The sequence below is a fragment of the Manis javanica genome, chromosome 2, assembly GCF_040802235.1.
Source record: "Manis javanica isolate MJ-LG chromosome 2, MJ_LKY, whole genome shotgun sequence".
Lineage (NCBI taxonomy): Eukaryota > Metazoa > Chordata > Mammalia > Pholidota > Manidae > Manis > Manis javanica.
The window spans coordinates 187,244,576-187,388,754 of NC_133157.1; the positions used below are offsets into that span (position 1 = coordinate 187,244,576).

General features: G+C 43.1%; 1 protein-coding gene across 16 annotated transcripts; it reads left to right on the plus strand.

The window, feature by feature from the left end:
• Positions 1-25,002: 25,002 nt before the first annotated feature.
• On the plus strand, positions 25,003-108,315 carry BAALC (BAALC binder of MAP3K1 and KLF4). Of its 16 annotated transcripts, XR_012128347.1 has the most exons (7): positions 25,003-25,321; positions 60,686-60,760; positions 75,496-75,535; positions 87,100-87,266; positions 103,560-103,788; positions 106,487-106,552; positions 106,991-107,007. XR_012128347.1 is itself a non-coding variant. In XM_036995870.2 (4 exons), exons 1-4 carry the CDS (start codon positions 25,162-25,164, stop codon positions 107,103-107,105), a joined length of 390 nt encoding a protein of 129 aa, XP_036851765.1. In that variant the 5' UTR covers positions 25,003-25,161; the 3' UTR covers positions 107,106-108,315. The 16 variants fall into 16 exon arrangements, 8 of the variants coding, with proteins under 8 accessions (XP_036851765.1, XP_036851762.1, XP_036851766.1 ...); XR_012128346.1 differs by lacking the exon at positions 106,487-106,552 and having other exon boundaries at positions 106,991-107,102; XR_005055223.2 differs by lacking the exon at positions 75,496-75,535 and having other exon boundaries at positions 106,991-107,006.
• Positions 108,316-144,179: the final 35,864 nt, after the last annotated feature.

Genomic DNA, 144,179 nt, shown 5'->3' on the forward strand with positions numbered 1-144,179 from the left:
CCCAAATAACCTACTTCCTTGGTTTAGATAAACATGCTTTATAAGAAGTCTATGAAATGTCAGACATGGAGGGAATCTCAAGCCCAGTTGCCAACCAATGGTCTTCATACCTGTAGAAACTCATCCACGCTATCCATGTATAAGGAAACATGGGGGGGGGTGTTCCTTCTCCTTTTGACACCTTTCCATCTGCACCAGTGGAAAGGCTAAAAGAGCTCATGAATTAGAGCAAAATCAGACTCATTTTGTACAGCATTCCAACACTGTACAGTATGACAAAGGGAGGCTGCCAGAGCCTCAAAGATGCTATTTGTCAGAAACACAGCAAATTGTATTTAGCTGAAACAGATAAATTAGCTTAATTTTCTCAAGCAGTCAGTTTAAACAAAATTTGCTAAGCTTTGCTTTGATTGAATGCAATTTGAGTTACGGGTTGTATGTAACTCTTGTCAGTTTGACAATGAACAGCTATCCTCTCTCCCCCTTTCTGTGGAAAAGGGTTTTATTTTCTGTGATTCTTTCAGATCCCCCCATATTATGTATATTCCCATGCTCAGCTCCAAAACCTACAATTTAATCAACCAATCCAGTGCTTTTAAAATATGTCAAGAAAATACATGGAAGTCCTAAGGCACAGGGGCAGGTGCTCAGTAAATGGTCACCATAAAAATACTGTGTCAGATTTTCCAGAAATGGTCACAGCAATCTTTCCTACCCCTCCTCATATTCTTTTAGAACCTCGTCATTGCCCCATCAAGAGGTGGAGTCTGTGTTCCCTCCTCTTGAAACTGGATGGGCTTCTGTGACTGCATTGACCCACCGAGTATGGAGGCAGCGATGCTTGGAGACTCCTGATATTAGGTCATAAAACATCTTTCTCTTTCCGTCTCTCTCTACTCTCTCTACTTTCTTTGGAGCCCTGAGCCTCCATGTTAGCAATTTGGCTACTTGAAGTCCCCACACTGAAGAGTCTGTGTAGCAAAATGTTTCAAAGAATGGTGCTCCGAGGGCCCTCCTGTCAGCCGTCAGTCACTGAGCCCAGGTGCCAGACATGGGAGTGAGTCCTCAGAGGGCTCTAGCCCCGCTCACCATCCATGTGCAGCTGCACGAGACACCCCAGAAGAGAACCTCCAGATCTACGCAGTAATAATAAATTGTTACTGTTTTATACCACTAAGTTTTGGGCTAATTTGTTATGTCATAATGCCTAACTGATAAAATATTTAATATTGGCAAGTTCTGACTATGAGTCAAACACTATTTGAGGGCTTTATAGGGATTGCCTTGTTTAATCCTGACTACCCTTATGAGATAAGCATTTTTACACACCCTTAGAGAAGTTAGTGATTTGTCCAAGGTCTCACAACAGTGAATGACAGGCTGATCTAGTGTCCAGGCACCCAAACACCAAACCCTACCACATGCAGCGTTCCCTTTATTCATGACTTTTCTGCTGGGTAATAGCATCTCTGACCCTCACACGTCTACAGCTCTGTCCCCCAGGAACAGAGAAGTGAGTGAGTGAACAGAAGAGAGGCCAGCATGGCCTCTTGAATCCAAGACTTCCAGCCAATGCCTGAACCCCAAACCAGTTTTATTCCTTTAGCTTTAAGACTGTGCATTGTGATTTTAAAAATCTCCACTGGTGGTGGTGACGGTGGGTGGAGACATATTATGTCATTTTAGTCATTTATATTTAGTGAGGATGAGTTTATAGGAATCTCTCCTGTTGGAAGATTTTAATGGCAGCTGGAGGCAGGGGAGGGAAAGAAAGAAGACAGGCAGGAAGGGAGAGAAGGGAAAATGAAGGAAGGAAGGAAAATAGTAAAAATGTGGAGCAGACACTCAGGAGGAAAAGCGTTCAGAGGAGTCTGGGGTGCCAGAAGCACACATTCATACATTTGTACGTTCAACACATATTCAGCTATTCATACAAATGAGTTTATTGTCATTCAAAAATTGTATTGAATACCTACAACATGCCAGGCCTTGCATTAAATGCTAGGAATAGCTTCTTCCTACCCTCAGTTAGTTCATAGGAATAGAGGTTCAGACAATGTATTATAGGAACACTTACCCCTCAATGGGCAGAGAAATCAGGGAAGGCTTCCTGGAAAAGGCAACAGCTGAGCTGAAGCTTAAAGGACAACAGTTAATATGCAAACAGGAGGTGGAAGGTGTCCTGCATGAACAAGGGCATGGAATGGTACATGTGGGGGCCAGGTGCAGTTCTGAGGTGCTGAAGAATAAAGTGCAAGTCAGGCTCTGCTGAGAGATGAGCTTGGCTTGGAGGTTGCAGAGAGAGCTGTGGTGGTCACTACAGAGTTTGGATTTTGTCCTGTAGGTGGTGCAGAGTCACTGAGGGAGCTTCAGAGGACTCTGAGAAATTGCTTATTGCTGGTCGCCCCCTTCACTTCTGCCAAGCTCTGCCTCGTAGGATTTGTGCAAGTTGAAGACCTCCCCCAAAACCAAACTTGTTCAAATTCCAGTGGCAAAATTGGGGCAGGCTGGAGGGGCGGAAGGGCCCACCAGGGTGAGGAAAACTTCCCAATAGGGTCTACAGCTCTTCTGTCGGATCAGCAGCCTGGCTTGGTGTCCTCCTGGCAGAGGCATCATTGCTCCCACCACTGCATGTGTTTAAGGGCATAACTGAACTGACTTTAACAGCATCCAAATTCTCAGTTAGAAAAGCAAAAAAGAAGTTATTAAAAACCAGCAGCAAAACTGAAATGAGAAAAAGCTGGTGCACATGGGGCCGGGATATGAGTGCCTGGGTCCAGAGAATCAGCCAAACACTGACAGAGGGGGTGCTGGGCAGATCGAGGTAAGGCCATGGCTACAGGGGTTGAGAGGGAAGGAAGAGAGGGGTAGGCCAAGGGGAGGAAAGGCCTCGGGCCTCAGAGGTCAAAACCAAACTGTTAAGACTGTGGCTGTCAAGGCCTGGTGCCCAGGAGCTTAACAGGAGCAGCCAGCCACCTGGACATAGTCCTTGTACTGGAGTGGCTTGCCTGGCAACTGCCACCCGCTCCTGAGGCGTGGGGCCCAGAGAGAGTAGGACAGTGGCTCTAGGTTCCCTTGGTCCCTTTCCTCAACTGTGCCTTCTTTGAATTCCTTTGGCAGTACTCCACTCATGGCACTCATATCTTTTTTTTTATTATTAAGGTATGATTGATACACACTCCTATGAAGGTTTCACATAAAAAAACAATGTGGTTACTACATTTACCCATATTATCAAGTCCCCACCCATACCCCAATGCAGTCACTGTCCATCAGTGTAGTAAGATGCAATGGATCCACTATGTCATGGCACTCATATCTTATCTTGAATGGTTAATTGATTTGAACTATATAAATACTAACTCTTGGACTAGACCATAAACTCCTTCAAAGTAGGAGTTGTGCTTTGAATATTTTTTTGTTCCCATTTATCATTTGTTCAAAATACAGTAAGGTAAGGTGCAAGGGCTGGAGACAAGAGGCGTGGTCCACCTTCAGGGAGTTCACAGTCTGCCTGCAGAGGTAGGTAAGGAAACAGGAGATTCTGGCTGTTCTGCACAGTTTGGACCATCCTTTATCCATCTTGGAAATCCTACCCTACCTGAGAGGCTACCTCCTTCTGGCTTCAGAGATGGCACCTGTGGCCTAGGCCACAGGTATTAACAATCCTGGGCTCATTTCCTCAGCAACAGTGATTAGGCTTGTGACCAATAAGATGCGCCTGCTAAGGGAGTCAGGTGCTTGCTTTTCTGCTGAACTTGAGCCTGGGAGGGAGTAGGGTGGGAGCTGCAGCAGCTGCCTGCCTCCAGTGCCTGAGCCTCTACATTCTGCTTTGGCTCTAGTCCATTGGAGCTGAATTTTCTGTCGGCCAATAGAAAATACAGAGAGAAAATTATGAGAGAGGAGTGTTATGGGATCATATACAACTACATGTCACATGTGTGAGCATGAGAGATATGTCTGATTGATTCTAGCAGGAAGGAGCACCTGACCTGAATCTCGACAGGCCCGCAGGAGTTAACCAAAGCCGTTCCAGGCAGAGTGGCAGGTCAGCACTTGCATCCTGACATCAGAGCAGGTGAAATTCCAGAGGCCTTTAGGGCCTCTGCACTCTACTCCAGGGCTTTCCCAGAGCTAAAAGAGTTTTGTGGAGGAAAATTCTTTCATAAAATAGATGTGCACAGAGAAAACCGTGAAGAAAATTCCTGAGAACAAAATTGCTGTATTTTCTGCATTGCAGGTTTTCCCTGAGGCTTTCATATGTTAATGTGCACCTCACAACAGAGTACTTAGTCTGCAGAGAACAAATGATGTTCTCTCTGTTGAACAGTTTTAGAAAGTTTATGAAGTGTACTTTTCCATGATGGTGGGAGTACTAAATCATCAATAACACATCTTGCAATCCTGGATCTAATTGGCTACACTGTCATAAAACCAAATTACATTGTAACCAAAGACAATAAAAACATAATCTATTGGGTAAACAGTAGCATGATAGATTACTGAGACTTGTCAATAGTTGCTGTATCATTCAGCCTTTCTCTGTTTTGCATGTGAGTGGCTCTCACCCAGGCGTTATTCTGTAGTTCACTGGAATACGCATGGACGGTCTGGACCAGTGGAATGCACGATGAAAGTATATGTACATTGGCTCAGTTAGCAGAAACCTCCAAGAGATGAGCCGGTTTTTACTCATTACACTTCCGGCATTTGCAGAGACTCAGAAAGATGGTCAGGTGGTGGCAGGAACGGGGAGTTGAGATTTCATCTTTATGGTAATAGGAAGCTTTTGGAGGCTTTTTACTGATGGAATGCAATGATCAGGAGTGTTTTAGAAAGCTCATTCACAGGGAGAGAGGATTTGAAGTGGGAGCTGTTTGCTAGAGACAAAGAAAATAGTTAGGAAATTATTTCAGTGATGGGGAGAAATAGTTTAGGGGCCGAACTAAGGGGGTGGTGATAGGAATGGAGAGGAGGAAGGACCTGAGAAACAGTGGGGAGGTAGAATTGATTACTTGGCTCTGGAGCAGCTGCGGGGTGAGTCAGGGTGGGGGTGGGTGGGGGGAATACTCCATGACTTCTGGCTTGTTAACAGCCTGAACAGCTGTGGCTCTACAGTTTCTGGCCTAGAGTTCCCCCTGGGAGTAATGCAGAGGGGAGCTCAATTTGAATCCTGGTTCGGTCAACTACTTAGGACTGTGGCCTTTTGCAAGTAAGTTCACCTCACTGTAAAATGGGATGATAATGCCCCTATCTTGCCAGTATAAAGTGACTGGCACTTAAGAAGTTTAAGAAGTGGAAGCTACTGATCCTGAGATAGAGAACACAGAAGGAGAGAAGCAGTTTAAGGAGAAATACAGTTTTATTTTAGAAACATTGCCCTGGAGGTGACTTGGGCAGCTGCATGGAGGTGTCCAGTAGATGTTAGATGTACAGGTATGGAACTCGGAGTAAGGCATTGGCTGGAGTGAGAAACCCCGGACCATCAACCTTCTGGAATTAGACCAAGGCAAGGATGTAAATGAGAACAATGGGAGGGAATGAGGGAAGGGAGAGAACTGGAGGGCCTAACAGAGAACTTTGGGAGCATCAGCATTCAGGAGCTGAGCAGGGAAGGTGCATCGGTAAAAAGGCTGGCACAGGTAGGCCCCGCCCCTGATCTACAGCTTCACTTTCTGCAGATTTGATTACTCACGGCCAACTGAGGTCCAGAAGCAGGTGTAGTAGACTAACGTGACAGTGCCTGTGCCATTCACCTCACTTCCACACAGGCATTTTATCATCTCACATTGTCACAAGAAAAAAGGGTGTACAGATATTTTGAGAGAGACCACATATGCATACTTCTGGCACAGTATATAGTTACAATTGTTCTATTTTATTGTTAGTTTTCTTAATCTCTTACTGTGCCTAATTTATAAATCAAACTTTATCATAGATATGCATGTGGAAGGAAAAACATTGTATATATAGGGTTCTGTATCATCCATGGTTTTAGGCATGCACAGGGGGTCCTGGAACCTATCCCCTGTGGACTGGGGGCACCGCTGTAGTGATGAGGAATCAGGAGGAGGCACAGACTGAAGTCAGAAGACCCAGGTTTGAGTCTCAGCTCCAGTGCTTACTGGCTATGTGGTCCTGGGCAATCCATGTCGCCTTTCTCTCAGCGTCAGTTTTCTTATCTGTAAGATGGGAATGCTGCTGATAATGCCTACTTCAGGTCACTCTGGTGAAATTGTTTTTTTTTCCTTTTGATATTGTTAATGTACAATTACTTGAACAATGTTATGGCCACTAGACTCCCCCTATTGTCAAGTCTCCCCTGACATACCCCATTACAGTCACTGTCCATCAGCGTAGTAAGATGCTATAAAATCATTACTTGTCTTCTCTGTATATACTGCCTTTCCCGTGTCCTCCCACCACCCCTACATTATGTGTGCTAATGGTAATGCCCTGTTTTTCCCCCTTATCCCTCCCTTCCCACCCACCCTCCCCGATCCCTTTCCCTTTGGTAACTGTTAGTCCATTCTTGGGTTCTGTGAGTCTGCTGCTGTTTTGTTCCTTCAGTTTTTGCTTTGTTCTTATACTCCACAGATGAGTGAAATCATTTGGTACTTGTCTTTCTCCGCCTGGCTTATTTCACTGAGCATAATACCCTCTAGCTCCATCCATGTTGTTGCAAATGTTAGGATCTGTTTTCTTCTTATGGCTGAATAATATTCCATTGTGTATATGTACCACATCTTCTTTATCCATTCATCTACTGATGGACACTTAGGTTGCTTCCATTTCTTGGCTATGGTAAATAGTGCTGCGATAAACATAGGGGTGCATATGTCTTTTTGAAATTGGGCTCCTGCATTCTTGGGGTAGATTCCTAGGAGTGGAATTCCTGGATCAAATGGTATTTCTATTTTTAGTTTTTTGAGGAACCTCCATACTGCTTTCCACAATTGTTGAACTAGTTTACATTCCCATCAGCAGTGTAGGAGGGTTCCCCTTTCTCCACATCCTTGCCAACTTTTGTTGTTGTTTGTCTTTTAGATGTTAGCCATCCTAACTGGTGTGAGGTGATATCCCATTGTGGTTTTAATTTGCATTTCCCTGATGATTAGGAATGTGGAGCATCTTTTCATGTGCCTGTTGGCCATCTGAATTTCTTCTTTGGAGAACTGTCTGTTCAGCTCCTCTGCCCATCTTTTAATTGGCTTATTTGCTTTTTGTTTGTTGTGGTGTGTGAGCTCTTTATATAATTTGGATGTCAACCCCTTATCGGATATGTCATTTATGAATATATTCTCCCATACTGTAGGATGCCTTTTTGTTCTATTGATGGTGTCCTTTGCTGTACAGAAACCTTTAGTTTGATATAGTCCCACTTGTTTATTTTTGCTTTTGTTTCCCTTTCCCTGGGAGATATGTTCATGAAGAAGTTGCTCATGTTTATGTCCAAGAGATTTTTGCCTATATTTTTTCTAAGAGTTGTATGGTTTCATGACTTGTATTCAGGTCTTTGATTGGTAAAATTGTTTTTTAAGCTAGAAATCCTTGTAAGTGGTTCCTTGTGATGATTTTTTTTTTCCAGACTGAATCAGACTGGGTCTAAAAACAAGGTAACTTTAAGAGTGATTCAGTGACTCTGGCCTCACTTGCTTGGCAGGAATTCCAACCCACCTAAATTCCTCCCAGGTAGTTCTGGGGTTCTTAGGCAGAAGGTATGACCAAAGAGTCTATTTTGCTCTGAAGAAGGGACTCCAAGCCCCTTCTGAGCAAATGGGCCCTTACACACCGGCCCTCCCATTTTCTCCCACTTGATTCCACCGCCTTGGCTATACCTGGTGGGACGAGGGGTGGGCCCTGCCCCAGGGCAGCTCCCCAAGTCTGCCCAGGGGACCCGGGGCTGGAGCCCCTGCCTCTTTCCTGTGCAGACGTTTGGACTTGGGTGCCCCAAGGGAGCCCAGTAACTGAGAGGGGTGGGAGCCTTGGCAGCAGGGTGCGGGCAGCTCACAGGGTGCTCACAGCCCATGGGGAGCAAGGATGGCAGAGCCACTCTACCTCCTGCTGGCCTCCAGCTGCTTGCAGTTTTCTTTCTTTCCTGCCTTCACAGTGAACTCCCACAGGTCAAGTGTTGCTGTGTCATGTGGCTTAGAGGAGCCAGCTGTGGGGAAATCTCAAGAACCCCTGTTGAGGGAGTGGCATTTGCTCAGAGTAAAGCCCATGGGCTACTCCACTGAAGAATGGAAACAAGGTTAAGTCTGTGGGCTGGAGGTAGTATGATGGCATCCACATGACAATAGACTCTTGCAGCCAGAAAACCAAGCAAGGAAGCTCTTTATATACTGATATGGAGTGACCCACAGGACATTTTTCTAAATGAAGAGCCTGAGGGTCAGAACAGTGCACATAATCTATCACTTATGCACAAAATGAAATTCATAAAACATCTTTGGACTGTCACACATAATCAAATGACATTAGTTGTCTATGAGGAGGGGAGTGGGTGGCTGGTGGCAGTGATGAGAGCAGGAATTTTCACTGAATATCCTGTAATAATTTTTCTGTATCTTGAATCATGAAAATACATCACTTTCTTATATAATCAAGTCAGAAAAAAATCTTAATGTGGCCTCCGATGTTGAGCAGTCCTGGGATTAACAATTTATTGCTGTGTGATATTGAACAAGTTACTCAGTCTCACTGAACTTGTCTTTCTCATCTGTAAAATAATAACAGTAATGCCTGCCTGTCAGGACTGGTGTAATAGTCTACCCTGTGTGGCACATTGGAGCCATTCAACTTTGATTGGCTGCTGTCCTTGCCTGTTTTCCTGCAAGGCATTTGCCATTTCCCTCTTTGCCCTGTGTCCTGATCCTTAAGCTACAAAATTTCAGAGCAGTGTTGTTTTGTTTGCATTTTGCTCTTTTTGGTTTTTTTTCTAGGAAAAAGACCTTTGGGTTGGGCTGAATAAATTAGAATCAGCCTCTGCTGTACTCAAAATAAGCTCCCCTCTTTGAAAAGGGCTCATTGTCTTTGGATCCAGCCTATGCCTGACTCTCAATTTCTTTGGAGTGAGTTCTTCTCCCAGCCCTTCCTTGGGCCCTCCTGCAAAGAGTCTTTGCACAGAATCCGATGGATTCTCTAAGCATTTCTGAATTCCTGGTGAACACAGTCTACAGAGGCTATTACTAGTTACTTTTATGGCCCCAATTCCCATCATCTTCAATCACAGTAATTTTGTACACAGTAGTCACTGAAGTGTGGCCAGGACTCCAGCATAGTCCTGGCTCCTGGGCTCAGGGGCTGGCCAGAGGAGAGCCATGCTGTGGTTCTGGCAGGAGACAGACAGCACCCATGCCAACTCTGTTCCTATGTCACTAGGGGAGGGGCTGCTATCTTGTTTGGTTGTTTTCTTAGTTTTGCTTAAGCCTTGGAATGGCTGGGCCTGCTGTGATCATATCTCTGTGTGTGAACAGTAAAAGCTACAGGAATATGACTGTGGAAAGGAAAGCTGGGTCTTGGTCTGGTTTTCCCTCTGTAGGGAGTGTTAATGCAGATTCCCAGGCTCAAACCTCGGAACCCAGGGTCCATAGGTCTTCACTGGGACCAAAATGCATTGTACTAAGCCCTCAGGTAAGAGTGGTACATGTGTCCCAAAAGCCAGACTTGGGAAAGCAACCATAGGTTTTTCCTTGCCTTTTCCTGTCTTTCCATGAAAATGTGTCTCCTGACCCACTCATGGTGGTGTTGCCTCTCCTGGGCCTGCTGATCTCCGAGTGGGTGCTCATATTTGTTATTCATCTGTGAGAATCTTCCAGGCTTAAATTCAGGGTGCTCTCTTCAGAGAAATTTGCATTTGTTTCCACCGAGAGCCAGGAAGAGCTGTCAACTTTTAACTACTTCTACCTCTTCCAGTGTTGTGGTTTAACGGAAGAGCTCCCATCCTTGCTGCTGGTCCAGGTGTTAGTATCTGGATCATGGGGAGGGGTCCCTTGGCAATTTTCCCCATTTCCTGCAAGCCCAGCATTGCAGCAGTAAATATGCTTCATCTGGGATGTAGTCACCTCTCAGGTAATTGCCAGTGCACTACAATCGTATTCTGCCCTGGCTATCTTGCAGAGGCCTGACAAGACAAGAAGCAGAGTAATGACAAATTCTAGAATTCTTTTTGTGTCTGCACCTCCCCTATTAAAGGTGGGTTTGTTGGATCCTGTGGGCTTGGGATCCCCCCCTGGCATCTACTCAAGGACTTGGCTCCTTTTGGGATCCTCCCTCTGCTGCAGATTTCTGCCTCTCGGTGGGACAATTCTCATCCCAAATGTGCTCTATTTCCCATCTTTAAAAGCCCCACTCTTGACCCAAGCTACTCTAACTCACTTTTTTATTCCCCTATAGAACCAAATATCTGTCGTTTGTCTCTGCATGCCACCATCACTCCTTCACTTTCCATTTACCTTCGTTGTTTTTGGTTTCTATTTATAGTGAGGTGACTCACCCACGTATTTGAATGAGGCAAGTAATTCTTAAGACTTGTTATGAAAACTAGCAGCCCCCTGCTCTGCTTCCTCCATCAGAGACAACTACTTACAAGTCTTTTTGCTGATTTTTTGGCATTTAACTCTGTGTTTTTAAATGAATGCTAGTATTAAGCTATTTCTTGAACCCTTGGTTTTAAGCAGAATCTACTGACTTCCCCTTAGAGAGGATGAGGATTTAACTCTCATTCTTTCCTCTTCCCCCAGCACATCCATACACCCTTCTATCCTTTGCCTTTCCTTACAACAGGGGAAGGAAATTGTTACAGCCTAAGTTTAGTTAGTTCAAAAATCAGTGTTTACTTTCTTATGATTATATGTGATCTTGGGAGCTGAGCCATGTAGTAAATCTAGATTACTTTCTCTTTCTTATACAACTTCTAATTTTCCCTGGGAATAACTTTTTTTTATTTGTTTAGTTTCCTATGTACTTACCACCAGCTCAACTTCAAACTGTCATTTGTGTAACAAAGGAAAACTGAATTAAATCTCCAGGTTTAAAATCTAACACTAACATTAACTTGAAAATGAACTCAAGTAGCCCTCAATACTTTGTAACAACTAGCAGGTGGCAGTTTCTCTTTGTTCTCCCCATTTTCTGAGTCTCAGGGTCAGAGATAATGCAGAAAGCTGATTTTGCAGAATCCAAGCCATCCTGTCCCAGGATACTGAGGAGGAACCGATAAGAGAAACAAAAAGCAATTAAATGGGAGCGATAATGTCTGCTCAGATCCTTGCAACTTGCTACTTTAGGTGCCTGTGAACAACACCACAGCCTGTTTCCCACAATTTCCCCTTGAAAAGCCCTGCTTGTTTTGGGAAGACAGTGGTTCTTTAAGGCATAAGCCTACCACTCCCTCATTTGCTGGCAAATTAATAAACTGTTCTTTCCTTTCCTCAAAACCTTGTCATTGTGTTTTGTGATTTGACTTGGTGATGAGGACCAGTTTTCAGTAACAATTATTTAACTCTCCTTGTAATGTTTAGATTTAATATCAGTGTTATACTCTTGAAGAACATCTTCCACAGCCTTCAGACCTTTTCCAGTGTAGATCTTCTCCAGGTGCCCTCCAAGCTGGGGCAACAAGGTCCTGGAGAAGGCCCCTTCACCTTCACCTGGGATTTCTTCTCATCTTTTTCCTGGGTCCTGACTACAGACTCTTCTTTCCTGTTTTTATGAAACATATCTTCCAGTTACTTCTTGAGAAAAGTGTATAGGAAGTAAATTTTTTGACACCTTGAGTGAAACAGCCTTTATTCTGACCTTTTACATACTTGACGGTTGGGCTGGGAATAAAAAGAATCTAGATTGAAAATAACTTCTTGAGAATTTTGAAAGCAATGTTCCATTGTATCTAGCCTCTAGTGTTCTGACTGAGAAGCCCAAAGATATTCTGATTCTTAAGCCCCCATATGTCACCTATTTTTCTCTTTGGAAGCCCATAGGATCTACTCTTTGTCTGCAGTGTTCAGAAATTTTATAATGATGTGCTTTGGGATAGGTTTACCCTAATCCATTCTGACATTTCAATTCTAGAATTATTTCCTTCATCATTCTCTTACCTCTGTTTTTCTTATCTCTTTCTGGAATGCCTATTATTTGTGTATTGGACTTCTTAGACAGATACTCTAATTTCCTTGTTTTCTTTCCTATATTCCATCTCTTTGGCTTTTCTGTCTTGGTTTTATTTTTCCAGCCATCTTACTGAGTTTTTTATTTCTCCATCATATATTTAATTTCCAAGGGCTTTTGGTGGTTGTTGTTTGTTCTCTGAAGGTCCTATTTTACTTGTAATCTATTTTTTTTTTATGATTGCAATATCTCCTCTAATCCTCTAAGCATATTAAATATATATAATTTTCTGGAAGTTTTCTTTCTCTTGTATAGTCCCTATTTTCTCCATGTAGCCCTTTCATGTTAAAAACTTTCCTCAGGTATCTTGTAATGCCTGCTTTCTGCTTATACTTGACGATGGAGACCAGAAAGCTCATTTGAAGCTTGCTTAACACAATTGGGGCTTATCAGCCGTACGTTTTGCAGGATGGTTATCTGGCTTGGCTGTCCCCTTGGGAAACCCTGAGGTAGATATCTTTCCTCTGGATTGATTAATTTCTTAATCTTAGCACCTGTTAGCATACAGTCTCTTAATCTTCCCACTTGGCCTAGGAACTCACTGTTTTATCTTTCCAGAGAATAAATCCAGTCTCTCACCAGGCTGGGGAAAAGCAGTTAGAGATTATTCAGTATATGGTGCAGGCAGACATAATTACCTTTTAAACTGTTTTCTACTGATTCTCCTTGTTTTAAGGCCAATTCCCAGCCCCCCACCTTACCTCCACTTTTAAAGTTTCCTGGGGCCACCAATTCCTGAGACTTTGACGTGTGAGTTATGTTGCCCTAAGTTTCCTCACTCCTGCCTTAGGAGTCGGCATCCCTCATCTGCTAAATCAGGTAAAACTTACCCAGTGGTTTGCAGCCTTCAAAATTTTGTAGTTGTTTTGTCCTCTCTCCTTCTCACCATCCTTATGGGTTTATGTTAAAGACAATCACTTTATTGTTGTTTTGTAGGGTTTCAAGTGGGAGTAAAATCAGGTGCATGGTCACCCGCTCACTGGCTGGTTAACCCACCCACCCGGCTCCGACTCCGCCCCTGCGCTGACCGCTCTCCAGGGTTCACCTTCAGGTTCTCACCTCCAGCTGGGGCCGCTTGTCATCCTGGACTTGCCCCTCGGCTCAGCAGCCTTCCTCAAAAGCGAGCACACTCTTCTCAGCAGGGTCTCTTCCCTCGGCCTCAGGGACACCACACCTGTTCAGTCTCCTCCGACTTCCCTGGTTTCCCCTCTCAGTTTTCTTCCCAAGTTCATTTTCCTCTAACCCATCCTCTGAAGAGTGGTTCCCTCAGGGCTGGGACCCAGGCCATCCCTTTTCTCTCCCTCTACACCTACCTGTCATCTCAGAGAATCTCACGCTTTTGCTGATGGCTCCGACACTGGCCCATCTTTCACTTCTCATCTTCTCTATCCAATTACCTACTTAATTCCCAGGCACGTTTACTTTAAAGGAACCAAAACAGAACTCCTGATCTTTTATCTCTAAATTTATTCCTCAGCGAGTCTTCCTCACCTGCCCAGATAGACAAGCAGAAATCAGAGCGTCATTCTTCTCCCCCTGTTGCTCCCCCTGACATCCCGAACACAGGCCGGCCTTTGGGACTCTACCTCCATAATGTGCCTCGACTCTCTCCATGTTCTCCATCTGCACTGCCACCTTCCTTAGTCTACAAGCCACTAACATCTATCTCTTGCCTTGATTATTACATAATGGTCCCCTACTTTTTCTCTTGGCTCCCTAAAATCAGTCCTCCACTCAAGTGATCTTTTAAAAACTAAAAACCAGATTATTCTGTCTTCTGATCAAAATACTTTTCAGTGCTCTTAAAACAAAATCCAAAGTTGTTACCATGGTCTACACCAGACACCATGGCTTTTCTACTGGGCACCTTTGCTATTTCCCTAGATGCCACCACTTCTGCGTACTGTAGTCTCCTGTGAGGAGGCCATGAAGCCCAGAGGTGCCAAAGCACATCTCTCTCCGATTTTTGTATGTTTCTTCTGGTTAGTAGTGTGTCAAAGGTGTGAAATTTATGCCCTAATATCAAACGGTTTAAAATTTAAAATATATATATTTATTGAGGAATAATTGACATATAACATTAGTTTCAGATACACAACATGACTCCGCATTGTATATACTGTGAAATAATCACCACGATAAGTCTAGCTAACACCCATCTACTCTCTTAGCAACTTTCAATACAATATTATTAAGTGTAATTATCATGCTATACATTACGTCTTGTGTCTTATCTATTTTATAACTGGAAATTTGCACCTTTTGATTTCCTTCACCCATGTGCCCACACCCACTCCTGCCTCTGGCAACTGCCACAGACAGCTTTGAGTGAAATTGTTTTCCAGGTTTGCTATGGCCTCCTCCTTTCTATAGGATTTGGACACATGTTCAGAGAGGAAGGGAGCTGGGGAGGCTGAGGGCACGAGTGGGGCGGGAGGTGAATCCGATCACTGGCTCTGGGCTACACTAAGAACCATCCCTGTTTCTGACAGCTGAGACCTTGCTTTTCGAGCAAGCTTGCTTTCCCCAAATCTTCCTCCCAGCAAGCTTCTCAGGCTCTCCAGCTAATAAACCAGATAGACTTAGATATATTTGAACAATTTAGTTTTAACTTGTTTCCTCCACCATCACCTACTTTAATTCTCTAATGATACCCCCCCCGCCCCTGTGACTATTCCCCCCTAAAATGTCTGCAAACATTCATTCTTCAGGGACCAAGAGAGAACAGTGTTCTAGTTGCTTATTCAATAAGGTGCTTTTTTTTCTCCCACAATCCTGAAGTTCTTACTTGACATGCTTTCATAAGCATGAAACCACCTGTTTTCTGACTTGTGTGACAGCAGCATTTCGGAGTTCATAAGTGAGTTGTCTGCTAGTAGCTGAGAACTGGCGATGCACAACAGCTGATTCAACCTTATGAAAGAATCTATCAGGAGGTAAAATCAACAATGCATATAATTCAAGAGGTTCTACCAGCCCACACATAATTCCACTAGTTCACTGCTCCCCAGTGCTGCCAGGATATAACACCCTATGCAACATAGATTATAAACAAAATCAAACCCTCATTCTCATATTCATGGTTTGTTTCTGGATTTGGTCATATGATTGTTTATGAGGGAGTTCTAGAGTGTGAAGGGAGTATTTTTCACCCTATTTCCAGTAACTTCTATTTTTCTCAATTCTACATAGGATTACGCACAGCATAGACATGGCTTGGAACTGGAAAATTTCTCCCAAGGCCCTTAATAGTCTTCATCTTTCCTCCTGTGAACAGTAGGAGAGCACAGATAGCTTTCCCACAGTGGGGTTGCCCTTGGGGAAGACCTTGAGGGGTCTCCACCTGGGTCTGTGGCATGCTCAGCACCTTAGATGTAAGAAGTTAGTCCGCCCCATGTTAAGAGCTCTCAAAGGGGAGACTGGCACTGTGATCAGTGCATGGACTTTGGTGTCACATAGTTCTGGGTTTAAATCCTGGCCTTGGTGTTACGGTTGACATTGGACAAGTCACATATTCTCCATAAGTCTCAGTGTTCTCATTATGAAAATGGGTCTTCAAATAGCACCTACCTCCTGGTGTTGCTATGAGGATGAAATGAGCTAAGCCACATTTGAAGAGCTTACTATTCAGAGACCGGGACATATAAGTGCTCCACAGATGTTAGCTGTTGTTAGTAATCAGAGCTGGTGGAGGCCACTGCCTCCTTCTGAGTGTACCTGTTCCAACCAAGGAAAATTGTCCATGTGTCCCAAAGGTCCATCTGATTCACTGTTCATCTGAAAGGGTGTCTTCACAGGAATGAACACCCTTCAGGGTCCCCAGCTGGTTTCCATGGTCCCTCTGGATGCAAAACCAGCTGTATCTGTGCAGAAGGCTGGTCCTGCTGTGAACTTGGCCTCTCCATTTCCAGAAGTGGAGACACAGAGAAAGCGAGGGGGGCCTCCACACTTTCAGAGCCCCACTGGGGGTTAACTTAGTTTGTTCCCACTCTTTGTCTTTCTCTGAGGACGCCAGGGGGTTTTAAGGACACTGTGTGAGAGCATCTAAGGTCAGCCCTGCAATGTCAAAAGCAGGACAGAATGAAGACCCAGCCATCCATCACTTATGGAATAACGAACAAGAATAAAACATTTTTAAAGATTAAAATAATAGCTACGATCTACTGAACACTTGCTATGTGTTAGGACTTGTGTTGAGAACTTTCCATGCACTGTCCCCTCTTCCCAAGAACACCGTAAAGTGTACCGTGCTTCCATTTCACAGATGAGCCCAAGACACAGGAAATGCCTATGGTCTCACAGTTAGTAAGCCAGAGCCAGAACTGGAGCACAGCTTTGTTTGGCAGGGAAGGGAGGATGCAAAAAACATCCTAAAATCTTGATTTAATTACCCTCCAATACAGGCAGAGTCAGATCAACGCCCATAATGGGTAGTGTACCAGGAGCTCATGCATCTGGACAACTTCTGCCTATAAAATTCTTGGGCTGCCTTGGCTTCCCTTGCATCAGCTCCTGAGCTGTTTTTACCAGCTAACTATGAATGAAAGACCTGGTTGTCTGCCTTGTTCATTTTTTTTCCTTCATTGTATTTACTATAATCAGGAAGTCATGTTTTTCATTAAGATAAACCAATTACTTTTCTGCTAAGTGAAGACTAGCAGAAAGCAAAGTGAGCCTATTTCCACATAAATTTTATGGAGACAGGATTGAGAGATGGCCTGACTTCCCCACATCTCACCCGTCTCCTCTATATCTGTACCTTACCTGAGGGAGGCATCAGTCACAACAGCCACAGCCAAAACACGGCATTGACAGTGTAAATGACTGATCCTTTCCCCCTCATCTGGGAAATGAAGACTAAAAGTTGCCATCTGCTCCCCAGGGCTCTGCTGGGGTTTGGTCTACCTTTATACATCCATATGGTTAACAGTCTGCCCCACCCTAAGGAGCAGTATGGTAAATATGAAAATGAATTTGTCCTTTTTCACTTGACTGGGACTCATTGTTATTTGCTTCAGTAGGCAAGCAACTCTTTGCAAAGGGAAATTAAGACACATCATAGCTCTTTAATGATCAAAGGTCTGGGTTAACTATCACATAATTAAGCAAACAGCAAACAAAAATTGTCTGCAAGTGCTTTCTGTTCTTTCAGAGAAAGTATCTCAATGATCTGGCCTCCTCTGTGCTACACGAATATTTCTGAGAACATGAAAGAGCCCCAAGAAACAGCGCCTCACTGCTCCAGGCCCTGGTGAGGAGAACACTCCGCTCCGCTCCTTGAGCTTTGCCTTAAAATTCCAAACCCTGCCCTCCTGGGATCCTGGCATCATAAACTAGCAATCTCCTGCCAAAAACATCAGCCAAAATCTCTTCCGTCTCTTTCAGTTCTTCTCTTTTCAGCAGATTTCATTTTTACAGGTGCCTACCAATTCTCAAACTGCTCTTCAGATTCACGTGCTGACAAAATCTTCAAGAGTTCAAGGTGAAGGTGCAATCAGAGAGAGCTGATGCATGGAAATGGGACCACCGATCTTAATAAACACTGTAGAAGATGCTACCCAAATCCTTAGAAGGTGCTCTTTCTCCAGACTTGGGAAATTACTATCTGCCCCTCCCTTGTTCTAAAGAGAAGTAGAACTCCATGTGTGTGGACTGAGAGATCTAGGCTCTAATCCGTCTCTTCCTGACATTTAGAGTAAACTTTGGCAAATTTCTTGTTCCAGGTGAAAGGGAAGTACAGAGGACAGTATTAGTAATTCACCCAATACAATGTTAGAAGACACAGATAATGATGATGCTAAAGGTCCTTCATATGTAATGCTCTGTGGATGTTTTATCAAAACCTCTGGGTTTTCAGAATTCTCCTTGGAATTAGTCATGTGTGATTATGCCTTTCTGGATATATGCTTGCCTCTAATTCAGTCCCCTTTTCTTCTATTACAATCTGCAGTTTGAAGTTGTTCTGGCATTTAAAAAAATCACCCGTTTACCCAATCATCACCAGATTTTCTTCTCCAGGCTAATTCCACTAGAATGTGGCTCACGTTCCCTTGTAAGAGAATGAATTGGTTATTCATTACATCTTATCAATGAGCTACTACTACAATGAAATCAGAAACTTGGAAACACCAGCAACTGCTTTGTCCTGAGTGTCCTTTGGGGATATGGTAGAGGGCACAGGACACTAATCCAGGCATGAGACAGGTTCTAAGACTTTGAAAGAACTTGATAAGTCTCTTTAGAATTAACCCAAAGAAACTGACCTCCTTTCTCATGAGAATTATTTGGTTTATAGATTAATGGAGGGAGAATTTACAGTGTTTAGTTTCATATTTAAGTTAATTTCCTATGAGTGTTTTGTGGTAACATGTCCACTTACTTTTTCTTTTTCTTCTCTATTGTTTGCAAGATTTACTTTTTCACCTTTCCTAACCTCTTAAATAAAGTCAAAAACCAATTTATCCTTTTGCTGTCTTAATATTTCAGCTTCCCTCTCTTGTTTCCGCCCTGGTGGTCACGTTTTCCCCATCTGTGTGTATCGCATGAGGTGCGGTACCACGCACTTCCCCAGAAAGTCATTCTTCAGAGGAGAGAGATGCATGCACAGGTGGGCCCGTGTGAGGTGACTTGCTGACTTTTTTTAATCAGTTGTGAGGAAAGGAATCAGATATGGTGCTTTGGGATGCTAACTCGAGCTCTCTTCCTTTACAACAAAATCACAGCTTGAAGATCAATAAGGATGTGTCAGCTAGCCAAGATGGACGACTGGGAGGGGGGCTCAATGGAAACTTTTTAGAAGCTTCCAGAGGGAGGGGCTACCATTCTGGTTTGGTTGCTGGTCCTGAGGGCAGGTTTAGGGTCCTGCAGAGCTTCTGTTCTGTCCTGGAACCTGACTGCCTCACTGAAGGTCTCTGCTCTCAGCACAGGATAATTGGGCAGAGACCAGGGATGCCAGACCACGGAAATAAGATGGGGGGTGGGAGTGTCTGGGCCCTAAGTCCTCTGTTCCAGTTCCCACAGAACAGAGCCGGGGTGGTACCCGCCACAAGGGATTTTAAAGCCACGGATAATACTGTCATGTTACAAATGCCAATCAGCAGTAGTTTCTAGAGGCATCGTCCACTTCATTGTTCTGGAAGGCTTTGTTTTGGCTAAGGCTCTTAAACTCCCTGATGCAAACTCCCTCTTTTAAAATAATTCTTTTTTGTTGTTGATTTTAAACTTGATGGGAAAAAAATGACCAATTCATGCCAGTTGAGTTAGAGATCCTGAACAGGTAGTTTAAGATAATTTTACTTGACATATTTACATTTATTCCTGAAGTTTGGGGGGAAAATTCAATACCAACTAAAAAGTTATAATGAAAAGAGCACAGAGCCAGCAGTTAGAGGCCCCAGCCACCAGCTGAGACTGCAGGTCTGCCCAAGAGAATACTACTCTGTACCTTTGGGTGATTCCACGAACCTCTCTGGGCTCTGATTTCCTACCTGGTAACATCAAAGGACTGGATCCGCAGATCTCTAAGCTCTTCTGGGTTAAAAAATTCTTTGAATTCACGGTGTTCTATGATAGCAAGGAGAGAGTCCATGAAAAAAAAGAATGCTGCTCTGTTGATAATGATTATGTAGCCACGATGGTGAAGGATGGAAAAGAAAAAATATCATTTAGTAAACTCAGCAAATTCACAGACATTATCTTCTGTGAAAACACATAATTTCAGATATTTTCTTCTTAAGGAAGAGAGATGCAACTGTCGCTTCTTGGCCCAAACGTGCAGCGATAGCTAACAGTGACTGAGCGCTTTCTATGTGCCAGGCACTTTTCGAAGCTCTTTACACATATTCACACAATTAACTGTTCCCATTTACAGATGAGAAAACTGAAGCACAGAGAGGTTAAGTAACTTGTCCAAGGCCATCCACTTGGTAAGTGGCAAAGCCGAGCTCCAAACTCAGAGAATTGGGCTCTGGAATCCATACTGTTAACCACATCCCCATATTGCCTCTTGTCATTCACTCATTAAGTAAACATTTGATGAGCACCGACTATCTGATGGCATGGAATTCATCCTTCTCGAGGATTTCAAGCTGACTGAGACAATGTTCTTGTCCTTGAGAAGCTTAAAATAAACACGGCAGATATTGAGAGATGTGTGTGGAAGGAGTGACCACACTCGACCTAAGCTACATAGAACTTTACAGCCACCTCCTGTATCCTGGAACTGCTCAGAGTTCCATCCAAACCCACGGACAGTGCCTGGTAAGACGGGTCCCTGCTCCGGGTCCCCGCTCTACAGAACCACTCGGGTCATTCGGCCCTGTTGCTCCCTTTGGACAAGGAACCCAAGGGCCATAGGATGTGTTCATCTGGAGTCTGAGCCCCAACGCTTTCTAACCTCCCTGCTGGATACCTGGGCCCTTGAAATTTCCCTCCCCAAAGGCCAGGACTGACTTTCAGAGCTAGAATTGGAAGCAAACCCCTTGAGGGCAGACTGCATCATCCAGGCCCAGATTCCTCAGCTAAAGGGCAGCAATTTGTAGGAGGGGAGTGTGGATGGAGCTTGCACTTGTAGGACCACAAGGACCCTTGCAGAGCAGGACGGGCCTATGGCAGGAAGAGGAGTCATGGACTAGGTCAACTCGGCCTGCTCTGGAATGTTCAGCATAGAACTCCAAAGACAGAGAGGATTCTACATTAGAATCTGGCCTTTCAGGTTGTTGCAAAGACAACTTGTCAAGGGAAGAGGAGAGAACGTATTTTCCTTGAGTTTGCTAACTAGGTTTATACAACTTTAATATGAGACATATGGTATGTGGGTTTCCATTCATACTCTTGTCCAGCCCCTCAGGCCTGTCAGCAGTTACTGAATGAGCAATTGCCTCATCTCAGCCCTTTTTAGGGTTGCTTCACATAGCCCTGCTGTTGTCTCTAACCATCATCCCTCTTCTCCCAGCTGGCTGCCTACTGGCCCCCACAGTGAAAGCTCCTTGGCCTCTGTGGGCCTCGCCATCTCCAGCCACATCTTCCTCCCCTTCGGCTCCCTCCCACCCTGCCGGGGTTCTGTCTGCCACTATTTTAATCACCCCTTACACACTGCCTCCTCCCAGCCTTGGCTGAACCTTCACTCATCTGGAACTTGTACCTGGGCAGCTAAACGCAGCTGAGGAATCTCCACCAACAGTAGGATGAAGATACCATCCTCAACTGGCTGCAGACCACCCCCCAGTTCTGACAGCTCAGTCTCCCAGTCTCTGGAATCATGATGGAATTCTTCTCTATGTTCCTCTATCTCTGAAATCCCCTCTCTACCTCACCCTCAGTGGCTAATCTTGCTTTTTACCTCACAGAGAAAATAGGACACGCCCCTTTGGAAAACCCTCAGCATCCTAGTTCTAAATCTGAACCAGCCTGGCCTCACAGGGTCCCTGTAACACATTGCAAGTAGAGGGCCCACCGCCCATGGGGCCCGAGCTCCTTGCAGTTCTGTGGCCCTTCCTGCCCTGCCTATGTATTTCCATATCCTTGCTTCCTCCCTTAGCTCTAAACATGTTCAAACTTTTTCAGTTAAAAATCATTCTGATTTAGATTTTCTTTCCAGCCAATAAATGCTGTCTAATTCCTCACTTCTCCTTCACTCTTGAATCCACTTCAGTTTGGCTTTCACTCCCAACAGTCCACTAAAATTTGACCTTCCTGACTCTAAATGGCATGATCCCCTTTTCTGTCCCCGTGCTACGCAGTCTGCCCTGTGTGCATGCACAGTTGGAACTCTGTTCTCTTTGGGGTCTTTGGTTTGCTACTCTGCTCTTTTACCTCAGTTGCCTTTTCTGGCTCTTTCCCTCTACTCACTCTCTGAATGCTGATCATTCTCTGGGCTCATTCCCAGGCTTCTCATGCTCTCTCTCTAGAATTTCATTTGACTTCTGTGGCCCCAGCCTGGTCTCCAGCTTTGTATTTATCTAACTGCTGACTTGCGAGTTTCCTTTAGATGTCACCTGGGAAGCTCAAAGTCAACATGCTCGTGCTCCCTAACCTGGCTCTGATGACCCCACATTCTCCTGATACTCTCTTTTTGCACTCACCATTCCAGCTCAGTCTTGTTTTCACTTTGCCTCCCAGAGCCTTGGCAAGCCTGGGTTGGAAGGCTACCTCTCTGAGGTGCCAGGCCACGTGGGCTGCTGAAACATCTCTGGAGTCAAGCAGAAACTTGGTGCTGGTTTCCCCAACTTCCAGTAACTGTCTCCTGGAACTGGCAAAACGTCAAATGGCCCCATCCCCAATTGGTACATTTATTACAGATCTTATTTTGAATTTGAAAAAAATTATTATTTACTACTTTCTATTGACTGTTAATGGAGGCTCTTCCAAAGCTGGGTATGGACAATACCTTCATCCTTCAAGTCTTTGACATACCTAAAGAAAGTATTAAGCAGTGGTTAGAATATCAAACTTGGAGTCAGATCCTGGGACAAAAAGATGTTGCTTTTCATAAGAAAGGGAACAAGCCTGGGAATAAGAGTTTGTGCTGAAGCAGGGGAGGCAGGTGCTGGGAAGGTTGAGCACTAGAAAACAAAAGCAGGAAAGGCCAAGATGTTTGGGAAAAGAGACATTTCTTCAGGTGTCTCACATATATTGATATCCTAAAGTGATTGTTCTAGCTGAGACCTATCTCTTGAATGACAGGCTTGGAGCCATGTGATAATGAAATCTGACATTTATAAAAGCTATTTTTGCTCCATTTTGGCAAGTAAACTAAGTACTTTACATTTGTGACAACACAAGTCTCACAGGCATCTCAAATTCAAGCCAAACAGTTTTCTTTGTCTACCCACCATTTCCAGACCTCTCTACCCCACTATGTTCGCCTCTACTATTCATCTCCTCAATAGGATTGGTGGCAATCCTAGCCGCCTAACCCCGCTGCCTTCTGACCTCATCCCTGTCTCCAGGAGCCTCCTAATCCACTCTCAGAACCCACACTGGCCTCTCTGCGCACCCATTCTCCACCTGCCACCAGAGTGACACTTCACAAAGGCAGGTCAGCTGCTGGCAATGCGTGGCTTAGAGCCCTCCAGTGTTTCCCCTGCCTTTAGGATCAAGTTTAAACCCCTTTCTAGGGTTCTTTCCTCGTGGCTGGCCCCACCTACTCTTCCACCTCTTCTCCTGCTCACCATGCTCCGGCTCCACAGGCCTTTCTTCATTTTCTAGAACTGCCTGGCACCTTCCCAGCTCAGGCTCTCTTTCTGTTTGGACTGCTCTTCAGGTGGCGCCATTACAAAGTAGTTGGCTGTGAAAGACGTACATCATCACGGAACTGAGGGAAGCAGAAGCTCCATTAGAAATGTTGAGAATTCTGTCCCTGAGAGCTGATTCTTCTAAAACCAAAACATTCCTGAGGAAAGAAAAAAGAGCACAGGGCATCTGAGTTCCAGTGGGCTGGGGAGTAGCATATCCTGATAACTGCACCACCTCCACCCCACACAGCTGAAGCGAGGTTGAAGAGTCCTGCTGGGGCCCTCCTAAAAGGAGAAGCTAAGCCTGCAGGGGAGGCCAGCCCGGGCCCTGGGGTGGGAGTGCTGGCTTGGGGCTCACACGAGAAGGAGCAGCCCATGGTCTTGGCTGTGTGAACCTTTGCTCATTTCAGCCTTGCGGATTCTAATTAGTGCCTGCCAGAGGGAAACCGAACAGCTCTGCCCTAAACTGGATCTTTGGCCTGAATTGCAATAATTAAATTGAATTACTACCAAAAGATTCTTTATTCATTCAGTGAGCATTTATTGAGGGCCTACTATGTGACAGGTAAATGCCCTAGACTTGGTGTGTCAACTGGATGCCATGTCCTAAATGTACTCTATGTATAGACAATGTACTCTAGTCTACCTTCCATACATTCTATAGGATATAAGGAATACTATACCTATATCTGTATATTTTATAGGATGTATTAAATGGTACACACTACAGTCTATATACAATGGGTAATATACACAATATATAGGTATTCTTCTATTAGCAGCACTTTCTCATAATAGGTATTTAGTAACTATATGCTGAATGAATGAAAACTATATTTACTCAACACCATGTTCTCTTCTGGCAGAGCAGGCCATCATTTTTTTTTTTCCAACCCTTCCCCTTTTTCAGCCCTTTCTTTGAAGATAGTTGCCTTCTCTTCCCATGTGATCTGGCTTCTTTGGGACAGGTAATTTCACCGGCCCACCCAGGTCTGACCTCTAGGGTGCTCACATAGTACCCAGAGGGGAGTATGCACCAAGGTATGAAAGACAGCTCACAATGAATTCCAGGAATGTCACAGCTGCCCAGTGGGCTAGGAGGGAAGCCCACCATGCCTTCCAGAGCCATCCAGAGAAGCAGGCGGTCGGACAAGGGCTGGACGCGAACCTGCAGCATGCCCCATGGTTCCTGGCCTCTTGCTCTTGAGAGCAAAGTTCGAAGTCGCAGAACTGGGAAGGTGTTAGTGACAGAGTCTAGGGCAATTCACTCAGAAATCATAGCCCTACTCCCCAAACCAGCTAAGACCAGGCAGGGGCTCTGACTGCCCCTTAATTCTTAGTAGCAATTCTTAGTCCCCAGTTTTCCGGGCTGTCCGCGGCTCCATTGCTTTTGAAACAAGTGACCAGAAAGCTTGGGGTCTCTTCCCAAGCCCCTCGAGGACCCCCACCCGCCTCCCATTACCAGGCCGCCGCTCCAGCTGCCCCCCGGCCGCCTCGGGCCCACCGAGGGAGGGTGCGGGGGAGCGCAGGGAGGAGTGGGAGGGCTCAGGGCCGTGGGAGGAGGAGGTGGGGCAGGGGAGGGCCTCGGAGCGGGAGAGGAGGGGCGCGCGGGCAGAGGGCGCGGCGGGAGCTCAGCCGCTCGCTGGGACGCGGGAGGGCGCGGGGACGCGATGCCGCCCGCGCCTCGCGGGGCTGGGCTGCGCCGCCGAGGCTGAGCCGCCTGCCCAGCGACCGCCGGGCGCGCACGCTGCGCGGGAGGATGGGCTGCGGCGGGAGCCGGGCCGATGCCATCGAGCCCCGCTACTACGAGAGCTGGACCCGCGAGACCGAGTCCACCTGGCTCACGTACACAGACTCGGACTCGCCGCCCAGCGCCGCCGCCGCGGACAGCGGCGCCGAGGCGGGCGGCCTGCACGCGGGTGAGTGCGCCGGCTCCTGCAGAGTCCAGGCGCTGGGAGGCTGGGGGCGCAGAAGAGAAGCGGGGCGGGAGCGGGCGCCAGGGCAGCTAGTGCTCCAGAGAATTCGGTGGGACGGGGAGGGAGGGCGGTAGACCCGGAGACTGACGGACCCAGGCCCCGGGAGCGGGCGCCACGAGCGACCCCTGCGGAAGGCTGGGCTGGCCCCCGAAGCGCGGGGAGCCCAGCACTCGCTTGCCTGCTGCAGGGCGGGCTCAGGGCTGGACTGATGGGGTGGGGCGACCGCGCACCTGGCGCGCACACCTCTCCCTCCGCCCGCCCCGCCCCTGGTCCGTGTGGGTTCGCGTCCGACCCTTGTCCGTTTCCTGCTCCAGCCGCCTGTGTGCCCACCTCTCCATCCACCGGCCATCTGGCCCCTCTCCCCCTTGATTTAGAGACGCTGCGCCTGACCCCGGTGAAGTCTTCCTCGCCATTCTCCCTTTCTCCCTGCTGGGAAGGAGTTTCCTCGCGGGCTTTGAAAACCAAAATCCTAGTCTAGGGCAAAATGAACGCTCTCACCCCATCACTAGTTCTGCACTTCAGCTTACTTTTCCATTTGTGTTTTCATAGTTAGGACTTCCCTCCCTACCCCAGCGGGCCTCTATGCTTATATGAGGCAGGGCATGAAAGTGGGCTATGACTATCAATTAAATACTCTTACGGTTTCCCCTCTGGCAGAAATCTAATAGGAGCATATGCAGAGAACTTTCTGGTCTGCTCACAAATCAGGATTTTATTTTGTAAAGCAGACACTAATAATCGTAGAGATGGAAATAGATTAACTGTTGCCACAGACTGGCCTTTAATCATAAAGGTGTTGGTGTAAAAGGAAAAAAACTTCACTGCTTACTGTATGGATGTTGTCAAAGCCAGATCAATATTTGGATGAAAATGTTTTAACTGTTTCCTGACCCCTTTATGTTGTCATTTTTGAATAATGAAATAAAAAATAGAAAATGAGGCAAATTTGAATTATAATGTGTATTATAAGGGGAAAAGAATGTGAACTACTCTTAAAAGATCAGTAATCCTAAATCCATGCCCCCTAAATAAGAGCTGTCACTTTCAGTGTTTCCATCTTTTAGGACCAAAGTTGTCTCTTTTTTCTCATAGACTTTGTGATTCCCCTTTTTCAAAGAGAGAACTGTCAGGGAAAACTGTGCAAGGCATAACACTGTATTTGTCTGCAATTTTTCAGACTCACAGAGGTGATCAAATGGTTATTCTGTGTTGCTGATGCTTTCAGCAAGTTTCCAAATAATGTGTTGGCCCAATTCAGTGTCAGAATGATAAGACATAAGCCTTCAAATAGGACCTGGAAAATGTTAGATCTACCAGCATTTCCCAAGGAGGTGTGGTATTTCTCAGCAGAGAGTCAAAGGCCAGAGCTGCACTCCAAGAAAACAGGGTTAAAAAAATATAGTGTGAAAAGGAACAAAGGACAGCTTCAGGGAATGGTAGCCTTGGTGACTGGGAGTATATTTGTGTGCATGTGTGTGTGTGTATGTACTTATGCATGGGTGTGAGAGTTATGGGATGGCTAAATTGGTACATATGTATCCATTACCAATGTTTATTCATTTATCACTGTGTCATTCTGGGTCATATTCCGTCATGCATCCTGAGATCTGGTTCCTGTAACAGGTGGGGCCTGGGATTCAAGCATGCTCATTTGCTGTTCCTTGCCAAACATGGGACAGCCCTGCCAGGCAGGTGGTCCTGAAGACCGGCTTGTTCATAGAAGAGGCTCAGCTCCAGTCTCAGGGGCATCTTAAAATTGGCAAGACTCTTAGATGGGAAGGATCATTTCAATTGCCTAGAAATTTCCATCAGCCTCAGTGTAGAGGCTGCAGATCAAGATGGAATCATGGCTTCTTCCCATGGAGCGATTGGTATTCCTTAGAGCCTTTAAAAAGTGACTGGATTCCTGTGGGTTTTTCAGACTGGAACCCCTAATATCTTTAGTTGGAAGGGGTCATCCAAAGAAGCTGCAAGTCCCCTGTGTTTCCACTGCCTAGGGAGATGAGCCAGGACTCTTTATCCTTTTCTCCCTCCATGCCCTCCCTGCCTCACCACCCCTGCCAGAGCTCCCCCTGTGAATTCAGTCCCTAGCTTTGGGGGCAGCTAATGGCCCACAGTGATTGAGTTGGGGTAGGAAGTCAGAATGCCATCTTTTCCTCTTTTCATCAATTCTTTCCTGATGGAGGACAAAAGGAAAGGCTGAATTCAGGAAAGTCTAGATCGTACAGTCACAAAAATGGCTTCATTAGTAGCATCTAGACCTGGAGAGGGTCTCTGGAGGTCACCTACGCAGGGCAGGTGGGACTCAGTAAATTGCCCTGATCTGGACATTTGCTCAACCACTTCACAGCTCATATTTACCTGCAGTTTTCTCGGTCTTCACTAGTTCTTTCTTTGTAGGCCCCTGGTCGTTCTCCTTTAGTGTCAAATTGAAGCCACTTTTCAGTATCTGGCCATGCCATCCTCAGGAGCTATACGGGCAGGGGGTGGACTAAATCATCTTCATCTCTTCCTTGCTAGCCCACTGTGGAAAATGTGTGTGACCGCTGGGTGGGATTTTATGAAGGTTTTCTGAATGAATAGGCCCTGTGTCTAAACTGACCCTTCATTCTTATCAGCTCTTCCTAGTTTCCCTTTTCCTTTTCTCTTCCTTGGAGGCCTCGCTATTGAAGTTTTCCCACTTGCCTTTCTGATCTCATAGCTTCTTTAACAAGTCCCCCCAGTTTTACATTGAAGCACCCTGCCCAGCTCAAAGATTCCATTTCTTCTGGAGCAGCCACGCAACCTGTTACCAGCTCCACACCCATGTCTACTGAAAAGCCCCATTTAAGCATCTGCTCATAAATCTCATTTCAACTTCCTGTAGTTCAATCCAGATGGAGGACATGTAACATGACAGGTGTTCAAAAATATTTGTTGGATGAATTTTGCATTTTATTGTAGGAAGGTTGCGGGTGGGCTGGGGTGGTGGGTATGCTCTTCTGCCAGCCCCGCAGAGGGAAGAGTTTCTTGCCTCCTCCTCTCCCAGGAAGTGATCCTGAACCTTAGGTTCTGTTTTTGGAGATTCTCTTCACTAGCCAGCAGAATTCAATTAAGTTTTTAGATTCAGGTACTGTTGTAGGCTGTAATTAAAGACTTAGCGGAAGCCACAGTATCTGATACCCATTGCTTCCCTGTGTCACTGAAACCTGTCTCTCAATCACAGGAGGAAATTAAATTGGTCTGACATGATTTAGTCTGCATAAAATCAGTTTGCTGGATTGATTTTTACTCCTGTTGTTTGACAGGGATCTCCCAAGGAGACAGGGGGTCTCTGAGGCTGCCGTGCCCCAGCCAGCTCAGCCATTCCATACACTAATAACTTACAGCTTCACCTCAATTTAATTACATCCCTAAATAGTCCCTTTTGCACTGTTAGTTTTTTCCCCCAATTTTTCTAGGGAATAAAACATTTCAAATTTTCTAAAGTGCTTCTACTTCATAGTTTTAAATTGCCATAATAAATGCCTTCTACTTCAGTGCTTTAAATTGACTTAGTAAACGCAAGATGTAAGACTGTGGAATCAAAGACTCACAGCAAAATGATTTACCTAAATGAAATGTGCCAAGTAAAATGAAGAGCACTTAATATTACCATAAGTTAACCTTTTTTGATCACTTACCAAGCGCCAGGTGCTGTCCTCAGCAGCACTTTATATAAATCATCTCACTTAATCCGTCTCACCATCTTCCTTTAACAAGTGAAGGGACGAGGCTCAGAATGTGCAAGTGCCTCTTCCCAGTTCAGGACTGGAGTCCAGCTCTGTCCCAATCCAAAGCCCACACTCCTGGATCCTGCCTCCCTGCTTCATGGGGAACAACTAAACTTCTTGATGTTACAATTGATGGGACTCAAAGTCTAGCCTGATCTCTAGATATTCTAGTCCAGTCTCTGCAGTTTTCTTCAGCATCCCTGGGGATGGGACAGGTCTTTCCTAGGGAAGGAGGCCTCCTGATACCTTGTGGAGCAATTCCCCTTGCAAGAAACTCTTCCTGCTGCCTCATAGTTCTACCTGGTGATCTCCGGGCCCTTGGAATCCAGGCTTGCACAGACAGCTCTTTCAGTATCTGAAGCCAGCAGGTGCATCTCCCCCAACTGTCGCCCCTCAATCCAGGGTCTGAGGTCTGACCATCTTCCTCCAAACATGGTTTGTCAGAGTCCCTCTTGATATAGGAGACCCGTGGTGAGCTCCAAGCTGCTGATGTCAGCTGAGCAGCACAGGGCAACACAGGCACGGAGCCTCTCCTGGTGCAGTGAAGTCAGGTTGAGATTGGTTTGTTTTCTTGCTGCTCTTACTGTCATATTACCTTGATGACTCACATTAAGCTTGTGATTAGTTAAAACCTTTAGATCTTTCTAGTGAAATTCAAGTTCTATGACATCAGGGACATTGTGCTTTCACTGCTATATGCCCAGCACCTGGGACACTGACTGGAAGGAACATAAGTGGTGCTCAGTATGTGTTTGAGTGAATGAGTTTTTGCCCCATGAATCCTGCATTGGTACTATTGATTTCTGTAACCCAAATCTGGGATTTTTGTATTTATTCCTTTTACAATGTTCTTGTTGTTTTTGGTTTGATGTTTAAATTTGCTGACCCCAATTCATTCTTATAGTGCCATTAAGACAATGTTCTAGGTCTGTTGACAGACTAAAGATAAAAGACATTTATTTGCTCTTTTGTTCATTCGATACACGTTTGGTACCAAGACGAGTAAGAGATGTCCCTTATTCTCAAGAAGTTAGTTATATGGGTGAGAGAGACATAAGGGTGGACACACCTCAGGCCAGTGTGGTCCATATGGGGATAGCATGAGGAAAGTGTGCAGGGGACCGACTAGTTGGGTTTATCAGGGGAGGGGCCCGTGTGCGTACAGACGCCTGCAGTTGCCTGCAGTTGCCCAGCGGAGGCAGCAGGGCTGTTTCTGCAGGCTGGCACAGCCAGGGCAGCGAGGGAAGGTTATCCTGGGGCTTCCTGAGGGGTAAGCCTCCTCCCTGCCCCCAGCTCCTTCAACACACCAGGTACCCTTTGTGGTTATATTTTTGAATAATTATTGACTAATGTCTAACCATTCCAGGTGACAAACTCAGTGAGGTAAGGGGTCTTTTTCTCACCATTGTGTCTCTGTGCCTAGTGCTGGCCCCGGCTATTGAGTGAATCTCCTGACATGTCTCTGTGCCCATTTCTTTCTTCCTGTAGTACGGGGAGATGCTTTTTTTTTTTTTTTTTTTCAGGAGAGCAAGGCAGAGGCTTTTATTTAGAGAGAAAGCAAGAGGACAGAGCTCCTGGCTCAGGCCAGGAGGGGACAAAAGAACCCCCTGGAGATGATGTTTTCTTTGCTCAAAAGATCATCTGCTCGTCCTTTTCTGGTTGTCTACCTGCTTGGTGGCATAGTAAGAAAACATCCCCATCTCTGTACCCCCTTTGCCAAACCTAAGACTCTGTTATAAGTGTTGTTTTGCAAAAATCTCTACAAAAATCACGTGGTAATAAACCTTCTGAGATTTGGGTCTATTGTCATTTAAATTCAGGTAGCATTTATTGAGCTCTACTACATATGAAAACATTTTTGGTGGGGGGGACATTAGTTTACATAACTCTCTAAAATAGTCCCCTAAACTGTTGCTGTCACCATTTACCAGATGTGGAAACTGGGGTTCAGCAAGATGAAGAGATTGAGCAAGGTCACCCAGCTAGGAAGAGAAAGAGGCTCCAACAGCACTCAGGTCCCTTGTTTCTAAATCCAGGGCAGTGTCCTCGATTGCATTTTACTTTAACTCCCAAGCATGGATTTCATACCTTCCTCCACCCCATCTGTCTTAGTTCTTTTGAGAATGAGTCACTTGGAGAGGGAACCTTCTGCCTGCATCTGCAAGGCTCAGGACTGCAGTTCCTAAGGGGACATCAGCAGCCCTGGGGCACTATAGCTGCCCCTCCCTGACCCAGTGCCTGGAGCAGGGCTGTAGGAGGGTCTCAGAAAATCACCTGCATCTACTCACCTCATGAGCTTGTTAAATAAACTGTTTGGGATGAATAATATTTTATTCTGGTTTCAAATGCAATGGCTATTTCTTTAAAAATTTTAGAAAGTATGGAGCAGCACAGGGAAGGAATGCCTCTGTTGGCATTTAGGTTTCATCCTTTAGGTCCCGTTTCTAGGTGTATATAGGGCATGTTTCATCCTGGGTGGGGATTATATTTAATGTAAGAATATATAATTTATCCTCCTTTTGCCCCATGGTCCCAAGCACATAAGCTGGTGAGAATTTTGCCTGGGGCTTGACTGGGCTTCCCCCGCCTTATCTCTAAGCATCCCGACCCTCCCCCAAAGCAACAGGCCTAGCGGATCCACCACAATAAAAGGCACCACGCTGCTGCCCCCACTCTCTCTCTCTCTCTGTCTGTCTTGCTGCTCTCTTTGTCTCTGTCTCTCTGTCCCGCCGCTCTCTCTCTCTCTCTCTCTCTGTCTCTGCCGCTCTCTCTCTCTCTGTGCTCCCCTCTCTCTCTCTCTGTCTCTGTCCCGCTGCTCGCTCTCGCTCTCTCTCTCTCCCCACCCCCATCTGGGGCAGCCACTTTCTCCTTCAGATAATAAACTCTTCTGCGTGGACCCATGGCTCCTGAGTCGTTCTGGGTAAGGAGGGTCGCGGCGAGATACCCTTTCACTGGTGCCGTGACTCGGATGAGGCTCTCCCATTGACTTTGCTCTTCCTCCGGGAACCTGAGCTGCTTTTGGAACCCTCACTGCCCGATCCTCCTCCACGGGCTTACCGTCCATTTCCCCGGTCACTCATCTTCTCACCCAACACCGGCCTTTGATTTGGTGAGTCTCCCCTTCATGGTTGACTTAAATGTCCATTTGGAACCTGGGAAGTGACCGTTGAGTGTCCGGCACACCCAAGGGCTCCTCTGGGACAGGGGCACCCCCAACCACGACTTTCAGAGTCATAGTTGATCCCCATGGTCGACCCTTCTCTGCCTCCCCTTGGTGAGAATCCTCATCCGCTGAGGCCCAGTCTCCCTTTATCTATGTTTCTACTCGACTCGAAAACTCCTGGTACCAGGTACCGAGCCTCCCCGGCATTTTTGCCTCGACCCCACAGTTAAAGGTGGTGACAACCCCCTAACTGTGTCTGGTCTTCTCCGTGACCTTCTCAGTCGCTCAGGAACGCCTCAGCGACTTCTGAATGGTCTCGTCCTCACCATGGGATCTGGCCCCTCCGTTCCTGCAGATTCACTGCTGGGGTGCTTTCTCAATAATCTAAAGACCCTCCACCTCACTCCAGACCTCAAACCTGTTCACTACTGTAATGAGATCTGGCCACAGTATCCCTTGGACAATCAGTCTAAATGGCCCCCAAATGGCTCTTTATATCCTAAAATTCTCTGCGACTTATACAACTTCTGTGAGCGTACAGGCAAATGGAAAGAGATCCCATATATCCAGGCTTTCTCCTACCTCTGAACCAAGCTCTCTCTCTGTCTCCCCTGTAATCCTAAACATCTACTACTTGCCTTAAAGTCCACACCCCTAAGCTTTTTTCACGTTCCCAAATATCCTCAACTGCCTGTAAAACTCCTAGGCAATGCACCACCACAGGCTCTCTTGTCCCCTCCTGGCTCATGCCAGGAGCTCTGTCCTCTCACTATATCATTACATCTCAATCTGTATGTTTGTGTCTAAGTGTGTAAATGAAAAATATTTTTCTACCTCTGGATGGTATTAATAAAAATTGATTTAAAGACAAGCGCTTGTAAAAATTGGGCATTCTAAAACTTCCAGAAAATTCTAATAAAAGATATTAAGCATTAATGCTAATTTAAGTTGAACTGAATAGACATGTCCATATGGTTATCAGCTGCCTAAGTTTTCCTAAAGTCATTTAAGTTGATGGTATCTGTTAAATCTTTCGAAGAAAAATGCTTAAAGTGAAGTGTAGCTTTGTCTAATGTGAGTAACTATTTACGCAAGTGCCTTAAAACTTTTAACAGCTTCCCAAAATCAAATTCAAAAAGGTGCTTTTTACCTCTAGCTCACTCTGATATTTTCCAGAGGGCCCCTAGAACATGTCAGAGGAATTTTTTCTCATTGGAGAAAATATTTGGCTAATTTGGCTTATTTACCTGCTTAATTACCTGGAAGGCACTATCACAGAGAATGATGCTTAACTTTGTTACTGAATGTTTTGCGTTACAAAAATATCCGAATTTCCTTATGACAACTGTCTTATAGTAAGCTCTCATCAGATCTTTAACTATTGTCATTTGTAAGTCTTTTGTCATCTATACTCAGTTTTATTACTCCTAAACTGGTAAAAAACTAGATTTCAGCAGAACAGGTATTAGTTACATAGGATTAAGTAAACTAAGGAAGATAATTTTGTGGCTTTTGTTTCAAATGTTGATAAAGTGTTTTAAGCTTTTTCTCTTAAGCTGACAACAGTTTAGTAAATGACTGCCTTTATAAGCAGAATTGAAACTTTATCTTTCTCTCTACCTGATCCCTCCAGAATTTAAAAACTCTCAGTGACTATTTTTATATTTCATGGCAGTATGTTTATTTGCACAAGTTCAATAAGAATCTGCTTTCCTTGTAAGAGGACTAATTAAGAACACTGGTTATATTACCAAGACTTTGACTGGAATGTCATACCCGAGAGACACGTGTGTAAACTCAGATATGAACAGACAGCTTTAAGGAACTAAGATTGACTTTATAAAGCCAACAAAACCCCTTAGAAGAACTGGCCTGGTACCTTGCCTACAGAGTTCCCAGCAGCCTGACCAGGTGAGTAAGGAAGGTCATTTCCTGGCAAGCGCAGGAACCTCTGGAATGTCTTGGGAATCTCAAGAAGAGAGGAATTTACCCAAATCTACAGGTACTGCAGACACAACCTGATGGCAAGACTAGCTTAGCTTTCTGGCCTCAAGAAGCCCTTAAAAGTTCAATCTGAAATTCCTTACAAAAAGTTCCAGCAAAGCACATTTAAAAGAGCCTATGTAATCAATTGCTCTTCTTGCTGCACTTATGCAAATAATCAAGCCAAGTGTTACTTATTTTCTTAACCTGGTTACTTCTAATAAAAATGAAGGTGATTTAAGAGAAAAGTATTGTTTCAATAATGCAGTCTTATCTATACTAAATCCTAATACTAGTCATTGAGATGTAAACTCGATCCAGAATTCCAGTTTCCCCATGATACCTGGCTATGATTCTCAATTAGACTCTTCATATTTCTAGTTCTCATATTCAGCCATGCATTCTTAATCTCGTCAAGTTCTTCCAGAATGGAAAATCCAACTCCAGATGTTGCTACTTAACCTAATAACAATTTTTCTATCTTGCCTAAAAGCCACAAAACTGCAAATAGTAATAGAAATGAAACCCAGAATAGAAGCGCCAACCTTCCGAGGCTCTCTCAACTGAGCAGTGATGAAGATCTAGCTGCACCCTTTACTGCGCCCCCTCTCAGCATGAAGCAGCCAGAGCAGTCGTCGCCCCCTTTCCCTAGCAGCAGCTAGAGTCTCTAGAGGGAAGAATGAGACAAGGGACCATAGGCTTAGAATAAGGTGAGAGCCTCTGGAGAAAGCAAGGCAGGATATTTGCAGTCAGAGCAATGTAACTACATGCTAGGAACACCCCCCTACTAAAACTATGTTGAACATTAAGCTGTAGAATCATTCTTCAGCGAGATCAGTTAATGTTCCCCAGATAAAGAAGAGTAGCACATGTTTTATTATGCTAATCATTTGTAATCGTGTGTAAGATTCACTTTAGCATACTAAAAGGCCCAGGCCTCTGTGCTGTCTTTCCTCCTCCAGATCTGACGAGCAACTAACTGCAGACCCAGCTGTAGACGGCATAGTAAAAGGCAGGATTCTTTAGCAAATAGACAATACCTCAGCCCACCTTGGGAGCTGAGCAGGCAGCCTTTTGATATGCTCCCAGACCAAGGCGCCGGTGTCCCAGAGAGAAATCAAGGCAGGAAATTCCTTATGTTAATTTTTAATATTCAGAGAACACTTAACAAGTCCTTCTCCAAGCCTTTAGAGACAGGCTCTAAAGCCTTTTTGGACAGGCTCTAACACAAGACCCCAAATCCCTTACTCTCTCTCGAGCTCCACCCCCCTTCAATATGTAGATGATCTCCTCCCGTGCAGTCTCTCCCTACAAACCTCTCAACAGGATACTATTCTCCTTTTATACTTTCTCTCAGAACACAGCTATCAAGTTTCACCCTCCAAAGTTCAGCTGTCTGCCGCTCAGGTCACATACCTGGGAGTTCAGCTCTCCCCGCGCTACAAAGCCATTACCTCAGACAGGAAAAAACTTCTCCAAACCATACCCATTCCAAACACCAAGCAACACCATCCCTAACTCCCAAATAGCAAAGACCATACACAGTAATCCTTTCCACGCCAACTGCAGTTAAACTCCAGGGTCTTCCCCACTAGATACACAACTCCCACCGTAAGCCATTTGTCTCAGTTTATTCCCCTCCCATCAAATCTCCCACAGGTTCCTACTCCACCCTGATGGGACCTCTTACTCTCCGATTTTGCGCTGCTCATCTCCACTTCCACTCATCACTGAAGAAGTTTCTGCCAGCACGGAGTCCTAAGACCTCCCTTACATCCGCCATGCATCATGCTTCAGGATTATTAACCCTGGTCTCAACACTTATTCTCTCACCAGACCTATTTTCCCAATGCCAGCTCTTTCTTTTTCAAACTGTCCAAAAGATTGCACCATCAAGGATTCCCTTTGCCCTACAGGTCGCTTTGCTGCCTACACATAGGTCCCCATCAATGCTATAATTCAGCCACCCTATGTAAACATAGCAATCAGCCCAAATGCAAAAAATTTCTAACCAAGCCTTAACCAGCTTATATTACAGGATTACCAACCCCTCTCCAAAGACGATGATCTTTATTGAACCTGGAAAATGCCATCGCCACTGCAGACCAAGGGCTCATCTGAGGACCACCCCTCATCAATACAAAAATGAACTTCATCGCCCCCAATCAGCAAGAAGCAGTTACCGAAGACTAACCTTCACCCCTTCCCAAATCCTCTACCACTTATAAAACAGAAAAGGGAGGAATGTCAGAATATATAATTTATCCTCCTTTTGCCCCATGGTCCCAAGCACATAAGCCGGTGAGAATTACACCTGGGACTTGCCTGGGCTTCCCCCGCCTTATCTCTCAACATCCCGACCCTCCCCCAAAGCAATAGGCCGAGCGGATCCGCCACAATAAAAGGCACCACGCTGCTGCTCCCCCCTCTCTTTCTCTGTTTGTCTCGCTGCTCTCTTTGTCTCTGTCTCTCTGTCCTGCCGCGCTCTCTCTCTCTCTCTCTCTCTCCCTCCTGTCTCTCTGTCGCTCTCTCTCTCTCCTCCCCTCTCTCTGTCTCTCCCGCTGCTCCCTTCCTCCCTCTCTCTCTCTCTCTCCCTCTCTCTCTCTCTCTCTCTCTCTCCCCCCCACCCCCCGTCTGGGGCAGCCACTTTCGCCTTCAGATAATAAAATCTTTTGCGTGGTCCCGTGTCTCCTGAGTCATTCTGGGTAAGGAGGGTCGCAGGGAGATACCCTTTCATTTAAAGTCTGGGAAAAATCCCTCGAATTGCTTAGGAGCTCAAAGGCCAAGAGAAAACCTTTTTATTCTTTGTGTTTAAAAAAATATCTGGAGATAGTGGCTGCCGAAGTCTAGTTTGAATGGAGGAAGAGCAGGGAAAGACCACGGGTAAGTGAAGGGATTTTTCTCCCTTTTTTCCTTTCAGTACAAAGCAAATGTAGTTGAGTTCAGGTACACAACATCCATGACAGATGCATATTGTGACTCCAGTGTTATTCTCCCCCTTTCAGTCTCCCCTCCAACCCCCACAATCGGCTCAGGCAGAACAAGCTGTTTTATATTCTGCCCAGCTGTTTTCTGGGACTGCAGATTGCTTTATGGATGTAGAAACTGGGCCTGTGGAGTGTGAGTGAGTGTGTGTGTGTAGGGACCAGCTCTCAGGGCCTCAAATGCCTGTGCGGTTATGTAGGTTGGCTGCACAGTGTTCTGGTTGGTATGCCCCGTATCAGCTTGGGGGCTCCGTGTCGTTCTTCACGTCACAAGGGAACATGGGATCTTTTCAAAGCACTTCCCAGGTCCTGTCACTCTCTTGTTTGATTCTGCCTGGCAGCTTACCATTCTATATACGTAGAATCAAATCCCAACCGCTTTTCGTGACCTGCATAAACTGGTGCCTGCTGCTCCTCCGGTTTGGTTTATCATGTCCATTCTCTGTTGCGCGGACTGTTGCAGCCCGGCTGACTTCCTCTCTGTTCTTTGAACACCCCAGCTCTTTCCTGCTGCCCTTGCTGGAATGTGCCCCTCGCCCACCTTTCCCCAGCTGACTCCACCTCACTATTCAGCTCTTAATTCAGATGGCCCCTCCTCAGGGATAACAACCTTCCTCAATTACTGTCTGATTATTTCCTTCCTGATATTGCAGCCTGCTTTGTCTTATTTATTTATTGTTTGTTTCTTTACTACTTCACTCCATGAGGTCAAGGGCCTGACAATCTAATTCTCTAAGGTAGCCCAAGTACTAGCACCTTGCTGGGACAGAGCAGGCACTCAGTGAGTATTTGTTGAATGAAGGGAACTCTACTCACCTTTTTTTTTATTTGAAGTATCACTGATATAGCTTATATTCAAGTATACAACACAGTGGTTTAACAGTTACCCATATTATTGAATGTTACCACCACTAGTGTGGTTGCTGTCAACATAGGAAGATCTTACAGAATCATTGGCTATATTCTCCATGCTGCACTATCTCCATGACTAACTTACATTATGATTGAGAATTTTTGTGCCTCTTTATCCCCCTCACCTCCCCACCCACCCACTCCAGCCCCTCCCCCATGGTAACTCCCAGTCCCTTCTTAGTGTCCGAGTCTCCTGCTGTTTTGTTCATTCTGTTTTGCTTTGTTATTCTACAAATAAGTGAAATCATACGGTATTTGTCCTTCTCCACTCGGCTGATTTTTTGCACTGAAGAAAAAAACTGGAGGTAGGTAGCTACACTGTTCAAGGATGCTATCAAGAAGCTGGACTTTTTGGTATTTAAATACCCTGAATTTAAATCTTTTAGAATGGTCTTTTGATGTTAAACTCTGTGTGGTGTACGTGAGATGTGCGGTGGGCATTCCTTTCTTTGCTGCTTCATTTTCCTGCAGAGTTAATGCCAGCCAGAAATGGATGTGCCAGCTGATACTCTGTGGCACTGATTTCCAATTTGTGGGAACATTTGTGGAGGTTCATACTGATGCTGAGGCTGGTGGGGGGTGCTCTGTTGGGGAAGCAGCAGACAGCCAGTTGGCTAATATAAAGAGTTGACAGTATTTCCTGTGGAAGTTCAAAAAAAATCACCCTATTGTCTCTAGGGATTGTGGACTTCAGGGTGTGAGGAATCTGAAAGGATTTGTAGAGAATAGCAGGGCTGTTTGGGAAGCTGGTTGTCATAACAACAGGGCACAGCAGTGGCTGTAGCTTGCGTACCCTTCATAAGAGGAATGATTCAGGTTTAAGCACGAAACTGAGGCCTCATTAAATTATTACATCCAAGAATCACTTTTCAAGGACACTCTTCATAGCAGCCAGAGTCAGATTTGCTTGCTGGGGTAATACATGACGTGTGTGCAAACACCAGTGAGTCCAGCCACTGCCTCCTGAGCATGGCTTCCATTGATGCATGCCCAGGCATTGCATATTTACTACCTAAGTCCACTCCCCCCATCTGACAGGTGAGAGAAGTCAGCCAGGTGAGGTGACTTGCCCAAGTGCATGCAGGTTGCAAGTGGCTGAGCAGGGTTTGGAACCAGGTCTGTCTTGTTCTAAGCCCTGCGGTCTTCCCTCTGGGCCAGCCCCTTAGCTGATCACTAGCCCAGTCCTCATTGCCTCCCTCATAGACGTTCAAAACAGCCACTCCAATGCCTTTCACACCATGACCAGGTGAATATTCCCGAAGCACAGCTGGGACCATTAGCGTGTGATTCACCTGCTCAGAGCCCTTCAGATTTCTTTACCTCCTGAATGCAAAGGTCTGGGCTGGCATTTAAGGATTTCTCTGCACCCTCATCTTGAGCTAGTTGTCTGCAAGTCCTTTCCACTCAGCCTGCCTCAGGTGCTGCCCTTTGCCCGGAGTGCCCTGCCCTCTTGCCTCCCCAAACCCCCCAAAAGGCCTACAGCTCTGTGAGTCTGCCTCAGTCACCTGTTCCGTTCTGGCACACCCCTCTATTCTGTTTTGAATTTTCTTATTTATGGCCATGACTTATTTCTGCTGTCAGACTGCATACTCTGCAGGGCTGTCAGGAAATAGACTTGGAGATGGAATTTTACTGGGGAGAGCTTTGGGGAGCACCACTGTGAGGGGCAGACTGGGTGGAGGGAGGAGTGGAAATGCCGCTGTACAAAGACTCAGCTGACTCTCAGGGAGTTCTGGAGCTGGGGTGGCCCTTCAGATATTATAATGAGAGGCATTTTTACTCTATGTCAACCAGGTATCAGATGCAGGCTGCCCCCAGCAAGGAGAAGTAACCTTGGGTGGGTCACCTCCTTCCATGGAGGGCAAGTCCTAGAGAGGCACTCAGCTGTGGGCCTTCAGTGGTTACCTCTCCTGGCAGCTGGAGGAGCTGGTGGTCATCATGTAGGGAGATCCCTCTGGGCACCACAATGACCTCTGCACACAGAGACCACATGCCTTATGATCATTATCTGTCAGCTTCCCTAGTGGCTGCACAGCTGATTCACTTGGGAAACCTAAAATAGAGGCCCCATCCTTAGGGCTTCTGATGTGGTAGGTGGGGTGGGGCCAGAAATCTCCCATGTTTAGCAAGTTCTCTAGGTCAGTGCAGAGTGGAGTTCCACAGGTCTGGGGTGGGCCTGAGATTCTGCATTTCTACCAGGCATCCAAGTGGTGCTGATACTGCTGGTCCATGCACCTCTCAGAGAAGTGAGGTCCTAGGTCAGAGAAGTTGATAAACGTTTTCCGTAAAGTTCTAGGTGGTAAACTTTAGGCTGATAAATTCTAGGCTTTGTGGGCCACAAGATCTTTGTTGCAACACTCAATTCTGCTATTTTTAGCACCAAAGCAGGCATGGACAATACATTAAATGAGTGTGGCTAGGTGCCAGGGCCTTTGAGGTGACTGTGAGGCTCAGCCAGGTTTAAGAGACACTGTCTTTCACCCAAAGATGGATTAGAAGACAGAAAAGAACAGGAATTAGTCCCAAACCTCAAATGTGCCTCTGAATAGCTCACATTGACTAAGCCCTAGAACAGTGTTGGTAGAATGAACAATAAATGGGATTAAGTGAACTTCTCACCTTGAAGGCAATTTTTAAAGGTTATTAAGGGACCTTATAACATTAAGTCATTAAGGTATTAGATATTTTATTATGCAAATCAAGCTCTTGAGTGAGATTTGGGAAGAAAATAGTATTATGACACCAGCCAGAGTAAGGCAGTTCCTGGTTATCTGAGGAGCTCTTACTCCAGGAATGTTGGGACTCTGGTGTCCCTTCAGTACCTGTCACCACTGATTCACAGCTGGAAGGGTAGCTGCCAGAGTTGCATTTCCCAACTGGCCCTCATTCAGTCTGTGTTTTTCTAAGGGTGGAGAGCTCTGCTGCTAGGAGGTGTGAGGAATAATCATCTCCCTTAGGTCTCTCTGAGCTTGGCTCACCTTTCTTTAAGTTACCCCCACAGGCTGAAACGCTGGAGTTGGAAATGTTTAAAAAGTCACTGCACGACTGGTTGTGAGTCTGGGCAGCTGATAAATGGGTTGCTGTTATGGTGTTTACTTCTCAGAATCAGGTGTTCCTTTGTAGAGGCAGGGACTTCTAGCTATTACATAAGGCTTCAGAAAATACCCAGTGAGCTTAGGGAAAACATTATTTGAATAGAAGGTGCCAAAATGTTAGCAAAAGGACCCAGGAGAATGTGCCCATGCCCGTTAGCCTTAGTTTTTTTCCTTTTGCACATGAATTCAAAATTCACACTATTCTTGGAGCCCCCAAATTCTGTAGCCATAAACAAAAGTCAGTGAGAAACATAATAAAAGCTTATATGAGGTGATTTAGCCATGCATACGCGCGCGCGCGCACACACACACACACACACACACACACACACACACACACACACACACACACACACACACACACACACACTCCCTGAGATTATATTGGCAACTGAGCATGTCTCTTCCCAGCAGATACCAACTAGTTGCAATTGCTCAAAACAGTTCTGGAACACCTTAATTGTAGTGCCAGGCATTTTATAAACATAACATTTCAAACATATATAAAAGTTTAATACTTTAATAAAACCACATACACATGTATTTTACACAGATTGGAAGACTAGTACAGCAAACCTCCATGTGCCCATCACCCAGCATCAGCAACTGTCAACACATGGCAAGTCTTGTTTCATTTCTACCTCTCCCTTCCCTTCACCAATTGGACCAGTTTGAAGCAAATTCCAGGAGTCATGTCCCTTCATCCATAAAGTCTTTAGCATGGATCTCTAAAAGGTAAGGACTCTTTTTAAAAAGATAAGACTGAATCGTTTCAAATTGTCATTTTTGAAAGTTGAAGTGGTGTAATATCAGCAATGCTATATGCTTCACAATATATAACCTTCCTAATGTATAACCATAATACCATTATCACACCAAAAATTAATGAAAATTCCAATAATTCTCTAACCAGAATTCAATGTCCAAATTTCACAAGTGGTCTCATAAATATTTTTTCTATAATTGGCTTGTTTGAATTGGGATAGAAACAATGTCCACACATTTATTTCATTGATATTTTTCTTATTTCTTTTAATTTATGTGTTTCTCACTTCCTCGCCCTTTCAATTTTTATTTGTTGAGGAAACCTGTTTTTTCTGATCTGTAGAGTTTCCTGTTTTTTTGAAATTTCCTGATTGTGTCCTTATGTTGTTTAATATGTCCCTGTATTCCCTCTAAAGTAGTACTTAGAGCTACAAGCTTATGGGGTTCAGGTTCAGTTTCTAGCACAAGAATACTTCATATGTGATGATATACTTTTCCCATTGCAACACGTCAGGAACCACACAAGATCTGGTATCTCTCATTTTTGTGATGGTAAGATCGGCAGAGACAGCCCCATCACCCGCTGTGGAATTCCTCATTAGCTGGCAGTCATTGGTGATCAGCTGTCAGTCACTGATGATCATTCAGTAGGAATTGCAAAATGGTGATACTCAACCTTTCTTCCAACATTTATTAGCTGGCGCTCTTTTTTAAAGGATAACTTTTCCTTATTGCCCATTTGGTTTCCCTGAAAAGGTGGAGTAAATGCCTACTTCTTTCCCTTTAGTTACCAGCTGTCAGTGTATTCCCTAGTTTCCTCCAAACTTCTTCATTTTTTTTTTTTAAGTATCATTGAAGCACATCTTCTGAAGGTTTCATGCTAGTGGGAATCTCTTGATCCCTGACTCCTTTTTACGCAGTTCCAGTAGTCTCTGATAGTCCTTGCCTCCTGGTATGATTTGTTTTTCTAGGCTTAGCTTGTATTTTCCTGTGTTAGACTTGGAATTAGACATTTCTCTAAGGAGCCCCAGTTCCTTGAATTGAAATTTGGTATTTACAAACTACAGCCTGGGCACCTGGCATGCTCATTGCTACTGGATCAGTAGTTGTTTAAGTTCATGTCTTTTCCATGGAGTTGTTTTCTTTTTCAAAGGGACAGTATATTTGTCTTGATATTATCAATTCAAAACTTCCAATTGTAGAGCTTTTCCTTAAATTTTTTTATTTTATATTTGTTCTTTTTTTTTTTAGATGCTGAAAATTTTGGTTCCTAACAACATTAGAAGTACTTATTTGTCTTGTCTTATAATACATCTAACAATATGATTACTGAAGATATTCTAAAATTTTCATGGGGTTTTTCAATCCTTAGGGTGTATCCCAAAGAGGTGTATAGTTAGGTTGCTGTTTTTAAAGTCACTTGAAATAATTTCTTGCTGTGCCATGTAGCCATCAATTTAGTAGGTTCATTTGATTTTGCTTTTGTGACAAAATTGCTGTTTTTAAATTTCAGTTTAATATTGTTTTATGTTGCGATAAAAACTACATGGTTCCAATGACAAATCTACAAAACAAGCTACATTAAGAAGTCTAGCTTTCATCTCTGCCCCCTGTAGTCTATTCCCTTTGTCCTTTTGTAGATAACCATTTATTAGGTTTTTGGCTTATCTTTTCATTAAACAAAATAAGTGTATACACAGTTACAGAGGCACACCTCACTTTATTACACTCTGCTCTCTTGTGCATCACAGATAACTGCATTTTACAAATTGAATGTTTTGGCAAACTTGCATCGAACAAGCCTATTGCTGCTATTTTTCCAACAGCATTTGCTCACTTCCTGTTTCTGTGTCACGTTTTGGTAATTCTTGCAATATTTCAAACTTTCTCACTGTCATATCTGTGCTTTTGACTCACTGAAAGCTCAGGCGGTAGTTAGCATTTTTCAGCAATAAAGGATTTTTAAATTAAGGTATGTACATTGTTTTTTTCGACATGACACTATTGCACACTTAATACAGTAGTGGAAACATGGCTTATATGGCTTATAGTGGAAACTGGGAACCCAAACAATTCATTTCACTTTTCTTATTGTGATATTCACCTTATCAGAGAGGTCTGGGTCTGAACCCTCAATATCTCCAAGGTTTGCCCGTATATATAGTCATACGCTCTCCCTTTTAAAAATAAAAGGTAACACACTATACTATTTTGTGTCTTGGCCTTTTCACTTAATGTATTTCAGAGATCAGTTCAAAAGAGTATAAATAAATTCCTCATTCTTTTTTATAGCTACAATTGTGTGAATATGTCCTAGTTCATTAAATCAGTCTCCTACTGATAGCCACTGGGTTTGTTTCTAGACTTCAGCTGTACAAGTAATCTTGTGTGTGTGTGTGTCTCATTTTGCTAGTGTATCTTTAGGTAGATTCCAATAGTGAGATGGCTAGGCCAAAGGCTGAATGCTGGGTATTGCCAAATCCTCCTCCGCAGGACTTGTATATTTTGCCTTCTCTCCAGCAGTGTATGAGAATGCCTGCTTTTCCATACGTTTTACAACTGAGTACATTGTCACCTTAGGGGGTTTTGTCACTGTAATAAGTAAGAAATTGTAGCTTATTTACTTTTAATGTGCATCTCTATGAATGAGATTGCTCTCTTTTCATAAGATTTGGGGCAAACTGTCTTTTCCCCCCTTTACACAGTCTGTTCACATCTCTAAGCCTGTTCTTTTGACCATATTCAGTAGTTGCAAATCTTGAAGATGACAGATATTTTAAAAAGTCCCTTAAGCTACTTGGTGAATAAAATTGTTGTGTCTTTGCTGCCAGATGGAGCGGCTGGGAGCGGGCTGGGCATCTCCCTCTTAGTCCGGTTCCAGGGCTCTCCCATGCGGTCTTTCTTCACAGGCCAGTTTGGGCTTCCTCACAGCATTGGTGGCAGGCAGTGTTTAGGGAACCACTCTGAGATTCAGCACACATCCCAGCTAAAAAAGCAGAAGCTGTAGCCCCTCTATGATCTAGCCTTGGAAGTCATACAGTGTCACTTCTCCTGCATTCTGTTGGTTATGAGTCACAAACTTGCCTAGATTCAAAGGGAGGGAATTAGCCCTTACCCCTTGATGAAGGAATAGCAAGGTTCTAGAAAAGCATGGCAGTTTTAAGAACTGTGAAGGGTCTGAGCTTTTACCTGACAAGGTAGCCTATGACATTTTCTCTGAAGCTGGTGAGACATGAGACTTGTGGGTCAGAAATAAAGGACTTTATTATATGGCCAGCAAGCCTTATGAGCATCAGTGTATTTGCATCAGGTCCCCTTTCCTACAGGTATCAGGGACCACACAGATGGGTTCAAAAGGATTCCTGCACGAACAGTGGATTGCATGACAGGTTTCTGTGCCTAGTAATCTACTGAAGCTCTTCTCACAGAGTGATCTTGTCAGTGCAGAGTCAGCATTCATTACCCTTGACCTCTCTGCATCTCTCAGCACCTGTGTATCTCTGCTCACTTCCTCCTCCCTATTATGGAAATCAACTTCTCCCTTAGTTTCACTGCCACCACTGCTGGTGAGTGTCTCTTCTACCTCTGTCTTCGTCTACTCTTCCTCACTCTCCTTCCCAGTTCCCACACCCCGACCCACAGGGGCCTGGCTGTGCATGCCCTGCCCCCGCTCCCCGTCCTCATTCAGTGCGCCTGCTCCTGGTGAGCTCATCCACACCTCTGACTTCACTTATGCCCTTGTGCTGCTCCATGATTCTCTCTTCTGATTCCAGTTCCACATTTCCAACTGCTCACAAGACATCTGACGACTATCAGCCAGGTGCCTCAAATTCAGCTTGCCCCAAGCCAAGGTACCTCTTCCACACATCTGCCCCTCCCGTGTGCTCCCTCTCAGCTCACTACAAGCGCCCTCTGGCTCTCCAGGTGAAAGACTCTGGAGTTATTTTTGTTTTGCTCCCATCTTTCTGTCTCTGCACATCTAATGTGAAACCAAATCCCGCAGACTGTCTCTGACATCTCTTGTGATGAATAGAGTCCTTCCTTCTAGTCCCAGGATCACTGCCCTAGTCCAGGCTCTTAATGATGCTTAGTTTTGATTCACCTCCAGTTGACTGAGCCTGGGTTCGGGGTAACCTGATGGCAAGGCAGGTGTCCCCTTTCCTTCTTGGTGCTCCTGCTTGTCTCTCCCCGAACTACAGGCTTAGTTGCATTTTATGTATTTCTCCTTCCCTTCCTTCCTCTCCACAAATATTCTTCAGCACCCATTGTGGGGTGGGTACTGTTTTAGATACTGTAGCAGTGAACAAGACAGATAAGACTGCTCTTGGGGCTTACATTCAGGCTGGGGGTAGTGGTGATGGGCAGAGAAATAAATAAGCAAGGTGATTTTAGGTATTGGTAAGCACCATGAGTAAAACCAAGGTAATGAGTCTCAATTTTTTTTATTTGTTGCTTTTTTGTTTGTTCATTTATTTTTTAGATTCCATATAGAAGCGAAATCATACAGTATTTGTCTTTCTCTGAGTTATTTCACTGAGCATAATATCCTCTGGGTCCATCCATGTTGTCACAAATGGCAAGATTTCTTTCTTTTTATGGCTAATATTCTACTTAATTTAATTCTAATATTAATTGAATATGGCTAATATGTACCACCTTTTCTTTATTCATCTATCAATGAACACTTCAGTTGCTTCCATGTCTAGGTGATCGTAAATATAGTGGTTGCCATAAGGCATGGGGGTGGGAGAAGGGCAAAATAGGTGAAGGGGATAAAGATGTACAAACTTCCAATTATAAAGTAAATTAGTCACAGGGATGAAAAGTACAGCATAGGGAATATGGTCAATACTATTGTAATAACTGTAAATGGTGACAGATGGTAACTACACTTATCATAGTGAGCATTTCGTAATGTATATAAATGTCAAATCACTATATTACACACCTGAAACTAATATATTAACTCTATTTCAAGAAAAATTTTATTTAAAAGCCAAGATAGGGGGAGGGTGGTGGGGGAGGGAGGGAGATTGTGGGGTATCATGATTGGTGCACATGATGTGTGTGGGGTCACGGGGAAGACAGTGTAGCTCAGAGAAGACAAATAGGGACTCTGTGGCATCTTACCACACTGATGGGCAATAACTGCAATGGGGTTTGGGGGGGACTTGATAATAAGGGTGAATGTAATAGCCACATTGTTTTTCTTGTGAAACCTTCGTAAGAGTGTATATCAGTGATACCTTAATAAAAAAAAAAAAGCCAAGATAATGAAAGGGAGAGTAACTGGTGATGGGGGTGGGAGGAGCTAACAGATTAAGTGGCAGGCCTCTGAGAAGTGGTATTGAAGTAAACTGTGTGTGACAAGCAGTGTAACCTTTTGGATGTTAGGGGCCAGAGTGCTTCAGGAAGAGCCACCAGCAAGTGCAAAGGACCTGAGGCTGGAATGAGTTTGATGTGACTGAGGCACAGAAGGAGGCCACAGGGACTGGAAGGTATGAAAGGGGTGAGCAGTAGGAGAGGATCTGTGCAGGGGATGGAATAGAAGGCTTGGTGATGGGCAAGAGTCTGGCCTTCACACCAGTGGCAGTGGGAAGCAGGGCTCGGACAAGGCCCCTGCTGGAACTTGAAGCCTCTCATTTCTGACATTTCCTTTCTTCAGTCATTCCTCACACCGCTGCCAGAGAGGCTGGAAGTGGATGTGGTCCTGTCACTCTCCAGCCCAAAAACCTTCCATTGAGCCCGGTTTCCTACCAGACAAATAATGAAGTTTTCTGCAAGGCATTCTAGGCCCTTGACCATCTGGCCTGAACCTCTGTCCCTACCAGTTCCACTCTGAGTCCTTACTGATTCCTAGGCCTGCCCTTTCCCTTCTGCACTGACTGTCTTTAGTGTCATAGTTTCCAGTGATGGGACATTTTACCTTCATACTTGCTTACTGTACAAGTCTGCACCTCCCCCACACACCACTGCAAAACTGCCCTATGTTCTCCCCAGGTGGAACAAATCTCTCTTTCCCATGAATCTGCTTTTCCCCCTTTTCATTATTATTTTCACTGCTATCTGGTCTGCACTGTGTACATGTACAGAGGTCTGCCCTGCCACAGGATTGAGGGTTCCTGGGGGCAGAAATTGTATCTTGCTCACCACCTGTTCCTGATGAAGTCCTGTATAGCTCTGCTAATGTTTTCTGAGATTGACAAGGTAAGCACAGAGCCACTTTGCTATCCTATCTTACACTTGAAGATGATGAACTGTTGCTCCGCCCTTAAGCTGTGGGTTTTCAGGCATGACTGCATGGACATTTAGCTGTGTGGTTGCACGGCTGCACAACTGCATGCTCCAGTGAACATGTCAGTGCTTCGCTGCCTGACCTCAGGGTTGTGTGTCTGGACCGCATGGCTGCATAGTTATATGGCTGTTTAGCTACATGAGCATATGGAAGCATAGCTGTCAGCCACAGCGTGCATGGCTGAATGGCTGGGTGGCTACTTTACCAAGTGGCTGTGTGGCTGCATAGTCAGTATCTCCATCACTGTGACATAAAACCGTCCCTCTTGTCTTTTTGTGAGTTATGTCACAGTTTCCACCAATATCCTGAGGCTGGCTGTGCTTTCCACAAGGAAGCCATTGGCACTTTGGGTGGGACTGCTGCCTGCACTACTAAACATCAAGCATCCCCTGACCCTGCCACTGAATGGCATCGGGGCTCCTCTGTCCTCAAGACCACCACAGTGCCCCTGTGCATGTCTCAGCTACCCCAGTCTGTACCTAAGGCCCTGGGATCATGGGCACAAAGGGGATAAAGTGAAGGAAATCTACAAAGAAATCGTGGCCATCAGCAAAAACTTATAACTGAAAGGAATTCAAATAGTTGTTGACTACAAACTGTCATCCAGCAGGGCCCGCACCGTTTGCTGTTTCCTGAATGACCACACATTGTGGACACAGGAAACAGATCTGTCTTGGGAGAGGAGGTCATCTTTGCACAAGGGAGCCAGAATTCAAACCTCTGCCATTCTGTGCCGTGCTTGATTCTTAGAGTCCCAGAACAAGAGGGAAGGGATATACGTAAAAAAGGAAGCAGAATCTAAATACTGATTGTTGAAAAGAGAGCAGGAGAGAGCCTTGCTTCCCCAGACTGATTTTTTCCGGCCTCTGAAATACTTTTTCTCTACCAGGGACCTCCTTGAAGCAGGGCTTGAAATGCGGGAAGGGGGAGCACCTGGCGGCAGGTGCCCTCTAAGGAGACTCTGCCATGGGCAGCATGTTGGGGAGTGGGACACAGTGTTTACTGTTACCCAGAAAGACCTGATTTAATTTTTTTTTAAATCTCCATAGTGCTTAGATAAATATGTTTGCATGTGTCTCTGGGTTGTTGAATTTGTTCAAATCCAGTGAACACATTGCCATTAATAAGGTGCTTTTGCCTCTTGGAAAGCCTGGTAATAATCCTCTTAAAAGAAAATCATACCCATTTAATTTCTTCCTTCATGTATAATGCTAAGTACATCATCTAAACTGGACTGTACTACACGATGCCTAAAATGACTTGGCTTGCCTGTTACAGAACATATTAGGATGCTTTAAATCCAAATGGACTGTGAAAACACATATCTTATTATTTAATTCTAATGATTGGTTCATAAGACAAATTGAGGACTAAGAGTGGTATCTGGGGTGAAGTGTAATCCTTTTGCGTTCATGAGTCACTTCATTCCACTATTCTTTCCAAAATGGTGCCTGAGTATCTATTTTGTTATCCAAGTTTTAAGTTTCTTTGGTGCAGGTTTTGCTTTTGGGATGGTATAGAAGTAGACATTATTGAAGGGCTGACACTAAGATATACCAAATATCGATATCCTCCCAGTAAGAGAAGTGACCTTGCCTTTTACTCTGTATTAATGCATGAATGAATTTATTCAACAGTTATTAGGGAAGCCCTTAGGAAGTGTGCAGCATAGTCCTAGTCACTCAGGATAGATCCACGAAGAGCCCTGTGGGCTTTACAGTGTAGAGCAGCTCTGTGCAGTAGAACTTCCCATCATGATGGAGTGTCCTATGTCTGCAGTAGCTATTATGCCTATGGATCACTTGAAATGGGGCCAGTGCAGCAGGGTTTTTCATATGCCTTAATGTTAATTTAAATATGCATAGCTCAAAGTAGTAAGTGGATACCACATTAGACAACACAGATAGAAGACGAGCTAGAGGACAAACTGATTCACACAATTAATTAATTACAGTTGTTGTAAGTACTGCAAAAGAGAAGCCAGGTACTATGGGAAAATAAAACTAGGAATGTAACATAATCTAAGGGTTAGCCTAGACTTCTGTAAGATACTGACAGTTGTGTTAAAAACTGAAGAGTGCTCAGGATTCACTAGGTTGAGGTTGATGTGGGGAACCATGTTACCGAAAGGGACAGCAGGCACAAAGGCCTCGGGGCAGGGAGAGGTGGCGCTGCCCAGGCAATGTGAAGAGAACATCAGGAAAGCAGTGAGCAGAGGAGGCAGGACTCGGGAGTAGGTGGGGCTGGATCACATAGGACCCTGCTAAAGATCTTGGACGTAATCCTAACAGCAATGAGAAGCCTTGGAAGGATTTTGAGTAGTAGTTGGATCGAATTTAATTTTTAAAATTTTTAAATATTTTTCAGGTATACATGTGCAGTCTTTCAAGTCAGATAGCCTCTACAAGGCTTGCTATGAAAATCACCAAGTGCCCTGGTATGCTTCCTAGTTTGCAGTTCCGTAGAGATTACTACTGTCAACGCTTTCAGTTCATTCTCTTGGTATTTACTTTGATGTCTCTAAATAATATGCAAGGCTTACACTTTGATGTTTCACTTTAAGGTCAGGTCTGTTGATTACCCACATGCAAGGTGAGGATTTTGCTCTTGCACCCTTACCCCCCACCACTCCCAATGGAGTCGTAACACAATTTGGTTAGATCAATGTTCATTGTTTTTATTATTATTCCTTTGTAAACACTAGTCACAGCTGAACCATATGATATACTATGATTACTTTTCCTTTAACACAATATTTCATTTTTTGCTACACAAGAATTTGTCTTAAGAGGTTGAACTTACCACTAATTCACATTAAACTGTCCTCTGGCTGTGTAAATCTTTCAAAATGTTTAAGCACATTAGGAATCCTATCAATTACTTTCTTTTTGAAGAAATTGCCCTTGAAGCTTTCTGACCTGCTCCCGTCTGAGCTATTTGCTCTCCAGGCTAGCTGCACAGCTCTTGGCTCCAAATCTGTCTTCACTATTAACCTGAGGATCTTTCTGGTCTCTCTGTTGTGTTGAACTGATCCTGTATTTCCTGGATCCAGCATCTTCCTCTTTCTTGGCTGATTCTTTTATTTGGCCAAGAAATTGCTCACATAGCTTCCTGTGTGGGAGGTAATGTTTTTTGAGACTTTGCATTTCAAAAGTTTCTTTATGTCTTCTCTAGTTTATTGATAGTTTGGCTGAATGTAAAATTCTAGGATGGAAATCACATTCCCTTAGAGTTTTTAAAAGTACTGCTCCTGTTACCTGTATTAGTTAATCCTACCACCATTGCTAAGTTCCCACTTGGGTTAGTGGTCATCACTAGGCTTTTTCAATTGCCCTGGCAACACTAATTCTAAAGAACAAATTAAGAATTGATGGGTGGCTACAGGGACCTGTGGAGAGCAGAGAACAACAGTGAGGAGAGAGAAGGTGGACCTTGTAGAGGATTTCTGGGTTACCTATTCAGCAACTCATTCCTTTTTAAGCCATTCTGTAGGTTATGAGGGCAGAGGTTTTGATTATTTAGCCTTCCCTCAGCTCCATTCCCAACTCCTATGGGTTAATGCCATCAGATCTTGTGAAAGGAGAGGACTGCCAGGAGAAATCCTTAAGGGACAAAGCACTCTGTAATAGATTAGAAAGTGGACCTCAGTGGGGAAAAACTATTAGGGTCTCTAAGCCAAGAATTTTAAAGTGGAAAATTTAGATGTCTTTTCTTGGTGCTAGCATGGGAAACTATGGGCAAAGGACTCAGTGATCTTTCACAATCCTTGCTAGGAAAAAAATGGTCATGAGAAGAAAAAATTGTTTGTTCCAGCACAGTTTTCTTCATTTTTAGTACAAGGATTGTTTTATAGTGTCAAAAAAAGCTTAAAAAGTAAAACACCCAAACTGTCAGTATTCAGTGATGGGGAAAAGTTCACCCTCCCCAAATTGACAAAAAGCTATTATGAATTCAGTAATGCTTTTAAATGATTTTCCATTTTTGAGTCTACTTGTATTGGGAAAGCAGTAGTTCACATGTGAAACATACCATTTATCCAACCTATAGGCAATGCTTAATATGTTGTTGAGTCTACAGACCTTGCTATATATCCCACCTGGGCAGTGGTTTCCAAACATAACAGTCCTGACCAAGGTATCATTGGCCTGCAGTAAAATGAGGAATGGAGCCCGTGTGGCAAGCTTTTCCTAGTGTCACTACAATGTTAGTCCTACAAGGAAAGGGGCTGTGTCTTCTTCATATGTGTACTTCTATATCCCCTAGTACAGTGCCTGCCACATACAAAATCATTCAATTTAAAAGACAGTTTTTATTCTGATTCTGGTATATAGTAGTTTGAATTTTTTTAAGCTTTATTTGGCAAAATAAAAAGTCAACAACCCTGTGTGGTTTCCTGTATCAATTAGGATTAGGGTTAGTTGTGAAGCAGAACCCCCAAAAGTGGTGGTTCAAAACAAGATAGATGTTTATTTCCTTCCAGAACTGGTAGGGTGGCTTTAAAACTCCTCAAAGACTCAGGATTCTTCTAGCTTACTACTCTGCCATGCTCAGGTGGCCTTTGAACTTTTGGTCCAGGCATGACACCCACATTCCAGGAGCGAGATAGAGGAAGAGAAAGGAGAAGGACCTGCCTCCTTCCCTTTAGGAAACCTGGTAGCATCCTGAATCACTGATATCTCATTGGCCAGCACTTAGTCACATGACCACATCTAGTTGCAAGGGGGGCTGGGAAATGTCTTTTAGCTGATTGGCAGGTTAAAAACAAGATTCTGTTACTAAGGCAAAAGCAAATACTTAACATTAGATGGCAGCTAACAGTTTGGCACAGTTCCCCAAATGTTGGATCACTTTGGAAATATGGGAACCAGTGCTGCAGGCGGCTTTCCCCCTTCCATCTCCATTGTGTTGAATTATACAGGTTGAGATGTACCCTGGATTACTCCAGGACAGAGCTTGTCAGAATGTGGCAGAACTGCTCTATCCTCTTAAATGACTCATCTCTCTGCCCTCCCACCCTAAACAGTTGAGAACCCAGAGACTTTTCCCTCTCTTTGCTCTGACTCTGCTTTAGCTTCCTCAAGGCTGAGCAGCAGAGACCTCACCTCTGGCCTCATGTTCCCTCTGTCTCCACAACTCCCAGTTTACTCTTTTTTCCTTTATTAGTATAACTCTCCAATAGTGTGAGCTCCAGCAAGAGGCAAGGTTGCATTTGAATGACCACAAAAAATACAAAATTGAAAATGTGTGCAAATCAAATGGCTCTGAATGACTCCTGTTCCCTCCCTTACTTCTGTTCCAGTGTCAGGATTGTTCTGTCATCATTTCTGAAGGATATCCTTTTAGCAGTGGTTCCTGACCTGATTCCTCTCTTGCCTAGTTATACTGGGAAAGGAATTCAGGTATAAATCTATTAACTTATAAGGGTCCAAGAAGTCACCACCCCCAGGCAAGGTGACTTACTTCAGCAATTTGTAAATGGTACCTCAAAACCTTTTGATTTAATCATTCATATGTATAGCAAGAGAGTTGAATACTGAATTAAGATTAGCTCCTTTGAATGCCCAGAAACTGCTGTTGGGTGGCCTTTGGCTGGCTCTGCCCGTTTTTCACAGGGTAGCTGGAGCAGAGTGCAAACTCTAAGAGGGCTTCCTCGGTGGAGAATACATTAAGCACAGTGCCGAGCATCATTTGTACACTGAATTGAACTTTCTCTGTAGCAGGGCCCTTCTTTAAGTGTATCACCCTCTCAATTACTATTCCCGTTCTGTAGGTAATGAAATCGAGGCTTACAGATACAAAGGAACTTGCCCCAAAGCACACTGCTGGTGGAGCCAGGTTCAAACCAACTCGGCCTTATTCTTAAACCTTTCCCTGAAGCCATAGAGTCTCAGACTTTTAGAATTCATGGGCCAGTAAAATTTAAAAGGGAAAAAAATGTGCATAAAAAATTTAAAAGGAAAGAAAGATGTGACCGTGTGTGCATGCCAGTATAGAATAGCTAATTTTTTATTTTGCCATCAGGGCATGAAAAAGGCCTGACATTTATTATTACTATACACTCAGGAAGACCATTTCTAAATTAAGTTAACAAATATTTATTGAGCATCAGTTATATGCTAGGCACTCTTTTAGGCACTGCAGAATATAGTGACAGAATGAACAAAAATCCCTGCCCTCGTGCTTAAATTCTAAATAAGACATGATGGATTAAAAGAAGAAAAATAAGGGAAGTCCATAGTGTATTAGAAATGCATGCTCTAGAAAAAATAAGGCTGGTATTTTGGGGAGGAAGCCCCTGCAGAAGGTGAGGGAACACTCCAGTCTTGTGAAGGGAGGACACGGGCAGTTCTAGCTCACACACACACACACACACACACACACACACACACACACACACACACGCCCGCTGCCTCATCCCATTTCTCTCATTGTCCCCCGCACCAGGGGGCTCACCTCCATGACCTGACATCTGGAAACCTCTACCCTGTGCCCTCGCTCTTAGACATTGAAACGGGAAGGTCTGTCTGGTGAAGAGGGTTCAGACTCTGCTTCTGGCTTTGTTTCCTCCCAGCCTTACCTGCCTGTGGGCTTTCAATTCCCAGGCTACTGATTGGGTGAGGTTTTATTCTGCCCAAGCCGTGATCAAGGAAGTTCCTCCTTATGCCTCAGTGTAACTCAGCATTCCCAAAGAAGAACCAAGAAAACAAACATTTTTGCTTTTTGAAGGCAAAGGCTCTGGGGCCCTATCTGCCTTTTCCTTTGCTAGACTTGCTAAAAGAGTTGAGCTGGTGAGGACTGGTTTCTTTTCCCTGTGGGAAGAAAATTTATACAAAATATCCTTTCATTCCTTTTATAAAGGCTTAACTTTGGGGTTTTGTTGCTGAAGTTCTCCAGAGGGATATTTCTCAAACTCTAGAATAAGATAGTAGGGATATTTGGATCTCAGAAGTTCTGTTTCTCTTGATTGCCACCTATCTTATGTGACTTTTCCCACCTTATTAGTAGCCTGTGTTCCTCCAGAACCCGAGTTTCTGGTTCCTGAACCCTGGTTTTCGTATCTGTTATATTGGGATAATAAGAGTATCTACCTTACATAGGGCTGTTGTGGTTATTAAATGAGGGAACATACCATAACTAAAATTTATTGAGAATGTATTATGTGCCACGCACAATATTCTAAGTGCTTTGCTCGTATGACTTAGTTGAATTCTCCACAAAGTCTTCCATACAAGAGCCATTATTGTCCCCATTTTACAGAAGAAGGAACTGAATCACAAAGATGTAAAGTAGATTTTTCAGGGTCACTCTGCGTTCCTCACGCAGTAATGATTTTCATTAATACAGACTATGGTGAAGAAATTAGGAGCCATCTGGTTTACCCTTGTCTTCACCTCTCAGCCTGGAGCTGCTGCTTAGTAGGGTAATTCCATTAATGGCAAGGAAATATATCAAAGTGTGTTTCTCAAAATGTCAATAGGAAGGAGGTGTCACTATTTATTTAGCCCATTAGTTGGGGGTCACAGCTGGATGATATAGCAGAATGGAGAAGATGAGGGTGTGGTTATTAAAAGGGCCACACGAAGCATCTTTGTGGTGAGGCAGTCATTCTGTATCTTGACTGTGGTGCTGGATACATGAACCTACACGTGTGATAAAACTGCATGGACCAAATAAAGTATGCAAATGAGTGCAAATAACACTGGAAAAATCTAGATAGGTTGGGTGGATTGTGCCAATATCAGTTCTGGATGTGATTTTGTCCTATTGTTCTGGGGGAAATTGGTAAAAGTCACACACACACAGATCTCTATGTATTATTTCTTACAACTGATCTCAAAAAGTTTAACTTAAAATCAAAACAAAATAAATAGTTCAGAAAGAGAATATGAGAAACTAGTTGTTTTTTAAAATAGGCAGTGGAAAGAAGGAAAGCTGAGATAAGATTGCTAAATTAAATATAAAACTTATTGTGTTTTATGGGGCAAAAAAGAAAAAACAGTCTTTGGGGTTATTCTCTCTAGTAGATGGAAAAGACACTCATGATACACTATCAGTTCACTGCATTTTAAAATATTTGGGTCATGATCAAAGGCACAAGCACTCATGCATACTCAGGAGCAGGGCTTCTCAACCTCTGCACTGGATACATTTTGGGCCTGGAAAATTCTTTGTTGTGGGAGGCTGTCGAGTGCACTGTAGGAAGCTTACTGGCATCCCTGATCTCCACCAGTAGCTGCCCCCCACTCAACACTCAAAACATTTCCAGATGCCTGCCAGGGGTGAAGTTGAGAAACCACGATTCTGGACAATCAGGGCCTGTGGAGCCAGAAGACCTTTAGGTGAGCTTGTTAGGAAGTACACCTAGCATGATATTTATCATCTTTGGCATTATTCCCAAGTTTTGGATAATTCTTCACAAATGAAACTACCAATTACAGGGTCACTGTGCTGGACAGAAGAACAATGCAATCTATCAGGAGTCACAGATGGTTCGCAGAACCAGAGCCTGAGAGGACTCTCTAGGACTGGTCCAACCTCCTCATTTTACAGCTGAGGAATGAGAGTAGAGATGGCCTCCCGAAGGGAAAATTCTTGGCAAAGTGTGTTCAGTTAAATCCTCTTTTGTTCCAAAACAGATTTGAGGCAGTCATTATGGAATCATTAAAACTTTGCGAGCACCAATTATGTGCCAGGTACTGTACCAGGCTCCAGGCTTGGACGATGAATAACACTGGGTTGCTGTCCTCAGGGTATGATGGTCCTATGGGGAGATGAGGCTGTGGGTGAACCATGGCTGGGAGATGAATGTTCAGTAGTGACATTCATCACCAGAAAATGATATGGACGTGGGTGCGGGGGTGGGAGAAGGTCCTGATGCCTGGGGTCTCAGGGAAGTCTAATGAGGACTGGAATTCCCAGTTCTTGATCACAGAGGGGTGGGTGTACCCACTGTAGGAACCTAAAGTTGTTGCTCCTGGCCCAGAGGGAGTGTGAGGCCTGACAGTGATCCGGCCCACAGGGCAGGCCTTGGCCAGGTTCTGGGATTCCTGGTGGCCCACAGGAGAATGATAGAGAGATGGATGCATAAACAGGGACCTGTGAAGAACCCGGGGGAGAAAGGATCTGATTTATAGCCACAAGGTAAGGCCCAAGGTAGGTGGGCTAGTGGGAGGAGTGAAATTCCAAGGTGGAGAACTGAGAACAGCTGGAGCCCAAGGAAGAAGAAATAGCTGTGTTTAGCCACAGGTGTTCAGAGCCTGGTGGTGCCAGAGGCCCGCTGCCATTGTGGGTTCTCAGGGATCTGACCCCCCAGGAACCTGAATCCAGGGCTTCAGTGCTGGCTGCACCGGGGCTCATGTGCTTGGCCACAGGGAGGAAATGCCTCCTGGGACTAAGACTTGAATGCCAACCTCTTAAGAAATACTTGGCAGAGCGTAAGTGACTGACACAGGAGCTGCTTCCAAGATGTTTTACATGCAGAGCATCCACCTCACACACTAGCAGGAAAGGAGGGAGGCTTCCATCCTCTGCATCCTTCAAGCTCTCACCACCTTCCTCGTGATTAATGATAGGGACCAAAGAGAGTAAAGTAGAAGATAGGGAGCAGTGGGATTTCAGGAGAGGATTGGACAAGATAAGGGAGAGAGTGAGGGGCAAGGCGGGGCGCTGCCCGGAAGTTCCAGGAGCTAGTTCAGTGAGCTTTCCCAAGGGAAACCCTTTCTGGAACAGAGGACAGTATGCCGAGGTGTGATGGCCATGATTGTGTGATGAGGAAGATAGCTTTGGAAATGAATGGAGACAGTGGTTTTCAGATCCCCAGATTTTATCAGTCCAACTTTTTAAAGACAAGCAACTGACCAAACAGCTGTGTAATGGCTTTTCTGCCCTCCTTTCCTTTCTAGGTGGTTAGATTAGAAACACTAAAAAACCTCCATAACAGCATCCCTGGGAACAAGCTTGATAGGGAAGAAGGGGAAGAGGGTTGGTTTTTCTTTCCCTGGGATATGAGATGTGGGGTCCCTGTAAGGGTCCCTCTTGCCCCTGCCCTTGTCACCCAGAGGAGGGTGGTTGTGCTGTGGGGGGAGGAAGCGGCAGGGACTGGCTGTGGGAAATTGTAATTTTAGAGCATCAATCTTTGCAAAAGTTCCCTGGGTGTCAGGCTGTGACTGAAGATTCAGGTGAGTGGTTAGAGGGGACTCCATGCCACTAATAAAGTTCTCTGTGTGCTGTAGTTAAATGGTGTCTGCCTTAATGGGTATCCCCCTGGACCTAGTGGCCACAGCTACAGGGCATCTGGACCTAACAGCCATGCCAGAATAAATGAGAATTTGGTCACTAGTAGCTCTTGTAAATACTAACATTTTTTAGCAGTTTCTGTGGCCAATCATGCCACATGGATTATTTCATGTAATTCTCACAACAATCCTATGAAAGAGGTGTTATAATATACTTGTAGGCAAGAAAACTAAGGGTTAGAGGGAATAAGCAACTTGCCAAAATGTCCCACAGAAAAACTGGAGGAGCCGAAGTTCAGACTCCTTAGGAATGGTGACTTCTGTGCTGCTTGGAAGAGGTCACATTTAGCTCTTGCTTGTACCATTGCTGTGTGGCGTGGCCCACCCAGACCGTGATGACCCCAGTTCAGACATTGCTCTGTGCTGTCCTGCTGGTGGCAGGGCCTGCTTTGGTAGCAGGTTTAAAGTTGCTTCCCTTTTACCTGGGATTTTGCAACAAAGTGAAGCCAAGAACCTCCAAACCTGTGTTATAGAGTAAACTTGATAACTGTTCACCAGACATGAATACACATAACCATTCTTTATGTACTGGGTGGTTTGCAGTGTCATTCTGGGGCCAATGCCTGATCTCTCCTTGTGAATTTTTTGGGTGAAGCCCTGAGCTGGATATAAACATTGTTTCCTTCCTGCTACATCCAGGGCCTTTTCTCCTCTTGTCCCCCTCATTCTGTATTCATTGCTGTCTCATACCCCACCCTGGTTTGCCACAGAATTAACTAACATCCCCAAATCCCCCATTTCTTCATCTGCGATTGTGTAACATCTACACTCCATCTACATTTTCTGGGGAGGCTGTTTTGTGAGGCCCTAGTCATCCCCCTGCCCAGTAGGCTGTTGTATAAATCTACAAGATGCTAGAGTGCTTGAATGTTTTCTCCTCCTTTAGCTGAACTCTGCTGTAGCCTATTCTGTGGTGCAAAAACAGAGAGAGAAACTAAGAGGGTGGTTTTACGTGGGCCACTGGGCTTTTAGGAAAAATTTGCCATCTGAAAATCAATAATCTCTAATGAGACTTAAATGTGGATTAAAAATTAAGTGACAGGACTCCAGCACTATTTTCATGACTTCTGGAATCCAGAGGTGAGAGCAGATAGGAAGTAATTTCCATCCTCAAAGCTTTAGACTGAGAGGCCCCGAGGGAAGGACTCTGTCTCATGGATTGTGCTGTACACTTAGTTCGTCTGTCTTCATCAGGAGGCGCTAACTGGCCAGGAATCCCTGATGCCTGTATTAATCCCAAAATGCTTATTAGTGAGAGAGCTTTCAGCTGCAAGGGGCAGAATGTGTTGCCGAAGGCTGCTCGCCGCAGACGGTTAGGAGCTTGTCGTCTCCCACAGCAAGCCGCCGGGAGGAGGGCCTGGCCAGGGCTAGTTGAGGGCGCAGGGCAGCGGGGTCAGGCTTCGGGGTCTCCCCTGCGAGGACGGGTGCCGCTCGCTCTCATACAGCGCCTCTCAGAGGCGGGAAAGGCAGTTTCCTCCTTTGTCACTTTCCCAGTGACATTTACATCTCTGGACAGAATTTAACACTTGCCAACCTCAGAACAAATCACCGGGGAAGGAGAAGATAGTACCATCTCAAGCCTGTCCTGGTCCATCGTTTCAGGCCTGGGGAGGGGCTGCACAGGAGCCGGAGAGCCGGGGTTGGCAGTTCCGCTGCTGTGACAGGAGATGGGGTCTGCCAAGAAGGAAGAGAGCGGTGGGCAACCAGCAATGTGAGGAGTCCCTTGGGAGAATACCAAAGGTGGGGCGAAGGGTGCGGGATAGCAGGGAAGGTCGTATTTCTCTTTCAGTCCAAGACACTTCCATCCCCAAATCCCACTGTCCTGATTCCTCTGGTTTTGGCCCCAAGCCGTTTGCCCTCTTGCCGTGCTTGAATAAAGAGACGATAGTCTAAGGGCTCTGCTGGTCCAACAGTGCTGTGTAGGTAAAATGGCTACGCTCCATTGGTAGGTGGGCAGACTGGATCTGGGGAGGGGGCACCGGGCTGATATAAGGTCCAGGTGATTCACACCTTGGGAGAGCTTCTCTGGCCCTGGTATCATGAGGCATGTCTCCCTGCTGTAGGTGGACATGAGGGCTTCAGTACAACTGCCACAGAATTGCGAGCAGCGTCCATTCTTTTCCAGCACAGAGGCTGGGGTGAGTAACTTCCGAGCCCCACCACCGGTCTTTCATGTTGCTCCACCAGCTTGGGCATGTAATGACGCTCATTGGTCACGGGCGTAGAAGTCATGGTTGTATCGTTGGGATACCTGAGTTTGCAGAGCACTGTTAGTCGCTGACTGAGGTTGCTGCAGGCGGGGTGGGACATCTGCCACGAGGCCGGTGTATTCATTTCCTATGGCTGTTGTAACAAAGTAACACGCGTAGTGGCTCAAACAACACAATTTACTATCTTCCAGTTCTGTGGTCTCACTGGGCTGAGGCGTTGGCAGGGCTGTGCTCCTTCCTGGAGGCTGTTTCCTGGCTCTGTCCAGCCTCTGGAGGCTGTTCACATTACTCCGTTGGTGGTCCCTTCCTGCATCTTCAAAGCTAGTGACATTGCTTCTCTCTGTGCCTTTCTTTTGTCACGCTTTGATTCTCTTCTGCCTCCTTACACTTATAAGGACTCTTAAAATTATACTGGACCCACCCAGATAATTCAGGATAATCTATTTTAAGGTCAGTTTTAAATAGCAACCTTAATTGTAATTAGCAACTTCAATTCCATCCCCTTTGCCACCTAACCTAACATATTCACAAGTTCTGGGGATTCAGAGCAGACATTTTTGGGGAGGAGGCGTTGTTCAGCCAACTACACCATGTCCCTAGGAAGAGCTGTGGTCAGAACAGAGAGGGCTGCAGGTCATTTATTGAGTGCCTACTGTGTGTCAGACAGTAAGCCAAGTGCTTTGTAGATTATCTCATTTACTCTCTCCCAACATTCAACATATACTCTCCCGAATTTAAAAGTAAGAAAATGCTGGCACAAAGAGATTTAGTGACTACTTCATGTCCCATAGCTGCTGATTGGAATTCTCTCTGAATGTCCCCAGTTTATGCTGCCCTCTGTTCCCCTTTGCTCCCTCCCAAATAGGCCTAGAGGCTTCCAAAGGTACGTGAGCACATGTACATATATGTGGGTCTGAGGGACAAAACAGAAAGAGGTCACCCCCTGAACCTGAAGCTGAGGGGAATTGACGTAAAGTAGATGAGAGAGGCAACCTGAAGCAGTGACTCCTCCAAGGAGAGCTTGCGGACTCCTTGGCTGCTGAGAACAGAAGGCCGTCGGGGTGCAGGCTCAGGAGACCCAGCTATACTACAGCACAGAAAACTGCCATCTACTTGATTGATTTATAACTTGCTGATGTAAGGGTGCCTTTGGAGCCCGATCAAAGCAGGATCTGATTCATAAAAAATCTTGGTTTTTTTATCTGCCCTCTGTAAAGGGAGGGCACAAGTGCAGTGAAGGACAGTGGGGCCATCTTCCTGACCTGGCTTTGCCACTCCAAAGCCTGGGTGCTGTAGCCTCAGAATCTTCCAGTTCTCTGTATTCTGATTCCTTGCTCACCAAGAAATTTTCTGCCTGATTTGGTCTCTCATAGCTGAGTGGCTGTCCTATAAAACCATGGTTTCCAACCTGAGCCAGTCTGAGTCGATCATTTAATTCACTTGAGATTGGCCTCTTTGTTCACTCTATCCATCAGCACTCCAAACCTTCACCACCCCGAGGCCCGCATTCCCATCACAGGCCCCTTCCTTTTGGGGGAGCATGCACACCTGCTACTGAGAAATGGACACATGATTTTCTCCTCCCAACTTTCTAATTTTTTCCTATGTTTTCATATTCTGGTTTTTGTTTTTGTTTCCCCCCCCTAATTTCTGATGTTTTCCTCTATGCTAGGTTGGAATTTTCACATTCTCTTTCTATCCTGTTGGTTATCCTCAACTTTTAGCACATACTTTATCTGTCTGACTTAACTTCATTTAGTTTAATGCCTTAAAGATTTGTCCACAGTGTCACAAATGGTTTCTTTTTATGGCCAAGTAATATTCCATTGTGTGTATATATAAATCATATCATATTTCTTTCTCCATTTATCCATTGATGGCCATGAGATAGGTTCTTCTGTGTCTTGGCTATTATAAATAATGCTGCAATGAACAGGGGGTACACTTACCTCTTCAAGATAGTAATTTCCTTTCCTTCATATATATACCCAGAAGTAGGATTGCTGGGTCATATGGTAGATCTAGCTTTAATTTTTTGAGGAACTGCCATACTGTTTTCCATAGTAGCTGCACCAATTTACATTCCCATCAACAGTGCATGAGGATTCCCTTTTCTCCGCATCCTCACATGCACTTTTCTCTCTTTTTAAAAAAATATATTAAATAGCCATTCTGACAGGTGCAAGGTGCTGTCTCACTGTAGTTTTGATGCATATTTCTCTGATGATTAGTTATGTTGAGCACCTTTTCATGTACTCGTTGGCCATTTGTATGTCTTCTATTGAAAACAGTCTATTTAGGTCCTTTGCCCACTTTTTAATTGGTTTTTTTTTTTGCTATTATTTGGTTCCTTATATATTTTAGATACTACATAGATATTTAGATATTATATAGATATATTAACCCCTTATTTGCAAATATTTTCTCTGATTCTATAGGTGTTACCCTTTCATTTTGTGGATTGTTTCCTTTGCTGTGCAGAAGCTTTTTAGTTTGATACAGTCCCACCTTGTTTATTTTTGCTTTTATTGCTGTGCTTTTGGTGTCAAATCCAAAAAATCATCTCCAAGACCCATGTCAAGGAGCTTCTTCCCTGTGTTTTCTTCTAGGAGTTTTACAGTTTCAGGGCATACATTGAAGTCTTGACTACATTTCAAGTTAATTGTTATGAGTGGTGTAAGACAGAGATCCAGTTTCATTCCTTTGCATGTGGATATCCAGTTTTCCCAACACAACTGAAGAGACTATCTTTGCCCCTAACAAAGCATTATACTTTAGTTTATGCCAAGGCCTCCCTACTTAGATGGCTTGCATTACTGCCTCACAGGTGTTCTGGGAGAACAGAGATGGACATGTCCTCTAGAAAGAACCAGGTGTGTACTTTTCCCCTGCTGGGGATCTGTCTTTGAAGGTCAACTGCATATCCATGGAAGATGTCTTGCTTCCATGGAATTACAGTTCCATAGGTACCCCAAGTTCTTACCTAGAGGTCTGTTGTATTAGCTACACCTCCCTTAAATTGGTGTTTATTTCTTTCACTTTTCCATATACACCAATGGCAAACATTGTGTTTCTTAGAAATGGTTGAATAATGAGGTATCTCAATCTCTGAATTTTCTTGGGCACTAGAACTGGAATGGAAAGCTATCCCTCATCGCTAACCGGAGGAGAGGAGATTAGGGCAGTTTATCACTCCCTGCCTGCATTATTCAGTTAGGTCAAAAAACCTTTCTGTAATTCTTAGAAATCTGCACATTGTGAGATAATTTTAAAAGCAGCTTTTAAGAGGAAAAAACACTGAGGTTAAATATGAACATCAATTTTAAAAATATACCTCCTAAAAAGCTTTTGTACAGCTAAAGAAACCATCAACAGAAGGAAAAGGCAGCCTACAGTATGGGAGAATATATTTGCAAATGATATATCCAGTAAGGGGCTAACATCCAAAATACATAAAGAACTCATATGACTCAACACCATAAAAATAAGTAACCCTATTAAAAAATGGGCAGAGGACCTGAATAGACATTTTTCCAAAGAAGAAATACAGATGGCCAACAGGCACATGAAAAGATGCTCCACATCACTAATCATCAGGGAAAATGCAAATCAAAACTACAACGAGGTATCACCTCACACCAGTCAGAATGGCCACTATCCAAAAGACAAGAAAAACAAGTGTTGGCAAGGATGTGGAGAAATGGGAAGCTTCCTGCACTGTTAGTGAGAATGTGAATTTGTGCAGCCACTATGGTAAGCAGTATGGAGGTTTCTCAAAAAACTAAAAATAGAAATGCCATACAACCCAGTAATTCCATTTCTAGGAATTTATCCCCTCCCAAAAAATCTGTGATTCAAAAAGATATATGCACCCCTGTGTTTACTGCTACATTATTTACAATAGCCAAGATATGGGTATCCATTGGCAGGTGAATGGATAAAGATGTACATATACACAACAGAATATTATTCAGCCATTAAAAAGAATGAAATCCTGCCATTTGCAACAACAAGGTTGGACTTAGAGGGTATTATGCGAAATGAAATAATCCAGGTGGAGAAAGACAAATGCCATATGATTCACTTATATGTGGAATTTAAAAACAAAACAAAACAAAATGAACAAAATATGGTTCAAGGTTATGGTATTTTTCAAAACTTAATCCAAAATGTCCTCAATTCTCCCTGGCCTCTGGGTACACATGGGCTCACATGAATAGTAAAGAGCTCATTTCACTGTTTCTTGCCTCCACTTGTTCTCTTAGGAACCTAGCCTTTTTGCAGTCTCCCAACGTATTTCAGGGGGTCCCCCAGGCTGTGTCTCACAAGTAAGACTGGCTTGCTTCTGTTCTTCTACCATGGGGTCCTGTTTTTGCTTTTTGGTTTTTGACTTTCTGGTTTAGAGGCTGCCCCCTCGCTCCCCACACACATCCCAGGCTCTGGCATAACTTCCAGGCACATCTACTTTTGTAGCTGGGCATCACTGCCGCTCCAGTGGGCCCCAAAGTCCCCTCTTCTTAGTGCCAGAACTACTGAGACTCTAAAGCAGTGGGTCCCAACCAGGCAATTTTGCCTGCCAGGGGACACTGGCAAGGTCTGGCAACGATGTGGGTTGTCATAACTGGGCAGGTGCTATTATAGGCACTTCACGTCTAGGGGCCATGGGTGCTGCCAAACTGCCTGCGGTGCTCAGGAGAGCTGCCCATGGCGAAGTGCTATCCGTCCGCAAACGTCAGTACCGCTGAGGCTGAGAGACTGTGCTTTAGAGCCAGGGTATCTGGAATGAGCAGTTATGTTAAAAAGGGAAGAAAAACTCTCCCCTTTTTTGTGTTAGGCTGTAGTCATAGCGGGGCCCCCAGGAAGCGTTGCTTGTACCTGTGTCATAGATAACTTTGGCAAATAGCTTTCTAAATTTTTGCTCACTGTACCGCTTCTCCCTGGGGTCAGGTTGTGCAGAAGACAGATCTCAAGGACAAATGCTGATTCTCTTTAAATTGCTCCTCCCTTCTGACCTGAGGCTTGGCTCTTTTTACTGGGTGAGGCCTGCTGGGCCTGGCTGCTATTCTCTTAGGGTGACTTGTTTTTGGGGGAGGGCTCTTCAGGCACTAATGCAAATGTGCTGCTACCTCCCACCAGTTTGGACATGTCTGAACTCTGGAGCAGATCCCAGCTTAAGCTCAACGAGAGAATCTCGTCCAGGTACTACAGAGCTTAGACGACTGCTATTGAAGCGTAAAGCTTGTGGTTTGCACTGCATGTCAGAACTCTTTTGGTGGCAAGTAATAAATCAACATCCAATAAAACAAAATTCTAGGCCAGAGAAGGACTGCATTGGTTCAGATATCAAAAAAGTCAAGGGGAGTTAGTAGAATTCATGCCTCATATCGAAAATTACCGAGTATCATAATTCTTCCAGGTGGTAAAGATACCTCAAGACAAATGCTGGGCATAGAAGCCACAGGGCATAAATCTGCAAAGAAGTAAAAAGCTAACCTTTTCAAAGAAGATTGCTTCTCTCTCACTTACCAACTTTACATTTCCCTGTATGGCCCCAGAAGATGACTGGTTAGCCAGAGACGGGTAAGATTCCTCAAGGGAGGAACAACCTAAGACAGGCACAGTCGCAGGGGGGCCATCAGGTGAGAAATTGGGGATCAACAGAGGTGAGGCTTAGAACCTCAGCCCCCCTGTTTTGAGAGAAATCTTCTGCATCCGTGGATGTTTTGTTTCCTTTGTCTAACTTGGATTAATACTTAGTTTATAGGCACAGACCTGATCATCTACATTTGTCCTCTTACAGCACTAAATTATGTTTTCTACCTTTATCTTGCATCTATCTACCACTTCAGCATTTTATTTAAAAAATAATAATAATAATAAGGGAGAAATGTGGGATTCACATATAAATCAAGTATAAAAATCAAACGAATAATCATATCTGACTTGATTGTTTATAGTTCATGATGCATGATAAAAACTGAAAGTTTCTGTGATATGACTGCCCTTGCACTGTTCACGATGTAAGAACTTATTCACTATGTAAGAATTTGTTCACCATGTAAGAACTTGTTCGTTATACTTCAGAAGATTGGAGACTGTTGAGAATTAGGCTTGGGGTTGATTAATGATTGTGCATTGAGTCCCCTATACAGAATTTTATTGTTGTTAACAACCATTTGATCAATAAATATGAGAGATGCCTTCTCAAAAAAAAAAAAAGTCAAGGGACGGGTTGGCTTGCGGTGAGGCTGCGTTCAAGGCTCACATGATATCGGGGACCCTGTGCCTCCTTCCCCATCTCGCAAATCCCTTTTTCTGTGCAGACTCCATTCTCAGAAAGGGTCTCCCCTCAGTGTTCAGACCACTGCCACAGCTCCCCAAGTCCAAGTCCACTGGGTGAGAGAGAGCCTCTGTTCCAGCAGCTCCTGCAGAGGCCCTGTGAGTCACCAACTTGGGTCATGTGACACCACTGAGTCAATCACATGGTCAGTGAGAATGCATTGGTGATTGGCTGTGCCCTTGATCAAGTGCTCCAACCCGGCCCACCCAGTGTGAAAGTGGGAGGGTGGGGTTACTGGGAAAAAAATACTTCAGTGGTGGGGGCCAAGCCCTCTGCTCCTGGTGTAGAATATTAGGCTCTATTAAATGGGCTATGGGACTATTAAGTAGATCAAGAGAATCTCTGATGAAGAGTATATCTCTTTAAGATGAGAAAGGATTGATAGTTTTATGTTTAAGCACTGCACAGTGCTCGGTGTGGGGAGCTGGGACGGTAGGGAGTTCTAAATGAACCTCTGATAGAAAACATTGCCTGCTTGTTCCTCCAGTTGTTTTCTGTAGCCCTGTAATTTGGTTTATCCTCTTTAGTCTTTCAGGACATGAAATTTATAAACCCTGTTTGATTTTTGCATGATAATGTGCCAAGATGTTTTTGATTGTGATGCATACTTATATTTTTCTATATCTCAATTTATTCATGTTTCAGATGTTTCCTAAAATTGCTTGTGAAATCTCATTTTTATTTTAATAGGCAACTTTCTAAAATAATGTTTCATTACTTTCCTTAAAAAGTCAAAATGTGGCAATTGAATACTTTTAATTTCCATTAAAGTGCATTTATTCAACTGCATATCCAAGTACTGTTTTTAAGTATAACTTTAAAAAAATCCATTTTTAAGAATAAAAGTGCCTTTGTATCTGTCTCAGTACAGTTGTGAGGCTTAAAGTAAAGCAACTAATTCAGTGCTGGAAGTGTGGTGGGCTCTCTCTATAACTAGAAACTCCCTTCTGCTTATTTTTAGAACCATTAAAAAATGTGATGAAGAAAAAAGTGGAGTATATCCACTGCAGTTTGTAGAAATGGTGATGTTCATGTTTGCCAAGAGGTTATAAGACTTAAAGCTAAGTTACAGCTCTAACTTAAATAAAATATATAATTTAACAATTAAAAATTATTTTGAGAACAGATTGTGCAAGAATCTGCTAAAAAAAGTATTGCTCTATTTCCAAAGCCTTATTTGAGAAAAATATAGTGTAAATGAGAGCAAAATCTAAAATGCCAAAGTTCTTTGAGAGCTATCTTCTTTCTGGGTTAGCAAGGAGCATGTGATAGGCTTTGTCCCTGAGGGAATGAACAGTCTAACAGGGGAGAGAAAACCTGGAAGCTTGGAATAAACAAGGAATCATTTAGTGCTGAATTGTGTGATGTTGACCCTAGACGTGGATGTTATTGAACAAGCACTGACCAGTGTTGCCTTCCCCAGCCTGGGAAGGTGGAGGAGGGAGGATGCGCATTGCAGGCAGGAGGTCATCCTGAGCAGTAGCCCCCAGGTGGGTACGACCATGGCCCTTATGTGGAACCTAAGGCTCTACCAGCCTGCCTGCAGGTGAGTTGTGTGATTCAAGACAAGCCCAGAGGATGGAGCACTGAAGAGCTGGGCAGAGGTGTTTTGGATCTACGCAATGGAGCGATATGGTGTGAGGAAGAAAGCCATGCTTTGGGGATATTGATCTTTCTATCTAGGGTGTGGATTTTCCAGACAGTGAAGAGAGACTGGAATCAAGGAGCCTAGCTGTAGGCTATTGCAGTAACCCAGAGGTGAGGTGCTTTGGACCTCTCCAACGGGGGCATAAATGGAGAGCAAAGAACTATTTGGGCAGATGTATAAAGAAGAAATAACAGGGCTTAGTGTCAGACTCAGTTACAGAGAACAAAGAAGAGAAAGGAAGTAACTCAAGTTCTTAAAGCTAGAAGCTAGAAAATTGGTGGCATGCGTGACGTAAATGAGAGTCAGCAAGGGGACCTGGACTGAAGGTAATACAGCAAGTTTGGTTTGGACAGTTGCATGTAAAGTGGCTTGAAAGACTTCCTTGTGGAAATGAGACTGCAGGACTGGTTCTTCTGGGCTGTCAGCACCTCTGCTTCCATCTCTCCCACTTTTCTCCCTTGTCTCTTGAATCCATCGTGTTCCACCCACACCCATCCCATTGTTTAGCTGAGATGCTCCGTTGCCTCTTGCCTCTGGATAGTGCACTAGTCCTAACAGATTTCCCTTCCTCCAGTCTCATCCTCTTTAATCCATCATCTTCCATGCCGTTGAACTTACCCTCATATTTTATTGATGCTCATAATTTTGCTTTTCAGATTACTGATTCAGTATTTATCTAAGGATATTATAGAGCATTGCAGTGGATTATAAATGGAACCCCCTTTGATTTTCTCTAAGAAAAGCAAGTAAAAGATTTAGATTGCTTTCTAATAACTTACAAGTGTTGAAAATCGCTTTTTTTCAGTCTAATGTCATTCTGACAAGGGACCTGAGAAGGATGACTGGATTTGTAAGCACTGCATTGATTTCTATTTCTGACTCTCTCACTAGATGTGAGCATTTGCAGGGTGAGGACTGTGATGAATGCCTGTGAGTCACCAGAGCCTGGTGGAACATCTGGCATGCGTTGGGGTTTAGCAAATACTGATTTGAGATGAACTGATAGGAGCAGAGTTGGATATCAGATATGAGCTAAATTAGTGAAGATGGATGTAGTCTCTGAGAGAGAAGTATATTAGAACGTAGAGTGGGGAACAAGATTTTTAGGGTGGCCATCTTCTCAGTGATGTATGAGCCGCCATGTGCTGATTTTTCTGGACAGAACTAGGAAGCCGTGGGTGAGTAGTGTGGGGACTGAGTAAACCAGCCCTGGTACTGCATCTCTCTGAGTCCTTGCATGATCCTGGGTTCATGAAGTCTTCCACAGGGCTGCCTACCTTCTTATCTATCCCTGAGGTCTGATCCAGATATTTTGAATGGGAAACTTGAAGAAAAATCAGTTTTGCTATTATCATTTTACACTAAAGTGTCTTAGAGGATAATTCTTAGAAGGGATTTTTATTTTCTCAGGCTCTCTATCCCCTGGTTCTGTTATGCCAAGCCCAGCAGAACTGTTTCAGAGTGGAATCTGTGCATTTGGTGTGGGATCAGGTCCAAAAGTAGGTTTATTGACTTTATGGATAATGTCCAAACTTTTCCACTGGAAAAGCCACCTCCTTCTGTAATTATCAGGAGTTTTAATATAATTTAAAGCAAAGCCAGCTGTACTTACTCCCAGAACCTTGCAAGAACTTGTAAGAAGGGGGGAGCTTGAACTTCAACTTCTCAAATAAAAAGTAAGCTTAAGCCTAATTTTAAGGCTACCCAGGGAAAGCTTCAGAGATAGGAACTGTGGATTTAAGAGCCAATTATTGCATCTCAGAAATACAGTATCATATCAGCCCATTAGAGTTTTTATTTATGCTTCCAGTAGAAAACCCACAGCATCTCTGTCATTTGCAGATGGTGCAGAAAGATGTTGGATATCACCACCTGCTTAAACATTCAGAGGGAACTGGATAGTGAGAAGGTTGTCAAGCTTAATCGTGTTCATTCTGGCTGTGTCCTTTTGAAATTGTTACTGAAAACCTTTACATCTAGATTGTGGTTACAGATGATTATCCTAATTCATTTGCTGCTGTTCTTCTTTAACCCTCCTTCTTTCTAAGTACACAATTGCACTTCTCAGGTGTGTGTTTTGGCAAAAGACATTTTCCAAAGTGGTGTAAGTGCCAGCCACAGCCTTCAGAGAGTAGTTTCCAATTTGATGAGTCCAGCTGGGAAGACAGTCATCTCAAAAATGCATTCAGATGGCCAAAGGAAATTCTAGAAGGAGGCAGAGCCCCAAAGGCCAGGCTCTCCTTGCTGGACCCCCTGCCTGCAGGCTTGAGTCCTTCAGCCGAATCTCCCACGCTGTTCCAAGGCTGCCGTCACCCACAGGACACGGTCCAGATTCCTTAACAGGGCATGCGGCTGCCCATGCTTTGGCCTCCACCGCTCTTTGGTCAGTTTTGTACTTAGCCACCAGCAATACTAGTTGAACGTATCTGTTCCTCACATTCCAGCTATCACTGCCAAAGGACAAGGGCTGAGTCTCTCTCCCTCACTGCTGCAGTCCCAGCCCTGGAACAGATCCTGGCACATTGGAGAGGTGCAGGAAAGGGTCGTGACTGTGTGACCCACTCTACCATGGCCCGTTTTTCTCCATTTTTCTTCAGCACAAGAGAGGCCTGGTAGCTGGCCAAGCTCCAAATGATGTATCTTTCCAGAGAAGGTGAGGCGCAGTGAGGGTTTGTGACCATTAGCTCTTATCTTTTATCCCTGTCACGTGTGTCACCTACCAACCCTCTGATAACATGTAGTAAACAGACCCTGATATAACAGAAATCTGCTCTGTAACCTGGGGCTTCTGCTTGAGCTCAGTCTTCTGACCTCTTTATTGGCTTTCTGGGTGTTAGATAGTTTGGGGTTACTGTGCCCTGACCAGACCTGGGACAAAGTTGTGGACTTGGCAGAGTTGCTCTTCGATGACACTCTCCCCATTTTCCTTCATCTGCCTAGAGCTCCACCCTTTCAGAAAGGATCTTAAATCAGCCGTGTGCATCTTGTTATATACCTGGGGGTGGGAAGTTGTGAAATTAACCCATTGTGCCAGGCTGATCTCTCTTTTTCTTTGATCGCCAATCTTTGATGCAGATGTCAGAATTTTTATTTTGTACCCAAGGAAATTGAGGCTTAGTGGGGCAGTGCAAGACAGGAGCAAGATGTGTTTGGAATCACACAGATCTGAGTATTGAGTCCTGGCTCCACAATTGGCAGGTTTGTCTTTGAGCAAGTTATTTGGCCTGTCTGGGCCAGTGGCCTAGTCTGTAAAATGGGAATAATCATAGCAAAGAGCTTGACACCTTTTAGAACAAAAGTAAAGAAAAGGTAAGTGTTATTTAATTCTCTTGGGAAAGGTCAGACAGCTTGCAAGTGGGGTGGCTGGCATCTGCTCCCAGGTCTGCCTAGCTCCAGGGCAGTGCCTGTCCCCCTGTAACATGCTCCTCCTGGGTGTACAGCCAGCAGGCCACCAGTGATGCTTGTTGAATTAGTATGAATTTAAGTCATTCAGCTCACAGACTTAGGGCCCAAGAGGTTCAGTCTCAGAATGGAGTCAGATTCAGAGATCCGAAATGAAGGAAAACAACCAGTTCAAATCTTACTCTGTCTCACAGAAAATGTCACAAAGAAAGGAGTTGCGCTTTTTTTTTCTAGCTTTATCAAGGTATAACTGACAAATAAAATTGTGAGATATTTGAAGTGTTCAATGTGACTTAATATACATACACATTACTAAAGATTCCCCCATCAATTTAATTAACACATCTGTCACCTCACATATTTACTTTTATTTATTAATTTTTTTTGTGAACACTTAAGTTCCAATTATATAACAAATACCAATTATACAGTGCAGCGTTTCCAGCTATAGTCACCAGGTTATACAGTAGATTCACAGGTTGTATTTATCTTACAGCTGAAAGTTTGTACCTTTTTATGAACCTCTCCCTATTTCCCCCAACCCCCTGTGCCTGGCAACCTCTTCTCTACTTTCTGTGAGTTAACATTTTTTTCCCTAAAATTCTTCATATAAGTGAGACCATGCAGTATTTGTCTTTCTCTGTCTGGTTTATTTCACTGAAGTGTAATACCCTCTGTTTTGATCCATGTTGTCACAAATGGCAGGATTTTGGAGGTTTACTTTCGATGCAAAACAAAAGCTCTTTGAAATCCTCTGACTCAGACTTTTCTACAAGCCAGGCAGCAGTGTCTCCCATCTCCCCAAATCTCTCCTCCCCCTTTCTGCCCCTGACGCCGCTCTTCTGCTTCCTGTTCCTTCCCCACCTAATCAACTTAGCGTCCCTCTTTTCTTTGACTTCCTTTCCACCAGTTAATTACCTGGATTCTTAAGCCCAGAAGCAAGCCATGAGGTCATCCTAGTGAACAAGAATCCTCACTGCTTTTAAAAGATTGGGAAAGGTGGAGAGGGGTAAATTTAAAGTTACCATATTCCCTCTCCTGGACTAACTAAATTTTAAACCTTAGTGCTGATCAGAGTGTAAAAGACCCTGTACCCTGGGTAAGGATCAAGCGTCAGTGGAAAGGAGGGGGCATTTTGGAGGCAGGGTCATCCTTCCCTTCTGCACAGAGTTGGCCCTGTAGCCCTTCCGGCCTAGAATCGCAGGCCCAGGTGTAAGGCCCTTCTCACCTTGCAGAGAGCCCTATGGTCAAGGCTCCCCTTTGCCGCAGTGATGCAGCCATCTGCAGAGAGAGGCAAGCAAAGCCCTGTGCGACTCGCTCCTGACCTGGACCATTGCCAGCTCCGGGCCAGCAACATTGCTCATCCCTCTCAGCAGGTGGGTTCAAGTGACCTTACTGAGCTGAGGCTCTTGTCTGCCTTCACCAGAAGTTAGGGGTGTTCTCATCGAGGAGCAGCTGTCCCTCCTTCCTGCAGCATGGACTCCCAAAGGGCAAATGGAATCTGGGGAGCCCTATGGGACCGTCTTCACATTTGCTCTCAACCCTGACTCCTGGAAAGATGCTGGGCTTGTTTGGGAGTCCCTGGGAGCCACTGCAACCTCCAGAGAGTGGATGGCCGGCGGCATGTGACTGGTCTCACTTTTGGGGCTGATTTCACTGTTTATGTGAGTTCTCCCTTCACTGCCTGACATCTGCCCAGTTTTCGCAACAGCAAGCATGTTTCAAGTTTGCATTTGCTTTCTTTGGAGTTTCAGCCGTTTGGTATACATCGTGGGGGAAAGCACAGAACACAGAGAGGTCTACAGGGCAGCTTCTGGCAGTGATGATATGCTCCGGCAACCTGCCCAACCGTTCACGACTCCTTCAACAAACAGTTCTTGAATGCTAATATATGCCACGCGTGGTATGAACAAGGCAGGCATGGTCTTTGTCTTCCTGTAGCAACCAGGCTAGTGGGGCAGGCAGGCATGGAACAAAAACGTCCAGCAGTGGTGAGTATTCTGAAGAAGTACAGGGGGCTGTGGGAGGTAAACGGGCCCCACCCAGGTGTGAGGGAGGTATCTGGGAAGGCCCCTGAGGAGGCGTGTTTAAGTTGAGACAGAGAAGTAGCCAGGTAAGAGGAGAGCATTGTGAGTAGAACAGCATTTCAAAGGCAGTGGAGTGCCTTCGATGTCCAGTAAGGCTGGACCCCTGGAAACAGTGGGCAGAGTGTAGACCTATAAAGCCAGGGAGGCAGGACAGCTCACAGAGCCTCACAGGGCATGCAGGGAGTTAGGACTTTATCCTACAGGCATTGAGAGGTCAGTGAAGGGGTGGGTCAGGATCAGATGTGTGGCTCTAAGAGACTGTCTTAGCTGCCCCGTGGAGCATGGCATCCATAGGCCCCATCCCTTTTTCTTTTAGTTTGGCAGCCTCGCTCTGTCCCCTTGATAGGATCACCAAATGTCTGCAATCCTCTGGTTTTGTGAGCTTGCCCAGAATTATTTCCAACCCACAGCAATTAGCCATGATCCAGCCTGGTGCATAGATTGCCCAAGGCCCACTGGCTGTCCTCCTGGAACGGGAACTGTTAAGCTTAGGAAATGAGCCTGGAGTGGCTTCCAAGTGTTGGGAGATAGATGAGGAATCTTCAGTGGGTGACTCAGAAGGCTGAGCACCTGGCAGGAGGACAAATTTCAGGGCTTCAGGGGCTTAAGAAAATGCGCGAAGGTAGTTTCACTTATCTTCCTACTGTCTGTACTTCATTGTGACCTGGTTGATTCTGCTGGCAAGTTACTTGGATTCCAAAGTATTCTAAAGACCTTCTCTCTAGAGGAGTAGGACCTTTGAGCTGTGGACTATCTTTAAAACAACAAACAAAAAAACCTTTCATTTATTTTGATGACACCATACATCCCCTCTTTATTGCCTAGCCCTGAAAAGGGATACTATGACTCATCATGGATTTTAAAATTATGTTAGTAAACAGAAATGCATGTGAAAGCAAAGGTTTTGGCATCTGACAGACCTGGGTGGAAGCCTGGCTCTGGCACCACCTGTAGGACCTCAGGCAGGTTACTTAACCTCCTTAACCTCAGTTTCTTCTTCTGCAAAAAAGGTAGTGGTGGGTAGGGGGAAGGGGGGTGAGTGATGGCACAGGGTGGGTAGGGGGGCAGAGGATCATAACACTTACTTACAAGTTGGTGTGACAATGAAGTAGAGTTGGGAATCAATTCCAATCCCATGCTCTTAGCTCCCAGTCATTTCAGGCATCTTTCTGTTTTATATCCTTAGCTCTGAGCATGAGGCTGGCACCCAGTGAGAACCCACAAATGTGAGTTTGATTTCATTTCTTCTATTAACCTTCATGCCAACAATGCCCACTCTTTCCTTTTAAACACTGCTCAAGAATCCTCTCCTCTGTGAAGACTAACCAGGCCTGATGGAGTCATATAAGTAATCCCAGGCTCTTACAACAATACAGTTGGTCCATCCATATTTACTGTGAGGATGCCTCATTGAATTGTCTGACTGCCCTGCAGAGACACAGATATGTCATCCCTTGATTTTAAAATGGTTGAACTTGCTTTGTAGAATAGGCTAAAAGCAATGTGTTAATTCTTGGGTGTCATTTTTATGCATCATTATATGTGATCACTTTATTTGATGGTTAAATATAATCTAATAAATAAAAAATAGACAAATATTCTGGGTGGGTCCAAAGCCATTATTAATAAGAAAAAGCAGAATATGACATCGCTCTAATTTTTAAAAATCATTTTTATTTCACAAGTAATATATTTAAAAGTAGAAATGTCATAGATAAGGCCCCAGGAACCACCCTCTGATCTTGGTCTCCTGCCTTTTCCCAGAGAAAAGCATTGTTACCATTTTGCTGAGTGTACACACACACACACACACACACACACACACACACACACACACACAAGGGTTTATATACATACATATTTGTGTAGTATCCCTATGTGAAAAATATAAAAATAATATGTTTAATAGAGTTTTATTTTTCTACATCAAAGCTGTCATTTTTATATACTTACCTCTATTTGCTTTTCTCCACTCATTATTATTTATTGGACTTCTATTTATATAAATCTGTATACTTTTATATTATTGTATAGAATTCCATAGTATAGGTAAAACACAGCTTATTTAGTAATTACAACTGATGAATGGCTATGTTGATTCCATTTTTCACTATTACAGTGGTATAAAGAATGTCCTCAACAAGCCTCTTGGTGCAGTGGTAAGAGGTTTTCTGTAATAGATACTGAGCATGAAATTGCTGAGTCACAATGGTGTGTACATTTTAAACTTGAATAGATTCTGCCAATTGTCCTCCCGAATAGATAGTTCCATTTGCACCAGCAATATATGAGAGAACAAATTAACCCCCCACACCCTTTCAACATTTAATACCAGCTTTCTTAAACTTTGCCTTCCTGACCTTATCTTTTCTGATGGGTAAGAAACCATTATCTTGTTATTTATATTTTGTATGGCTCCATCTTCCAGTAACTCTTAAATAAGCTGTTATATTTCTGATTAAATTACAGAAGCATAAAGGATTCAGGTGGACAAGTGTTTTATATCACCTATTCACAGCCCAGTGCTAGGCACAGGGTGGGCCATAGATGCTAGAGGATTGATTGATTGCTTTGGGTGATTTTAAAATTTCAAGAATTAAAACAATTCAATTGACCTCGGTCTTCTAATTCTCATCAGCCCAAATATATTTCTTATATTTAATAAGGATATATTGCCTAATTTCGAATGTCCACGTAAGAGAACAGTTTAGTGAAGCTGGCCTGGAAAGAGCCTGCTGAAGAAATTGGTTATACTGAACTCAGAAAATGTTACAGAGTGAAAAAACAACCAGGAGAACAGCTGCCACTTTCTTAAAAGGCTAAGTACTGCAAAAGTGATTGAACCAAGGAATTAAAGGAAACAGGGAGGAAAATTACATTGGAAGACTCTTCCTAAGGAAAAACTCCACTGACTAAGCAAGAGTCTAAAGGCGGGGCTGTGAAGAATAGCATGGGGCCAGGCACCTTTGGAGCCTTGGAAGGGTGTTACCCCGGGTGGGGGGAACGGGGAGAGTTTAAATCCCTGGCTGATTAGTTCTGCCGACTCTGTGGAAAGGCCAGGCCAGGTGCAGGATACACAAGGAAGTGGGGTAAGAATAAAAGGTCAAAATAAGCGTCCCATTCAAGCGGAAATGAAGCCATGATGGGCAGGGCCTTGGCCAAGGAACACACTGGCCCCTGGAGGGGCTCCCTCCCTCCACCTGGCTTCTGGAACTTTCTTCCCAGCCATCAGTTCGGCCCTCTAGGAGAGCGTTCCAAGGGATTACTCAGGCAGGCAAGTCTCCTGAGAGCCAGTTTCAGTCTGACTAGGACAGTGGGATTTAGACTGGGCCATATGGAAGAGGAAGGGGATGTGCAGGTAAGGTGTGTGGGTGGATACGGTTTGTTGTCTTCTAAATGGTTGCCTTCTGAATGTTCACTACTTTGTCTTGCCCTCTACCTCTCAGAGAGAACTGTGTCAACACCAGTTCAAATTCTTGTCCCTTCTCCCTCCAGTGGGCATGCAATGTTTGCCCTCCACTCCACAGTGTCCTCCCCGTGCAGATCTGGGGGACTTGGCAGAGGAAGGGCGAGAGAAGAGAAAGCAGGCTGGTGGAGGGAGGCGATTAGCTGAGAGACTGCAACCCTATTGGGCTGCAGGCCTCAGCCTACATCAGCACCCAGCATGGTGCCTGGCACAAAGTTGGCACTGAATAAACCCTTTTCAAATGATTGGCTAATTGACAGACAAATGGTGAAAGAACAAATAAGTGATCTGTGATGAGGAAGAAGCAGATGGAGGAAGACTGAGGCTGAGTAGAAATATTGGTAGGTAAGGGAGAAAAGGGAACAGTGTTGTGGTGTAATCTTATTTCTTAAAAATGATGTTTGCATGTCTATGCATTGAAAACAGTTTGGAGACGCAGTAGGCAAAATGGCAACTAATAGTTACCCCTGGTTGGTAGGATTATGGGTAGTTTTCATTTTCTTATCTTTTCTTACCAGTATAGTCATGTTTTCTTAATGAAACATCTATTTTTTATATAAGAAAAATATATAACATTATTTTATAAAGGGAAAAGCTAAGTGTTAAGTTCTGAACTGAGTTCCTGGAAACAAAATTCAGATGTTGAAGTCTTAACCCCCAGCACCTCAGAATGTAAGTGTATTTGGAGATGGGACCTTTAAAGAGGTCATTAAGGTAAAGCTATGTCACCTAGGTGGGCCCTAGTCCAGTAAGACTGTTGTCCTTATAAGAATAGGTGATTAGGCAAGTAGTGATTCTATAGCATCTTACTGTATTGATGGACAGTGACTGTAATGGGGTATGTGGTGGGGACTTGATAATGGGGGGGGAGTCTAGTAACCATACTGTTGCTCATGTTACTGTATATTAATGATACCAAAAAAAATAGGTGATTAGGACACAGATGCTCAGAGGGAAACAATGTGAAGACACTGGGGAAGTTAGCCATCTACAAGCCAAGGAAAGAGACCTAAAAAGAAACCAACATTGCTGACCCCTTGATCTCAGGCTTGCAGCCTCCAGAACTGTGAGAAAATGAATTTCTGTTATTTAAACCACCCAGTCTGTGTTACTTTGTTGTGGCAGCCAAGGCTAACTAATACTGAAGGTAGACATTTTAAAAGCTTAAGATAAGTATTCAAGGAGAGAAAAAGGGAAAAAGGAAGAGCATCAGGGAACTGTTTCGAGCAGTCTGGGAGGAAGGCTCTGGAAAAGTGTAAGGTATTATTATGGTCATAGCAGTACTGCCTACTTTAGAAACAGTAAGATTTTTGATGGAAGTGAGAGCTGAATTTTGATTACAGAGTGGGGACAGCTCCACAGTGATCAACATGAAGATATGCAGGTGCCCACCCTGGAGGGTCTGCTCTGTGGCGATCGAGGAAGCTGCACGTCAGGGAGGGGCCACTGAGGGGATCAAAGGGACAGAGAGAAAAGGAAGGCTGACATCTCCGAGGGTATCCATGGGAGAAGAAGAGTGAGATTCGGATTCTTTCTTTTGGCTGCTTCCCAGTTCAGTAACTCGTCTGCTATCTCCTGGATGTCTCTGGGAATAGCAGTCAGGCCTGATTCACCAAGGACAGACTGGGACTCTCTGTGCTGCTTCCTGTGGCTCTTTCAGTTCCAGCTATTCATCTCAGCAGGCATTTTCTTGCATGTGGCTGGGTACCGTGGGGAAGCCATTTCTGCCATCAGCCCCCACAGCCAGAGGCAGATGTGACAGGCTGGCAGTTCATTGCGGGGACCAGTGGCCCTCCAGTGCCCCCCCTCACCAGGACCCACACCCTTTGGGCGCTGTTAGGCTAGTATTGCAGTTGTCCTTAGTGATATACGTCCATTGATCAACCTCTCTCCCAAACCATTTCTCTTCAGAATCAAACGTGCTCCTTCATCTTCTTTAGTCGATATAACATTCCAAAAATGTGTGGCTCACCATTTTTTAAATTACAGCTTTATTGAGCTATAATTCACATACCATACAACTGACTGTTGAAAGTGTACAATTAGATGGTTTGTAGTATTTTCTAAGAGCTGTGCAACCATCCCCACATCAGTTTTAGAACATTTTTATCACCTTAAAAAGAAATTTGTACCAACAGTCACTCCTTATTTCCCCCCAATAACGCCAGCTCCAGGCAAGCACTACACTCCTTTTCTGTCTACAGTTTGCCTGTTTCTGGACATTTCATATAAATGAAATCATTTAATATGTGGCCTTCTGTAACTGGCTTCTTTCACTTAACGTAATGTTTCAAGATTTAACAATGTTATAGCATGTTATCATTACTTCATTTTGTTTATTGCCAAATAATACTCCATTTAATTTTTTAAATTTGTTTTTAAATATGTTTGTACCACATTTTATTTATGTATCTCTCAGTCGATGTGTATTTGGGGTGTTTCTACTTTTTTGGCTATTATGAATAATGCTGCTCTAAACACCCATGTACAAGTCTTTGTGTGACATAGGTTTTTAATTCTCTTGGGGATATGCCTCAGAGTGGAATTTCTGGCTCATATGGTAACTCTATGTCTACTCTTCAGAGGAACTGCCAAACTGATTTCTAAAGTGGCTGCACCATTTTACATTCCCACTGGCAGTGTATGAGGGTTCTAAATTTTCCACATCCTCACCAACACTTGGTAATATCTGTCTTTTTTTATTATAGCCATTGCAATGCATGTAAGGGTTATCTCCCTGTGGTTTATATTTATGTTTCGCTGATAGCTAGTGGTGATGAACATCTTTTCATGTGCTTATTGGCCAATTGTATATCTTTTTTGGAGAAATGTCTATTCAGATCCTTTGTCTATGTTTTAATTAGGTTATTTGTCTTTTTACTATTGAGTTGAACAAGTTCTTTCAGAGTAAGATCCTTTATCATAGTAACCCTTATCAGATAAATTGCAAAATTTTTCTCCTGTTTTCTGAGTTTTCTTTTCATTTTCTTCATGGTGTCCTTTGGAGCACAAAAGTTTTAAATTTTGATGATGTCCAATTTATCTATTCTTTTTCTTATTGCTGCTTGTGTTTTTGGGGTTATTTTAAAGAAATTGCTGGCTACTTCATCGTCATGAAGATTTATGCTTATCTTTTAAGTGTTTTGTAGTTTTATCAATTATAGTTAGATCTTTGATCTGTTTTCGGTTAACTTTATATGTGGTGTGAGGTAGGAGTCCAGTTTCATTCTTTTGCATGTAGATATCCAGTTGCCCTACACACTTGTTGAAAAACAATTCTTGCCCCATTCAGTTGTTTTGGCATCTTGCCCCAAATCAATTGAGTGAATGTAAGGGTTGCCTACCATTTTTAATGATTGTCTTATATTAGCCATACAGAAAGTCACATATCAGCTTCTTACACATAGCATGTAGTCAAAAATCACTCATCAGATTGAAGAAATGACAGCTACCTTCCCATTCTAGTTCATTTTGAAAAATGAGACAAATTCTAAGTGGCTGGGTAATTGCAGTTTATTTCATTTATACCTCAGTTCAGACAAAATTGTCATCGGCCATGTGTTCAGGGCCTGAGCTCAGATAGTGTTTGATGAGCTCCATCTGATGTGACTTTCAGAGATTCTTCCCAAATAGACCAGTAACGTCTTAACTTTGGTTTCCAGTCATTCAGGGAATGACTTGCAGTTGATTTCAGTGACTTTGGACAGACTGTGTTTACCTTCACCAAGGAGAGCCAAGTGCTTGGGTTAAGGAGGAATTGCCCCTTGTCATTCTCTCCACATGGCTTCTGGATATCATTTTTAATTTCTATGCTCTGCCTCCCTCCCAACTCCATTTCCAAAATAGCATGAAACTGGCAAGAAGTCGTTGGTTGAAACTTCCCAGCCAGCTTTGAACACAGCTATTTCTGGGACATGGAGCAAGGTGGCAAGGAGGGAAGAGGGAGTGTGGAAGGGCAGATTGAATATGCCTAGTATGCAGGGTATGTACACTGTCTGAGCTTCAGTTCACTAGAAGCAGAGTCTGAGATGGGGATTTTATGCAAGTGAGTTCTGGAGACCCTCCTAGGAGGAGAACCATGTGAGGGAGGGAGCAAAGGAAACAGGATGGCCGGGGAAGGGGCTGAGCAAAGATGTGGTTTCAGGGTTAGTCTATCCTCAGCCTCAGCCTCATCCCGTGCGTTGCTCTGGAGCAAAGGGACAGAAATTCTCCTGCTCAGAGGCAAGTAGTCTGGGATGTTGTACGCACACACACACACACTTTTAGTTGATCATTGGCCATGGGCTGCACCTGATATAACTGGCCAGGCCCCTCCTGGTGAAAGGGCTTCCCTTAGCCAAGCGCAAGCCTTAAGAAAAGGAGGCAGGCATGAGCCATTGGCCAGCAACACCCAGCACAGCTTGGGGGATGGGTGCAGGGATTGGGTTGGTGGACCTAGGTGGGCACCAATAGAATCTGTCAAGGACGTACACCTCCTTGTTAACAGGGAATATCCCTGGGTGAGGAGGTAAAAATGATTTTTCCTATGTGCTTTACTTGTAGTTTACAAGTTTTCCAACATTGAGCCTATTATTTTTGAAACTGGAAAATACAAGTTAAATCTGTGCAGCAAAATTATAGGTTTATTGCTGGTAGAAGTAACAGTAAATGACCCCATATTCCTGACCCCCTGCAGTGACCTCCTGGCCACACTGGGCAGATGGTTCCAGCTCACTATTTTGCAATGCCAGTCCCTATGCCTGGCCCTGTTTCTCTGCTTATTTATCAGGCTCAGTGGGCCAGTTGTTTAGCACTTAAGGAGGCGTGATTGTGTGATGCATAAATCAAGAATGTAACTAATGTGGCTAATAGAGCACCATGAAGAGACGAGGCAGCTGGTGATGGGCCATAAATAAGTACAATGTATAAATAGGTAGGTCACAGGGAAGTCAGTACAGCACGGAGAAGACAAGTAATGACTCTATAGCATCTTACTACACTGGTAGACAGTGACTGCAGTGGGGTGGGAGGATCTTGGAAATATGGGTGAATGTTGAAACCACAATGTTGTTCATGTAAAACCTTCATAAGATTATATATCAATGATAACTTAATTTTAAAAAATAAGTCTAATCTATGTGCCAAACATGTTAGAACCGTTTCTGCTACCTGCTCAGCCCCTGGTGCTCCCAGCTTCCCTTTCCTGCTTTGTTGTGTTCTTCTGTGTCAGCAGTTGGGTTGCACTGTGGGGAAGGGGCAAAGGAGCTATGCTCCATGTCCTCTAATTCCCACCAGGGCCTGGCTGTGGGCACGGGGAGGACTGGGGTCAGGTGTGTGCCTTGAAGTATCTTAGGGCAGGACAAGGTAATGGCCATCCCTTCCCAGCCCGGAAGCACCATGGTGCATTCAGGGATGGCTTAGTAGAGCCTCTTACCCAGTCTCAACCCGGGTGCTGAGTCAAGACCCACACAGACAACAGTAACATTCATACAGCCCAGTATACAGTCAAGGCAATACTGGCTAGCCTTGAGTCCCACTCCGCAGTCCCAAGGGCCGAAGGCATTTCTACCCTAGACTTAAGAAGTAGGGTCTCTGCCTTAGGCTTATGCTCTCCTTTTCTGCCGTCCCTTGGCCGCACTCTTCCTTATAGAGCAAGTTATCCAGGGGTCAAGGGAACATACCTACCAAAGCCCCCAGTCCCCTTCAGGATCAGTTGCTTTATTCCCCCAGTCATCATAAATATGTGGTCCTACCGTGCATAACTACCACACAGCTCATGCCACTTGTGCCTCACCATGGCAGTGTGATGGCCCTGGAACTGGTCTATATCCTATGCAGACAGAGAAGTTCAATCAGACAAGTTCACCCTTGGATATACCAGCAATGTCAGGTTGCCACAGAATTTCTGAATGCTTGCATTCAGTTTTTAAACTTACTCCACAGCAGACCAGTGATGACTGTTTGGTCCCTAGACCACTCTAAGAATCTCTGTTCTAGACTCTTCTGTGGGTGCCAGCACCCTGGAATTACCAGTCCATATCACCCTAAACCTGCTTCTAGGGTCTTCATGGCCCTCTACTTCTGATCCATTATCCAGGTTTGCAATTTCCTCAGCCAAGAAGCAGCTGTTTGTGGGAGCAGTAGGGATGGAGATTGAATATGTGTGCTGGGGTGTCCATACCCATGCAGTTGAGGCCCTATTGGTACAGAATGGAGGGGAGTTGGGAAGGGAAGTGGGACAGGCTGCCAGCTTATGGAGTAAGAAAGGGTACAAAGATATGGGGCAGGCCCAGCTGAAGGAATCCATTTCTTTGCACATCTGGAACCCATCCACAGGGCCCCAATATGCTATGGCTCACCAGTCAGGAGACTCTATTGTGACGTTCAGTGTCTTGAATTCTGATTTATATCCCATGGCCAGAATTGAGAGCCTCTTAGCATTTTGCAGAGCAGGTGGGTGATACAGAGACATGTGTGTCCTTTGGATTCACTGCTTCCTCCCTGAGCTGTGTTGAGACTGTAACCTCATCAGTTCTGCTTAGGCAACCACCTCTCCCTCCCATAGTATCAAATACATGATCTTCTGATGCCTACCTCATGGCAAATGATTTCTCAGCAGTCTGGGAAGGGATTTTTGTTTGTTTTCCTTAACTGTGATTAAAAGCAAACCCAGGCAAATGGAAAGAAAAATAGGCAAATGACTTGGCAATTTTTAAAAACCCACACAATTAGCCAATGGGCACATAAATAACGTAATATGTCTAGTAGATCAAAAAGTGCAAATCCACACGATAAAAACTTTGTTGTACCTCTTAAATTGGCAAAGATGAGAAAAAAGACAAAAGAAAATTCAGTGTTTGTGAGGGTGTAGAGAATGTTGCTAGTTCACATACCAGTTAGCAGAGGGCAATAGGGTAATTGGAGAAAGATTTATAGAGGTAAATCTGGCAACATATTGCAAAAGACTTTACAGTGTGCATAGACTTTGAAATCTTGAAAACATTGTTCCATAGTTTTCTTTTTGTTTACTAATGAAAGGTTGGATGTAAATCTCATTCTTTTGAAGCTATTCATGTTATCAATGACATTCTAAAATTTCACTAAGATCTGGATTTCTGGATTTATCGTCTCTGGATCCCTAATTAGAAATTTCTAATTTCTGGATTTCTCTGGATCTCTGCCTGCATTTCTTAACATGGTTTTCGCACATTCACCTGCCCCTCCCAGGAACACTCCTTGGCTTGCTCTTCCATCTCACTGAACTGCTCTTCATGGCTCTCCTGCTATTGAGTTTCTCTACTGAGTCTTTAAAATTCATTTCAGCAGTTTAAGTTATTACTTCAAATATCTCTAATTGAACCTTCTTGGTCACTTTTATCCTCATTTTGTGGTCATGTTATCTGCCTTCCGTCATTTTCTGAGCAGATTCATTACACTTATTTAAAATTCTCTGCAGCATACCGTTTTACCTCCCTTTCCTTTGGGGTCTTCATTGTAGAGTTTGCTGTCTGTCTTTTATGGTGTTGACCTTCTCCAAATGTGTGTTTATTCTTGTTTTTGTACTAATTTCTCTAACTGAAATTTCCTGTTAGAACATCAGGGCATCTATTTAAGAAGCCCACTTGGAAGGCAGAGATGGAAATTAGTATTTATTTAACTCCTGGCACTGTTTTCAGAAAGCAGCCTTCGTGGTATGAATTTCTCTTTCTCTCAGGCATCACCAGCCCCTGAGGGCTTTGCTCTCCCCTTTGAGCCAAGTCCTTTTTTCTGCGACTCTTCTACTCAGAACAGTTCTAACATCAAATGCGTGGGATTTTCCCCAAATCAACCAATTCTCCAACACTCCAGTCAGCAATTGGGTGTCCTACAGTTAGTTCAATCTTGACACCAACTACCTGGAGTTAATGCAGACCCCACAGGGTAAGGCCTCAGTCCCGCAAGACTGCACCCAGGTTACTACCTGAACTTCTGACCAGCTGACCATAAATCAGGGTTCTTATACCCCCTCCTCAGGTCCAGTAATTTGCTAGAATGGCTCACAGAACTCAGGAACACTTTACTGATGTTTGCCACTTTATTATAAAGGATACAAATGAACAGCCAGATGAAGAGGTACATAGGGTGAGGTCTAGAAAGAAGGGTCCCAAGAGCAGGAACTTATGTCCCTGTAGAGTTTGGGGTGCACCACTGTCCCAGCACATGGATGCTTTTACCAATGTGGAAGCTCCCTTAACATTGTCCCTTAAGGATTTTTTACTGTGTTTTCATCCTGTAGGTGTGATCCATTAACACAACCTCCAGCTCCTCCCCCTTACCAGATGGGGCTGAAAGTTCCTGGCTCCCAGTCAAGGTTAGATCTTTCTGGCAACCAGCCCCCATCCTGCAGCTATCTAGGGGGCCTCCAAGAGCCACCTCCTTAGAACAATGGTGCTCCTGTCACCCCTAGTGATACTCAGGAAGCTACAAAGGTTCTAGGAGCACTATGCCAGGAACTGGAGATGAAGACCAAATATGTATTTCTTATAATTCCATGATATCTCACCCTCACGGACTGCTCCGTCATTGCTGACTGGCCTCAGCTGCTGCAGGAGTAGAATGACTGACCTGCCTGGGCTGCCCCTGGCCTCCCTGAGGCTGTCACAGAGTCTCTGCCCCCTTCTTGTCTCCCACTTGGTACACCCCCACATGCTTCCTGGGCCACCTTTCCTCTTTTTTCCACCTTTCTTCTAACGGATACTCTTCATCCATTAATTGCTATTGTAGTCCTCTTGCTTTTCACTGTGACTGCTTATTTTAAACTTCATTCTATCATTTCTTGGTATTTTTATGGGAGTAACACAAGGTCAGCCCCACACCTTGAGATGGAATTCTGTTAAAGTATATAACCTTCAAGCCAGTAATCCCACTCCTAGGAATTTATCCTAAGGAAGTACTTGAGAATAAAGCTTTAACCCCAAGGAGTTTGACCAACAGTAACGTTTATTATGAAAAAGTGAACACAGATATCCAAATCGAGGGGATTAGTTAAATAAATGGTGACACATCCGTACAATAGCAGACTAAATGTGTGAAAAATAATATGGCAGAATACATTTAATGGCATGGAAAAATGTCATTGATGTATTAAGTAAAAATTTCAGACTACAAAATTATTTTAAAGTTTCATTTTTGTAAAGGCACATGTGATCTTATAGAAAAAAAGTTCTGTGAGGGATGTGGGATTTCCTGGCAACTTATACTTCTTCTTTGTGGCTATCTTTTCCCCACATTTTGGGGGATTTTTTGCAGCCACTGCCATATACAAGACTTGAGTGCCGTCCTCTTCTCCCTTCCCCCTTCCCCCAGGTGCGCCGGAAGAGGGGCTGTCTTCCAAGGGTGTGCCCCGACCTGCAGCCCCAGGTGGAGTACCCAACCCAGAGAAGAAGATGAGTTGTGGGACCCAGTGCCCGAATCCCCAGAGCTTCAGCTCAGGAGCTCTGACCCAGAAGCAGAACGGCCTTCGGACTGTGGAGGTAGGTCACAGGCACATGTTCAACTTGGGGCCAGAGAAATGGGAGAAGCCTGCTTCCGGGCAGGGCCAAGCTGAGACTGTTCCCAGGGAAGGAGCCCTGATGGCTCACTTACCAACAGAAATTCTCAGGCCCACCGTGTGAAACTCTTTGCAAAGAAAATAGCAAGACTGCACCCCACACAACTCCTGCCTTGAAGGTTGCTGTGTTTGGTTTAATCCACGGAAATGGGTCCTTGATATTTGCACTCTAAAGGAAATCTGTGTTTGCTTAGATACAGCTTTGTTCAAAGATATCCTTTCTGTGGCAACTCTCACCATTTTGACAGTGAGGACTGTACTGGTTACAGGAGCCACTCAGGCCAGACGGTTGGCCCATGCCGGGTGTTGGCAGGGAAGGAGAGAGACCAGTGTGGTAGGAGACGAGCCTTGCGTCCAGTCTCCCTTTACACCTGGGCGGGCGGTGGGAGGGACTGCAGGGCCTCTCGTGGCAGATGGGGCAGCCTCACCCCGGACTGCTGACGTGGGAGAGGAATCGGGTCTGCGGAGTCCCTGAATCAGTTGGCATCCTTCTGACTCTTTCTTCACTCCCAGGGAAGTGCTCCTTCTGCTCCCGGCTCCTTCCCTGGGAACAAATGCCCCTGGTGGCCAGCATGGGGGTCTGCAGTCTCTTCCCCCTCCCACTCCATTCCTCCTTCCTGCTTCCTCATTGTCCCCATGCCCCAACCCTACTCAAAGGACACTGCTTGCCCCATGCCCCAAACCCCAAATTTCCCCTCATACCTGTTGACTTAGTATCCTGCCCCCTCAAGCCAAGGCCACCTGTTTTCTGAGAATACAGCTGGTTATCTAGTGGTGGAATTCTTGCTCACATCTGTGGATTACTTCTCAGAAGTTTTGGTCAAAAAACCTATTTCAAATTCAGTGCTAATTTAGCTTATTAACTGAGTAGGTTTGCAAGAATCACTTAATCTCTTAGAGTCTTAGGTTCCTATTCCACACAAAGGAAATAGTACCAAACGAGAGAACAGAGGGCCTGCTCTCTGTAACCTGAGAACTGCCATAGGCAAGGCAGTAAGGATTAACAGTGGATGGGTAAGCAAATAGCACTGTAACCCAATTAAATGAAACACTGATGGTGGCTCTTCCAACAGCGTAGAAGGTCATCAGTTGAGGGGTAGATCTGAGGGTGCGGTGGCCTCCCTGGGGTCCTGTATTGCGTACTTGACATGTACATTAGCCAGCCTTCGGGAGGCCTGATCAGCATCGCTGTCTCCCACAGCCTTCCAGGCCCCACAGAACTATGCTCAGAAGCTGGGTGACTGTTCTGGTGCAGGCCCTGGCTTGTTCCCTAGCCTCCTCCCCACACTTGTAGTCAGGATGGCCGTGGTGGGGAGGAAGCAGCTTTGCTTGGCATGTGCCGTGATCCATACACTTGTTTTTCCACCTCACCTCCTGCCCCTTCATCCATCACTTAAAAATTGTGTTCTCCTACTTACAAAGTGTTTTTAGGTCTACTGGGGCATGAATCCTCCCAAGAGCATTGTCAGGTAAACATCATCTCCATTTTATAGACTGAATAGGCTATTTAAGTGCTGAGGTGGGTGTCATTAACATTAAACTGAAACAGGTGACTATTAGGTGGAGCACAGAGATCTTAAAGTATTTTTGTTGATGAATGATGTATTAGTCAGCCATTGCCATAATAATACTGTATAAGAAAACACCTCAACACTCAGTGGTTGAAAACAATCTTTCTTCCCCCTCACAATCAGCTGCAACTTGAACAGCAAGGCCTGACTTGAGGTCTAGCTCAGTTTGTTCCTTGTATATTATCCTGGGAGTCAGGCCAAAGAGCAGCAGCTCCCTGAGGTGTATTCTTCTTAGGACCATGACAGAGGGCAAAACTAATCTACTAAACTACTCAAAAACATATTTCATTTCTCTGCACACATCATTCTGACTAACCTCTTATTGGCCAAAGCAAGTCACATGGGCCCAACATCAGTAGGGTGAAGAAGTGCTCTGTCCCCAGTGGAGAGACAGCAAAGGACTAGGGGCAGTAAAGCCATCTACCACATATAATATGCAGGCAGAAAAATGTACAAGTCAGTTAGAGGTTCAGTGAATTGTGAGGGACACACCCCTGTATCCATCTTTCATATGAAGACATAGAACATTGTCACTACCCCAGAAATCTGCCTTGTGCCCCTTGTCATGGTGACTGGGATGTGCCAGTCACCCCTTACACCCAACTACTCCTCTGACATCTAACATGATAGACCAGTTTTATTTATTTTTGAGACTTTTATAAATAGAATCATAGAGAGTAGGTGCTTTTCTTGTGTCTGACTTAGTGAAAAACATCCAAGTTGTTGTGAGTTGCAAAAAGTTCCTCATTTTCATTGTTATGTATATTCCATTATATGAATATACCACAGTTTAACCATTGACCTTAAAGGGCATTTGGGTTGTTCCCAGTCTGGGGCTATTGTGGACAGCACAGCTGTTAACATTCTTGTGCATACCCTTGGGTGGACACTTCATTTGGAATAGAATTGCGGGCTTATAGGATGGGGATATATTTGACTTCAATTGATGCTGACAAATAGTTTTCCAAAGTGATTATACCACTTTACATGCTAACCAGCAGTTAAAATTTGTGTTTTGCCACTTACAAAGAGTTTTTTAGGTCTACTGGCACATGAAATCCTCCAGCAGTGGAGGACTTCCAGTTATGGAATGTATGATTTTTTTTTAAATTAAGGTATCGTTGGTATACAATCTTATGAAGGGTTCACATGAGCAACAGTGTGAATAACATTCACTCATATTATCAAGTCCACCCCGACCCCATTGCAGTCACTGTCCATCAGCGTAGTAAGATGCTGTAGAGTCACTACCTGTCTTTTCCATGCTATATTGCCTTACCCATGACCCACCTATATTATGTGTGCTAATCATAATGCCCCTTAATCCCCTTATCCCTCCCTCCACAACCCCATCCCTAACTCCTTCCCTTTGGTAATTGCTAGTCCCTTCTTGGAGTCTGTGAATCTACTGTTGTTGTTTTTTTCCTTCAGTTTTGCTCTGTTGTTATACTCCACAAATGAGTAGAATCTTTGGTACTTGTCTTTCTCTGCCTAGCTTATTTCACTGAGCATAATACCCTCCAGCACCATCCATGTTTTTGCAAATGCTAGGATTTGTTTCCTTCTTATGGCTGAATAATATTCCCTTGTGTATATGTACCACATCTTCTTTACCCATTCATCTACTGATGGACACTTAGGTTGCTTCCATGTCTTGGCTATTGCCAATAGTGCTGTGATAAACATAGGGGTACATATGTCTTTTTGAATCAGGGATCTTGTTTTCTTTGGGTAAATTCCTAGAAGTGGAATTACTGGGTTAAATCAGAATGTAAGAATTTAAAGCCAGTAAACTATGCTTAGTCCTCTTCTTAGGCATGTGATAGCAACCTTCTAGGCACAGCACAGAATGCCAAGCCCTTCTTATATTATCTCACTTAATCCTTACAACGACTCTAAAATGTTGATACTGTCTCTGGCTTACCAATGAGAATGGAGATGCAGAGATAGCTAAGGAAAGCACTCCTCCACACCACACACATGCCCTCTGTGTGGTTGTTAAAATGGGGCAGGTGGAGCCTCCCCTCTGCCCCCTCCCAGGCTCCAGCCACAGTGGAAACTGTCACAGGAGAGGAACATACACACCTGACCAACAGAGCACCACAGGGCAGGTGGTGCATACCGATAAGCTGTGATGCAGCTTTTGTTTTCACTGTTCAGTGAACACTGCCTATGTTGTAACTATTTCCAAAATAAGATCAGGGAGCAGATAACTTCAGATTTAAGTGTTCAGGCAATTGCTAAAATGCATCAGTGGTCTTGGTGTCCTGAGACCTCACCAGCCACCAGATGTCCTGAGTCCCTCAAAGGCCACAGCAAAGGTTTTCTATATAAGGTGTCAGTTTACAGGACAAATTTACCTCTGATTGAAGCTTCTGTCAGCGGAGCCATTGCATACCAACTCAGCTGTCAGTAGTCTAGAATCTTCCCAAAGGAAATAATTTTCTTCTTATTCTCTCCAGGGCCCTTGATATGCAACCTCTTCTGAGTCTTCTTCTGTGTCTGGTTCAGGCAGTATCCACTTGCCTCTTTCTGTCTTCCTTTGCTTCCCCAAGATGACCTATCAGCATTTCACAGCATCCCCTGTATCTCATCAGATCCCCTGACTGATGGTTCTTTGGCATTTTTTAAAGCTTTCCTTCTGCAGAAGAGGCCTTCATGAAGTGTGCATCATCATGCACATGCCTGCTGCCATATTCCCATTCAGATTCTCCAAACCAATTTGTGTGTCAAAGGCAATTCTCACTAGGCCTGGAAAATGTCCTCATCAGCTCCTATAAGCACTCTGGATTCATTCTTCTAATGTTCTTTCATTGAGTGCCATCTAGGTGCCAGGCACTGTTCTAATGCCAAGCATCCAGGAGTGGAAAAGGTGCACCTGTCCTTCACTCTGAAGCAGCTGCCAATTTTAACAGGGATGAGAGTGGGAATACAGAATAAATGAATAAAGCCCTTATAGATTTGAAATGTTGTTATGAAGGAAATAAAAGGCCACAGGTAGGGGACAGCAACTACTCTATGTAACATAGATGTCCCCACAGTTCAAATCTCTTTCAGAAGAGTGGAGGGGCAGCTAATGATGCTAAGGACTGGGAGCAACAGTGTTCTGAGCCCTTCTCCACTTCAGATCCCATCAAACCGGATCTTCCTTCTTTCAGTTCCCGCAGCCCCTGTCTTATGCTCAGTTTTAATAGGTGCTAATTGGCAAAAAGAATGTGGCAAAGATAATCTTCCACAAATCGGAGCTGTCAGTCTCAATAGGAAGCCATTCCTCTTTCTCTGCTGCACCCAGATTTCCTCCAGTCACTTGGGACATTTCTGACCTGGCAGCATCTGATTAACCACTGGCTCAGTCCCTTTCCCCAGCTCTTCCCCTGGACTCAACAGACAACACAGGGGGAGGCTCTGTGCTTGCTTGTTCGCTCCAGCTAATTAATGCTCAGGAACGCTGGGCTGCCTCCTACCTGAATGTGCCTTTCCTCAGGCTCAGGACTCTTGTTTTTCTCCCCCAGAACTGTTTCCTCAAGTATTCAGCTAAGGTAGAAATGCGTATGTGGATATGGCTCTGTGCAGACAGGTCTCGGAGTGTGTGGCTGGCCTCACAGTGAGGCTTCACGTCTGCATCTTTTTGAGTTGCTTTATTATTTTTGGCAAACTGGACAGACCAGGACAAATGAATTCACTGATGCCCAGACTGATTCTCAGCGAAGGAGCTTCTTCCTTCTGCTCTCCCTCCCCCTTCTCCCTGGCGAGGCTTGGTCCAGTCCAGGAAGGATGCATCAAGCCTCACAGAAAAGTCTGTGGCCAGAGGGGGACGCCTGATCCAGAAAGGAGCATGGGAGCAGCCCAGAATCTCTCCTGGATGGTAGTAATATGAGCTAGAAGAGTTAGGAAAGTAAATATGAGTTTCTCTGAGAAAAACAAAAGCATGACCTTAAAAGGAGAGAGAACAAAGGGAATCACCATGGAAAGCCAAAGGGAGTGAGCCAGGTTAGAAGGGCACTAGTTCAAGCCTGGAAAAAGGAAGTGATTTAGGAGTGTAAGGATGTGGGTGTGCGTGCGCGTGCACGTGTGTGTTCACGTGCACACCTGTGTCGTGACTTCCACAGTGCAGCTATGCAGTGGCTGCTACCTTATGTAGATGAAGATGAAGAATTATGAGACTCACCACTCATCTGAGAGTCTGCAGAAAAACCAGTTCAATTAGAAGACTCTTGGGGAAGATTCCCCCCTATTCTTTTTTTTTTTTTTTTGAGAGGGCATCTCTCATATTTATTGATCAAATGGTTGTTAACAACAATAAAATTCTGTATAGGGGGGTCAATGCTCAATGCACAATCATTAATCCATCTCAAGCCTAGTTCTCGTCAGTCTCCAATCTTCTGAAGCATAACGAACAAGTTCTTACATAGTGAACGAATTCTTACATAGTGAATAAGTTCTTACATGGTGAACAGTACAAGGGCATTCATCACAGAAACTTTCGGTTCTGATCACGCATTATGAACTATAAACAATCAGGTCAAATATGAATATTCGTTTGATTTTTATACTTGATTTATATGTGGATCCCACATTTCTCCCTTTATTATTATTATTTTTATTTTTAATAAACTGCTGAAGTGGTAGGTAGATGCAAGATAAAGGTAGAAAACATAGTTTAGTGTTGTAAGAGAGCAATTGTAGATGATCAGGTGTGTGCCTGTAGACTATGTGCTAATCCGAGCTAGACAAGAGCAATGAAACATCCATGGATGCAGAAGCTTTCTCTCAACACAGGGGGGGGGGGTGAGGTTCTAAGCTTCACCACTGTTGTTCCCCAATTTCTCACCTGATGGCCCCCCTGCGACTGTGCCTGTCTTAGGTTGTTCCTCCCTTGAGGAATCTTACCCGTCTCTGGCTAACCAGTCATCTTCCAGGGCCATACAGGGAAATGTAAAGTTGGTAAGTGAGAGAGAAGCCATATTGTTTGAAAAGGTTAGCTTTTTACTTCTTTGCAGATTTATGCCCTGTGGCTTCTATGCCCAGCACTTGTCTCGAGGTATCTTTACCACCTGGAGGAATTATGATACTCGGTAACTTCGATATGAGGCACGAATTCTATTTAAGAGTTGTAATTAGGAAGGAAGAAGAAAAGCTATAGAGGTAGCATATGGAAGAAAACATGGGAGGATTGATTATTTCTTTGACAAATCTTCTTGTAGAGTACCTTACGTATGTATAGGTTTTAAACTACTAAATAACTTACACACACATATTAACATAATAGGAATATGGTGACATAAACAAAGCAAATCTATAATTACCAGCCATCTCCAGTGAAGCCAAGAAAACCATTTAGGCACCCTAGGCATTTGTGAAAATTAGTCTATGATATGATGGATATTGTCCAGCTGTACTTGAACAGTCTGAGAGAAATCAGACAAATTAAAGCAACCCATTTCTGGAATCTGTTCACATCCCATATGTTCTTTTAACTGTAGATAGTCTATAGTCGTAAGATTTTGGAGTGCTACAACTTGCACCCCTCCCAACTCCTGATTGAGTTCCAACAGTATAGATCTGGTCAAATTCGTTGTCTCACTGTATGCACATGCCAGCCTAGACATCTCCCTCCTCATTCCAATGGCAAGTCCAGGAAATGGTTGGGTGGACGCAGCCACAACCGCAGCATCGCCCGGATCCCTGTGGAGGCTTTTTGATGATCATCTCCCGGCACGAGTCCTCCAGAGAGTGCTGATGCCGGAAGCTCCTCCTCATATCGTATCTTAGTTCATTTTCTGGGTAGCCAAGCTAGGCCTTGATCTTCTGCATACAAACAAACAGACCCTTTGCCCACACTTTGACATGCCCTCTATACCACTGTGTAGAACTCATTGGAGGTCAGTACACAGGAACTGCTTTTTTTTATTATTTTTTTTTTTATTAAGAGAAAGGAATATTATCAGAAAAGAGTACCTCCATAGCTGATCATCTGACACCCTTTAAGTGATCAACATTAAGGATATTTAAAGCATGCGTTAATCTTTGATTTACCAATTGTCTTATCCTATCAAGGAGTAATCCCCCTTTTCTTTCTTTCTTTTTTTTAATCTTTAATCTACACTTACATGAAGAATACTATGTTTACTATGCTCTCCCCTATATCAGGTCCCCCCTAACAACCACATTACGGTCACTGTCCATCAGCATAGCAAAATGTAGAATCACTACTTGTCCTCTCTGTGTTGTAGAGCCCTCCCTCCCCTTTCTCCCTCGCCTCCATGCATGCTAATCTTAATACCCCCCTTCTTCTTCCCTCCCCTTATCCCCCCCTGCCCACCCATCCTCCCCAGGTCCTTTCCCTTTGGTACCTGTTAGTCCATTTTTGGGTTCTGTAATTCCGCTGCTGTTTTGTTCCTTCAGTTTTTCCTTTGTTCTTATATTCCTCAGATGCGTGAAATCATTTGGTATTTCTCTTTCTCCACTTGGCTTATTTCACTGAGCATAATACTCTCCAGCTCCATCCATATTACTGCAAATCGTAGGATTATTCTTCTTCTTATGGCTGAGTAGTATTCCATTATGTATATGTACCACATCTTCTTTATCCATTCATCTACTGATGGACATTTAGGTTGCTTCCAATTCTTGGCTATTGTAAATAGTGCTGCGATAAACATAGGGGTGCATCTGTCTTTCTCAAACTTCATTGCTGCATACTTAGGGTAAATTCCTAGGAGTGGAATTCCTGGGTCAAATGGTAGGTCTGTTTTGAGAATTCTGATGAACCTCCATACTGCTTTCCACAATGGTTGAACTAATTTACATTCCCACCAGCAGTGTAGGAGGGTTCCCCGTTCTCCACAGCCTCGCCAACATTTGTTGTTGTTTGTCTATTGGATGGCAGCCATCCTTATTGGTGTGAGGTGATACCTCATTGTAGTTTTAATTTGCATTTCTCTGATAATTAGCGATGTGGAGCATCTTTTCATGTGTCTGTTGGCCATCGGTATTTCTTTTTTGGAGAACTGTCTGTTCAGTTCCTCTGCCCATTTTTTAATTGGGTTATTTGTTTTTTGTTTGTTGAGGCGTGTGAGCTCTTTATATATTCTGGACGTCAAGCCTTTATCGGATCTGCCATTTTCAAATATATTCTCCCATACTGTAGGGTTCCTTTTTGTTCTATCAATGGTGTCTTTCACTGTACAGAAGCTTTTCAGCTTAATATAGTCCCACGTGCTCATTTTTGCTGTTGTTTTCCTTGCCCAGGGAGATATGTTCAAGAAGAGGTCACTCATGTTTATGTCTAAGAGGTTTTTGCCTATGTTTTTTTCCAAGAGTTTAATGGTTTCATGACTTACATTCAGGTCTTTGATCCATTCTGAGTTTACCTTTGTATATGGGGTTAGACAAAGGTCCAGTTTCATTCTCCTACATATAGCTGTCCAGTTTTGCCAGCACCATCTGTTGAAGAGACTGTCATTTTGCCATTGTATGTCCATGGCTCCTTTATCAAATATTAATTGACCATATATGTTTGGGTTAATTTCTGGAGTCTCTATAATCTGTTCCACTGGTCTGTGGCTCTGTTCTTGTGCCAGTACCAAATTGTCTTGATTACTATGGCTTTGTAGTAGAGCTTGAAGTTGGGGAGTGAGATCCCCCCTACTTTATTCTTCTTTCTCAGGATTGCTTTGGCTATTCGGGGTCTTTGGTGTTTCCATATGAATTTTTAAATTATTTGTTCCAATTCATTGAAGAATATTGCTGGTAATTTGATAGGGATTGCATCAAATCTGTATATTGCTTTAGGCAGGATGGCCATTTTGACTATATTAATTCTTCCTAGCCATGAGCATGGGATGAGTTTCCATTTGTTAGTGTCCCCTTTAATTTCTCTTAAGAGTGACTTGTAGTTTTCAGAGTATAACTCTTTCACTTCTTTGGTTAGGTTTATTCCTAGGTATTTTATTCTTTTTGATGCAATTGTGAATGGAATTGTTTTCCTGATTTCTCTTTCTATTGGTTCATTGTTAATGTATAGGAAAGCTACAGATTTCTGTGTGTTAATTTTGTATCCTGCAACTTTGCTGTATTCCGATATCAGTTCTAGTAGTTTTGGAGTAGAGTCTTTAGGGTTTTTTATGTACAATATCATGTCATCTGCAAATAGTGACAGTTTAACTTCTTCTTTACCAATTTGGATTCCTTGTATTTCTTTGTTTTGTCTGATTGCCGTGGCTAGGACCTCCAGTACTATGTTAAATAACAGTGGGGAGAGTGGGCATCCCTGTCTTGTTCCCGATCTCAGAGGAAATGCTTTCAGCTTCTCTCTGTTCAGTATAATGCTGGCTGTGGGTTTATCATATATGGCCTTTATTATGTTGAGGTACTTGCCCTCTATTCCCATTTTGCTGAGAGTTTTTATCATGAATGGATGTTGAATTTTGTCAAATGCTTTTTCAGCATCTATGGAGATGATCATGTGGTTTTTGTCTTTCTTTTTGTTGATGTGGTGGATGATGTTGATGGATTTTCGAATGTTGTACCATCCTTGCATCCCTGGGATGAATCCCACTTGGTCATGGTGTATGATCCTTTTGATATACTTTTGAATTCTGTTTGCTAATATTTTATTGAGTATTTTTGCATCTACATTCATCAGGGATATTGGTCTGTAATTTTCTTTTTTGGTGGGGTCTTTGCCTGGTTTTGGTATTAGGGTGATGTTGGCCTCATAGAATGAGTTTGGGAGTATTCCCTCCTCTTCTATTTTTTGGTAAACTTTAAGGAGAATGGGTATTATGTCTTCTCTGTGTGTCTGATAAAATTCTGAGGTAAATCCTTCCGGCCCCGGGGTTTTGTTCTTGGGTAATTTTTTGATTACTGTTTCAATTTCTTTGCTCGTAATTGGTTTGTTCAACTTTTGTGTTTCTTCCTTGGTCAGTCTTGGGAGGTTGTATTTTTCTAGGAAGTTGTCCATTTCTTCTAGGTTTTCCAGCTCGTTGGCATATAGGTTTTCATAGTAGTCTTTAATAATTCTTTGTATTTCTGTGGGGTCTGTCGTGATTTTTCCGTTCTCATTTTTGATTATGTTGATTTGTGTTGATTCTCTTTTTCTCTTAATAAGTTTAGCTAGAGGCTTATCTATTTTGTTTATTTTCTCAAAGAACCAGCTCTTGGTTTCGTTGATTTTTGCTATTGTTTTATTCTTCTCAATTTTGTTTATTTCTTCTCTGATCTTTATTATGTCCCTCCTTCTGCTGACTTTAGGCCTCATTTGTTCTTCTTTTTCCAGTTTCGATAATTGTGATGTTAGACTATTCATTTGGGATTGTTCTTCCTTCTTCAGGTGTGCCTGGATTGCTATATACTTTCCTCTTAAGACTGCTTTCGCTGCATCCCACAGAAGTTGGGGCTTTGTGTTGTTGTTGTCATTTGTTTCTATATATTCCTTGATCTGTATTTTGATTTGTTCATTGATCCATTGATTATTTAGAAGGATGTTGTTAAGCCTCCGTGTGTTTGTGAGCGTTTTTGTTTTCTTTGTAGAATTTATTTCTAGTTTTATACCTTTGTGGTCTGAAAAATTGGTTGGTAGAATTTCAATATTTTGGAATTTACTGAGGCTCTTTTTGTAAGCTAGTATGTGGTCTATTCTGGAGAATGTTTCACGTGCACTTGAGAAGAATGTATATCCTGTTGCTTTTGGATGTAGAGTTCTATAGATGTCTGTTTGGTCCATCTGTTCTAGTGTGTTGTTCAATGCCTATGTGTCCTTACTTATTTTCTCCCCAGTGGATCTATCCTTTGGGGTGAGTGGTGTGTTGAAGTCTCCTAAGATGAATGCATTGCAGTCTGTTTCCCTCTTTAGTTCTGTTAGTATTTGTTTCACAAATGCTGGTGCTCCTGTGTTGGGTGCATATATATTTAGAATCGTTATATCCTCTTGTTGGACTGAGCCCTTTATCATTATGTAGTGTCCTTCTTTATCTCTTGTTACTTTCTTTGTTTTGAAGTCTATTTTGTCTCATATTAGTACTGCAACCCCTGCTTTCTTCTCACTGTTGTTCGCCTGCAATATGTTTTTCCATCCCTTGACTTTTAGTCTGTGCTTGTCTTTGGGTTTGAGGTGAGTTTCTTGTAAGCAGCATATAGATGGGTCTTACTTTTTTATCCATTCTATTACTCTGTGTCTTTTGATTGGTGCATTAAGTCCATTTACATTTAGGGTGACTATTGAGAGATATGTACTTATTGCCTTTGCAGGCTTTAGATTCGTGGTTACCAAAGGTTCAAGGTTAGCTTCTTTAGTATCTTACTGCCTAACTTAGCTCGCTTATTGAGCTGTTATATACACTGTCTGGAGATTCTTTTCTTCTCTCCCTTCTTATTCCTCCTCCTCCATTCTTCATTGTGTGTTTTCTTCTGTGCTCTTTTTAGGAGTGCTCCCATCTAGAGCAGTCCCTGTAGGATGCCCTGTAGAGGTGGTTTGTGGGAAGCAAATTCCCTCAGCTTTTGCATGTCTGGGAATTGTTTAATCCCGCCATCATATTTAAATGATAGTCGTACTGGATACAGTATGCTTGGTTCAAGGCCCTTCTGTTTCATTGCATTAAATATATCATGCCATTCTCTTCTGGCCTGTAGGGTCAAAAAGTCTGATGTTAGCCTGATGGGTTTTCCTTTATAGGTGACCTTTTTCTCTCTAGCTGCCTTTAAAACTCTTTCCTTGTCCTTGGTCCTTACCATTTTAATTATTATGTGTCTTGGTGTTGTCCTCCTTGGATCCTTTCTATTGGGGGTTCTGTGTATTTCCGTGGTCTGTTCGTTTATTTCCTCCCCCAGTTTGGGGAAGTTTTCAGCAATTATTTCTTCAAAGAGACTTTCTATCCCTTTTCCTCTTTCTTCTTCTTCTGGTACCCGTATAATACGAATATTATTCCTTTTGGATTGGTCACATAGCTCTCTTAGTGTTGTTTCATTCCTGGAGATCCTTTTATCTCTCTCTATGTCAGCTTCTATACGTTCCTGTTCTCTGGTTTCTATTCCTTCAATGGCCTCTTGCATCTTATCCATTCTGCTCATAAATATTTCCAGGGATTGTTTCACTTCTGTGATCTCCTTCCTGACATCTGTGATCTCCCTCCGGACTTCATCCCATTGCTCTTGCATTTTTCTCTGCATCTCATCCCATTGCTCTTGCATTTTTCTCTGCATCTCTGTCAGCATGTTCATTATTTTTATTTTGAATTCTTTTTCAGGATGACTGGTTAGGTCTGTCTCCTTCTCAGGTGTTGTCTCTGTGATCTTTGTCTGCCTGTAGTTTTGTCTTTTCATGGTGATAGAGATAGTTTACAGAGCTGGTACGAGTGACAGCTGGAAGAGCTTTCCTTCTTGTTGGTTTGTGGCCTTCCTCTCCTGCAAGAATGGCGACCTCTAGTGGCTTATGCTTGGCAGCTGTGCACAGACAGGGGCTTCTGCTACCTGCCCATTTGCTATGAAGTTTATCTCCGCTGTTGCTGTGGGCGTGGCCTGGCTGAGACTGCTCCTCCAAAATGGCAGAGCCCCGTTGGAGGGGGAGCGGCTGGGAGGCTATTTATCTCCATAGTGGGCCTCTGTGCTCCCTGTTGCCCAGGTGGTTAGAGTGCCCAGAGATCCCCAGATTCCCTGCCTCTGGGCTAAGTGTCCTGTCCTGCCCCTTTAAGACTTCCAAAAAGCACTCTCCGAACCAAAACAACGACAGCAACAACGAAAGAGGAAAAAAAGAAAAGGAAAAATGCACGATTTTCCTTGTCCTCAGGTGCTGGTCTCAGGCACCCGCTCACCGGTCTTGCTGCCCTGTTTCCCTAGTATTGGGGTCCCTGTCCATTTAAGGCTTCCAAAAAGCACTCGCCAAAAAAAAAGGGAAAAACGCACGATATTCTTTGTCCTCAGTCGCCGGTCTCAGGCACCCGCTCACCGGTCTTGCTGCCCTGTTTCCCTAGTATTGGGGTCCCTGTCCCTTTAAGGCTTCCAAAAAGCACTCACCAAAAAAGAAAAAAAACCCGCTCCGGTTTCTTTCCACCCGCCGGGAGCCAGGGGGAGGGGCGCTCAGGTCCCACCGGTCCGGGACTTGTATCTTACCCCTTTCACGAGGCGCTGCGTTCTCACAGGTGTGGATGTGGTCTGGATGTTGTCATGTGTCCTCTGGTCTCTATTTTAGGAAGAGTTGTCTTTGTTATATTTTCATAATTCTATGTGGTTTTGGGAGGAGAGTTCCGCTGCTCTACTCACGCCGCCATCCTGGCTCCCCCCCTCCCCCCCTATTCTTTACATCCTTCCCTGTCCACCCCACCTCGGAGTCATGTGCCTTTTATGTACTCACAAGCCACTTGTTGATTCATTGAGACCGGCCTGTACTTTGCCAAGACTGGAAAGGTTCCCCGCAGCTCCCCTCCCACCCAGGCCCTCCACCATCACCATCAAATGGTCAGTGACTGTTCTGTGGGAGCCCAGTTGCTTTTCTAAAGTGGGTTCCGCTGCCTTCCTAGTGTTTGATCTGAGGCTGAAGTTGAAAAGCACTTGATAACCTGACAGATAAAAACCCCTCCGCTAAGTAGCTTAGGTGAGGCCACACATGGGGCTGTGGTCTGCACAGGATTTGCTCCCGGCCCAGGGAGTTCTTGAGTTTTGCCTGGGGGTTGGTCTGATCCCTGCTTTTAGAGATTAGTATCCTGGCCCTTGGTGGAGTTGCTTAAATCAAATGTTTCCTGATTTACTTCACATTAACACCACAGAAACTCATGAAGCAGGAGCAAGGACGGCTATGGAGCTTGGGAACTGCTAGGGGCTTGTTACTGTCTGGTCTGGTCTCCCTTTAACAGGTCTGAGCGCAAAGAAGAAAAATGTTTCGAGTTGCAGTTGACAATGCTCGGTCTTTAATCTTTAGGGACGGAGGAGAGGAGGGAACTAACATTTCCAGAGTATCTCCTATGAACCAGACACACTATGTATGGCACAATCTTTAATACTTCAGCTGTACGAGGTCCACAGTGACATTCCTGACCTGGCCACTGGCTCAGAAAGGTTAGGTGTTTGTTCAGCATGACACAGGGAGGAGGGATTTGGCTGGGCTGGAGTTCAAGCCCTGTTTGTTTCCCTCCAAGCCCTATGCTCTTCCTTCCCATTACCTGAAACAAAATGGTGGTGAATTTAGAGTAAGTTTTGGTGGAGTCATGGGAGGCTGGATGTAAAGGACCCTGGGCTGCATCTTTAGTTCAGTTCACTACCTATGTGGGCATTGGCCTTGGGCACATTGCAGTGGCCTGAGTGAGCTCGGCTGCCTCACCAGGAAAGGGAGCCCTGACATCCACCTGGCTCTCGGCAATGGTGCAAGGAACGATCAGCTATAAGCATGACTGCAATCCTGTAGGAAGGTCCTAGGATGGTTAGGGCAACGCAGACAGGTTCTGTTCCTAGGAATTTTCTCTCTCACTTTCTTTCTAAAAATTTATCTTCATACATGTGTTCTTCATCAAATTATTTGTTGCATGTCCATTATGTGATAGACAGTATGGTCGATTCTGGAGACACCATGCTGAACACTGCAGACTGGTCCCTACCTTTTTGAAGTTTATAATCTGATGAGGTTGTAGAAAATAAGCAAGTAAACAAGCAAATATATAAGAATATCAGGAGAGAAAATAAGATGGTCCCATGGCTGCATGTGCTTAGAAAACCCCTTCAGTGTTCCATAAGAAATCGTGAGCTGTGATTAACTCTGGGGAAAGCACAGTTGTGGCCAGAGCTTTGTAGCAAGTATTACTTTTCACTGTGTCCTTCTCTACTCTTTGAATTTCTTTTGCCATAATTATGTATTGCTTTTATAATTAAAAATACTAGTCATACAGAAAAATTGGCGTCTGATGAACCATAATCTCAGTAAGCCTTGCTTTTCTCATTGTCTGCCAGGAACTATTAAAAGGTTAGTACAATCCCATGTTAAGTATAGATATGTCATGGAGTCAAAGTAAAGCTGAGAACATCTCTATTTCCATTTTGGGGGAAAGTGAAAGAAGGCTAAGCAGACTTAGCTGCACTCTTGAGTCCTGGCCTCAACAGAGCAGCCAGGCTGCCCCCACTGCTAAACACCATGAGAATCAAGATCACCTGGGTTTGAGGCCTCTGGGAAGTTATCACAGTCGGTCTGGTTGCCCTTGAGAAATAGGGGCCAAAAAATTCAAGAGGCAGTGTCAAGAGGACTGAAGTCTACCGTTCACAGAGTACAAAGCCTGCAGAAATGAGGCAAGGGAAGAAGAGAAGCTGTAAAACTGGGTGAGAAACAAGAGGGGGCCCATTCACAGCATCAATGGTGATAAAACTCACAAAACAAGAATTTGGAAGTGGAGGAAGGCTTGATTTAGCAGACAGCTGAAAAAAAACAAAGGTGCCAAATAGGTTTCTCTCATCGTTGAGTTGGGAACCAAAAGGATTTTTTTAAGCTGGTAATTGCAATAGGAACGTTTTCCTGTCATTAAATAAAGGGGGTGAGATGTTAAATAAAAAGGTTTGGCTGGCTGAAAACCAGAGGGGAAGATATCCATGTTATACAAAATGTCATAGGCCCTGAGGAAGAGAAGGGTGTAATTGTTCTGTGTATCCATATAGCTCTTTTCCTATAGGAGGGAAAGCAACTTACTTCTCAGAACAACTAGAGAAAATAATCTGGCATTGTAGTTCTCTGTCATCTTCCTTCGTCTCACTTGGGCTTGAAGTCGGAGGTTTCCAAGCTGTGACCAGATTACAGCAGTGAGCGGCCTCCTGCATATCCATTCTGCTGCAAAGTGCGGACACCTCTCTGTTGATGTCTCAGACTTGAGAGCTTTTCCTTTACATAATGCTTCCAAGAAAGTGAGTTGTTGTTCTAGTTGTTTAATTTTCTCAGTTTAATACAGCATAATTAATTGAAAGTGGATTTGTTTATGGCTTGGAACCTGTGCCCATCACTGGAATACAGCACTCCAGTTTGTCCTTTATCTAAATGTGTATCTTAGATCATTATTATTATTGTTGTTCTTTAGAAGTAGGGATAGCAATAGACATAGTTTCAGTACAATAAGAAGGTTTTCCATTTATACTTAGTATGTTTGACTGAGATCATCATTTTGCAAATAGAACCAATGCTAGTAACTATTATTGAGGTAACTAACTGTCCTGGTTTGTAGAGGCCTGAGGAAGTTCCTGGAATGTGGACTTCCAATTTTAAAACAGGTCAGCCTTGGGCAGACTGCGAGAAGTTAGTCACCCTGTTAATGCTAAATGGTATGCTTATTTCTCTCAGAAAAACCTAAGAAGCAGGGTTATTTCTCCATTTTTGAGGTAAGGGAACCGAGACTCAGAGGTTAAAACAACATGTCTTGTGGCAGCTAACTGGTAGCAAAGCCTTGCCCTAAACCCAGGACTCTCTGGCCCCAAAGCCTATGCTCTGAACACCTCCACTGGGCAAGCTTTTGATACACAGATTTAAGAAATTGCCACATTGTACTTGAGAATAAAATCATGCAAATACTGTGGCTGTTTTCGGAATGACTATCTTACAGCTTTTGGCTCTTTACTCAGTCTAGGAAATGAAGAATCATCAAACTACTGAACTTTTGCATGGATTTTTAAGCTTAGAAAAGCAGGCTGAACTATAGAGTAGAGTGTTTTCTGTGTATAATCTTTAATGACCTTTTGTGAAATCTTGCCAATAACTCCAAAGAAAAGTAGTTATGCAGTTGGGAAAGTTTACATTTCCATACTGGAAAGTTCTCTCAGTGCCGACCAGTTTGAGGGGAATGCTGCCATTAACCTGGCTCATTTCAAATACAGACTCTGTGTCTATTCCTCAAAGCTTTTTAACAACACCCAGAATGGAAATCAAATGGAATTAGCTTCACATTTGCCACATTTTTTCTTTAGGAAACAAAGTGGGTTGTGGGACTTTATGAGTTCTCTGCTTTTAGGGAAAAATAAACCCATAAGCATCACTCCTAGCCCTGGCAAGACCTGAGTATTAACTTAAACAACATTGACTACTGGTTGTTAAGGGTACGACCAAGGTATTGTGCTTATTTGTTCATTTAACCAAAGTTAAATTGAGAGACTCCTACGTCTCAGACTATGCTAGGCACTGGAAACATGAAGAGGAAAACAATGAAATTCCATATATGAAATCAAAGCTAAAATTGCATATAGTCAAAACTATCCTTAAACATCCTTTAAATCACCCATAAAGTACTTTCTTAGGTCCAGTTCCCTAGAAGCAGAGCCTAAGATGAGGATTCTTGGGTAAGTAATTGACTGAAAGAATACTCTCTAGGGAAACCCAAAAATGTTGGGAGAGCAGGATGGGGCAGAGGACCAAGTTTAGCAATATGGGAGCTCAACTGAACAGCTGTAATGTAGCCTCAGCCCGACCCCATAGGGAGTTATGGAGCAGGAATGGCAGCATAGATTTATTTCCCCTTGAGAAAAAAGGGTCAACCTTTTGTATCCCCAGTAATCAGACCTTGGCTTTGGGCTATCTCCAGAAATTAGGGCATAACCTCTTAACCTTTCTAGGCAAGGTGGCCCCAGTGAGATGAAGGTGATTCTCAGAAGTACGCTGCTGTGAGCAGGTAGCAGCCACCGCTCATGGGAGTGGATGCCCCAGGCAAGCAAAGAGAATCTGCAGGGGGCATCACGAGTGGCTTCGACACAGGATTTATGTGAAATTCATTTGTTAATAAACACAACAAATTGATTAATTTTTCTCTGATGGTGCAACAGTACACCATTTCTTTAAATGCACTACATTTCTCTAGTTGGCTTGTGTACAGGGGTCATATTGTATGAAAAATATGTGTCCATCATTTCTAGGCTCATGTCTAGTAAGGGGAGATGCTCACTCCCTGGGAAAGGCTCCCACAGATCTGAGACTATGTTTTCCAGGAAGCAGACGCTGAGATGTCTTTATACAGGATGTTCATTGGGAAATGCCCTGTCAACACCTGCAGAAGGAAGGGATGGAAGCAGGAGTGGGCAGACGGAGAAGCTGAGCCAAAGAGCGGGCCTGACAGCAGCCTTGGCTGACCCCCCACCTATTGCTCTGGGGCTTAATGGCCTATCAGAGCTGGCCTGGATTGGGCCCAAATGGCCTGACCTTTGTACCCCTGCATATATCCCCTCACTGGGCCACCTCAGGAAGGCTTGGCCCTCGGACAGGTGGCCCTCTGCCACTGAGGCCATCCTGAGGGACAGCTGGAGACTACTTGCTAGCTGCTGTCCTGGAATGGGGACTGGGCGGCACACTGTCCATCTGCAATGGAGACGACTCAGACGCCTCTCATGCTCACTCCAAGCATACCTGCATTAAGTGGAATGGGCACAAAACTGTCCCCCACTGGTTGTCTTCCCTTGATGGGGGGACACATATGGTTGAAGAAGCTACAATTTAATCAGTGCTTTGGTGTTAAAGTGAATTCTGGATCTTTATCTCTGGCTTATCTTCATTTAGAAGTGGATAATCTGTCCTACTTTTTGCTTATTATACTTAGTAAGTCTTCTGTTTTTTTTCATTTTTATTCAGTGACAAACATCGTGCTGACTACCTTATATGCGTTACCTTATTTAATCCTTACAAAAACCTTGTGAGGTGGGTACTATTGTTATTTCCTACTTTACAGATGAGGAAACTAAGGGCTAGAAAAACTTGCCCATAGTAAAGTTATCTAGTTAGTATTTGAACAAGTCTGTCTGACTCTAAAGCTCAAACCCTTAACCAGTGAAGGCAGCTGTGAAGCCATGTTGCCCATTGGCGGTCCTTTGCTAATGAATGCATTCGTTAGCGTTTTACCAAGCATGCCTTATGCCAGGCTCTATGCTAGGCTGGTGTTAGAGATTCAACAGAAACACCTTTGAAAAGGAGTATTTGTGCATTTGTTATTGTGAGCCACTCTTCCTAACTCTGTGTGTGTGTGTGTGTGTGTGTGTGTGTGTGTGTGTGTGTAACAGTCTTAAGAGGTTAATGCAAATGTGAGGATCTTCAGATATTTCCTAGTAACTCAGTTCACTGTGTTCAACTTTTTAACAGGCTAAAAGAGATGCTAAGCGAATGTCTGCAAAAGAAGTCACCATTAATGTTACGAACAGCATCCGACAGGTGGACAGGAGTGGAAGAATCACAAAGAACTGCGTCAACTAGCTGAGTGTCCAGCTGTAAGGGCAGGTGGACTGCTTTGACCCCCTTCATGCACTGCATCCCATCATGGAACCTGGAAGAAGCAGGTGCCCCTTGCTGAATGTGAACACTGCTGAGTGCCTTGAGAGACTGTCATGCCTGGCAGCCAACAGCTGGCTGCCTGAGCCAATGGGTCGTTCACAGCTGCCTACTTATCACCTGAAGTGTTGGTGCAGTACTCGCACTTGGTAATAAACCACCAGTGTTCCATTCAGTTCGCCTCTTTGCGACTCCTGCAATGTGGTCTGATGGAAGAGTGGTGAGAGAAAGCCACAGGCCAGTGTATGAAACAGAGGAAAGCAGGTTCCCCAGGAGAGAGGGTCACACAAAGTTTGCTGGCCACAGGAACGTGCGCTGTCTCAGGCAGGCTTGTGCTCTTGTTCTTTCTTTTGAATACCACCATCACAAAGCCTGCTGTGGTCACTTAAAAGTTGACTTTGACCCACCTTCAAACCCAAATCTATGAGAATTCAGGAAATGGGAAAACTCCTTTCTTGTTTCCTTAGCTCAGTATGAGACAGATTCAGATCCAGTTTCACTCAAACTAACACCATTGCACCCATGGTGACTTTGGGAGGTTTCTATAATGCAGTCACATCCGTTTCTCATTTGGTCAGTGTCCCCCATGCCGGCGTCCTTGGCAGCTTCTGAACCATGATACCGTGGTCACTGTTGTTAATGCATTCAGCCTAGGACAACCCTCAGGGCTCAGCCAGACGTGGCATTCTTCATAGCTCCCCGGGCTGCTTTGCTTCTATTCTTGAGTGTTTTCTCTCTCCAGACAGGTCATTTGCAATTGTTAATCAAAGACGGACACCACTCACTCACCCAGGGAGGTACTCTGGAATGTGTTGGCAGTGCACACACTTCCCTTTGGCCTCTCTGACCACAGCCCCAGGCTATGTCATACGTTATCTGCAAAGAATCACTTCAGAAAGCCAGCACCTGGTGATGCATATTCACACTGACATGTACACTGTGTTGGAAATCAGAGGCAGTAAAAAAATGTTTTGATAGGAATGACATTTTCTAACATTTCTTTAAACATGTTGAGGTGGGAGTATTTTCCTCTGAAGTAATGTAACATGATTTTTACAGGACTGTTAAGATGCCTGAGTTGGGAAAGGTAGGACCACAGTTGTACCAAACACTACCAATAAACTCTGTGCTTAGCAGAAGTGGGCAGCCTGATGGTGTGTGTTTATATAACACAGTCCAGAGAATTGACATGAGCACGTTAAAATACAGATACTCGTCCTCCTTACTGGTCAATTCTATAATTCCTCAAACACAAGTGAGTAGTGTCCTTCCTTCCTTCCTTTGGTAGATTGTATATTTACTCATGAAACATTAAACACCAGCCCTGTGTCAGGCACCTCATGGATGCTGAGAGGTTTGGAATCCGGCCAGTCCCACTGGTGTATCCTAACTCTAAAGTGGACCTAATCACCAGGAAGTTAACTTACACCCTAAGGCATCGTGAGTGCTGTGAGTTGCTCTGGAACGGAATCCCACTTTTATATTCCAGGTAAGGTTTCTGTCTTAAATGCCACATCTGGGTGTTCTCTGCATCACTATACAAGCCTTTATCATATGTGAAACCACAGTTTCCCAAACGTCTGTCATTTTGTAATTCTTTGAGAAAGGGCTTTTAGGGAACTTCATGTTCTAAAAATTTTTTTAATAGTAACACAAATAAAAGCAGAACCTGTGACTCACACGTCCCCAGTGGCATTACTCAGCAGGAGCCCCCAGCCGCCAAAGGCCGGCGGTCCTGCACGTCGAAGGGCTCACTGTCCCAGGGCACACGCATTTGTGTGTGGCGGTCTTTCACTGTCACTGCGCTGTCGGTCACGGCCCAGGCCTAGTGTCTCTTTTCTACCTTGTTGCATCATTTAACTCCTGCACAGTGTTTGGAATTGATCGACTTGCGAGGGTGACCTTGTTTTATACAGAAACAGTTTCTGTCATCTGGGGGAGAAGGGAATGAAGGACAGATGTGGTCCGCCCCTCCCTGGGACCATCTGGATTTCACCGAGACAGTGGCCAGAAGTCAAGCCATGTTACTGGCAGTTTTTTTCATGTGTGTATGATACGGTAACTGATTCTTACTATCTTATTAGCCTAACACTTTCTATTGCAAAGTTTGGTCAATAAAGTCTTCAGTTTCAAACATATGGACAGTTACAGAGAATCTTTACTGGAACCTTAAATTTGTATGTAGAGCTGTTCAAATTTTTTATTTCTTTTAAACAAAGGCCTTTTACGTAAGTGATCCCTATGAATCCTCCACTATTAGCCCCAGTTTATAGTTATAAAAGAATTTATAGTCCACTCATCTAGTAGTGGTGGAGCAGGGATTCAAGGGAGGGAAGTTGGTGTGCAAATCCAGTGCTTTTTCCCACCATGTAACATGAGGCCTTTCCCGGCTGGAAGGTCTGGTGTGGCTGGGAGGCTCGGCCATGTGGAGGGGAAGTGTCACACAGCCTGAGACCAGGCTGGGCCCCAGGCCAAAGGGTGATGGCGGTGACTGGAGAAGGTGGGCAAGCTCTTGTGTGCTTTGGGTCTGGCCCAAGCTCCCTTCTCCCTCCAGAGAGGATGAACCTGACCTTCAGTGAAAGTCAGAAAGAGGAGACACTTCATGATTCAGAGGAGATTGAAACTGCCTCCTCAGGAGAGCTGCAAAGACCTAAAGGTGAGGCATGTCCTGGCAGTCGGGGCCTCCCCAATCCTGCCAGTGTCCTGACCTCCTGGGGGTGCAGGTGGGGTGTGGTACCGCCTCACCTTTTCCCCGACCTCCAGGCTGCCGGCCACACTCCTCTGGGCACTCCCTCTCTAAGTCCTCCTAACCTTTGCCTGTTTATGATCCTCACCAGCTCCACATGCCCCAGCAATGTGCTGTGGCATACCTGCTCCTCCAAGCAGGGCCGCTGAACCAAATAGCAGGCATGCTTTGTTTGGCTGTCATGGTGTTAAAACTTGAGCATGTCACAGAAGAAGCTAGCTCTGGCAGAGACTTTTGGTTTAAACCTCCAATATCCATTCTCCTCTTCTCCTTAGCTGGGCACATGTCCACCTAAAATAAAGCTTAGACTTTCCAGCCTTCTATGTAGCCAGGAGTAGCGACATGATTACCTTCAGGCCCAAGGAAATGAAATAAGAGTGTGGCACAGAAACTTTCAGAAAATCTCCTTGTAAAATGGCCGGGCTCTTCCTTTCCCCTTTATCTCCTTTCCCCTTTATCCTTCCTGCTTCCTGGAATGAGGAGGTGTTAGCTGGAGCCACATCAGCCCTCTGGGTCATGAGGTGACCTTGGGAATGGAAGCCATGTCAAGCTGAGCAACAAGTGAGAAGACGCGTGGGTCCCTGTGGCCACTGAGCCTCCATGAGCCCAGAACTGCACACCCACGGCCTCTTTCTGTGAGAGAGAAATACATTTCTGCCTCACTTCACGCGTCTTTCAGGTCATTACTCACAGTCAAACATGGTTCTAACTGATGTACAAATTTTCCACCTTCTTTTGAAAAGTTGGAAGATCTTTCATCCCTGGGCCCTCTTTGTCACTTGGCCACAGTTGACTAGAGCTGATAAAGACGCATTAGATGAAGCAGGGGGGTCTCCAAACTGTGATCCCCCCACTCATTATGGGTTACACACACAGCCTCCCAGTTTGTGTTTCCTGCCTGAGCACATTTGCCTGAGACAGCGTTTGCAACCTCTGCTCCAAATTGTCTTGCCAACTGTTTTCATGTCCTTTCCAGGAGTCATATCAATATAATATTACTTTATATGGAATATTTTATATTATTTTATTATTATGGTATTAATGTGGTCCTTTTCCATAATGCCAGTCTAAGAAGTCAATCTCATGAGAATTTTTGGAGTAGGCTAATTACAAACATGAGTTAATTTTTAAAATTTTGTACTCATCCATTCTTTCATGTGTACCATATATATTTATTAAGAAGCTTTGGTGTGTCAGGAGGTGGGATAAGGTGAGAAGTAAAACAGAGCTCGCATTCTAGTGGAGGAACACACACTAGAAACATAAAGGAATAAATTATCTTGCTAATTTAAGATGGCGATAAATGCTCAAAGCATGTCAGCAGGACCGACTGGAGGGAGGCAGGAACGGCAGCCGGAGACCATCAGGAGGCTGCTTCCATTGCCATGAGTAGAAGTGGTGATGCCGAGGACAGGGAGACAGCTGTAAGGATGGGTGGGAGTCCGCGGATGTTGAATATATTTTGGAAATCGAAATATCAAGATGTGCTGATGGGTTGGGTGTGGGAAGGGAAAGGAAAGGAAATCAGCATGATTCCTAAATTTTTGATCTGACCAACACAATTCTTCATGAGATGGGGTAACACGGAATGAGAGTTTTTCAGGTGGTTCTCCCAGCTGGCCTCTATATCCTAGCCTCCTGGGCAATGAGCTCCTAAACTACTTCAGCAATATTTAACTCTCCTTAAATTACGTCAGATTGTTTCCACAAACCAGCCCTCATCAGAAGAAATGCGTACTAATTCTCTTGGGAATATGGAACTATTAGAAGATTCTGACATGACCAGGCAATGGATCAGCCATATTTTTTTAACCCAGCAAAAAGCCAAGTCTGGGCACTTATTGCCAGAGCGAGTTGTGGCTTTTGTTTCTCAGCTAGGTCTCCTCCAGGTAGGACTCCACTATCAAAGGAAAATAATATTGCCCTTTCTGATCCAAACAGTCCTTTTCATAACATTGCCATGTTCCAGGGAGATAGATGGAAATTTGTGTTTGCCTTTTAATTTTGTATCATTATCCAGCGAACATCTCCTTCTGTTCTAATAGATAAATCAGCTGCAGGAAGGCCTATGAAATAAGGCGTGGCAGCCAGAGAGCTGGGAAAAACCGAGAATGCCGGTTTCAGGTACATGAGACAGATCCTAAGCTGGGATTTTACAGCTGTGTGCCCTGGGGCAATTTGTGGAGCCTTTCAAGAGGTTCACTTCCCTTCAGTGGAAATAATGACATCTTCTTGAGGGCATGTTGTAAGGATTAAGTGAAATAACAAATGTAGATAACAGAGTGTCTCCACAGAATACTAATTATGGCCCTGTGCCAGGTGTGGCGCTAGGTGTCACATGCCACCAAGTGAGCCTTCTCAGCCCCACTTTACAGATGAGGACACAGAGACCTGAAGGCCAAAGGCCACACAGCTACTAATGGCAGAGCTGGAATGTGAACCTGTGTCTACCTGTCCATGAAAACCCACTCTGTCCATTGCACCTGCGCAAGTGCTCAAGAAATGGGGCTCATTTCCTTCCTGTCATGATGGATGGCAAGTGGCTTCACAGCTCTTTTTATAGCATCAGTATGTTGGCACTTCCAAGCTGTCAGTGCTAATGCCAGGATCAGTGAGAGCACCCTACACACACATTTGCCAAATCTCACCTGGGTTTCTTTTAACTTTTTTTTCTTAACAGCAACAAAGGCAATAGGCATCTTCTGAGTTGTGCTACAGTATTAACATTTGTGGATAAAATGAAAGTTCCTGTGGCCAGGATTCTCACCTGGCCCTGCTCAGCTAGCTCACTACACACATGTGGGCAATATGTTGCTATTGACTATATAAACAGCTCCGCCCAGTGCTCTGGGTGACATGGTGGCATGGCTGCAAGGCTGCAGGAGATCAGAACAGATGCTGGAGTGGCCGCAGTGCTAAGGACAGAGACTGGGATGGCTGTGTGGGCAGAGAGGCCCAGAGGACGGCTGCTCAGAGGATGGCTGAGTGGGCCGAGAGGCGCAGAGGCAGAGACCAGCTTGCTGCTTGCAGACTTGCTCTGAGTGGATGGGATTTTAGTAATTGACGTGCCACTGTGGAAATAAAGTTGGGTATAAGCCTTTCACCCCAAGAATGTACTACTGTCATTTCTTTGGTCACATTGAATCCATAGTGAACTTGCCGGGGGCTGAAACCCATTGGCAAGACAGCATTCTTTTGAAGGTAATACTAAGTTTTTGACTAACTTTCTAAACTGCATTGCAAACGTGAGTAATGTGTATCTACCATAGCCATCACTCCTTCCTCTTTGTTTCAGAATGGGAAAACAAGGCCTGAGACAGCTAGGTCCTTGAGGAGTAGGGACCTGCTAGTGCAGAGGATAACACCACACTGTTTACACATAGCCTGTGTCTTCTCTACAGCTGCTTGTGGTAAGGAACAAAATGGAATAGAATTGTTTTCTAGTTAGAAAAAAATTAGCAAGTGGAAAGATTACAGTTGCTCAGCACTATGGCTACACACTGGAATTACCTGGGGAGCTTTAAAAAATTTTTTGCCTGTGCTCCACCCCCAGAGATTCTGGCTTAATTGGTCTAGGGTGCAACGTGGACATTAAGATGTTTCAAAACTCCCCAGAGGGTTCTCATGCATAGCCAGGGTTCAGAACCACAGGCTTAGTAAATCACAGATGGAATTAGTATCTCCAAAACTCAATGTGGGTGTCCTAACCAGATGCTGTAGGTTTGGATCCCAGTGTCACCACTCACTAGCTTTGTGGCCATGGGCAAGTCATACACCTCTTCAGGCTCTTGTTTGCCCATTTATAAAATGGGGCTAATAATATCTATGGTAACAGGATGCAGTGGTAAGGATATATGCGTAAAGCTCTTAGCTCAGTGCCCGGCACATGGAGATAAACACAGGTTTTTAAAATATTGTTGAACTGTGATTCAGGCCTGAAATTTTCAGGCCATGGGCAAGGCCTGGAAATACAAAACTCAGTTCTCAAGGGTAAGGGCACCAGGGAGCTAGCTAACTATTTAAGTACATTGTATCTTCTAACATACCACAAATGCACCTTTTTTTTTTTCAAGATAAACACTTCTTGTTCAATACAAAGTGTACCTTGGGCGCCTTGGGATGAGGAGAGCACCCATCTTTATGGAATCTTTCTAAGGTGCAGGTACTGGCTCTGGATAATGCAGACAAGAACTCTTGCATAGTTGGTTTGGGGCTCTAGAGACTCAATGTTTCTCTTTAAACTTGTCTGAGCTTTCATTTGCAAGCTCTCTGGAGGGTGGCTTTTCCCACACTGGTTCCTAGCAAGTGGGACTCGATTTAAGAAGTAAAGGAGTTCCGGGTGAGGAGTTGTAGGGCCACGGATTTCAGGTTTTCACATTTCTCTTTTGCACCAACAGATTGTCCAGAACCTGGCATCTAAAATGCAGTGCTGTTCTTTGGCAAGGGAGAACACTCATTTCCAGCATGTTTACACAAAGCTTCCAACACAGACCCAGGGCAGGCCCCCAGTTCTCCCCATTCATTTAAGACGTCCCAGTTTTCTCCTTGGCATTACAACCAGGAAAAACCCTAGTGAATATGTATATTCAGATACATCACTTAAGTGGGCACCGAACATCCCAAGTTTTTCTAAAGAAGAGATCCTTCTAAACAGCTGTAGTTGAGATACCTGAAAGGAAGAACAGGGACAATTCACCTACTCATTCTTGCGCAAAATCAAGGCTACTTTTTGAGACACAGAAAGGCCTCTGGACAAAGAATGGCTGAGACTCTGATAAACCCCACATTCACTGCTAAAGCCTTGGTCGTGTGTTATAGACTCAGGCCCAGGGCCTGGGATTCAGACAGACTTAGGCTCAGCTCCAGGCTGGGCTACTTGTCAGTGTAAGCAACTCACTGGACACGATCACAGTGCGGCTCTCTTTTCGTCTCTAACTGCTCCTTTAAAATGTATCCTAAAAGGGAAGGTTTTCTTCTTTCAATTCCAGCAGCCCTAAGACTTTCCAGCTCAGGTTATGTCATCTGAAAGTCTGTTATCTCGTGGATAACAGAAAGCCCTACAGTCACTGAAAGTGGCAAACACGGTCCCAATTCAGAGATTAGAATGGCAAGTCCTGGGAATGTACCCACATGTTAATCTTGACTCCAAGGCAAGCTCTCTCCCTCCCTGCCCCTTGTTCGGAAGCGGCCAACCTGCGGTAGGGAAGTTCTGATCAGCTCCTCTCCCCTCTCTGCTCACTGCCTCTCTCCTCCGTTCTGGAGTTTGCCAAAGGATGAGGGGAAAGGGAACCCAGAGTTCTTACTTGACAGTTAGAAGCTTGCTTCCAGTTCTTAGGGTATTCAGATAAAGTTCTTATAATTTGCATCTTTGGTGTTTTTGTTTTGTTTTGCCTGGACCTTTTTTGTGTCCTCATAAACTCTCTTGCTGTCTCTTACCTGCACCTCCTGTGCTGGGGGCCAAGTGGCCTCCCACCCCTCTACCCTGGTTCCAGGGCCGCGTTTCACAGAGGCTGCCTCTGTGGAGGCCCACCACCCTCCTGGGCCATCCTCCTGGGCAGGAACCCACAGGGCTGCAGCCCGGCGCTCGCTCCCTCGGGCAGCATCTGCTTGGCCCAGGGCAGGTGGCGGGAGCGGTCTCTCTGCTGAGAGGACATCTGAGCCAAGATCTAAGTGGCTGGAAGGAGCCAGCTGCACAGGAGCCAGGCAGCGGGAAGGGCAGGCAAAGGGAAGGACAAGGACAAGGCTCTGAGTGTGGCTGAGGCTCGGGAAAAGCCAGCCTGGCTGGAGCCAAGGAGGGGTGCGGGGTGGGCGGCGAGATGCAGAGCAGGCAGAGGCTGATCAGGACGGCCTCACGGGCTGAGCAGGAAGTCGGGGGTGGGGGGGGTTACTTTTAAAATGTCCTTCTGACTTTTGGTGAAGTAGATGGATTTGAGATACATTTTAGAGGTATACTCACAGAACTTGCTTTTTTTGGCCTAGAATTAGGACAGAGCATGAGGGAGGAAATCAAAGATGATTCCGAGTTATTTAGTTCAAATATTGGCTAGTTGATGGTGTCCTTTACTGAGAAAGAGAAGCCTAATTCCTGGATAGGGTGACAAGGAAGGATTCTGGGGTGTGGGTCGCAGGCAACTGGGGACAAGCAATCACCTCCCTCCTAGATCAATGACCTAGCCGTTTTCTCCTTTGATGACAGCAGCTGAGGTGGAACTAAGTATAGTCAGTGACTTTATCAGTATCTTCAAAGGAAGATTGTTTTCATTGTGTTCAATTCTTTTTCTGTGTCAAAAGAAATCTACATTCATTTTGAAGGAGATTTAGCTTTTCCTGAGAGGAAATTATGAATGGTAATTACCATGTTTTCTTCTTCCTCCTGGGATAAATCAGAGCAAGAAAGAGAATCTTTCTGATGGCACCACAGGATTAATCCTTAAGACATTCATTGTTGATTCTAAGCTGGTGAGAAAGAGGCAGGAGAGAATACGGCTCCTCAAAGAGAGCCCTTCCTCTCCCCCACCAGTAACTCCTCCTGACCCTCAACTCCTCCTGGCCCTTCTGCTTCTACTGCTGCCACAGCCTTTCTCTTCCGTCCTTGCCTCTCTGCCTTCCTAACACCACTTCCTGGCCCTATAAATTTGTCCTCATCAATGTGCTCGCCTCTTGCAGTCAGTGACCCACCAAACTGCCCAAACAGAAACTCTGGGGTCACCTTGGACTATCCCCCCACCCAGTTTTCGAATCTTGTCTCACACACTTCCCAAATGGCTCTCACGGCTGTCTTTACTGTTCATATCTCACAACCACCGCCTTCAGCCAAGCCACCACACCTCCTGGATTTCTGCAGTTTCCTTACTTCTTTGCCTCCCAATTTGCCTCTAGTCCAGACATCACAGTGCTGACAAAATTACCTTTCTAAAATGCAAATCTGATCATAGCATTTGCAGCCTCAAGATTTAGACTCCAATAAGACTGATGTACTAAATGCTCACTTTGAAACCTGGCTCCTTCCATTACCTTTAATTAGTTCCTATATTCAGATCAGAAAATCTTCCTGCATCTTCTAATTGGGAAAATGGGGCATCATCTTCATGTCAGGAAACATACGTCATTTCGTCAGCTGGTATCTCTCCCTCCAGCCCAGCCTACACTCTTGCACAGTGAATCTTGCAAAGGAGAGGCTGAGGTGTAGTGGGAGTATCAAGGGACCTTAAGAGAATTCCATCTCTGCCCCTTATAATCCATGCAAATCATTTAATCTTTATGAGCCTTGTTTACCTAATCAGTAAAATGAGGGCACTCAATAAACATTAATTGTAGTAGTCCCCCTTATACATGGTTTCGTTTTCCACAGTTTCAGTTACCTGAGGTCACCTGCCATCTGGGAGGTCAGGGTTAGCCTAATGCTAACAATGCCCACAGCATTCACCTCACTTCCTCTCATCACATAGGCATTTTATCACCTCACTTCGTCATGAGAGGGGTGAGTTCAGTACACTAAGATATTTTGACAGCACATTCACAAAACTTTTATTACAGAGTATTATAATTGTTCTATTTTATTATTATTAACTTCTTACTGTGTCTAACTTATAACTTAAACTTTATCATAGGTATGTATGTGTAGGAAAACACATAGTATATAAAGGGCTCAGTACTATCCATGGTTGCAGGCAGCCACTGGGGGTCTTGAACATATACCCTGCAGATAAAGGGGGAACTACTGTAAATCTGAGCCTTTCCTGCTCTAAATTTTCTGTAGCTCTCATTGCCTGACTTAGAACCAATTTCTCAGGCTGGAGGCTTTTCCAAGCCCTTCCTTTGCAGCTCTAACCAACTTAACATATTTTGTGCTTCACACCAGGCTACGTGCTGCTCTCTGAATGTGCTCGCGCAGATCTCTTGGGCACAGATCTCTGCTGGAGCATCATCCTCTCTCCACTTTGGAGTCTCATTCCTCTTCTGAGGTTCACTTCCAGTCCTTCCTTGTTCCTCACTGAAAATTTCTTAGACCTTTTAACCAAATGTAATCTTTCCCTGCCCCGAGTGCCCCTGCTCTCTCTCCAGCTTCTGGTAGCAGTCTACCTATGTTATAGATGTTCTTATGCTTGTCTATAAAGAGATTAAGGTACTTGATTTCATTGTAAGGTCCTCAGCTCCAGAGAACATACCATGTTGGGCATTCTATAGGCTCAGCAAATGTTTATCAGGTTGAAAGCATTTATGGGACATAAGACATTAGCAATGTCCATGACCTAACTGCTTAATTAGGAGTCCATTTATTCATTTGTTCCTTTATCAAGCATTTACTGAGTGATTTATGTCCTGGGGATATAGAGAGAATCTTAGACATAGTTTCAGCTCTGAATGATCTCATAGCATAATCAGGCAGCTAATATAATTTGATAAGTACATAATAGGAAATCAGAAGATAAATGAGTATAAATACTTTATTATTACTGACTAATGAAATGCCCTAAAATATTCTATTTTAATTGGCATTTCATAGGGAAGGCAGTACAGCCTGGAGAAGACAATTAATGACTGTAACATCTTACTACACTGATGGACAGTGACTGCAGTGGATGGGGTGAGGACTTGACTATGGGTGAATGTTGAAACCACTGTGTTGTTTATATGAAACCATCACATTAATAAAAAAATATTTTAGTCTTTGTAAAATCCCAGTATAGCTCATAAGCCATATTGCTTAGAAAAGGAACCAAGAAATCATGACTTATGTGCCAGACAATGTATATACACTATCTCACTGTCAGAGATATTGTAGGATATTATTATTATCCAAATTTTATAGAGGAGGAAACTTAGTAAGAGTTGTTGGGTAAGGTCATACAATTCAAAGTTCTTAGCCAGTTTTTAAACCTAGGACTCTCTAATATCAACTGCCCTGTGATACCAACTTTCCAGGCAGCAATCAGACAGCTACCTGAAGGCCCATGGATATCGTGTACTTTGTGCTGGCAGACGCTTGCAGAGTGTTCTCTGTTCGTTCCGAAAGTCTTTTCCTCACTCTTCCCTCCTCCCCGTAAGAACTCTGAGCCCTCAGTGACTCAGTCTCCGTGCAGCAGAGCCGTCTCACCCCAAGGAACTCTGGCTTCTGTATCTTGACATCATTGGAAGATCCTGAGAAAGAAAGATGACAGGTAAGAAGCCTCGATGCCTTCCTGCATACGGGGGTGCCGGCAGGGCACAATGGCTTTTGCAGCCAGCCCTCAACTCTGTGCTTCCAAAGTTGGTAGAACTTAGCTCTTCCTTCCTTCTTGTAAATGTTGATTACAAGCTGGAGCAAAATTTCCTTAGCTTTTATGAAGCCTTTCAGAAATGTGAATGCTGAAGACATTTTCTAGTTTTCTCTAGAAGGTGGTTTCTTCTGGTTTGCTCCTGTGTTAAGATTCAGTTGCCCATGGAGCTTCGGGATTGAGCTGCTGGACCACGCTAGGCGATGGTCAGGAGAAGCAGCAGGGCCCCAGGGAGTACACGGAAGGTTGAAAATTCTCTTATTCTCCTGCCAGTTCTTCATTTACTTGAGGCAACCTGGAGAAAATAGTTTGCGTCAGTTTCCTATTCTGGATTCAAGTTGGGGAAAACAATGCTGACTACATATTTAACCACAGCAAATCAAGTTAGAAGTAAAACTTTTGCTGTGTCAAAGTAATTTTATAATGAATGGGGTTGTCACACATTTGTCATACGTAAGTTTTGGATCACTTATAATTTGTTCATTCTGCAACAATGACATTTCATGTTAAGTTTAGTATAGAGAGATTTTCAACCTTCACTGCACATTAGAATAATCTGGGAAGGTTTAAAAAAATTCTTAAACCTGCCCCAATCTCAGAGATTCTCACTTAATTGGGTTGCAATGGGACCAAGGTGTCGGTATGGTTTTTAAAAGCTCCCCAGGTGACTCTGATCTGAAGCTGGAGCTGGGAACCCCTGGTGGGGAGGAAAGAACACAGGGTTTGGAGTTGGACAGACTTCAGTTCAAATCCTGGCTCTATCATTTACGGGTTGAGTGATTTTAAACCTTCTTACACCTTAATCTACCTGTTATGTGATTGTCCTACTGCTAGGTTAATGCTTACACACATGTTGGCAATGAGTCGTTATTGTTGGTGTTACTATATGAAAAGATCCACCCAGTGCTCTGCTGGGAGGCAGAGATGGAGCTGGATTGCGGACATGTCAGAGGGTGATTTTACGCCCAAATTTCCTCTTCTGTCAAAAGGAAGATGAGATCGAGTTTAATGGACTTGTATTAAAGATTAAATGAGATAATTAAGATGTAAAATATGAAGTTGCCAGGCACAGAATAAATATGCTATAAATATTTGTGTTCTTCCTCCCTTTTATTTGTGATCATTCTCAACAGATTAAATAATAATCCCTTAAGTAAAAAGGGGCAAACCATACAGACCTTCTGTATAGAATAGAAGTAAAGGCAGTTAGTATTGATCAGGGTGGTAGCAAAGGGAGATGAGGTCAAATCTCAGCTTGCTCATTGATGACACTTATACAAGGGTTGCACATCACAGCTCTCAGAACATTCTGGGTTGTTTTTTGTTTTTGTTTTTTTCAGTTAAACCTTGTGGCACCATACTGTAGAACTATATTTTTAATTAAACACCTAACTTTTTCTGCAGTGTTTTTAGATATCATAAATTAGTTGGATTTTCTGCTCCATGTACTTTTTTTATTTGCATGTTCTCCAATGGTGGCTATCATTAGGAAGCTTATGATGTTGAAAAACAAAACAATAATTGAAAATACCCTGTGGAATAAGATGACTTAAGTTGGTTACAAATTGGGTTATGTGGAACATGATTCAGTGAGTGTTTTTAAATAACCTTGTAGAAATTTTGTTGAGCAGAGAGTTTGGTGATGCAAGACCAGATCATTTTCTTGTCAGCACCAAAGAATAAGGAGCTAGTCTAGCACAGGGAATGACTCATTGTGGCATTGCTTTCCCTTCCCTTTGTTAAGGGATATAGACATTAGGTACCACAGTGAAAAAAAAAAAAAAGTCCCATAGCTAAAGAGAACTTCTTTCATTTACTCCAAATTTTGTCTCTCAGGAAAGTGTAGAGAAAGTGTAAATTCCTATGGCCAGGATCATCACCAGACCTTAATCTACTTGTGATGTAATGGCCTACTGTTAGGTTAATGCTTACACACATGTTGGCAATGAGCCATTATTGTTGTTACTATATATAAAGAGATCCACCCAGTGCTCTGCTGAGAGGCAGCATGGGGCTGGATTGTGGACATGTCAGAGGCAGCTGTGATTCCAGCACTCAACCTGCCACTGTGAGAATAAAGTTTGGTATGAATCCTTTTACCACCATTGTTCCATTGTTGTTATTTGGTCTCACTGATTCCAGAGTGAACTTGCCTGGGGCTGAAACTCTCTGGCAAGATAGAAGCAATCCTCAAATCATAATAAATAAATCCCTAATACATGTTTTTTTTAAAAGAAAGGAAGTTAAATTTTTCTTATAAAAGCAGTGTGCATACAAATATATATTTTATGTCATATAGTGTGAGCTAAATTCTTGGGCTCAGGAGGAAAATGTCTGTTCAAATCCCAGCTCCCCAGTTACTAGCTATGTAGCTATGCTAAGCTTCAGGTTCTTCATCAATGGAAGGAGAATAATAATAATGCATCTACATCACAGTTCTGATGTGAGGACCAAGTGCTGATGCTGGACACAAAGTGGTCACTCCAAGTGAGCTTTTGATGTTAAAAATGTAGGTGAGATTACATATTTAGAATTGATGACATATGTGGTTAACCCTGGCCCAATCTCAGAGATTCTGACTTAATTGCATTGGAATGGGACCAAGGTGTCAGTATTGTTTAAAAAATCTTCCCAGGTGATTCTGCTCTGAACCTGGGGCCGAGAACAACCAATGGGGAGGAAAGAACACAAGGTTTGGAGTTAGACAGATTTTGGTTAAAACCCTGGCTGCAGAGCACTTAGAATAGTGTCTGGTATATAGTAGGTGCTAATTAAGCCTCAGCCATTATCATCAGTGTCATTGCCTGCCTCCTCCTCATCTCCACAGTAGCCTGGATTTTATTACCTGATGATGTTTAGTCCTGAGTTATTTTTGTGATGTTTTTTTTCTTTTCCCTCTAATTGCCAATGAATTTCTCTTAATATGCATGATATTTATTCCAATATTTCCCCCAAATGACTCAAAGTATTAATCAGCTCCATATGACCATAAGACAATGTTGAATTCATGGTAAACATTCAATATATATATATTTGTTAATTAATATTTCAAAAAGTTACATCTCTACATAGTTACTCATTGTATCAATGGTCTGACAATAGGACAGAACACTTAGAATTGAGACTTCCCAAATCACCAATCTACATTCTGTGATAAGGAAATTTTTTAGACTTGAATAAACTTTGTCATCAAAATTGCTTCCATGTCAAATTCTGTCCTAGGAACCCCATAGTATGCTTCTATCTAGAGGTGGAATGGGTCTCTCCTTAGGGAGTGTCCTGCTGTGTTGCTCATTGGTGCAAAAGGATGCCAGCTTTCCTCCTGCCTGTCTGCTTTCTAGAGCATCTGCTCACAAACTATATCACCTGCCAGTATGCCATAGCCTTACAAAAGATCATGTAAGTCTGATATTTTATTTCTATTAATTCTCCTTGAGAAAAGGGATATTTACTGGTCATTGGCTGAAGAATGTGCAATTCTCTTCTAAGTACTCTAAATGCTAGAGTTTTATCACACTAAATCTGAGGATACCTATAAATAATTGAGTTTTATTAGTACCAGCCAGTATAAAAGTCTACATTCATTTTCTGACTTAATTCTCAAAATAAGTCTTTGAGGATTCTCTTATTACCCGCCCTATGGCTGACACTGTGGATTGGCTACTCAAAAGTAATTTACATTTCTTTCCTCCTTCTTGATGACTGATGTGCTGATATGAGAATGAGGTTGCAGCAGCCATTTTGTAACCATGAGGCAGAAAACGTGAAGACAGAGGCCTCCTTGCTAAGGATGTCAAAACAGAAAGACAGAGAGACCCAGAAGCCAGACAACATTCATGAACAACTACATTGACCCTGGGTGGCCCAACCCTGGACTTGTCATTATATCAGAAAAATAAACCCTTAAATAACTGACAGATTTTTTTATTCCTTAAGCAAAACACATTACTAATTAATGCATTTTATTTTATGAATGAGGAAACTAAAATTCAGTGAGTCTGAGTAATTTTTCTAAGTCAAGCAATGGGCAGGTATCAGAGACAGGACTTGTACCCAAATCTGTCCAACACCAACACATGTGCTCTTAACCAAAAAAGCAGTGGCGCTGCCCCCCATCATTGTATTTTTATGTTTACCATGGCTCATGCCTTCCAAATTATGTGTCACAGAATTCAGGGATGACTCATAGGTGAACCTCAGAAGAAAAGCTTCTGTGGTAAAATAAGAAACATTGCATCTTATATAGTATTGTTTTGTGTGTGAGAACTACAATGTATATCAGTATATCAGAAATATTGCAACAAAGAAACCTGCATGACATTGATTAACTCAGTGTTTGAGTTATATGACCATAGGACACTTTTTTTATTTCTTTAAAGTGAAATTCCTATTAATTTCCTTCAGAACATTGTTACCTAGAACACCAGTTTGGGAGGTCTTTCACTTAATTTTAATTATTTCCTCAGCTTCAGTTTAATGTAAAAGAAGGAGAGTCACAATTTGCTTCTTGTGAACCTTTGTTGAGGATTTTGTCCACTATGCAACTCAAAGCCCCCTATGAAGCCCCAAATGCAACTCCTGAGGAAATTGCCTGCTTCTTTTTTACTAATGATAAGAATTATGTGCCTTCTCTTTTGCTTTGTTGTCTGGAAGCTCAGAGACAAATGGGAAACTCAGTGGCTGCTGGCTCAGGTTCCTGTGTTTTATGTACTTGTTTTGTCATCTGATCTTGATTTTCTTCTTTATTTCCTGTGGTTTTTTTTCTGTATTTGAGTTCCATTGGTAGTATCATGTATATTCTTGTGAGTGATATTATATTATTTCTGGAATGGAGTGGAGTATAAACAAACTAGCTGAACAAAAATCAAGACTATCCTGAAAAAATGTCACATGGCCTCTTTGTCAACATGCTCATTCCTATGGTATGATCAGAGAATCAAGTTAATTAAATCAATACTATAAAACTTGAAATTGCGTGTATAATGAATATAGGCATATTCAATATGTATTCATATCTATATGAATATGTGAATATATGAAAATGTCATATATGTCAAAATATAGACATGGTCAATATGTCTATAATGTCTATGAATAATAAAAGATGGAAGTAAATCTTCAAATGGGAGATATATTTTTGAATGAAACATGCCTCTACTTTTATTAGAATATATTCTAATATAAATTCAACTTTTATTGGAATTAATTCTACTTCTCTAGATTGCTGAGCTAAGTCAGTGTCCATGCCACCAGATCAGATAACCAAATTAATTACACCTGTAGGGAAGGAAAACTTTTCCCTTCTTCTCTTCTTTATTTTTTGGCTAGTCTAATAATGAAATTGACAAGGCAGAATAACAGGAGAAAAAAATTAATTTTATATGTATGAGAGCCCAGATATGAGACTCAAAAGAAGTGACCAAAGCAGGAAGCTTAATTTATACCTTTTAGACAAACAATAAATTGGTGAAGAATTGACAAAACAAAGGGTTCGGACTTGGGTGGGAAATTAATAAAGAAGGAGCAAGGCTTTTTTATCCAGCCTTCTCAGTCTTCAATTCCTACCACTCACAATAAAGATGCCTTCCACTCTCCTGGAACAGGGAGGATAGCTTAACCTGGGAGATTTGTTTGCTGCCTTCAGCGGGACAAAGGAGGATCAGAGTGTCCTTGCACCAGCGGTTTCTCAAGTAACTTTAAAATAATCAATTGCCAAAGTGGCATATTTTGGGGTGGCATATTCTGTTCCTCTTCACAACTTTTCAGAAAAATAAAATTAAGAAAGACAGACATATCCTGCAATATATACCTATTTCAGGAAACTTAATTTAGTTAACCAAGGTTGAATAACCATTACTTTCATAAGGGATAGAACTTACTACAGTTGTCAACACCAGGAGCAATAAATTATTCATGAAGTCGATGACCTGAACCATTCATTAAAAGGGCAACCTGACAAGCCCCAGATCAATAAACAGATGTTAACTAAGGGCAGGCTGTGCAATTCAGTAGGAGATACAAAGAAATATGATACCTGTTGAGGGAAGAACTGCTCAGGTGTTGAGTAGCAGCTAGGAGGCGCAGTTCTGAATATGTTACCTGCAGCCTCTGTTTTCAAACAAACTCCTGTAGAACTGCTTTCAGACATTAAATTTATTGGTAACTTTTCTTTTCTCTCTATAGCTTCTCTTAGATTTTAAAGCTCTAAATTCCAGGCTTTAATCCAACACATGGTGACTGGTTGCATACATTTTATATGTGAAGATATACCATTTTGAAATATTAGCATTCACTTTTTGTTCACAGTTCTTTAGGCAGCAAGATGTCCTCCTAATGATTTTTAGAAAAGGGTAATTACAATATAAATGCAAAGAAACAAAAGGCTTTTAGCCTTTGGGTTTCAGTGTAGACCTCTGAGATGGCAGAGATAAGAGAGAAAAAGGTTTTCAAGAACACCCTTGTTAACCTAGTTAGGCTGCATAAAAAAAAAAAAAAGGCTTAAATTTAGAAGTTTATTTCTCTTTCTTGTAAAAGAAGTCTGGTAATGTAGAGCTGGTCTTGTCACCAGATATCCCAACTCCATCTGTATCTCAGTTCCCTCCTAGTACCAGCTAGCAGCCCCAAGATTGCCTCCTGATACAGATAGTTGCTATAGCTCCAGCCATTATATCCATATCTGAGGCAATAGGGATTAGGGAAAATCAAAGACTATCCTACGGAGTCGGATCATTTATGCAGCCATCACAGAAGTCCCACACACCACTTATGCTTAAGTTTCATTTGCCAGAATTCAGTCACATGGCCATGCTTAGCTGCAAGGGAGCCCAGAAGATGTAATCTTTTGTAGGGAACACAGCTGACCTAAATAAAATCAGCACTCTGTTACTAAAGTAGAAAGGGAGAAAGGATATAAGGTTGCAAATAACAGTTTCTGCCACAACCTTGAAGAACTCAAGGTGTAAAGTCGGTACCATAAATATACATTAAGAATAGTCCTTGATTATGCAAGAGCAATTTTTCTCACCCCAGGAAGAGAAAAACATCCTTTGGACTGGGCAATATGGGAAGGAACAGAAAGGAAGTGAGGAGCAAGTGGAGGTTGTGGGTCTCCAAGCAGGTTCCTGTGCCCTAAGATTCACCACCAGATTGTCCAGCGAAAACTCAGATTGGGGAATCTGAGCAGAGGGTCTGTGCCTAGCCCTCAGGTGAAGAGCCAAGAGGTGACAGCCTCAGGGACCTGCCCCAGACCTGTGTGGTGAGATACCTCTAATTAGCAATGGCAGCCTGACATGTCTAGGCAGGCAGAGCCTGAGAAAACTGAGATCACCTACGACCCTGGAGTAGTGTGGGAGCGCAACCAAAATGTACGTCCCTGAGCTCCTCCCCCTCCACTAGGAGGGGCTCAAAAGTACCTGAGAGAGGCCAGCAGGCCTGAAGAGGCTTTGAATTTGAGATGAGTGGATGCAGGGTGACCTTCCTGGACCTTCTACCAGAGTTCGGATGGAGAACCCAGATGTTCAGGAATTTTCCAGCAGGGATAATGTACATTTCCATAGATGCTGGCAGGGACATACGCCTCCCCCACCTCCAACTCTGTGACTTTGTGAAAGTTCCCCAGAATGTAGACATGATCCAGGAAATGGTGGGGGCATTAAAACCCCAAATTGAAAAAAAATCCTGATTTGAATGAGAACACTCAGATTTAATTGAGTTTTCTCTAAAATGTCTAGGATTCAGTTATGCTACCAGACAGGATGGGGGCTTGGGATTAAAATAAGGTTGAGTGATAGAAAAAAAATTTTATACAGCTCAGTGTATGACTTATGAAAATCCATCTGCAGCACATGATTTCTCTCAGTTTGTCATTCTGCTCAGACTTTTGGCAACTTCTTTCTTCAAGGGTGTTGTGAAAAGTAGTGACAAATGAATGTTTTGCTGTTTCCACTAGACTTATTCTGAGAGAGCAGAATTTCACTGTTGCCATCGATTCGATAACATTGTACCTTACATCCATGACTCACGAACTCCCTCTCCACTCCCTGCCAGCAAGCACCTACACAGATGGCCTAACATGTATTTCCCAAACTTTAGCTACATCTAAGGTGATCAGTCTGTCCTGTCTTGCCCAGGGCTTTTCAAGTTTTAGCAATGAAAGTCCTGTGTTTCAGGAATCTTTTTATAAACAGTCCCAGGCAAATGATGATGGCTGTTCACCCTTGTAGCAGCAGAACCACCCAGAGGGCTTGTTAAACACAGATTTCCTGGGCTTTGCCCCAGAGCTTCTAACTGAGGGGTCCGGTGGAAGCCCAAGATTTCGCATTTGTAACAAGCTCCCAGGGGGTTTCATGTCACAGGTCTGTGGACCATATTGCACTGGCCTAAGAGACTCGTCGGTTTTCTCCCATTAGTGCAACAAGGCAATTATGTTGATCCACATATTTAATCAATGGTAAACTTGTGGCAAAAACTTTTACTAAGATCTTAAGTTTTTCTCCTCTTGTTTCATAGCAGTTCCCTGGCCAGGACAGCTCGAACTAAGCTCATCCCTGGGGATTTAGCCTAGAGCCTGTCTCTCCAGCCCTTGCAGAACTTCTGTAAGCACCTAACTTTTTACATTAAGTCCCCTTCTGCTAAACTCAGTGAGTGTCCTGTTATCTATAACTGAATCCTGATTGATAAATCATGGGACACTGGAACACGGGGCTTGAGAAATGGTAAAGGAAAGGGACAAATAGTTTGTGCAGATTTCAGCGACCAAGGGAGAAGGAAAAGCAGAGAGACCTTCTGCGGGTGCAAAAGCCTGTCTAGGCAAAGATGCCCCCACACACCTTGGCCATCGAAACACAAAACACGTAAACCCAGCCGTAGGGCACCGTATCGTTCTTGAATAATGACTACAGTCAGCAAGGAGATGACATCATCCTCTCTCTCAGTCATGACAATAAGCTTGGCTCTAACTGTATACAACCAAAGCAAAATCTGTTTCTCTAATAGATGGAAATGAGCAGGCGGGAAGTCCATGGTGATCTTTCTGTGATAACTAGTTTCTCCCAATTCACTATCACATCCTAAGAGATTACACAGTAAAATCACCTGAGCCCAATGAAGATTGCTAGAGCCAGAGACCAACATCCTACTGTACTCAGAAGTTTAGCACGGTCAAGAAGAAAGGAATCCCCAAATGCCCACATATCAACTAGGAAATCAACTTCAAAGCCATTCCTTTTGAATCTTTACTTCAGCCTTGAAAAACCGACTCATGTGTAAGGTAGAAAAGAAAAAGAGATGACAAACACACTCTTAACCACAAGGTCACTAATTTGTTAAATCAAGCATGGAGTGGGAAAAGTAAACCATGAATGCACATAGTCCTTGATATTAATACAAACATGCCAATTAAATTCTTGCAATTGGATTATGCACGTGTAATGTATACCCAGTATTAGATATTAAAGTTAATATTTTTCCTGATGAAGTAGCTCTTCTGCTAGGCCTTGGTGAATTGGTCAGCATGCACTGATGGCCCATCCATCTGCAGTGGCAGTGACTCTCAGGGAAGTACCGCACACTTTTTTCCTTTTTATTTTATTTTCCAGCTTCACTGAGATATAATTGATATATATAATAGTGTGAGTTTATGGTGTATAAGATGATGATATGATACACATACTATATTGCAAATTATTACCACAATAAGGTTACCTAACACTTCCACAACCTCACATAATTAGCATTTTGTGTGTGTGGTGAGAACATTTAAGATCTATTCTCAGAAAATTTCAAGCATGTAATATAGTATTGCTCATAGTAGGCACCATGTTGTACATTAGATACTGGAAGTACTTGCACATTGTATTTGCCTGATTCTCTGATGCCTGTGTAGGCATCTTACACCACCATCTTTGACTTACTTTAAAATACCCTTTTCTGATTTGCAAAATAATTACAATTAACCCTTTTTATGTAAACTTGATTACTGTCCTTTAAGGTCTGGTTTTTACAAGACCAAAGAATCAGCATCCTTGTTTTTACCCTCTCAAAACTTGATTTATTATTCAAATAGAAACTTTTCACTCACAGGGCTATGTACAAGGTATAAAATCATCATATGTTACATTTTTCCTCTGTTTTTCTCTCCTGCTGCACTTGCAGTGAACTTACTGTAATTGTCTCATCCATTTGTTGGAAGGCACTTTACAGTCTCTGATCTTCAAACACAGCAACATGGCCTTTTCAAAATTTAAACTCAATCAGGTCTCTGCATGCTTGAAATCCCTCAGTGGTTTCCCATTATATTCAGAATAAAAACAAACTCCTCTACATGGCATACAATAGCAGGCCTCTTGTCTACAGTGTTATGTAAGGTAATAAATATAAAACTCAGAACTGTGCTGGCACATAGCAAATGCTCAGTAAATCTTAGCTATCTTTCCACTTCCCTCCTAACTTCCTCCTCCTCATTATTATATGACAAGTCTTTCCATGATCTGTCCCTTGCCTCACTCTTCAGTATCAGCCACCTTCTTCTTCTAATATGCTACATCCACATTGGTCATCTTCCTGATACTTCAACACATCAAGCTTTTTCCCATTTCAGAACATTACCCCAAATTGTTCCCTTCCTTTCTTCTAGAGAGTTCCTTCTCATGTTCTCAGCCAAAATAGTTCCTTCTCAGAAAATCTGAGACATACAAAGAATCAGAAAGCGTGGCCCATACACTATGGGATGAGGTGGGCAGTGGGTGGAGGAAATCATTAGAAACACTCATGAGGAAGCCCAGATATTGGACTTTTTAGACAAAGACTTTAAAGCAGTAATTTAAAATATTTTCAAAGAACTAAAGGAAACCATATCTAAAGGACTAAAGAAAAATATAAGGATAATTTCTCATATTTTAAAATAAGGAATTTTCAAAATAGAAAATATCAAAGAAAAATTACTAGAAAGAACTAGTACAAATTCTTGAGTTAAAAAGTAGAAAAGCTGAAATGAAAAATTCCTTAAAGGGATTGAACAGCAGATTTGAACTGGCAGAATGAATCGGTGAACTTGGAGATAAGTCAAATGACATTGTCCAGTCTGAAAAAATAGAAAAAAGAATGAAGAAAATTGAACAGGGATCTGTGGGACACCATCAGGTATTTCAACATACTCAAAATGGGAATCCCAGAAGGAGAGTCAGGAGCAGGAAGAATATTTGCAGAAATAATGGATGAGAAGTTTCCAAATTTGATGAAAAATGTTAGCCACGAAGTTCAATAATGAACTCCAAGTAAAATAAATGCAGAGATCCATACTTACACATATTATAATCAAACTGTCAAAAGACTAAGAGTTTTGAAAACAAGAGAGAAGTGATTCATCACATACAAGATATTTTCAATGATATTAAAGGCTAATTTCTCATTAAAAACTATGGAGGGCAGAAAGCAAAGGGATGACATATTCAAATTGCTGGAAAAGAAAAACAATAAGCTGTCAAGTAAGAATTCTATATCCAGCAAAACTACTTTCCAAAAATGAAGAGGCTCTGTGCCCTTAGGAATGAGTTTTAACCTTTTATTATTTCCCTATAATTTTCTAAGTGAAACTAATATTAATTGCAATTTATGCATCACTGGAATTTTGTTAAAATTTACAACATATTAATCCTGAGCCAATCAAGCTGAGAAGGATATCAATGGGGCCCAGCATGAGGCATGATCTTTCACCTGCAAAATAATACTTATTTGGCCCATATCACAGGGTGTTGCAAATATCAAAGCATGCTTTGTCTGTGTGGTGCTTTGCACCCACAGTATACCATATAAAATGAAGGGAATCACTACTGTTTAATGAACTGGAGAAACAGTTCACTAAATTTTAGTTGTCTGAGTTACTGTTCAGTTCTCACATTTAAGAACACACCAAAATTTTCTATAGAAATTTTGGTCTTTGACAGATTGGTGTGTTATAAATACAAACTAATAATATTGTCATTAACTGGCATAAATTATCCTGTTATCATGACTAAAAGGCATGTCAACAACAAAAAAATCTGAAGTACATAATAAAATTTTCTCAATACATTGCCAGAATTTGAGACAGAATTAAGAATTGAGACAAGAATATAAAAGCACTTTATTAACTGTAAAAGGCCAAATAAATGCCAGTTTTATTATCATTTGGACTTATTAAGTTTTATTCATTATCCTTTGTTTTTTAAGTTCACATTGTAAAATATCAATCGATTGCCAATTCAGTCCCATGAGTATTTATTGGTGCCATCTGCTGGAAGTTCCTGAAAAATTGATGAGATTAAGAGGAACCAAATGGTAAACAGCACAGTATGTTGTATTTTAAGTACATGTATTCCTCATATATTGAAATTAATGTTGGTAAAGTTCCTGGCATGAATTTCTTGTACTAAAATTTGCTGTATAAAACATTTTGATGCTAAATAAATGAATATGTTTCATAAACTGTACCATTCATTCAATCAATGTGTTTGAGCTCTTGCCATCTGCCAGGCCCTGTGATAAGAACTAGGGATGCAGGGAGGCATAAGTAACTGTCCCTGCTTGCAAGGGGTTGGGGTCCTCCATTTACTGGGAGAGATGACAGATCCACAAACTAAATGTAACACATTGGGGTAACCACATGCAAGACACTGAGGAGGGGACTTCCCAATCCAGGAGGTTGTTTTATATATTTTAAATATTGAAATCTAGCATCTTTGCAGGGGTGGAAGAGAGAGGAAGAATTATAGAAGAAAAATCTAACTTGAGAAAGTGAAGCCATCAGCCAAGTAGAGGTAGGAATAAAAGAAACCCAAGGTTCCTCCAATCCTGTGAAATATTACAGGTGTCAAGTGGTCTCCATGAACACTGAGTTTGATTTAAATTAATCTAGCCTTTCATCTATTAAATGCATCATAGATTTCACTGTAGAATGTATATGCTCTGCAGACCAATATATTTATCAAAAATCCCAGCGTAATTTGCTGTACAATGAATTCAGACAAAGCACAACCACATGAGCTTGAATTATCTTCAGCAGACTCACCCTGATCAGTTCATTAATAACACGATCATGCAATCCTGAATTTTACACAACCAAAAGTTTTTTGGGCCGCCCCCACTTAGGGAACTCTAGGATTTTGTTCTTTTTCTTTTTTTTAAGTTTAAATTATCCTTTTTTTTTTTGTTAAATTGAAATATCTTTGACATACAGCCTTATATTGGTTTCAAATTTACAGCATAGTGTTTCACAGTTACTCATATTATTAAATCCTCACCCCCACTAGTATGGTTACTGTCTGTCAACATAGGAAGATGTTACAGAATCATTGGCTATATTCTCCATGCTGTACTACTATCCCTGTGACCAACTAATATTATGACTGAGATTTTAAAATTTTGTGCCCCTTTATCTCCACTACCCTCCCTATGCACCCATCCCAACTCCTCCTCCATGATAACCACCAGTCACGTCTCAGTGTCTATGAATCTACTATTGCTTTGTTTGTTTTGTTTTGCTTTGTTTATATATTCTACAAATAAGTGAAATAATAGGGTATATCTGTCTTTCTGGCTTATTTCACTGAGCATAATGCACTCTAGGTCTATCATGTCATTGCAAATGCAGGATTTCTTTTTTATGGCTTAATAATAGTCCATGGTATATATGTACCACATCTTCTTTATCTATTCATCTATTCTGGACACTGATGTTCTAAGATATCTTGCCTATTGGAAGATTGCAGTGATAAACACCGGGGTGCATATATCTTTTCAAATTAGGGGTTTTATTTTCTTTGGGTATATTCCTAGAATTGAAATTACTGGGTTGAATGGTATTTCTACTTTTATTTTTGAGAAACCTCCATACTGCTTTCCATAGTGGTTACACCAATTTACATTCCCACTAACAGTGTAGTAGGGTTCCCTTTTCCCCACATCCTCACCAGCTCTTGTTATTTCTTTTCTTTTGGATAGTGGCTATTCTAACTTGTGTGAGGTGATATCTAGGATTTTATTCCTTAGTCTTTCTATTCTTCTAATAGTATGGGCTGGTTTTTTACTTTAGTTGGATTTACAGGTATGAGTAATGAAATTTGTCTTTAGACCAGTGGTTCTCAAACTTTGGTGTGAATCAAAATCACCTGGAGGGCTTCTTCAAAAACAGATTTGCTGGGCCCCACCCAAAGAGTTTTTCATTTAAGAGGTCCTGGGCTATGTCTAATAATTTGCATTTCTAACAAATTCCCAGATGATGCTGAGGCTCCTGGTCCAGGAACCACTCTTTGAAAACTCCTGCTTTAGATAATGATAACATAAACTTAAAAAGAAATACAGGCAAGGTATTCATCAGTTTTATAAAGGCATAAAAATTATTTATAATGATTTTTTCTAATTTAAAAAGCAGTGTAAGATACATTAAAAAATTGAAACATAGAGATTAATTATAAAGAAGAAATATTGATTACTTAAAATCTCAAACACAGAAATAAATACTGTAAACATTTAGTATCTTTCCTTCCATATCTCTTTTGATATGTGTATGTATGTGCACACATATGCATATAATTGCATCATTTTGTACACAATTTTTTGTACTTTTTTAATATTCTATTTTAACCATTTTCCACACTATTTTAACAATTAGCTAGTACAGGTTAATTAATAGTAAGGTTATTGCTGTAAGAAACTGAGAATCAAAACAACCTTTTATATTGTTGTTTTCCTGGGGAAAAGGTCCACTGAGCTCCTTACTTCATCATCTTGAAGTCCTGCCTCATCCTTCTTTACTTTTCTCATCCCTAATCAACAGTGGGTGGGAGGAGCATGAGTAAGTAGGACGTCCTTGATCAAATGTATTCCCTTGTGGAAAGGTTCGTCTGAACAAATGAGAGAAAAGCTCATGTTGTTGGATCTTCCCATCCTTTGCATCCCCAACATTTTAACCACCAGTGAATAGTATTAACTTTGAATATGTTAAGTACAGTAGGATGTAAGTTGCTGTGGTTGGGACTAAGATCAACTGATTATCAAGGAATTAGACTAATTGTTTTAGCATTTCTAAGAAATATAATTTTAGATTTGTAGGTAAAAATTTAGAGAGAGTAAAGTTCAAGGCAGATCTATAATTTCAAAAACTTTAAAAAATATTCTTTGAATTCTGTACACAGTGATGCCTATCATAGAAAAAAAGAGCTGTATCTTTCCTTCTCCAACAGATAATTTTGCTTGTGTGGGCATTCACTCTAGTTAGCAATCACTCTTGTTTTTGTCTAGACAGTAATCACTACTTTTGCTTAAATCCTAACTCTGTTCATCTCCTTTTTACCATAGATTACTGGTTAAGAATTTAGAGTCAGAATCTAGTCAGAAGCAGTGTAGATATTTCAAATAGGAGATTTAATCACAGAAATAGTTACAGTGTTGGAAAAAAAACAAGAAAGTGATGTTACCAGGCCCATCAGCTTCCATCCCTGGTGCTGCTGAGGCTCACTGGTGCCCCAGCTCCCACCCACCACCAGCAGCCTCTGTGGCCACTGCTGCTAAATTGCCAAAGGACACTGGAGTCAGCAGCCGTCAGAGGCTTCTCCCCTTCTGCCTGCCTGCCCTCCACGCTGCCCATTGATACTGGGAATCTATTGAAGAGAAATGTCGTTTTCAGGATCTAGAATTCAGTGCTGTCCAGCAAACCCATGCACAGCGGTGAACGTGTTCTGTAATCTGTGCTGTCTGGTATAACAGCCACTAGCCACATGGGGACTACTGAGTGCTTCAAGTGTGGCTGTATGACTGACAAGCCAACTTTTAATTTTTATTTAGTTTTAAATTAATTTAATCTGAAATGTCACACATGGCTCATGGTTTCTGTATTGGACAGTGCAGATTTGGTGCCCTGTGATGCAGAGCTGATCATGGGAGGGCAGGACTGGAGCTGAGAGCAAGCAGGTAAGTGGTACAGAATCAAAGGTCAGACAGACTGAGGTTCCCTTCCTAGCTGCCTCACTAACTAGCTGCATAACCTTGGGCAAGTGACTCAGTCTCTAGAAGCCACCTGTAAAAATGGCAATAATAACAATGCATACCTCCTAGGATTATAGAGTAATTGGCAGAACCAAACAAGATGATGCAACCCTTCAGCAAATGCCTGACTCATAGTAAGTACCCAATAAATATTCGTTATAATTATCACCTAAAGTAAATATTTCCAAAACTTTGATCATGGGGCACAAGGTAAGATGCAGGAAGTCTGGAGAGAGGGTAGCCCAATTTGTCTCCCAGTGTTTTTTTTAGATCTAATTCTGTGAATATATTTAGTGAACATTTCCCTCCTTTTCTGTGTCTTTGTCTCTGTCTAGCAAGTGATTTCAGTCTTTCTGTTCTTCTTGTAGTATGGACTGGTTTTATTTCTTTGTTTTTTAACTTGACTGACTTTATTATCATACTATTAAAATCATACTATTATGGAAAACCAACTTCATTAGAATACACTGTAGAAGTTCACCATTATGTCAAAATAATGTTTGTTGGACATGACACAGTGATGTAAATTTTCTTGATTTTTCTAACATCACTATGACAGGTTACACGGCTTTAACCAGAGCACACTGCACAGTGTGTTTATGTCTAACTTTTCCTTATCATATTCTTAAAGGTAAGACAGATTTGTAAATGTTTTCTAATAGTTTGAACACACTGTGGAGCTTAATTTATTACAAAATATTTGGTGCCCACAATCTCTTCTGCTTTCTCAGTAGTTTAGGAGAGCAGAGTAGAATCTGGACAGTTATTTTTTCCACTAATAACATTGACATGGCCTATATATTGTCAGCTGCTTAGAGAATAAAATTCTAATTGAAGATGACAGGAATCTCAACAAGGCATACCCACCCTTGCCGCATGTTGAAAGAGCATCTTATCTTGGTTCAAGTTTGAAACAGTGCTAATGAGACACACCTAGAAGTAAGAAGAGTCTATCGTGAGGGTAAAAAAAAAAATGTGTTTTTTCATTGCTCAACTACGTTGTTAAATATGCTACGTTTCTTAGATAATTTACAAGGGAGCCTTTTGAAGAAAGTGTAATCATAGAAGGAATGTTGAACCCTAAGTGGAATGTGACCTAAGAATAACAAGATCGGCCTGCTGCAGTACAGTGCACTGCTATTAGGACTATGTGGCGACATGTCCATAGGCACATCCTTTCCCTTAAGCCAGCCAAAGTCATATATTGCTCTGAAATTTTCCTGTGGAAATGCTACCAACACTAGTGGCAGCTCTTTACATTTAAGTAAAAAATAATAATAAATCACAAGGCCCTCAGTCCTGCTATCCTCTCCCCCTCATATTAGAGCTAATCCTCAGGTCTGAGAGTTATCCTTAAGGACATCATTTGCCAACACAGGTCAATTTTTTAAAAAGGATTCCAAGGCACTAGAACATGGAGATTAACAATTTGCTCCAATCTTCCTGTCAACAGTACTTAAGCCAGTGATGGGAAGTTAGCCCTTGTTGATTAGTGCTGCCTTTCAATTTTATTTCCACACTGGTTATGCATATGAGGCTATCCCTTGAAGAAAATCACAAAAAAGCACATAAGAAGATTCAGATAAAGAGGCAAGCAGTTGTTTTACTACACTTGAGAGGACACAGAAAGGGAAATGTAAGAAAAACAATAAAGCTTATAAGCGTTGACCACTAACATTTGGCAGTGCTATTATTACTGCTTTACAAAAAAGACTCCATCAGCTGCCTCTCCCCTCAGTTGCCGCTGCAGGCACCTATAATCTGTTTAGTACCATATGAGACTCCTACCACTCATGATGCGTGGGCAAAAGAGGGCGATCTCTCTCTGACTTTGGCTTTCCAGACCACCATACTCGATTACCGATAAGAGGGTGGCCTGCACATTCTTGGGGAACAGAGACTCACAATATAGAATTACTTAATTGTGGAGGGACTTTGAATTTCAATTTTCTTACACTCTCTACAGTTAATCCAACACTCCCACATAATTCTATTTCTGGAAAAAGGAGAAAGAGGACCAGAGGAAATGAATCTTGGGCTATGGAGCTGTAAGCTATCCTGAAGATCACAGAATCCCCTTCCTTACACACTGAGGTGAAGACTCCAAGAGCTGGAGTGACTTGCCCCAAGTTTCCCCTCTGATTCTCTCCACGACCTCATGAAAATGCATTCAGTAAAATTCACACTTTCAGCTGTGGGACAGTGAGCAGTGGAGGAATCTACTGACAGGCACCTGCTAAGGGTTTTATGCACACTTTCTCATATAATCCTCATACCAAATCTATGAATTGTTATTCTCATTTTCAGATTTATATACTAGGGCTTTGAGAGTTTAAGTCACAGACCAGTAAATGCCTGGGCCAGAATTCAAACCCAGATATGTCTGACTACAAAGGCCATATATTCATACCACTATGCTCCACTGTATTGTCTACATAAAATATAACTCATTTTAAAAAAGGAAGTATTATGGAGAATATCACCAATAATTCTGTAACATCTTCCTATGTTGATAGATAGTAACTGCACTAGTGGGGGTGAGGATTTAATAATAGGGGTAACTGTTGAACCAATGTGTTGTATACTTGAAGACAATATAAGATTGTATATCAGTGATACTTCAATTAAAAAAAAAAGGAAAAAAGAAGCATTGTCAGAACTTGGAGAGTAATTTGAGACCCCAGGAGACAGTAAGATTCCAGGAAACACATCCAGGGCAGGAATCATTCTGTAATAATATTAATAACAATGATAGCTGCATTAACTGAGTATCTACTAAAGGCTAGGCATTTTGTATTTGTTTTTTCATTTAATTATCACAACCACCTTGTGAGGTGGGGGAAACTATATGCCCATTTCTCAGATAAGGAAATTGAGAATTAGAAAAAGTAAATAACTTCCTAAGTCACACAGTTGGTAAGTGATAAAATGAGACTTAAAGTTAAATCTAAGTGATTTGAAACACCATGTTCCTCCTTATCTTTAGATGAGAGCCTGGCCCATGGAATCTGATGAATGGACATTGAATGCATGAACGAATGAATGAAAAAAATGAATGAATGGAGATTGGAAAGAAGTATATACCTGATAGGTAATGCCCAAATAGGCCTTGATAAGAATCCCTTAAAAACAAATGAGTAATAAATACATAATATTTTGTTTTGCTCCAAAAGGTAGAACTGGGACAAATCAGTGGAAATTGCCAACTTCCTGTAGCTTCCTGTACAGGAATCTGGCTTCAGAAAGTTCATTGCCTGGGTGACCTTAAATTCTATGATTCAAAGATTCTATTGAGAGTCAATGTCTTTATAGAGGCACAATAACAAAGAACATTCCAACAGTGAGAGCCTCCCTGTAAAAAATTGACCTGCCCATATATGAAGGTGTTCTAGCTACATGACCACTTGCTAGGAGTGCTGTAGAAGATATTATTAAATTGGGTAACGCAGAAGATTCTTTGCAAAAATAGCTGCACTTATTCCCTTCCCTTTATCCATTAATCTTTATAAGATGATGTTGACATTCCTCCCATTGAGAGATGGCATTTTCCCACGCTTTCAGTCTGTGCTGGTCTTGTGACTTGCTTTACCAAAAACAATGCAACAGGAGCAATATTACACCAGGTATGAGTCTAGGTCTCAAAAGGCCTTGCGGGGTTTCACTCTCCTTCTAGAAACCCTAAGAACCCTCTGAACAAACCCTAGCTAGACTAGTCTGCTGGAGATACCAGACTATATGGAGAAGAGAAGTATTGCAGCCAATAGCCAGCCAATCTCCAGAAGCAGAGCCACCCAGTTGACCTGCCCTGAACACTGGTGCATGAAGGAGCAGCTAAGACCAGAAGATTCAGCCAGTTAACCTGTAAATTCATGGGCAGTAGTGGTTGCTGTGTGGTTCTGAAAATCACCTCATGAGATGAAGGGAAGAGACAGCGAATGCCTGATGTCCCAATCAAGCTACAATCATTTGCCTGAAGTATTCAAGTTAATCAGACATCTTACCACTTGCCAGGCAATAGTTCTAATGCTTCATGTAGATTAATACTTAAGCCTTGCAACAACCAATGAGAAATGGGTTATTATTATTACTGTAGTGATTTGATGTATGTAGAAACCAGGGCAGAGAACCAAAGGAATCTAAGGTACAGAGTTAGTAAATGTCCAGCCCAGGTTCAAACCCAAGAAGTATAAAGCTACATACAGCCTTTGCTATTAACCACATTATACTCCCTCTTGCTTTCCAACATAAAGGGAAAGATCATCTGCAGGGTCTTCTACTTACCTTCACAATACCTGGTTGTTGTAATTATCCCCCCATTGCCTTTCTCCAGGCTCTGTTTACAGAGCCTGGGATGTCACCAAATAACCTTATTCATTTTCCAACCTTCTCCCACCTCAAAGTCATTTTTCTTCCTATTTCTAAGAAATTTCTCTATTATACTGGAAGCTTAGAACCATGATCAGGAAACGTGTTTAAAAAGACTCATTACTGAAAGCATGGGAGCAACTGGAAAAAATGCTTCTTTTTCCAAGAGAGAATCAATTTTCCACTGTGAGAATTTCCATCCTACCCAGTAATGGAAATGTGCACAAATTAGGTTTAGAAAAATATATGAGATGGGTTTATGCAAAAGGGACTCAAATGTGAAATAAAATGATAAAAGCAGATCTAATAATCATGCCTAATGTCCAAGATGTGTCCAGTTTTTTCCTCCCTGATATAGTTTCCCTGCAGCTTATGATAGTTATAACATGTCTCAAGTCACTGTTTTTCTTGTTGAATACAATGCTTCACCCATACTTCAGCCATAGTTAAACCAGTCCAACAGGAAATAAGCCAAGGAATGTATCTGCTCCAGCGCTTCCTGTGGTCTGTAGTATACAGCTCTCTGCTCTGAGATCTCTTAAATGGGAACTCCAGTTGCCAAACTAGATGAAACATGACCAAAACATATGGACTTTTCTAGAAATTTCCTCTGCCTTATTTAAACTAGGCAGTTTCACTAATTTCCATACCATTGTGTGTGAGTGTGTGTATATGTTTCTGACACCTCTCAGTGCCCTGTGCAGCATTCCCTCCCTGAACCCTGCACCCCCACCCCCAACCCCACACACACATACACAGTAGGACTTAGTAATTTTTCACTTAAGTGATGTGGGACTGTTGGAATCCCCTATTATGACCCACCCTCATCCTACTGCTAGGGATTAAAAAAAATTTTTTTTTATTAAGGAATTATTGATATACACTCTTATGAAGGTCTCACATGAAAAAACAATGTGGTTACTACATTTACCCATACCCCACCCATACCCCAATGCAGTCACTGTCCATCAGTGTAGTAAGATGCCACAGATTCACTATTTGCTTTCTCTGTGCTACACTGTTTTCCCCGTGACCTCCCACACCATGTGTACTAAACACAATGCCCCTCAATCCCCATCTCCCTCCCACCCGACATGCCCTCCCACACCCCTCCCCTTTGGTAACCACTAATCCCTTCTTGGAGTCTGTGAGTTTGCTGCTCTTTTGTTCCTTCCATTTTGCTTCATTGTTATACTCTACAAATGAGGGAAATCACTTGGCACCTGTCTTTCTCCGCCTGGCTTATTTCACTGAGCATAATATCCTCCAGCTCCATCCATGTTGTTGCAAATGGTAGGATTTGTTTATTTCTTATGGCTAAATAGTATTCCATTGTGTATATGTACCACATCTTCTTTATCCATTCATCTACTGATGGACACTTAGGTTGCTTCCATTTCTTGGCTACGGTAAATAGTGCTGTGATAAACATAGGGGTGCATATGTCTTTTTTGAAATTGGGCTTCTGCATTCTTGGGGTAGATTCCTAGGAGTGGAATTCCTGGGTCAAATGATATTTCTATTTTGAGTTTTTGAAGGAACCTCCGTACTGCTTTCCACAATAGTTGAACTAATTTATATTACCACCAGCAGTGTAGGAGGGTTCCTCTTTCTCCACATCCTCGCCAACATTTGTTGTTTGTCTTTTGCAAGGTGGCCATCCTAACTGGTGTAAGCTGATACCTCATTGTGGTTTTAATTTGCATTTCTCTGATGATTAGTGATGTGGAGCATCTTTTCATGTGTCTACTGGCCATCTGAATTTCTTCTTTGAAGAATTGTCTCATCATATCCTCTGCCATTTTTTAAAAGGGTGTTGAGGTGTGTAAGTTCTTTATATATTTTAGATGTTAACCCCTTGTGGGATATGTCATTTACAAATACATCTGCTCAACTGTAGGATGCCTTTTGTTTTGTTAATGGTGTCCTTTGCCATACAGAAACTTTTTAGTTTGATGTAGTCCCATGTGTTCATTTTTGCTTTTGTTTCTCTTGCTCGAGGAGATGCATTCAGGAAGAAGTTCCTCATGCTTATATACAGTTTTTTTGCCTATTTTGTCTTCTAAGAGTTTTATGGTTTCATGACTTACATTCAGGTCTTTGTTCCATTTCGAATTTACTTTTGTGTATGGAGTTAAACAATAATTCAGCTTCATTCTCTTGCATGTAGCTGTCCAGTTTTGCCAACACCAGTTGTTGAAGAGGCTGTCATTTCCCCATTGTAAGTCCATGGCTCCTTTATCATATATTAATTGACCTTATATGGTTGGGTTTATATCAGGGCTCTCTAGTCTGTTCCATTGGTCTATGGTTCTGTTCTTGTGCCAGTACCAAATTGTCTTGATTTCTGTGGCTTTGTAGTAGAGCTTGAAGTTGGGGAACATAATCCCCCCAGCTTTATTCTTCCTTCTCAGGATTGCTTTGGCTATTTCAGGGTCTTTTGTCATTCCATATTAATTTTAGAACTATTTGCTTTAGTTCACTGAAGAATGCTGTTGGTATTTTGATAGGAATTGCATTGAATCTATAGATTGCTTTAGGCTGGATGGCCATTTTGACAATATTAATTCTGCCTATCCATGAACACAGGATGTGTTTCCATTTATTGGTATCTTCTTTAATTTCTCTCATGAGTGTCTTGTAGTTTCCAAGAGTATAGCTCTTTCGCTTCCTTGGTTAGGTTTATTCCCAGGTATTTTATTCTTTTTGATGTAATTGTGAATGGAATTGTTTTCCTGAAATCTCTTTCTGCTAGTTCATTGTTAGTGTACAGGAAAGCAACAGATTTCTGTGTATTAATTTTGTATCCTGTAACTTTGCTGAATTCAGATATTAGATCTAGTAGTTTTGGAGTGAATTCTTTAGGGCTTTTATGTACAATATCATGTCATCTGCAAACAGAGACAGCTTGACTTCTTCCTTGCCCATCTGGATGCCTTTTATTTCTTTATGTTGTCTGATTGCCATGGCTAGGACCCCCAGTACTATGTTGAATAGAAGCAGAGAGAGTGGGCATCCTTGTCTTGTTCCTGATCTTAAAGGAAAAGCTTTTAGCTTCTCGCTGTTAAGTATAATGTTGGCTGTGGGTTTGTCATATATGGCCTTTATTATGTTGAGGTACTTACCCTCTATACCCATTTTGTTGAGAGTTTTTATCATGAATGGATGTAGAATTTTGTCAAATGCTTTTTCAGCATCTATGGAGATGATCATGTGGTTTGTCCTTCTTTTTGTTGATGTGGTGGATGATGTTGATGGATTTTCAAATGTACTATACTTGCATCCCTGGAATAAATCCTGCTTGATCGTGATGGATGATCTTTTTGATGTATTTTTGAATTCAGTTTGCTAATATTTTGTTGAGTATTTTTGCATCTATGTTCATCGGGGATATTGGTCTGTAATTTTCTTTTTTTGTGGTGTCTTTGCCTGGTTTTGATATTAGAGTGATGCTGGCCTCATAGAATGAGTTTGGAAGTATTCCCTCTTCTACTCTTTGGAAAACTTTAAGGAGGATAGGAATTAGGTCTTCACTAAATGTTTGATAAAATACAGCGGTGAAGCCATCTGGAGCAGGGCTTTTGTTCTTACGTAGTTTTTTGATTACCAATTCAGTTTTGTTGCTGGTAATTGGTCTGTTCAGATTTTCTGTTTCTTTCTGGGTCAGCCTTGGAAGGTTGTATTTTTCTAGAAAGTTGTCTATTTCTTCTAGGTTATCCAGTTTGTTAGCATATAATTTTTCATAGTATCGTCTAACAATTCTTTGTATTTCTGTGGTGTCCGTAGTGATTTTTCCTTTATCATTTCTGATTCTGTTTATGCGTGTATGCTCTCCTTTTTTCTTGATAAGTCTGGCTAGGGGTTTATCTATTTTGTTTATTTTCTTGAAGAACCCACTCTTGCTTTCATTGATTCTTTCTATTGTTTTATTCTTCTCAATTTTATTTGTTTCTGCTCTAATCTTTATTGTGTCTCTCCTTCTACTGACTTTGGGCCTCGTTTGTTCTCCTTTTTCTAGTTTTGTTAATTGTGAGTTTAGAGTGTTCATATGGGATTGTTCTTCTTTCCTGAGGTAGGCTTGTATTGCAATATATTTTCTTCTTAGCATGGCTTTTGCTGAATCCCACAGATTTTGCAGTGTTGACTTATTGTTGTCATTTGTCTCCATATATTGCTTGATCTCTGTTTTTATTTGGTCATTGATCCATTGGTTATTTAGGAGCATGTTGTGAAGCCTCCATGTGTTCGTGGGATTTTTCATTTTCTTTGCATAATTTATTTCTAGTTTAATACCAGTTGGCACAATTTCAATCTTTTTGAATTTACCGAGGCTCTTTTTGTGGCTTAATATATGATCTATTCTTGAAAATGTTCCATGTGCACTTGAGAAGAATGTGTATTCTGATGCTTTTGGGTGTAGAGTTCTGTAGATGTCTGTTAGGTCCATCTGTTCTAATGTGTTGTTCAGTGCCTCTGTGTTCTTTCTTATTTTCTGTCTGGTTGATCTGTCCTTCAGAGTGAGTGGTGTGTTGAAGTCTCCTAGAATGAATGCATTGCATTCTGTTTCCCATGTAATTCTGTTAGTATTTGTTTCACATATGTAGGTGCTCATGTG

Excerpts from the sequence above, each read along its gene's own strand:
- BAALC (XM_036995867.2), top strand. The coding sequence starts at position 25,162 with ATGGGCTGCGGCGGGAGCCGGGCCGATGCCATCGAGCCCCGCTACTAC. Across the intron at positions 60,761-87,099 it reads TTTCCAGCACAGAGGCTGGG|GTGCGCCGGAAGAGGGGCTG; the intron begins GTGAGTAACTTC and ends CCCTTCCCCCAG. Across the intron at positions 87,267-106,990 it reads ACGGCCTTCGGACTGTGGAG|GCTAAAAGAGATGCTAAGCG; the intron begins GTAGGTCACAGG and ends ACTTTTTAACAG.